At 46.2% G+C, this 121,571-nt stretch overlaps 4 protein-coding genes across 6 annotated transcripts; 3 read left to right on the top strand and 1 right to left on the bottom strand.

The window, feature by feature from the left end:
- Window positions 1-603: 603 nt before the first annotated feature.
- LOC104485365 (solute carrier family 2, facilitated glucose transporter member 3) lies at window positions 604-50,553 on the top strand. 3 transcript variants are annotated; one of them, XM_086758835.1, is made up of 10 exons: window positions 604-859; window positions 44,479-44,574; window positions 45,693-45,853; window positions 46,137-46,377; window positions 46,549-46,711; window positions 47,371-47,558; window positions 47,943-48,047; window positions 48,481-48,582; window positions 48,837-49,040; window positions 49,513-50,553. In XM_086758835.1, the coding sequence occupies exons 1-10, from the start codon at window positions 812-814 to the stop codon at window positions 49,726-49,728; spliced, it is 1,524 nt and encodes a 507-aa protein (XP_086614961.1). In that variant the 5' UTR covers window positions 604-811; the 3' UTR covers window positions 49,729-50,553. The 3 variants fall into 3 exon arrangements, with proteins under 3 accessions (XP_086614961.1, XP_086614973.1, XP_086614965.1); XM_086758839.1 differs by lacking the exon at window positions 604-859 and adding an exon at window positions 41,244-41,445; XM_086758847.1 differs by lacking the exon at window positions 48,481-48,582.
- A 23,223-nt stretch (window positions 50,554-73,776) lies between these two features.
- On the top strand, window positions 73,777-79,549 carry LOC104485366 (homeobox protein NANOG). The gene is made up of 4 exons (XM_010127686.2): window positions 73,777-73,957; window positions 77,084-77,358; window positions 78,673-78,762; window positions 79,187-79,549. The coding sequence occupies exons 1-4, from the start codon at window positions 73,777-73,779 to the stop codon at window positions 79,547-79,549; spliced, it is 909 nt and encodes a 302-aa protein (XP_010125988.2).
- An 11,304-nt stretch (window positions 79,550-90,853) lies between these two features.
- On the bottom strand, window positions 90,854-93,571 carry LOC104473168 (homeobox protein NANOG). Its single transcript, XM_086765679.1, has 4 exons — window positions 93,246-93,571; window positions 92,611-92,879; window positions 91,777-91,866; window positions 90,854-91,270 (listed from the first exon to the last, which is right to left on the bottom strand). Exons 1-4 carry the CDS (start codon window positions 93,412-93,414, stop codon window positions 90,854-90,856), a joined length of 945 nt encoding a protein of 314 aa, XP_086621805.1. The 5' UTR covers window positions 93,415-93,571.
- A 12,754-nt stretch (window positions 93,572-106,325) lies between these two features.
- LOC104475585 (C->U-editing enzyme APOBEC-1) lies at window positions 106,326-112,701 on the top strand. Its single transcript, XM_010116111.2, has 4 exons — window positions 106,326-106,348; window positions 110,213-110,613; window positions 111,717-111,832; window positions 112,387-112,701. Exons 1-4 carry the CDS (start codon window positions 106,326-106,328, stop codon window positions 112,393-112,395), a joined length of 549 nt encoding a protein of 182 aa, XP_010114413.2. The 3' UTR covers window positions 112,396-112,701.
- The last annotated feature ends 8,870 nt before the right edge of the window (window positions 112,702-121,571 follow it).

The raw sequence follows: 121,571 nt of genomic DNA, 5'->3' as shown, positions 1-121,571 counted from the left end.
CCTCAGTGCAACGGCTCCTGGCCCCCGCAGCAAGAAGCCTCACGCTACCAGCTGCCGGTACGTAAAGCAGCCCCCTCCTCCACCCAGCCCCCTCACTCTGAACGGCATCGGCGCTCCCTGCAGAGGCCACACGCCCCGCACCCGCCAAAGCCACGCGGGGAGGGGAGCCGGTCCTGCGGCACCCGCCGCGCCAGGCCACCTTAAGAGCGCGCGGAACCCCCACAGGCAGCGGTCGGGCGGCTCCTCCCCGCCCCGTGTCGCATCCAGCCTGGGAAAGAGTGGCGGGGTGCGGAGCCCCTGCAGGGAGGCGCCGCCGGGGCTGCCCTGGCCCAGGGGCAGCGGGAGCCCCGACGACGAGGTTGAGGGGAACGTAGCGGCTCCGTGGGGCTGCCTACCGCAACCCTCTCTTCTCCACCGCCCCGCTCCCGCTAGCGTCGTCATTCCACAGAGCCCATTGGCGGGGGGCAGGAGCAGGGCTAGTCCGCACTGCAGTGTCTGGTTGGCTCCTTCATCCATCCATCAAAGGGTGACGGCGACGGAGGAGAATTTGCCCTTCCGATTGGCCGTCGCCCGACAGGAGGTGGGCCAGACGGGAAGGGAGATGTAGCTCCCATTGGTCACCACCCGCGTGTCAATCAAATGAGTCATAAAGGGCTGCGCAGGTGGCTGGAGCAGGGTGAGGGCGGTGGGTTCCGGCAGTGAGACCGTTTGTCACAGTGAGCAGGCGTCGCTTCCTGTTCTGGACACACAGCTTCCGGTTAACTCCGCGGGCTGACGGGGGTGTCGTTGTTCCTCGGCCGACGGCTAGCGCATGCGCAGCGGTGGTGGCGGCGCCGGACCGCGTACGTTAGACGTCACGGTGCGGCGTGGACCGTGCCGGATGGCGGCGCGGTGAGGGGCTGTGGAGGCTGTGGGGGAGGGTGGGGAGGCAGCGCTTCACCCCAGCGTCCCTGCGGGGAGCTGCAGCCCTGTCGCCATGGAGCGACACCCGGGCTGTTGCGGTGCCTTTTCCTCCGCAGCCTCCGCTCAGCTGGGTCCATGCGGAGGAATTGCCCTCCATCTCCCCATGTCTGTAGGAAGCGGCGCTTGTAAAATGGCAAAGAAGGGCTCCATGTTTTTCGCAGCAGGGCCCACGCAGAGTCTGTTACGTTTCCGAGTGGAGCGGGCCTGTTCCCAGCTGCCCGGCCTCCAGATGCACACTAGGCTGCTGGCGCTTTGTAATTGATTCAAACGTCGTGTGCTACACTTGGTGGGTAATGGTGATGGCACGTGCTGGAGTGCTGTATCACTCTTGCTCTTATCGTTGTGTTCATGTCACTGTAGATGGGAGTAAAAGAAGCCATTAAATTTCATTTAGTCGCTTGCTTAGCACCTGTGACAGAATTCACAAGGTGAAGTGTATCCTTTTCCCACGTAAACTCCATGCACGCTCTCAGCAGTGGAGCCTGTTTTATCTGTTACAACCATGTCTGCTAAAGCACTGTGCTAGTGTAACCCTGCCAGGTTACACTGAACAGTCAAGTCAGCCCTGCTCCGGAGGTTTTAGTTACTGGGAAAGATCACGCAATATTTTGGGTGGACAGAAGCCCTTCTGTCTCTTGCCTCTCAAAAAAAGTACAGTTTCTACACAGATTCTGCTGTTTCTACTGTGGCCTCACCCCTTGTTCTCAAAATAGGACCCGCAACTATGTGAAACCCTCAGAAGTCTAAGGCAGCAACCTTGGCTGTGCTTTCAATACAGAAAGTAGTTTTCAAAAGAAGAAAAGTCCCAGCCTTCATTTCTTAGTGACTGATCGTTTGTTCTTTGTTTCCTCCAAGCCTGTCTCTGTGCAGGCTCCATGCCATCACATGTGGTTGTGATAGTCAGTTTTCAGGCTACAGCTGCACTTTAATGTGCTTTGAAGCAGGTAGTTCTGTGAATTGCAGAACTAACAAAGCCTGGTTCTTATCAGTTGTATTCTCATAATTGGATTACTTGATGTCTGATAAAGCACAAGTTCTAACTGAAGCTTTTCCCTATTTGGTACATTTGTAATGTCTCTTTTCATTCCAGTTCTCTTATGCCTTTTAAATCTTTTGTTTATACCATTACTGTTGCCTCTGCAAGGACAAAAATAAAGTCTTTCTCCAGTATTTGGTCTCTTATTTTCATGAACCCTACAGGAGTTCTTGTTTTTTTAGATCTCTGCAAGGGACAATTTCTTCTCATAGTTTTATGCAAAGTTTTAAACCTGGGTCACCTGTTTTTCCATTGGTCTTTCAGACAGGCATAGTGGCTGTAGGTAGGTACCAGAGCAGAGCAGGGCCCATGCCCAGAGATCATGAGCAGGAGACTGCTTGTACTGTACCTGTCCAAGGTCGAATGCCCGGTCTGAAAAAGAAACAAGCCAATAGATCTCAGGTAAATGCTGTTATTACCGAGCTTTGGGTAATAACCAAAGTCTTTTTTTTTTTTTTAAGCTCTTCCTCTTTGTGTGAGTGATTAAATATTCATGGAGACAAAAATAGATGGATTATAAACCCCGCTATTCAGGACATTCAGTATATGTGAGATACCAGGGATATACAGAATGACAAATGCTTCCTCCAGAATACTTAATTGCCTGTTCAGACTGTGGTATCTCTGACAGAAAGCAATGCAGGGAGGCCAGAGTCAGGATCCAGATCTCCCGCAAGCTAGGGAGAAGGTTTTAACTGTCATGTGCTTGGTCTGCTCCAGCTCTTCCTATGAGTTCCCTGTGGCTGAGATGTGCTTTTAATGGGCCTCCAGGAGCGAAGTCTTATATACTGGTAGGAGAAAATCATACGTAGGAGTCTTGTTCTGGAGCTTCAGCTCAAGCTGAAAAGCTTGGAGGGTATAGTCAGAGCTGACTGACTTAAATGCAGACTCCTGCGTGATTTTGGTGTTCATAAGGTGCTCCCTCCTAGAGAGCAGGGGACCCGTGGGGATGGGATTCCTGGATGTCACAATCTGGCAGAGCAGGGCATCGAGGTCTCCTGGAGCTCTTTCAGTGACGTAGGGTCTGGTGTGCTCTATTCTGGCAGGTTTGGATGAGACAAAGGAGCTTTCTCAGGAAGAGAAGGGGATGTCAGTGAATTAAGGGAATTTGTTCTACGTGCATTTTCAATTAATGCTGTTTTTCCTTCAGTGTAAAATATCTAAAAAGTCTTCCACAAGAAAATATTTCCATGATAATTGCACTTTCCTGACTTAGAAGGCTGACGTAGTGTAGTAACACTACATTAAGGCTTATGAAGTACTCACAAATGAGACATGTTAGTATGTAGACAGACAGACAAACTGATACTGAATATCAGATTTTAGGGCTCAAGAGGTAGTTACACATGTTATGTTACTATAGGCTTAATGAATACAAAGCAAAGTGCATCAAAGTTATAAAGTGATTCACCGCTAAAAAGGTGTACATGAAAAGGTACCTTCTTACTCAGCAGTTAAGATGCTTATGTTCATTCTGACTAATCTTCTGACTTGATGGACTGAAATACTTTTTACTGTTGTTCTTGCTTGTTAGCCCTGAGAGCTATTAAAATAGCTCTGAGAGAAGAAACTGGATACTGCTCCTTCCTGTATTGAATGGACAAAATCATAATCTAAGTTTCAGATAATTATAGTGAACAAACCAGAAGATCAATTAGTAGCCATCCTGAAAGGAAAACGCTGTTTTCTGCATCAGAGTTTGGGTCTTCATATTAGGCAACAGTTCCAGGGAAGGAAAGCTGTGGTCACATCCCGGGCCTGGCAGCTGGGAAAGCTCTGTCTGCCTGTAAGTGTGGACAGAAGTTGCTGTGAAACAGGAAATGTAGAACCACTTCAAGTCACTTTTCAAAGAGCCACTACACTTCACAGACACTGAAGCACAGTAAATCTGATTAACAGTCCGTCTACCACTTTAAAAGCAAATGGTGTGAAAATGCAGACAGGATATAAAGTTTGATTGCAATAACTCAAACTAATGAGCAGTTCATGCTGTTGTGTTCTGACTGAGAAGTATACATCAGAATTAATAGTGAAAGAATAAAATCCTTAGAAGTGCTGTGGATACCTATGATATCAGAAATAATAATAGTCTTGGATGACAAGCATCCCTGTGGATCGAAAGGAAAATAGGATACCCGTGTGACTCAGATTGTAATTTCTAAGAAACCGGGAGTCATGCAAGAGCTTAATCAAAATTTAGAGTAGGGGGAAGCTGGAATTTGGAGCACATAATAATTAGGAGCGAAGCTAGAAGAGGGAATTAGAGAGCAAACAATGAAATCAATGAAGAGTATAAACGAGAGTCTTCCAGGGTGTGAGAACCAGGAAGCGTATGAAAGAATTAGTTGGATGTGCTGGATCAAGGAAGGTTAAAGAGAACAATCAAGAAAAACTTTGCTTTTTCATATCCGTCTTCAGTTCTGAGGATGTAGGAGGCTTTTATATTCTTGCCCTGTGTCCATTCCAGTTTTTACAATGAAGCGGCTTTTGGAGATTGAGATCTTGTAAGAACAAATGGTGGACCAAACTAATAATTTTAAAATGTAATATGGCATACCTCCAAGAATTCCAGAGAACCTCAAGTGGGAAGTAATTGGGCACCTTGGCTTCTTGGGTAAGGAAAATATGTCGTCTCCCATAGAAAGCTGCCATGCTACCAGACCATCAGAGGAGGCTATATAGACTTACTCACAGTTTAAAAAACAGTGCTAGGTTGAAGCAGGGAAGTAGAAGGGTGAAACTTTTATCTGTTTATTGAAAGCTGGTTGGAATGGTAATTAAAAATACGTCAAAGCACCTGGAAAACTATGATAACCAAGATGAATTCTTTAAGCAAAAAGTATCTCATAAATCCCCTTCTCAGTTTTCTGGTTGTGTCAATAAAGAAGTTATTAAAAGAGAAACATTTCATCTGATATATTTAGATTTTTTAAAGGTCTTTGAGACTGCTCCACAAAGACAGAATCTTGATAGGGAAAAGGGATTACTAATATACATCACTTTGGGACCTTGTCTTGTTTCATATTTGAATTCATGGTCTTGGCATAAATAGAATGAGCATTTGGATGAAATTTGCTGATGGCACAAGGACAGAATGATCAGGATGATCATTCGGAATGAATACTGAAAGACTTCTGAGATTTGGATGAGATTCAGATATGCAAAATTTTGTTATGATTAATATAGGGCCTAATAACTTTTTTTTTTTAATCCACTGGGAGCTGAGCAATTGGAAATGAGAGAGAAGGAGGAAAAGGATCTTTGAGTATTAGCTGATCACAAACTGTGAACTGCCAAAAGGTAAATGGGATCCAGGAAAGTATAAAGATAATCTTCTATTTTAAAATAATTTGTATACAATATTTTGAATTATTCTGATCATTCATTCTGAATAAAGATTAATTCGAACAGAAACAGGTGTAATAATGGTTTCTAGGATTTTCTGGAGAATGAAGGTCCTATCACCAGAACTTTGGCTTAAAAACCATGCTTAGTAAAATGGAGACTGGAAAGGGATCTCATTGCTGGCCAGAACAGTAAGCAACAGGTAGATAGGGAAAGGATCTTTTAACTGGAAGGATGCTACTAGTTTAAGAACAAATAGTGGCTGAAGTTAGGCTGAACATTAGGAGAAAAAATTTCCAGAATTAAGTATGGACTTTCAAAAATGGCCTTCCCTAAATTGTGCAACCGAAAAATGTTAAAAAATTTTAAGGCCTGCAGTGTTAGATGAGAAGAATTATCTTTGAACAAGAACTGTCCTATAAGCAGCAAGCAAGGGGTGAAATTAAACAATTAATTTTCATCTTGGCAAAAGGTTAAAAGCAAAATGTGTTAAGGATTTATCCTGTGTCCTGTGTTGTGTTTCTTTATTGTTCATCTGGAAAGAGGAGGGAAAAGCGTACAATGAAGCAACAGCCTCTGCAGAAAACAAAGTAATTCAGAGCAGCCGTATTAAAGAGGACTCTGGAAGACTTCAGTCAGATCTAAACAGGGAAGGTGACTAGGCAGTGCCTCAGTAACTGAAATTTAGTGCCAACAGTGCAATGGCAAGGGACACGTTTAGCCTGATGTTACTCCTTCTGGGGTTTAAATTAACTCTATAATAATCATAGGCATGAGATTTCAGTGCCAGTGTGGACAGTCTTGTCTGAATGCCATAGGGAGGACACACAAGTCTGCCTTTAAAAAGGAGACTTCAGGAAAAGGGTACATGAGCGATTAAGGCATGTAAAAACTCTGAGAGAGAGATTAGAAAAACTGTGGTTGCTGTTTTGGAAAGGAAATATGTAAAAGTGGACAGATAGTTTATAAAATAATTACTAGAGGAGGAAAAGTAGACTTGAGAACTTCTGTTCTTCCTGTATCATAATAGGAGAACAAAGGGATCATTCAATGGAACTGGGTGGTGAAAATGGAGAAACACTTTTCTGTGTCATGAGATTACACTGGTGAATTCATTGCCGAAAGAAGTGGTTGAGCCAAATACTTCATCAGCTTTCAGAAAGAACTGGACATTTATCTAGCTCTCCTGAGTGTCTGGTGTTGTTATCAATACATTTGGGATGGAGGTATTTGTTAGGGTTATATCCCCATGAGCTGTTCAGAGGTTGTGAGGGGGAACATCCTGGCTGAGGATGCTGAATTATCAGGTGACTGATGTCCAGGAAAGGCTGTAGCGAAGGATGTCCCAAAGGTGTGTGAGTCACACTGAAACATAACTGAATTTAAAATGAAGAAACAGAGCTTGAGAAAGGGGGCTGACTGTTTCCTTTCAGGAACAGGCACCTGCTGTCCTAGTCTTCCACTCAGCCTGAGGTGGTAGAGTGGAAAGAGGAAAAGGAAACAGCCATTTAACTTGAACTTAAATCAGTTTCTTCTCTGAACTATTGAAGTTTTCTGATCAGTCCACATTTGAAAGTACAACATACTACTCCAAGTGGTCTTATAATTGGCCAGACACTGTCCTAATTACTTGCAGGATTTTTTGACAATATTGCTAATTATGTTCTGCAGTTGTTGGTTTATGGGAACAGTCAGCATCAGTTGCCCTTCTGTCCAAGGAATGAGGAACTGGGACAACTATGTTCCTGTGCATAATCAGAAGATTTTTGTCTCAAACATTTGAGGAGAAACAGAATTCATAGAAGGAAAAAATAAAGTATTTACAAAGGCTCATGTAAGGGTTTCAAAGAATTTTTGAATGGCTGCTGTTCCAAAAATACTGTCCTCTGTTTAAGAAGTCCATGTCAGGGAGACAGGTTACTTGATAACTTGGTTGCAAATTGGTAGTAAACATTTTCAGAGTCCCTAAACACCAGCAGACCAGTTGAATCTGTAAGCTTTGAAATCTTAATATGAATCATCCTTAGCCCTTCTTAAGAATTTATATGAGCCACCAGTTCTGGTCTGGATTGCTTAAAATGGCATTGCTGCAGTTATGACATGCATATGGTGATGATCCAAAATATTCAGACCTAAGTTAGCCTGCAGCCTCTGGAGGAATTATTATCAGCAAGATGATTAACCATATACTCAAAATGACAAGTTCTGGCCTGGAAGACTTATTTACCATTTGTTTCCTGTTGAATTTAGAACGATTTCTATGCTTCCTCAGCTCTAGCTTTGTAGTGATTTTTGCCACATGCAGGCCAGTAGCTCAGGGATGCAATGAAAGGAGTATTTGTATTTCCCAGTACTCCTCTTCAGTTCTTGGTAGGCAGTACAAGAAAGCTCAGAAAGAATGTGGAGATCTGTAGATGAAGCTCTGGGAACATAGGAACCCTATGTTAAGTGTTCAGGGTAACCTAGCTTTGTTTCAAAGCAGCACTGGCTTTGGCTCTGATAGGAAGTCTTTGTGTCTGGGATCAAGTCAGTGGGCGTTGTGTCATAAAGCACGATTCTGTGGTAGCGCAATGCACTTGTCTATTAACCAGTGTTTCCAGTAACCTGGATCCTGAAAAACAGCAATGAGCTCTAATTTTCTAAAGGCAGTGCAGCTGAAAAAACAAACAAACAAACAAACAAAAATCAATAAACTCAGCTCTGTCATCACAGTGAATCAAGCATTACATGTGAAGACATGCTAGTGAAAGAAAACTTTGGGACTCAACTGCATTAATCCCTTGCCTCAAATGATTTTGGTACCATTCAGAGAACCTAAAGTAATTGGGAAGTATGAGGAGTGAACAAAATATAAATTGGCTCAGTGCCCACTCAGAGGGAAAGGGTAACTCTGTGGCAGTAAATTAAACAAGACTCTTCTCTGACTCTGAGGCCAATGGGTGTGGAGAGGCCATACTGTTAAACTCACCCTCCATAACAGGCTGTCTACATGCAGACTTCCTTCTGGACCGTTCCTTGCTATGTGCTGACTCCTAAACCATGAACAGAACTGTTTGGAAGATTGCTGGTTGGCTGCTAACGAAACTTAAAACGTCAGATTTCAGTGCTGGGGAACACTCCCAGACACTGTTTCATTTACTGGTGTGGTTGTGTAACCAAATAATCTCTGTCACAAAATAGTTTGGAGTGAATGAAGATCTGTTCCTGGCCTTCATTGTAAAAACCATTAATATTCTTAAAAAATATATCCTATGTCTTTGAAGTTTCTGGAGACTCCTTTCTCTTTCAGACTCATGTGACCTATTGCCATGATACTGTGGTGGGATGAAGTTACCTCATTTTGGAGCACAGCAGTGGCCAGACAGAGTCAGTGGGGTGTCTTTTGGACTGCTTAGGTTTGTGATGTCTGTGGTGTTAAGCTCAAAATGGCTGAAGACCACTGTCTGTTCCCCCCACTGCCTTCCAGTAGCATGGTGGCAAACAACTCTCTAGTGTCTGTCTGTGCTCTGTGGCCTGAGGTAACTGTTGTGAATGCACTGGAATGAACATTAAGCTGAAACATGAAGCTATGAACAGCTGAGTGAGAGAACCACTGCCAATTTTGAGCTCTGCGAACACTCACCCTTCCTATCTTGCCAGTGGATGTCAGTACTGATGTAAAGGACAGAAAATAAATTTCCTAAAGTGAAGGATGGTTACAGCTGCGCCAGGACTTTTCCAATCAGCTCCTGTAGGAAGCTGGGATGCTGCATTGCAAGGTTCCTACCTGGGAACACGCCAAGGGTCACAGTACTGCCAAACCACCCCACACAGTCCCTCTGCCTTTGCTTTAATTTTGTGAGTGCAGCTTCTGCTGACTGCCCTCTCCTGGGATCTACATAAACTGATAAAAGAAATGCCTCACCTTCTGCCAGTGGAGGGCTTGTTTGGGCACTCGTGACACCATCAACAGCACAGAGAAGAGACTGGGTCAAAACCAACATATGACAAAGGTGAACAGCACCAAAACAACATCAGTAGTCTTCATTAGTTTTGTGTGGCAAGGGAAAGTTCAGCTCTGAGATGAGGCTAGTGAAGGATTTGCTGCACTTCCACAGATAGTTTCACATGGGGCAGAACCTGGTGCTAGAGCAAGCAGCTGGAGTGTGACTGGCTGCCTCTGGATTTCATCAGCTAAGTTACTGGAAGTGACAAGATGTCATGAGTCATGCCTGCCTCTGGGAACACCCAAGTGGGAAATTCACAGGGCACTCTGTGCCTGAGTGGTACGTCAGTTTGTTGGAGTTCAGACAAGATGGTCATGAGGTTGGGCAGATGTGGCTGGGCTGGAGCAGGGAACAGGGGCAAAAGCAAGGTTGACACAGAGGGAGGCACAAAGGCAGGACTCGAACCAGGAGCTAAGCGTAGATGGGAGCAAAAACTGAAGCACGACTACAATCAAATGCCATCAAGATGCCCTGCTTCTGAATTGTCCATGCAGTCTTTGGGTTCGGTGCCCTCCTTAAATGGGAAAGGAATTATTCTCTACCAGGGAATAATGAGATGAGGAGAGGATGAATTTGTGGCTACCTGCAGAAACTCTTGTGCTCCAGTTTAAGGCAGGCTCCAGCAGAAGCTGCAACAGTGCCCACGAAAGGAACGTGTCAGGGTAAACCATCTGCCATGGGATCTCTGCCTTCCATGAGGGCTCTGCTCCTAAGCCAATTATGAGGTCCTGGTCTAAAGAGGGAGGAAGTCTGAGGCTGACTGGTAGTTTGTCTGTTCCTTGGTAAACTGCGGTCTGATCCTATAAGGAGATTTCTGCAACAGGCAGATGGGATTGATAATTTTACGTTCATTAGCTGACTCACTGTGGATGACTCATTTAGCAACTCTTGGGGCTAGAGTGAAGATTTCTAATTAAGGGTGAGCTAAACTGGAAGCTTCAAAGGTTAGGAGGGAGTCTTGACTACAACAGGTGGAGTAGTTCAGAAAATTGCCTGTGCAGAACTGAAAACTGTGGAGAAAGCTTGCAATGACAGGTATAACCTGAAATCTAATACCATTAGATTAATAAATAAATAAATAATCCAACAGCATTAGTAAGGGCCTGTGAAATAAATGAAGGAGAACAAGCGCAGCTCAGAGAACGACGAGGCGGTGGATCTTGGTATTAAGTACATTTCCAGGTGCCCCGTAGTTGCCACCAGATGGCAACAGAAATCCGTTTCAGAGCAGCCGGATTCTGCAGGGGCTGCTGGATTACAGCTGCTTCCCTTGCTGAAAGGTTTGCAGGAGGCCTACAAAGGCTGCTAGCATACAAAAAAAAAAGAAAAACAAATTAAAAAAAAATAAAAACAAAAGAAAGACACAAGCCAGTGTAATTTTATCGTCACTGTGCAGGTATAGGCTGGCTTTTTATGAATCTTATGTATTGACAGCAGCCCTGAGGAGAAGGACTTGGGAGTGATGGTAGATAAGAAACTCAACATGTGCCAGCAATGTGTGCTTGCAGCCCAGAAGGCCAACCCCATCCTGGGCTGCATCAAAAGAAGCGTGGCCAGCAGGTCGAGGGAGGTGATTCTGCCCTTCTTCTCTGCTCTGGTGAGACCCCACCTGGAGTACTGTGTCCAGTTCTGGAGCCCCCAACACAAGAAGGACATGGACCAGTTGGAGCGAGTCCAGAGGAGGGCTGGAGCACCTCTCCTATGAGGCCAGGCTAAGAGAGTTGGGGCTGTTCAGCCTGGAGAAGAGGAGGCTCCGGGGAGACCTTGTAGCAATCTTCCAGTACCTCAAGGGGGCCTACAAGAAAGATGGGGAGAGACTGTTCAGTAGGGCCTGTTGTGACAGGACTAGGGGTAATGGTTTTAAAATAGAGGGAGGTAGATTCACGTTAGATATTAGGAAAAAAAAAAATTTATAGTAAGGGTGGTAGAATATTGGAACAGGTTGCCCAGAGAGGTGGTGGAAGCCCCATCCCTGGAAGCATTCAAGGTCAGATTGGATGAGGCTCTGAGCAACCTGATCTAGTTGAAGATGTCCGTGATCCTTGCAGGGGGGTTGGACTAGATGACCTTTTAAGGTCCTTTCCAACACAAACTATTCTATGAAACTGGGTACTTGAGGGGACATTGTTGGAACTCGTGGCTGGAAGGAGTGTGGCTGTGCCAGCCTGCACTGCCATCAGCCTCTTCTGGCTGTGCAGATGTGTCCTGAGTGACCCAGAACCAAAAACAGCTGGGGGTGAGTTCAGGACAGATGTTGAGATAGATAATTGGGCGTTGGGAGAGCCTCAAGAAGCACCGTAGCGGGGAGCCATGCAGTCTCATCTGGGGAAGTGCAGGGCAGCTCAGGCATCTTGAACTGGTAGACTGAGTCATGCAGTCACTGCTGTGGGATTTATTCACACATCAAAATTCATTTTCTCTGGTGGTCTCAGTCAGCATTTTGACCTCAGATGACTTGAGCACAGTTGCCATGGAAACCAGTTTGCTCTTCCCTCTATCTCATCCGCTTACTGTCTCTGGCAAGCAACTAGCTGTCTGTCAAACATTACAATAAATCAGCCAACCCCTCTGTGGCCTCTGCGGCTAAGCAGCTGGTGGTCCTCCTGTCACTGCCTGCCTGTTTTGCAACAGGTCACTCCTAAGAGAAGGGCTGCCAGATTCTAGCCCTCCTTCCTGCTACCCACCAAGCACAAGTGCATTGCTTAGTAACCTCTGCCTGAGATGAGTGTGAAAGCTGGTTTTCAGGTACAACGGGCATATTTTAACATCATAAATACATCAGGTACATCACTGCACACCTGACAGCCTGGCTCAGTTCAGAAGCAAACAAAATCAGACAGCTAAATGACTGCACAAAACTGAATCCCTAAAAATGGCCCTCTCTTGTCCAGAATTGGCAGAAGTGAGCTTGCAAAATAAGGTTTCCCTGTAGCGCACACACCTAATGTAGCTAATTTAGCTAATTCAGAGTCGGGAGTGGCTCATCCTGGCAGCTTATAGTCATTCTGAGAAAGTAAAAAGGAAGAGGAAGGAGAGGGAAGGAGGGGAGACTAGTAAGGGAAACGGGAAAAAAAAAGAGGAAGTGGGTGGGAGAGCTGGGGTGAGGAGAGGCAGTGGGGTGGAATGACTGGGAGGGCAGATGGGAAGCTGCAGGATGAGCGCCAGAGAGAAGAGTAGGATGCAGCTGCTAGTGGGAGGTTTGAGGAGTGAGTGTGTGCTGAAATGAATGCATAGCAAGATTTAAGTACCCCAATAAAACAGTCTAAAACCTGTACCTAAAAGCAAGATAAAGGAAATGTTATGGTGCAAAAAGATCTAGAGATGGGAACCTTAGAAAAAAATGAGATTTGGCTGGAAACTTGCAATCCGATGGCACAGAAAGGAAACCTGGAAACTCTTCAGTATGCATGCAACAGAAGTTAAGTACATTGTAGATCCTCAGTGACAAAATAGCAAGAGCTCTGATGTAGACAAATAATAGTGTCTTCTATATTGCACTGTCAACAGAAAAGCTGTAGGAAATGTTACAGATCTGTGCACATCTGGGGAGCAGGCCAAGAAGCTCTTTTTACCAGTTAAACCAAGATCATGCATCAGTATTTGAGTACAAAAGAATACAGCAAAACAAATAACTTTTGTTCATGCTGTTAAACATTATCCACAGTACATCATGGGTATGTGTGCCTACGTGTTGTTTTGTAAATAATCTGGCCTTTTAGGGCTTCCTGTTTATAATTTTCTAGTAGTTTCTGTCCTTTCTAACTGCAGCAAGGAAAGAAAATCCCAGCCGCTGGAGTGCTTAGTGCTATAAGGAGACAAGAATGTTGCAGTATATTAGTGTGCATTTCAAGACATAAAAGACCTACTAATTGATCTTAAAGTTGAGTGAGTAGCACAAAATCAATATCTGGAATTTTGCTAAAGTTCCCCCAAAATTCAGCCATCCTCAGACTCAAACAAGAAGGCTGTGGTTCAGCTAGCAGAGATGGTTTTGGCTCTCATCGGGGTCCCATTGTCTTGCAGGGCAAAGGGGAGCTCTCAGGAGCACCCTGTCTCCCGAAGCCCTCACCTGGCCTGGCCTGGCCTCCCTGCGCACTGCCCTGTAGATGGGAGTGTGGGAGCAGGCTGACTTCACTTAGGCAATTGGATTTTTGCTACCACCTGTCCTCTCCTGGGTACCAGAGGCACCACTGGGAAGATGCAATTGGCCCTCCTCGTCACTTTTTACGTTAACTGTTACTCAGCCCTATCTGTAACCTTTTGCCTTCATGCTTTCACTCCAGTCTTATTTCCTATTCTCTCTTTTGTTCCCTTTCTGCCTCCTTGTATGATTAACAACAGTCCTCTTGAATCCTGACCTCGCCTTATCCATATCTAAGACGGAAAATAAGTTGTTTTTTCTTCTAAAAAAAAATATCGTCTTTGACTTTGAGGCAGGAGTGATAAACTTTGAATGAGAAGCAAGCACGTATTAACGTGAGCACACGCAAAGGGGAAGTATCTATCTAAGTGAGAAAAGCCATACGATTTGCCTAAGAGTGGGTTAAAAACCTCCTTGTGTGTAGCTGAATCTGAAGGGAAAAACAAGACTTGTGTCCTGCTTAGGGTGATTAAGAAGTTGTGTAAAGGAGCCTCTTTGGGGCAGAAAGAGAGAAAAAAAGAGATGGGTTCAAAAAGACAATGACCATAACAAAAACGAGGAGGGACTCTTGAAAAGGTTGTCAGAAACTGAGAAGAACTGAGAGATATGCAAAGAAACACTGATTTCTTGCCTCCATTAGGATTTAAAGTATACCTCTTAGATTCTAACTTGATCCAGTTAACATGACTTAAAGCCAGTCTGCTGTGTCCATATTAGACTGGTTAAATGAATGGATTATCCTTTGTGGCTAAACATCACACCTGGCTAAACATCACACCTTAAACTCAGTCTAGATTAAGCCTGAGAAAGAGAAGTGGAGGTAGATGTTGGAAAAAAAAAAGAGCCTGGAAAGGAGAAATATGTTAGAGAAGAGATGATGCAGAAAATAACTGATGCAAAGGCAAGGGGGATGTGTAATGTGCAAGAAAGGGAATGCAAGAGATGGGCAGTGCTGGGTACAGAGCGCAACACAGAAGCTTGGGAGTGAAAGGGGACCTGCGAGAGCGAGTAAGGGGCAGATGTGTGAGCATGAGATGAGAAGGGGAGGCTGGGGATCTAGTTGCACATTCCCATCACGTTACTAGTCTTGGAGCTTTGGCTGCAGAGATGCTGAGGTGGAAGACAAAAGAAAAACGGCCAGGAATTCCAGTTGCTGTGGATATGGGGAACAGGAGATAATGCCCAGCCCTGTTCAACATCTTTGTTGGCGACATGGACAGTGGGATAGAGTGCACCCTCAGCAAGTTCACCGATGACACCAAGCTGTGTGGTGCCGTCAACATGCTGGAAGGGAGGGATGCCATCCAGAGGGACCTTGACAGGCTGGAGAGGTGGGTCCGTGCCAACCTCATGAAGTTCAACCAGGCCAAGTGCAATGTCCTGCACCTGGGTCATGGCAATCCCAGGCACAAATACAGACTGGGCAGGGAATGGATTGAGAGCAGCCCTGAGGAGAAGGACTTGGGAGTGCTGGTGGATGAGAAGCTCAACATGAGCAGGCAATGCGCCCTTGCGGCCCAGAAGGCCAGCCACATCCTGGGCTGCATCAAGAGAAGCGTGGCCAGCAGGTCAAGGGAGGTGATTCTGCCCCTCTACTCTGCTCTGGTGAGACCCCACCTGGAGTACTGTGTCCAGCTCTGGAGCCTCCAACACAAGAAGGACATGGACCAGTTGGAGAAGGTCCAGAGGACGGCCACAAAGATGATAAAAGGGCTGTAGCACCTCTGTTATGAGGCCAGGCTGAGAGAGTTGGGGCTGTTCAGCCTGGAGAAGAGAAGGGTCCGGGGAGACCTGATAGCGATCTTCCAGTACCTCAAGGGGGCCTACAGGAAAGATGGGGAGAGGCTGTTCAGTAGGGCCTGTTGCGATAGGACAAGGAGTAATGGTTTTAAAATAGAGGAGGGTAGATTTAGATTAGATATTAGGAAAATGTTTTTTACAATGCGAGTTATAGAACACTGGAACAGGTTGCCCAGAGAGGTGGTGGAAGCCCCATCCCTGGAAACATTCAAGGCCAGGCTGGATGAGGCTCTGAGCAACCTGATCTAGTTGGGGATGTCCCTGCTCCTTGCAGGGGAGTTGGACTAGATGACCTTTGAAGGTCCCTTCCAACCCTAACCATTCTATGATTCTATGCAATGACAAAATTAAAAAGCCTGGCATGACTGACTCTGTTCATATGGCAAGTGCATTAAGAAACTCTGACCTTTGTAAACTATTGGTAATATTAGTTGCCACTGTTGTGGCAGTCCTTAAGCATGGTGTTTTGGATAAAGGACTTAATGACAAATCAAGGCTGACTTTGTCTAGAGAGATATGCCCAAGAAGATCCCCTTATTCTAAGGCCTTACTGGCTACAGTGGCTCATATTGTCATTTAATCTAGCCACACTTATTTATGAGGGGAAATAAACTGGTGTTCATCTTGACAGGGTATTTATTCTGCTATGGCTATCCTTACATCTGTTTTTATAGATAATAAAAACTTACTTCAATCAGTAATAAGTATCCTGCTTCTAAAGCCATTTTTAGTCTGGAAAAAAAGCATAGAACTTTGAAACAACGTACACATCAGAAACAGATCATGTAACTATCAAAAGAACTATTCATTGTGAAGCAGGCCGATGAAAGATTTTTATAACAGATCTAAGACAAGATGACTTACAGGAAAAAGTACAAGAGGAATTTGTTTACACTTCTCAAAAGCTGCTCACTTGTGACCTACACTTTGACAAACACGGATAAAAAGCCTAAAATAATCCATTGCACTACTTAAGAATCACAAACATTTTCTGTGCTTATTTGGCCCATGATGGGGTCAAAGGAAGTGTCACTGGGAGAACTCAGAATGGTCACAGATACTGACACTTCTTGTCTGAAAGAAGGAAAACTGTCAGCGTTTTACAAAATTCATGAGCCAGAGTAACTCTAAAGTAGTCATAATTGTTGTATACCTAAAGCCAGAGTGTTGTCCCAGGTGGAGCAAATGAGGACACCTAATTGCTTCAACTATGAATGGAAGATAACGAGGAAGCTTTAAAGGGAAGGAAGTGGCCTATGGTGTTTCCAGGTTTTCCTAGAAACAGATGAGCTGGTGAGGTAAGATGGATTGCATCATGCCCTGTGGCAAGCCCAGAGGCACCAGGGAACTGCTGCAGCCTGCTCATGTGTCAAGAGCCAGGCTGGCCCCACAGGATCTCTGTCTTTCTCCCTCCAGCTCCTCTGTGGGAGCTGGGAAAGGACAGCAAAGCTAAGAAACCTTGCAGAGCTTGCAGATGCTCTGTATGTCTGGTATTACTGGCCTTGGGTCAGCACTGGCATGCTGGTTCTGTTGCTGTGACAGTGAGACCCCCTTGGCAACGCCTCTTCTTCAGCCTTTTGGAGATGAGAGGGGAAGAAGGAAAGTGTAGGGGAGGGGAAAGGAAGTAAGGAAAAAGTGAAAGGGCTAAAGGAGAGGAGGTCCTAAAGGTCTGATCTTAGATTGGATCTGAGACCCAGCGGTACTGGAGCCTGGCTTATTGTTTCCAGTGCAGCCATATCCCAGTTCCCTTGGCCTTTTATTCACCAGGACAGGCTGTTAGGTGGCTTGTGGCTGGGCAGCAGACAGTGGCTTCCTTAGGGGACAAGTATAAAGAGTTCAGCTCCTCTGTTCTTCAGAATGGGAGAAGAGCCCCTGGAAGCAGAAGGTTGCAAAGTCCTGCAGACGGCACAGCTAACAGGCTGACCCAGACAAAGCTCCTTGTTTTGCCTTTCACCTTTCTGTTTTCCTTAATGAAGGCAGGTGAGACTGGCAGGCTATGTGGAGGCTGGAGATCAAGCCAGGTCAGCGGAGGCTGGAAGCCTGAGAGGACACCAGTATGACAATCTCCAGAGCAGGAGGTGTTGCTCTGAGGAACATACTTAGAAAGTAGGAGAGTAATTGCATGTCATTTAGGAAGGCTGTTGAACAAAATGTCACAGGTGAGGGCAAAGATTTCAAATGGTAACAGAGCTCCTCCACGAGGATTAACTGAGTGTGTAACAGAGGGGGCCCAAAGGGAAAGAGGCTTGTAGGACAGCTGTTGTAAGGTAAGAATGACAGAGCTGATACCTAGGGTGAGCAGATGCAGGCTTGTCTGTGTTGGGTTGCTGTGTTTAGTCTCCATCTGTTTTTTCAGGTTGTAATAACTTCTATTCACACAATTTCTGTGAATAGAACCATCTGAGTATGGGATAAGGGAGGGAAAAGAGAGTGGAACTGGAAAGGCTGGTGTCTGCCAGGGAACTTGGGCATGGTTTATTGCCTGGGGGGTGTGCATGCTTGTCAACCACATCCCTCTCTGGATCTATGTAGTCTTTTTTTTTTTTTTTTTGTGCTAGAAAATTAGAGGACCCAAACTGACCTTTCCACTGTCTTCTGAGCATCTTTAAAATGGATCCATTTAGGTGGTGGACAGTTTCAAAATCCACACCTGCTGCCACACAACCAGTTGGGCCTGGCAGGAGGAGACAGCTGATCTCTGCAGAGCATGCTGAACTCATATAAACCTGCTTCAGCACAGCAGTTTACGTCAGGTCCAGATATTAGGTGATTAGGGAGCCAGAGACAGAAAAATATGTATGGTATTCAAGTATGTCATGTCAATTCTCTGTGACTGAGGTCGAGGCAGGTGTTTTACTGCACTACAAGCCATCAAGGTTTTGTTTAGCCTTTTGAAGGTTCTAGCAGGGAGACCAGGCCGTGGAGCTGCAAAAGTAGGTTGCATTTTCGGTTTGTATTCTTCAGTGTTAGTTTGGACCTCTCTTTGACTGTATTGTCTCTTGTCAACAACATTTTAGGAACAGTGTCACAGTACTAAGCAGCTCTTATTCCTCTCAGTAAAAAGTAAAAATATGCTTGCATTCACATAGATGGTCATAACAATACTTTCATGTCCTGTGCAGCAATATGCTAAGGGCTGCACCCCAGCTTCTTTTGGTGCATGTAAAACTAACCAGTGAGTGGCTTTGGTTTTGTTAGTTTAGGAAGAGTGTCCTACTGGAACATAATTTTCCCAGTCATTGAAGCTCAAAAATCTGGAGTGCAACTCTAAAGGTTGTTTTTTTGGTTTTGGTCTGGGCTAGATGGACAGAATCTGATATGTGTACATTCCCCTGATAGCATTGGCTGTGCACATTCCCAGCAGGTAAATGAGGGTTTTTGATACATAACTGCACTTCCTGGCTTCCCAGCAAATTATTATTTGGTGCCAGAGGTTTCAAATAAGTAAAGAAGTATGAACTTGAGTATGAACACACTGAAACTACAGCATTTATAGTGGCTTTGTTTAGCAGACCTAGCAGCCACTCATGTAATGGTGTCTGCTTTTAGTCCAGAGGAAGATCATGGATTGCCTAGCTGATGAAGCACTGGTTGAGTCTCTGGATATTGGGGTTTGATTTACGGCTCCATCATAGATTTTTCTCTTGGACCAAACCATGTAATCACTACATGCCTGGTTCCCATATCAGCAAAACAGAGTTAATACTAATTATTTTCCCTTATATATATAGGTCTTGAGATAGATCTTCAGGACATGGCTATCTCTTACAGTTTATATCCATACAGTGCTTTCTACAGTGTCATTCTGATTAAGCTGGACCCTTGAGGACCCTTATTAACCCCTGTTAATAATCCATCCGTAGCTGGCTCCAGGCTCTGAACATCATGTTAGTAGTAGTTTCATTTGTTGGTTCCTGCAATACTCTGAGCTCTGTGATGTGCAGAAAATGGACTCCACAATCTATAAGATTGTAAAGTAGGTATATTTATTCAGCGCTGGGCAGCATGGGGGATCACTCCTCCAAACGTGTGCAACATGTTAAGCAACAGGTACAGTATTTATGCATCATAGACAAGCATATTCATAGAATTCCCGCGGACTTGGTTATATATTAATTAGGTTTCTGAGAAATCATTATCATAAGCTTCCTCCCACGACAGGTTATTCCGCAGTATCTGCGTCCATCTTGTGTCTGTGCTCAGGAGTCACAGTCTCTCTGGTGGTTTTCTCTCCTCCTTATCACTATGTCCAGCTGTGTGGATTCAGACCTTTGTCCTGCTTTGTTCTTGCTGCCAGGGTGGTTTCTTGATGACTTATCTTTGCTGGTTCCCAATTTCCTTGGTTATTCCACCTGATCAGTTGGTTCTAAACTTCTTAAGCCCCCTTATCTTGGTCTCAACCAGTGTGTCTGTACCCCCTCAGGGTGTTCCCATCTAACTTATCTTAGCTCTTGCTAAAGCATCCTGAAAGTATCTCGTTATGTTAAGTTTATGACTCTACTGTTCTTTCTCTCAAGGTTAGTAAATCATTGATCACTATTTATCAACTTGATTCCTTGGTATTAATCCCTTCTTTCTGTCCCCCCTTTTCTAGAAAATTAGTAAATTCTTTTACTACACCTAATTCTAGTACAATGTTTCCCTGTCTAGCTGAAAACACCACAAGCCGCATCGAATTGCTATATAAAGGATTATGGACACAAACCTTAAACCATATGCTACCTTTTCAGTTTAAGCTTTAAGGGTCCCTTAACTTCAGAAGTCCAGAGTTTTCTTGGTGCCTTTTTTACTCTAGTGTTGTGTATCCAGGCATTCTGCTCTTTGATCTTGATAGCTGTAAAGGAGGTGAGGAGTACCTGGTATGGTCCTTCCCACTGTGGTTCCAAGGTTTTTTCTGCAAGAGACTTTACATATACATAATCTCCAGGTTGTATATCATGCACAGGTTCATCTAGACCTCTTCCCCGGGTCCCAATTACATGCTTTCCAATTCTATTGAGCTGTTTGCTCAATGCCATCATGTAGGAAGTCATAATTTCGTCCCCAGCTTGCATAGACATCCCCTTCTGTATTCCATAGGGTCATCCATACAAAATTTCAAAGGGGCTCAGTCCTTCCTTCGCTCTTGGTCTCATTTGTATACACACAAGGGCTAAAGGGAGAGACTGAGGCCATGTCAGGTTTGCTTCTTGTCCCAATTGCACAATTTGCTGTTTGATTAAGTGGTTCATTTTTTCCACTTGGCCACTCGACTGAGGGTGGTATGGGGTATGAAGTTACCAATCTATACCCAAATGGTGGCCAATTTGTTGTACTACTTTTGAGATGAAATGTGGTCCTCTATCAGAGGATATGGTTGCTGGAACCCCAAAATGTGGTATTATCTCTTGTACCAATATTTTAGTTACCTCCCGAGCCTTAGCTGTTCTGGTTGGGAATGCTTCTGGCCAACCTGAAAAGGTATCAGTTAATACCAGTAAATATTATGAAGTATAATATAAGTATAAATACCCTTTTCTTGAAAGTTCTGTAAAATCAACCTGCCATTGTTGTCCAGGCCCATTGCCTTTTCCAATCTGGCCCACTTCTAGTTTGGGGGTATTTTTAGGATTAGTCTGGAGGCAAAGGTCACACTGTTGAGTCACTTGTCTCACCGTGGTATATAAATTTCTAGCCACAATTTCTCTTATTAAATGTTTATACAGAGCCTCTGTTCCCCAATGCCTTTTTCTATGTTCCTCCCGTATCAAGTGCCACAGTAAACAAGAGGGAATAATCATTCTTCCCTATGGGGTATAAGCCCACCCCTCTTCATTATATGACCCTTCTAAGTCTGTAATAAGTTTCTGATCTTCCTTGGTGTATTCTGGCTTACCTTCTAGGGAGATTTGCCTATCAGGAATTAGAGCCCCTTCTATTTTCACCTTTGTTTTGGCCACTTGTTTTGCCTCTCTGACCACCAGCTCATTCCCTTTCTCCAAATCTGAGCTCACTTTCTGGTGTGCCTTAATATGCATAATTGCGACTTTCTCAGGGAGCTGGACAGCTTCTAGTAGCTTCAGAATTTCTTTTCCATGTTTGATATTTTTTTCCCTGGGAGTTCAATAGTCCTCTTTCTTTCCAAATTGCTCCATGTGCGTGCACAACTCCGAAGGCATATTTTGAGTCTGTATAAATGTTCACAACTTTGCGCTGGGCCAATTCCGGGGCACGGGTTAGGGCAATTATTTCTGCCTTCTGTGTGGAGGTGTTCATGGGCAAAGGCCCCGATTCTGTTACCTCTTGACTGGTGGTGATGGCATATCCTGCATGTCGATTGCCATTTAAGACATAACTGCTCCTGTCTGTGAACCAGTTTTCCCCATTTTCCATGGGGCTATCCTTCAGGTCTGGGTGGCTTGCGTATGTTGCTTTGATGGTTTCCAAACAGTCATGATGCACCGGTTCTCCTGTGTTCCGGCTAAGAAAAGAAGCTGGTTTGACAGTGTTAGTGACCATGATTCCCACATCATCCTGTTCTACTAATACAGCTTGATATCTCAGGAATCTTTGTGGAGAGAGCCAGTGCCCACCCTTTTCTTCCAGTACTGCTGATACTGCATGAGACACCAAAACAGTCATTTTCTGGCCCAGAGTAAACTTTCAGGCTTCCTGTATGTTCGGTATCACAGCTGCAACCACCCATAGGCATCCAGGCCAACCCTTTGCAGTCACATCTAACTGCTTAGAGAGATAGGCAACTGCCTGTCGATATGGACCCACATCTTGTGCTAATATTCCCAGGGCAATGCCCTGCTTCTCGTGGGAGAAAAGAAGAAATGGCTTACTCATATCTGGGAGTCCTAAGGCCGGGGCCGACATCAAAGCCTTTTTCAGTAGCTCAAAGGCTTGTTCAGTCTCCTTGTTCCACTCAGGGTGCTTCTGCTCAGTGACTGTCAGCGCACACAGTGGTTTAACAAGCAGTCCATAATTAAAGATCCACAATTGGCACCACCCCGTGGTGTATTCCCAGAAAAGTCTGTAACTCCTTTACTGTCTGAGGCCTCTTAGTTTGGCACATTGCCTCTTTGCGGGCCTGTCCCAAAGTTCTCTGCCCCACACTAATTTTATAGCCCAAATAATTCACTTTACATTACATTACCTGGGCCGCCTTCTTGGACACCCGGTATCCCTGGAATCCCAAGAAATTCAATTCACTGTCCATGCCATACAGTCTTCCTCTGTGTTGGTGGCAATCAGGATATCATCCACATACTACAATTTTCCTTCCTCAGATGGGGTTTCCCAGGATTCTAAGTCTTTCACAAGCTGATTGCCAAAAATTGTAGGACTATTCTTAAATCCTTGCGGCAACACCATCCAAGTGAACTGGGTCTTCCAACCACTTTTAGGGTTTTCCCATTCAAACGCAAACAATTTTTGACTGGCCTCATGGAGAGAGAGGTAAAAGAAAGCATCCTTCAAATCTAAAACAGTAAACCAACTTAGTTCAGGTGTCAACACAGTCAGCAGGGTATATGGGTTCGCCACTACTGGGCAGAGGTCTTCAGTTATCTTATTCACTGCCCGTAAGTCTTGGACCACCCAATATGACCCATCGGGCTTCCGAACGGGTAGTATAGGGGTATTGAATTCAGACTCTCACTCCTTTAATAATCTTAACTGCAGAAATTTTTCTATCACCGGCCGGATTCCTTCTCTATCTTCCTTTTTTTAGGATATATTGTTTAATTCTTACTGGTTGTCAGTCTTCCTTAATCTTAACTTCGACAGGTGGAACACTTCTCGCTTTTTCAGGTACGTCGGTAGCCCATACCCCCGGGTACACTTGGTTTAGGATTTCCTCATTAATTTTTCCTTCTGAGGGGAAACTAATTAAGGTTAGACTCAATATCTGAACATATTGCTGATCTTTTACCTCCAGAGTAATTTCTCCTTTTTCAAATATAATATTTGCTCCCAATTGTTCCAACAAATCTCTTCCCAAAAGTGCTTTTGGGGAGTTGGGCATATATAAAAATTTATGAATGCCCCATTGTTTTCCCAATTTGTATTCTAGAGGCTTACAAAAATACGCCTTTTCACTTTGGCCAGTCACTCATTTTACCATGACATAATCATTTCCATGGGGCATCAAAGCTTGATTCAAAACCGAGTATGTTGCCCCTGTATCTACTAAAATTTCTACTTCTTGATTTTCCCCTAGCCTAATTATAACCAGTGGATCCACTAGGGTAGATTCCCCAGGTTCCCGTCAATCTTCTTCCACGTGGGCTATCGTTCTTCTCGTTTGGGCCTTCTGACCTTCTTTCTTGTTCCTTGGGCATTCCTTTTTCCAATGACCAAAATTTTTTACACAAAGTACGTTGATCCTTGCCCAGTTGGGGCAGGTCTTGTCTAGTCCTTCTTCCTCCCTCTTCCCGGATAACAGCTATCAGTTAGTTTCTTTTGCCCTTGTCTATGTCCTTCCTCTCTGTTACTGAATACTCTCCATGCTTCATCTAACAGTACTTCTAAATTCCTGCTTTCTGTAGGGCATAATTTCTGAAGTTTGCATCTTATATCCCCTGTAGATTGACCCAAAAATAGGGAGACTAATTGCTGTACTCCTACCTCTGACCCAGGATCCAGCAGTGTGCTGCGGCGCATGATGTCCCTCAGTCGATCCAGGAATTCGGATGGGGACTCGGAAGGACTTTGCTTGACTGCATATAAAGCTGACCAGTTTTTAGTTTTGGGGATTGCCCTCTCCATTCCCTTTGAAATCCACTCCTGATACTCCTGCAATCTTTCCATATGTACAGATCTATTAGCATCCCACTCTGGATCTTGGAGAGCGAAATATTCCTTAACGTCCCCTCCTGTAATCTTATAATGGTCTTCAGCCAAATTCCCTGCCATTTTTAAAATTAGCTGTTTCTCTGTCTCAGTCATATATTCCAATAATAGCTGTATATCCTTCCAATCCGGATTATGTTGTTTTACAATAAATTGGAAATGCTTAATTACACTTACCGGGTCACTCCTATAATCTTTTGCAACCTTTTTCTGTTCCCCTAGGTCAGCAGTAGAAAAGGGTACTTTAACATCGTCCCACCATCTGGCCCCACCGCCTCCCAGAGAGGTGCTTGCAAAACTGTTGAGCGGATTTCTTTATAGTACAGGAAGATACGGGACTGTCTGGAGGGCGTCGAAGCTCTGTCGGAGTCCGCATCCTGTTCCTGTGGTCGAGGGGGAGGCTTAAACAAATCAGTTAAATCTTGTTCTGGTGCCTGGTGAATCTTATCTGCCTTAGTACGTCTTTGTCCAATACTACATGCCGAACAACACTGCCTCAGTTTACCTCTAAGCTCCTTGTTGTTTTCTCGCTCAAGTGCGAGTACCATAGGGTCCTGTGGGGGTACCATTCCACAGTCCTTTTGCCACTCTGGATGGTTTCAGAGGGTAAAAAAACGTATCTACATACGAAACCCCATCCCATTTCCCTTCTCTCCTTAAAAACAGCATTAGTTGTAACAGGGTATTATAATCTATTGACCCATTGAGCGGCCACTTAGCCTCGCCTTCTAAGTTATACAACGGCCACCACTGATTGCAATATTGGATAAGGGTCTTTTTACTTTCCATACCTCCAGTCCCAACACTATCTTTCCAGTGGGCAAGCACACACCCTAGAGGACTCTTCTTTAATATTCCTCCGTGGTTGTTTCCCATTTTACAATCTCTCCCAATGATCCTTAATTTTGATTTGGCTGCCTCTCTTAATGAGCTTCGACGCAAATTGTCTCTTACAGTTCTTTATAATCTCTCTTTGTGCCGGCATACAAAAGTATTCACAGTGTTCACACTCTCGTGGATGTCCACACACTCATAGTGGCCACACAATCATACAAGAAACTTCAGAAAGAGTAAAGTCCCCTTGCTTTCTAGCCCACCTCAGAAGAATCTGGGCGGCTAGGGGCAGCTGGACCAACCTCACACCACACACACAGTCACAGCTTTGCTCGGATTCCCAGGTACTCACACATACTTTCACAACACAGGCATTTACACCATAGAAGGTCCCACATACAACATAGAATTTCCACCACACAACACAGATCACACACACACAAAAATATTCAAATCATACAACTATCGCTCCAGTTGACAACCTTCCAGCAGCTACAAGTATCTTTCAAAATTGCAAGAGCCCTGCTTACCCTTCTCCTGCTTCTCACATCAGCAGGTCCATCCTGGCTCCCAACAATGGGATGCAGCGGTTACCTCGGACTCACTCGATCAACTCCCAAGATCGCTAGCAGCCGCTGTATCAGTCAGCAAGTCCCCTTTGGTGCCCCAAACCAACCTGGGTACCCACCCAATGGGGACTATGCTGCACACCAGACGTCTCTGCGTGATTTACCAGCTGCCCCGGCCACACGTACAACTTACAGGCTCAAAACATACCATTTGGTCCGTGGCTTCAGGAGGTTGTTGTCTGCTCCTGTGGTGAGTGGCTGGCAGCGGAGGCTCCTCCGAGGAAAGTGCTCAGAGCACACCTAGGAGTGTCCGCTCCGCAGTCAATCCCACAGCCAAGCAGAGATCCTCCTGGCTGGCTCGCCAAACTGACGTGTGGAGAACAGACTCCACAATCTATAAGATTGTAAAGTAGGTATGTTTATTCAGCGCTGGGCAGCACGGGGGATCCTTCCTCCAAACGTGTGCAACGTGTTAAGCAACAGGTACAGCATTTATGCATCATAGACAAGCATATTCATAGAATTCCCATGGACTTAATTAGGTTTCTGAGAAATCATTATCATAAGCTTCCTCCCACGACAGGTTATTCCGCAGTATCTGCGTCCATCTCGTGTCTGTGCTCAGGAGTCACAGTCTCTCTGGTGGTTTTCTCTCCTCCTTATCACTATGTCCAGCTGTGTGGATTCAGACCTTTGTCCTGCTTTGTTCTTGCTGCCAGGGTGGTTTCTTGATGACTTATCTTTGCTGGTTCCCAATTTCCTTGGTTATTCCACCTGATCAGTTGGTTCTAAACTTCTTAAGCCCCCTTATCTTGGTCTCAACCAGAGACCCTCAGGGTGTTCCCATCTAACTTATCTTAGCTCTTGCTAAAGCATCCTGAAAGTATCTCGTTATGTTAAGTTTATGACTCTACTGTTCTTTCTCTCAAGGTTAGTAAATCATTGATCGCTATTTATCAGCTTGATTCCTTGGTATTAATCCCTTCTTTCATCTGTGGAGTAAACTCTGGAAGAATCGAGGGAGTGGCTTAGATTCCAGATCTTACACTGAGCCTGGCATAGAATGGGATGGGATTCAGGGAGGTGTGGGTCTGCTGTATGGACATCTGTTTGTCTCAGATAATGGCAACAGTGTTCAGGCATGAATTTTACTACTACACTTCACCCCACAGTTTAAGGTGTTCCCAGAATTCTTGCATCAACACTTGATTAGGAATCAGTTGCAGATAAATATGTTATTTATGGAGTTTTGAGCCTCACTGCATTTTTGGGTCAGTTCAGGATTTAAGGTCTCATGTGACCAGCACTTTGTCCTCTCAGTCTCTGATCCAGTGATTCTTCTGAAAGGCTGAAGAATGTGTTATCTGATAGATCTTTGGACCTGTTAAAGGTGGTTTGGCTTAGGGTTCCAGATTCCTAGGGAAACCTGAACTCCTGGCATAGGTTAGGCTGAATGGTTGTGGTGCCCTGCACCTTTGTGACACAGAGAGCTGTACAGAGCCTGCACTTAACATCAGGGATAGTGCAGGAGGTATTTTTCAGCCAAGATAAACTTTGAAGATCTGAAAATTACTGAGTCACTGAAGTAGTGGGCTTTTAACCAAAAAGAAAATCCTTCTGCTGGCAGCAGAGGAATCCTGCACTTGTTCTGTCCCTGTTGCTCAGTGCTGCACTAATCACTTCACACTAAAATGCTGCAAGAACATCCTTCCCTTGCACTGTCATGCAACTTGTACCCAGTTATTTTCTGAAAGTCAGAATAATACTGCCTCCTAGAAAGAGATATGCTGAGATACCAGCTGTCTCTGTTTATCTTTTTTTTATTTTTATTATATTCTTGTCCTTTCTTTCACAAATATATTTCTGTTGCACAGCTATTTCTTTCTTATATTGTTTTAACCTGCATTGTGATTTTTCTTTTTTTTCCTGTCCTTCCTTCATTTGCTGTAAGACATATATTTCCTTCCCTTATTTTTTGCCTCAATTCTTCTTCATCCCTTTTTCCATTTCTCTGTCTCAGTCACTGTGCTACCACAAGAAGATCTAGGAAAACAGATGAGAGTTGAAGTTGGAGAAAAGGAGTGATACACTGTCTGTAGTGCCAGGACACTGGCTAGAGTTAAGAAGTAGGCCTGAACAGCTGCACTCCACCATCACCTATGCACACAGGATCCTCCCATGAGAGAGGTTCCCAGGTCCACATCAATGTCTGCTGTAGTTCATTCACCCTCTGTTCAGCTGCTTGTTCTTCAAACAGGTAGTGCAGTGCTTGTTATTTAAGTGAGACTTCAATACAGGGGCTTATGAATCTGAAGGGGCATGTAGACAGTATGTCGTGGTTTTGTTTAGTGAGGGGGGGCCTAAGGTGGTAGCTTCTGTAGGAAACTGCTAGAAGTCGCTCCCCTTTGTTCAGGGGACTTGGCCAGGCCTAGGGCGGACCCGCTGCTGGCCAAGGCCGAGCCGATTGGTAGCAGAATGTCTCGTGATAACGCCTCTGCGATAACGTATTTAAGAATGGGAAAACAGAAAAAAGAGAGAGAGAAGAGAAGATGTGAAGAAGCTGAGCGGGGGCAGAGGCGCAGAGGGGGAGGCGCAGGCCTCATGGGCCTTGCAGGCCTCACCCTCTGGCCTCTCGCCAGGCAGCCGACTGGGCCCGACTCGGTCCAGCCCGGCTGCAAGAAGTGGAGAGGAGATGAGAAGTGAATGAGATGTAAAAAAGATCCTGAGAGACACCTACCAGCCTGTTGTGAGGAACGGCTGCAGACGCCAAGGTCAGTTCAGAAGGAGGGGGAGGAGTAATGCGGCTCCTGGCCAAGATTCCCCTGCAGCCTGTGGTGACGACCATGGTGGAGCAGGTTGTCCCCCTGCAGCCCATGGAGGTCCACGGAGGAGCAGAGATCCACTTGGAGCCCGTGAAGGACCCCGCACCGGGGGAGGTGGATGCCTGAAGGCAGCTGTGGCCCGTGGAGGGCCCGCTGGGACAGCTGTTCTGGAGAGACTGCACCCGTGGAAGAGATGACCCATGCCGGAGCAGTTCCACAAAGGACTGTGGCCCGTGGGAGGGACCCCACGCTGGAGCAGGGGAGGAATGTGAGGAGTTCTTCCCCCGACCATGAAGCAGCGGCGTAAAACAACATATGATGAACTGACTGCAACCCCCATTCCCTCTTTCCCCCTGTGCCGCTCGGGGAGGGAAGGTAGTAGAGATAATGTTAAGCTTGGGAAGAGGGAGGGGTGGATGGAGGTTATCTTGTTCTCTGTCTCATTATCCTGCTGTTTGTAGTAATAAATGAATAGTTTTCCCCAAGTCGAGTCTGTTTTGCCCGTGACGGTAACTTTAAGGATTTCTCCCTGTCCTTATCTCAAACCTCGAGTCGTTTTTCCTTATATTTTCTCCCCCTGTTCTCTCGGAAGGTGGGGGGAGTGAGAGAGAGACTGCGTAGTCTGGTCCGATCGGGGCTGAACTACGACACAGTATTACCCAAAAAACACACTCAGTGGCTGTCATATATTGGCAGCAAATTTCTGTCATTGCTTTATTTCTGAAAATACTGTTTGCACTCCTACTAGATCAGACATGACATGAAATGCAGTCGTGTTTAGCGTGCTTTTTTTTTTTTTAAAAAAAAAAAAAAAGCTTCCTTAGGAAGCCTTTCTCACCACTGAAGGCAACTGGGGTGGTAGATGCCCTAAGAAGTTGGTGATTGCAAACTCTGGGACAGGCGGTGGGACACATCCCCATACAAAGAATAGTTAAGGATGCATTGAGTATGAGGCACGAGACATCCTGATTCCTACCTTACCTGGCATAGGTACAGAAAGCAGGTGATTTTGGCTTCTAGTCTTTGCTCTAGTCATTTTTTCACCATGAGCATGTTTGAATTTATTAGGCAGAGCATATGTATATTTTAAGGACTGCCACAGAATAATATCTAATCAGACGTTTAGAGTAACATAATGACTGGATTTGTCCTCCAATAGCAACTTGTGGATACATGAACACTATGTCTAGGGAAGTATAAAAAGAGTCCCTTAATGGCGGAGCCGAACAATGATTTCATGTTCTGGGGTATTGCACTAACTGTAGAAGCACTCTATCAATGGAGAGAAAGCGGATTCTTTAGCAGCTGCTTTTTTAGAAGAGAGGGGTGAGTGCAGGTTCAGAAAGGCAGAGGTTGCAGGTCCCTTTGAAGGGAGACACCTCCCAGCAGTGCCGAGTACAGCAATATAGCCTGGAGAGTGCTGGGCTTTACTGTTTTCCTCTGTGCCATTTTGCATTATAGGTCCCCTGGGTGCTGGCTTTTTGGATACCCAGTAGCAATATTCATCTCTTCTTCCAGGCTTTTGGTTTCCATTTAAGGGACTGAGAAAGTGCTTATGCTGCAGCGCTCAGCATTGTGGCATCTCAGTCTAGGATCTACTTTTAGTCTTTGTCTCAGTTCTGCATCTGAAAAAGGCTCCTTCTTCCTTTCATTGGGGTTCTGTGAAAAATCATGGCTGTGAGGTGTCCAGATCCTACAGTGCTGCAGAACTGGTGTATATCCATACATGCCTTGTGGATGCATGGAAGCATGCAATTAGTAACATTTTTTTAAGCACTTGACAAATTGTTCTGATCCCCTGAAGACTGAGGATCTGGCTAGATACTGCTGTTTTGTGTCTGGTTCCAACTGGCTGTACCAGAAGCAGGAATAGCCCAACAATCCTTCAGCTGGCAACATTTCGCTCAAAGGCACAGTCCCTGACATCACACCTAAATTCCCATGCTCGGTGTCACTCAGCCAGGTCCTCTTTGGTTTTGGCATTTCTTTTATTTCTACCTCCTAAATTTTCCTACTATATTTCTGAGCAGAGGGTGTGAGGATGTCTTGACGGGAGATGTCTGGTCCTTGCTCTTACTTCTGAAAAATCTCATCCCTTCACTCTTGCCAGACTGAGAGTTAATACCTTGCTGTGAAGTATTAACTTCTTTGGAAATTCAATTACTTGGGGATTGCAGGGCTGAGATGCACATATGCACATGTGAGCGTGCATGCCTAGGTGGGTCAGAAGTGAGGATTACTGAGAGGGGTTTCGTGGTGTACTGTGGGAAGGCAGAGACAAGGAGCCTCATTGCAGCCTAGAGGAACACATGAGCACAAGGACAATAACACTGAATTTGCTCCAGCTGTCTAAAAAAGCGGCAGTCGCTCACCGTATCAATCTCCTTCAATCCTCATGTGTCTGAGGCTTCCACATGTGGTGCTAGCCATGTCTGAGAAAAAGCCTGTTTTACCTGGCCTCCCTTCCTCCCCACCTGGCTTTAGCGCAGCTGATGATAGCAGGGCTGCTGCCCTCACCCTGCCTGCTGAGGACGGATGCAGCCCAGCTCCCTCCAGCCACCTGCTGTCTCTGGAAAGGCTGATGGCACTAATCAAGGACAGAGAAGGGCAGCTTCTCACCCCTACTCATGCTTTTAACCCTGTGGTGACTATAGCAGCCTTTCCCAAGTGACTCTGGGACAGAAGTGAGGGAAGTATAGCTGCAGAGGCTGGGAGAGGAATGGGGATGCATAGGCAGTGCAAAATGATGAGGGAAGGAGTGATGAGCGGAAGCGCCACTGGGAGAAGGAGGAGTCGCTGATGAGTAGCAGAGGGAAGAGGCAATACATGTGGAGGAGGGAGTGGACAGAAAAATGTTTATTGCTCAGAAACAGACAAAGTAATGGGAAAAAGGACAGATGGAGAAATCACAAAGGGATGGAAGGAGACTTGAAGAGAGAAAGAAGGGAAAAATAAGAGAGATGGCCTGACAGAGAGAAGGCACAAATACAGGAGGTGACAAAAGCTGGCTAGAGGAGAATTATGTGGCATGCTGAAACGAAGGCATCCAGCTAGCGGGCACAAACATGGCATCTGGCCCTCCCTAGGGCACAGTTTTGTAGAAGGGGAACTACTGATGTTTAAAAATGCTGCTTAGTGAGGAGAAGATCACTGGCTGAAGAGACCAGGTTTAAAGACTGGATGGACCCCTCGATCCCTATGCATAGTTTCCCTTCTGTATGTCTCCCTGTTAGCACTCTTGTAGCAGGGTTAATGGACTGGCCAGCATAGTCCCTGCACTATGGCTCCTTGCAATCCTAGACCTGCCATCCAATTTCTTTAGTTTAACCAGCGCTCCTTGTCTGTGTCATTAGAATTTGCACTCTTCCTCATGCATCCAGTCTCTGCTTTCCCAGATCCATTTCCCCATACTCACATTGTTTGCAGAGTGATAACAGATAACAGACTTGGCAGGAGAGCTAATTCAGGAGCATAATCTCTTTTGAACAAAGTGCACCCTGTTCCCACCTGGTCAATTAAACTGGAACAAATCTGTGTAGAAGCACCGACCTGAGGCCAAGCACTTTCCCTCCTGGAAAGACGTGTGATGGCTTCCTCTGTGAACACCGTATCTGGAGCCATGGGATGGACAGCTCTTCCCCACTCGGAGCCAACTGTGATGGTGTTTTCTCTGTGATACATACCTGTACAAACCGCCTCAATCCTTTGAAGGAACGACTCCAAGAGTGAAGCCCCTGTTGGAACAAGATGCTTTATGAAGCTGTTGCTATCAACGACCAAAAGCCACAGAGCAGTGATTGAGCCTGTTTCCTCCTAGCTGTCACAAATATGTGCTATCTCTGGGGAACTCTGAGCTGAAGCGTCTCAATACTGAAGATACTTAAACCATCTCTGCCTCTAAGCCCCTTCCTGAAGGAGTCTCTGACCTTTCAGCAGCTGGCCTGTTTGTTACTGAGAAACAGGGCCACAGTGAGAGCTGTTTTGGAGCAAATAGAATATTCTGGGGGAAGGACCCTTGCTGGAGTAATGTGGATTGGAAGGAAGGAGCTGTGCAGCCAGGACTGTGACCTTTTCAGTTTTCAAAGCTTTCTCTGGGAGAGGCCTGGGTCAGAGCAGCCACGGCTCCTGTGTGATTCCCACAGAAACCTCTGCTGGGAGTTGTCCCTGAGGAGTGCCAAGGACCTCTCCTTACACTTAAGTGTAAAGCAAAGGGCAGCTGTGCAGAACAGCAGTTGTGGCTTACCCTATTGCAAATGGTGATGTAAAAATATTAAAAGTATTGCACTTCACATCTTGTTGGAAAAGTACAGGCTTCTTCTGAGGATTTGGTCAATAGTGTTAAGTTTGTTAATGCTTTCAGCAAAACTCTTATCTCTACTCTACAAGCTTTCTCTTTTTCCGGGTCTTAAGACCTTATCACTGCAGAAAGTGATTTTTTTTTTTTTTGCACCATAAAACACTAAGAAAAAAAAACCTCCTTCATTACCAACAGAAGTTTCTGTGTAGGATGTTATTTAGCTTTTATTTTTGTTAATGTGAATACTAATGTGAATGTGAAAGTTAATGCTTGGTTTTGGACAAACTGTGCCTAGTAGAAATAAACAATAAAAATATAGGCTTTCAAATGGGGAACAGGTGAATATAGTAGATACATGAATGCAAGCAAGCACAGATATGCAAACACAAACAAAAATACAGCTATATATTGTGTGTGCACTCACATGAACACATCCATATGCATGTACTTTTGTATGTATGAAGTAGCATGTGTGCAAATGTCCTAAGGTATTTAAATATATGCTCAGAAATAAAAGCATGTGTGTATATATATGGACATAAAGTAATACAATATGTACACATTTTAATGTTATGAATCCATGCACTGGTAATTTCAGACATGCTAGTATTTGTACAGGCATGCAATAGCATATCTGTTTATATATCAGAACATAAAGTAACTCAGATATTAACATTTTATATAGAAATGCAAGTGTAAAACAGACCTTGGAGAATCCTCCACCAGCCCATAGAAAGACACCTGAGTGTACACAGCATCCTCACACAGCAAGGCTAGCTGAATGTAACCACTCTAGTTTTCAAAAAGATGAAGAGAGCCATGGGAAAGCAGACACATCTGTGTAGGAGTGGAAGTGAGCCATGAAAGGGTGCAGGAATGGTCCTGGGGGAGGAGGAATGGTGTGTGGACCACCCAGAGGGAGCAATGCAAGAGCCCGATGGGTTGGGTTTGCAAAAGCAGGGCACTTTCTCACTGAAGGGTGAGAAAGGAGGCTGGGGAAGAGATAAAGAGCATGAATCAGGAAATATGTGGTCTTCCCCTGAAAAGAGTTTGTCTAAAATGAGGCAATGTCTTAGGGAGATGATCACCCTGGCTTGCTGGCACCCCATTTCCAAGGGGGAGTGGGGCAGGACTGCCGGGATGGTGTGCCCAGATCCCTCCTGCCCCCTTTCCACCAGCAGACCCTGCTGGCAATGCAAAGTGGGACTGGCTGCATAAGGCAGCTCTTCCTAATGATGGGTTTAATCTTGTCTTTCCTTGTCTGCTCTGCCTAGATCTCAGCACAGAGCAGTGTGCGGTGTTTTGGAGCACTCTTCACATTGCCCTCTTTCTTATCCTACACGGGCTGCTCCTTATGCTCCCGGCTACTAAGCAGCAAGTGTGGGGTGCTGTAGTTTCAGGGGAGAGAGAAGCATTGCCACAGGGCAGCTCAGAGCATCTTCTGCTAGGACAGGAGGAATAAAACCCTGTGCACGCTACACTGGCTTAGCCATTGTGAGCCTATGAGGTGAAACAACCTCACATAGGGAGAAGCTCAGATCCTGCTGCCTGAGTGTTTCCAGCTCAACAGCAGCTAAATTTAGATTACAACAGCCAGAGGAAGGGAGATGGGTCAGCCAGGGGCTTTGTTTCTTTTCTGTGTATCCTGCTGCTGTAACCACATGTGATGTCAGGGATCAATTTTCACAGTCCCTGCTTCCTCCTCTGCCCTAGGCTATACCACTGCACACCATTGCTGGAAAATGCAGTGTGATTTGGGCCAGGTACCTGGAAGAAGAAGGTGGCTCAACGAGAAATGACTCCAGAAGTCATATATGTTTGTGAATCTGTGCCTGGTTATGTGTGTGTCTGAGCTACTGTGTCAACATATGTATGTCTAATATGTGTATTTGCTGGGGAGTGTTTGTGTGTAGTGAGTGGGTTTGACTCTGTGTACTTTATGTGTATGTGCTGGCAGTATGTAAACTTTTACCTTACTAATGTTGGGGTGTGAGAAGTATGCTTAAATGGGGACATGAGATAAGGTAGCTTACACTGGTGAAACACCTTCAAACCATGCCATGGTGTGCAGGCCCAAACTAGCTCCATGTGCCAGCAGGCAGCATGCCCCAGCACCTATTGCACAGGTGCTAGATTCACCAGGCTAAGCATAAAATGCTGCTGTGAGGAAGCCTATGCTTTCTTATCAGTATTTGTGTGACTGAAACACTGCAGCTGGTTAAGCAGCTAGAGAACATTGTATAGCTGAATTAGTCAAACTTCCCATCATCCTTTCGTCAGGCCAGCATGGTGCCCTGCACAAGCCAAAGAAGGATTCTTTTTATGTCTTCCAGAGAAAAATTCTTTCCGCTTCTTAAGAAATAACATTTTCCATCTCAATGTAGTATTTTCTCAAGAAACATGAAGTAAAGATTAGTTTTTGTGAAGACTCATGAAAAACAATGCACTTTATGCATGTGTTGTTCAGCCTTCAAGAAAAAGAGGGAAGGGTCATCTGAAGTCTGAGCTAAACAGCAACCCTAATTCCCTCTGTCCCATACCTTCTGCTCCTCTCCAGGCCTCTTCATGAACTGACTGCCAGCCCAACCACTCTCCTGAATGAGGTGTATTGTCCTATTGCTGTGCTGCTGCTCAGAACTTTGCTAGGAAATTCTCTTTGTAAACTTACTCCTCAGTACATTTTTTTTGCTGATAGTTTTTAATTCAACTTCATTAGCCAGGTTGTTTTCTTACATTGACCCTCAAATTCAGTTTCCTGATGAGGGTGGAGAAGAACACAGCAAGATGCAGTGACTCATATGTAAAAAAAAATCATCAGTTATTTTGGCCAAAGCCTCTCGCTCCTGCCCTGCAGCCACCTGCTAGCTCCCTCCTGAGCTCCCAATACAGCTCTGCTGGTGCATCCACCTCCCCAGCCACTCCAGCATCCCAGTCCAGGACTGGGACGTGGGCTTCAGGGCAGTTTCAATGTAGTTCACCTATTGGTTCTACGTTCCAGGAGGCAGAAACAGAAAGATCATAAGAAGGGCAGTTGCTTATGGAAACAATGTATTTACAGCATTCTCTGTGAGTCACATGCACTTACTTCGTTATTGCTATTCTTAGATGTGGACCAATGTTAGAATAAAACAAGGTAAATAGAAATATAGTGTTAGAATAAAACAAGAAAAAGGCAAATGCACAGATATATAGCTCCTCTCTTTGCTAGAAAGCCTGGTTGCCCAGGCAACATCAATCAGAAAAAAATGCAGGCTTGTGGCCTAGATGCAGGGCAGGAGTCTGTTCCAATCAGAGCAAAAGCAGAGGACAAGGCCTGAAGTTTTATGGGAAGTGAGACTAGGAAACCTTAAGATAACTTTGTGGGGGTTGTCACATCTCTCACGTAGCACTGAGATAGGTACAGGAAACAGAATTTTCATTATGATGCTACTGCTCATGGTTTCCTCTCCAGCATGCTAGTTTCTACAGAACTATTCATTTTTTTTTAACAAAGGTTACTTCCCCTTTGCAAGTAATTGCTAAAGTATTAAATGTTAGTTTCTGCTGAATGTTTTTTGTTTGTTTTACAAATGTTACTTTCCCTTTGCAAGCAATTGTTAAAGTATTAAAAACTTTGGACTTCAGTGATTTGATTAATTGACTAGGTTAATTAGTAAAGTTTTCAGAGACATTAGCTCCAACCTACATTTCGCCAGGGTAGAGGATCTCTCCAGTGCTGTGTATGTGCTCTCCTAGTTGGGTAATTCTGCAGCTTCCTGCCATACTTCTCTCTGTCTATGTCTTTTCCATCTATTCACCTGTTATGCCTTTTCCTCTGGTACTTTGCTTCTGCTTTTTCCTTCCTTTTCTCTTTTATTCCTCTACCTCATCTTTCTAATCTGTTTTAGTGTTTTTCTTTCTTCACCTCATTATGCCTTTTCCTTTCTTTTTGTTTTTGCCTCTATCTCTCCATTGGTTCTCTTCTCACTCTCTTAACATCCTGTTGTCTAAGGGCCAACCTACTCCCCACCCATCACCTTGTTTCTCTTTTTTTCTTCCCTCCTTTTTCACACTCCTCAGTTCCTCTCAACAATAAAAGTTACTCATGGCTTGTGGGGGAAGCATCTGGCCCATGCTGGCTCTCGTTCTCTCTCCTTTGTCCTGAATGCTCTTTTGTTATAAACACAACAAACAGAAAAGCACAAAATAATCTCAAGGCAAACAGTACATAATAATCCTCCTTGTCCCTACTCCTCTTATCTCTGAAGAATTTGTTCTCCAGGGAAAATAATGAGAAACATGAAAAAGGATTAACTAAACTTCATCCTATGGGGCAGCACCACTGAACTGAAAGTTGGGCAGATAGGAGAAAACAGCTAGTGTAAGGTGAAATATAGCTTGCCAGGAACTTGGACAGCAGAGTGATGAGTCAATGTGGTTGATCATTCCCTGTTAATCAGTCTCTGTTCCCATGAGATTGTGGAGGCATGGACAGGATAAAAAATGTTTTGTTTTTTTTTTAGCACCCAATTTCTTGTGCCTCCTCCCCATTTGTCTCCTGAGTCAAGGCCTTGTATATATGAAATGTGTTCGCCAGAGAACTGTACCTTTTGGAACTCCACTGACATTCTCAAAAAGCCACATTGAAGTGTTCCTGAGGGGCCACTTGCCGGCTCCAGCCTCTGGGATAAATTCAGAAAAGAACAGGCTTGCCCATTGTTGGGGCTCTGGCTTAATGCTAAATAGGCATTCTCTGACTAAAATAGCTTTCCTCTGAAAATGTAAGTTCCCTGGAAGTGAAACATTAGTTGGCATGCACTAGTTTAGACATGCAAGTGTTCTCAAAGCTAAAAAGAAAAAAGCTGGCTAAGCAAAAGATGAGCCTTTCCCAGTCCCCATAGCTCCCAGGTTAGGATACTGGTGTTTAATGCAAGGCAGCTCCATCAGGCTCTACCTGGGGCAGGTTCTGCCTGGTCCTTCCCTTAGAAATCTTATGTCTCGCTGGCAACCTGCAGTGGGCCTCCATCTTAGTGCATTTATTGCACTTTGTATAATACACAAGTATTTTGTTCACAAAAAAAAAAAGACTACGTGGATAGTTTTAGTTGGTGCTAATTCAGATAGCTCTGCCAAGGAGGTATTAAGGTACTTCCCTGAACAGTTGATCTTCAGAAGAATTATCTGTGATGTGGGAGGTAGGCATGTGTCCTAGGACAGAAACAAAACTGATACTTAGGAGGAACAGGCTCTGAAGCAACCTTCAAATCTGAATATTTGATCACCAGCAGGTGAATTCAGACTGGGGCAAAACTCACTGAAATAGGAGTATTCTCCCCACATTCCTTTGGGAAAGTTGTTTTTTGGTGATGCATTTTGAGCTTGTGTCTCTTTCTTACTCCTGTTTACTCCACCAGCTCTGTAAAGAAAAGGAAGTGCCGCACACTGTGTTCTGCATCATGTGTCAGAGATTTAATTTTCAGCTAAACTCTTAATGCTTTTAAGTTGGACTGGTAGTTACATATGTATTTAATCTGATCTTGAAGTTTGGATTGCTCAGCACTTACAACAAAGTCACCTGAGTCAACAATAAACTAGGAATGAGGCCATTTCAGAAGAATACCTTTCACAGTCCAGAGACTGCCTCTGAAATTTGGATATGCTTAGAGCCTCCCCAAATATGGCAACTTCCCACATTAACCAAGAAATTATTATTTCCAGAGCTAATGCCAGGGTCTGAGACAGCTGAGTGGTCAGATTCAAGGCGGAGTTTGCTATGCTTGCAAACAAATGGAAAATAAGCTAGGAAAAAGAAAAATAAATGTGAGACAAGATTAGGCAAACGAAGCATGTTAGGGAACTAGAGCTGGATCCGTCAGCCTGATAGAGGCAAGGGCACTGCAACTCCTTGCTCCCAGGTGCAACCAGTAGCAAAGCTGAGCATGTATTCCCAGTAGGCACATGCACACAAACATATATATACACCACCTACATACACATGTCTGCCAGACAGATCTACACAGACACATAGAGCATTTACACAAATGGCACCAATGACCACATCCTGCTCCCATCCCAGACTGAGTAGGATAGAGGTCCACTTGTAGGAAAATACATTTATATACATATATGTATATGTATAAAGTGGATCCTTCTAGGAGCTGGACTCAGACACTCAGTCTGCCCCTGGATCCCAGTCTGATACAGACACCATCACTCACAAACACGTGTGCGTGCACAGCTGCCCAGGACTCCTCTGGTCCCGCCAGCAGCCAGCCTGCCATGGCCTCATCCTTAGAGACACAGACACCAGTGAGACCCCCAGATTCTAGGGTGTCTCCAGCAGCTGTCTGGGACTGTCCTGGTCCTTCACAGGCCACTTCAGCTGCTTGCCAGCTGGTCTGGCTGGATCTTTACTACTGCACACACCTTCACTGCACACCTGCACTCGCTGCACCACAAGCACACCAGCCCCTGTGATCTGACATTCAGACCCCGTACAAACCACATTGTCCCAACCCCAAATAGAGAGTACCTCATCCAGGAAAAGAGTTAAAAGTAGAGTTTAATAATGAAATGGGGCAAACTGTGCTGATTAAGTGGAGGGCAAGGCTGGACACGTGTACAAGCCAGCCACAGTTTACAGGCAACTGTCCCTTTTTTCTCCTCATCCCTCCCTTTCCCCGCTTTGACTCCTCCCCTAAACATCCCATAGTAAGTCCTGCGCAATCCCAAAATACTCCTCCCTTGGACCCTGTAACGTGTCCTGTGCCCCTGGAGGTAGCACCATCCTCATTCCCCGATCTGAAAGGTGGCTCCAGCTGTCGACTGTTCGTGATGGGTTTCACACCCGGACAATGGGGCTGGTGGCTCCCTGGGGACAGCCTGGGGAGGGGCGGGCCTGGGCAGGGTGTCCCTTCCTCTCAGTCCTTAATTCGGGTTTGCCACCTGGCATTGTTCCCCCGTGCTCCTTTGGGTGCGTGAAAATGGGGCTTTTGATGTGCTGATGGCTCCTGTGATGGGTCTGGGAGCAGCTGGGGCAGGGTGTTATTTGGGGTCCTCCTCCTGCCATTGTCTCTCCATCCTCCTTTGTGGGAGTCTGGATCACCTTTTGTCACATAGGCTAAGAAAGAGGAGTGTGCACGCTTGCCTTGCCCTTTTACACAACTTGTTTTTCTGTTGGGAATGGTATCACATAAATACCCCCGAAGGGAATGAGGGAAAGCGTCACCTCCTTTGACCCGTTAATTTCCAGTTGCCTGTGATCAGATGACCATGCCCAACAAACAGCAGAAGTGAAATGAAAATGTGATCGTTCCGGTTCCTCAGAATCTGATAACGAAAGTTATGGTTCCAAGATAATTTTCCTTAAAAAGGCATTTTCTCCCCCTCACCCTTGCTCCTAGCCCCAGCTCTGAGCTGTTGCAGTTTTCTGGAGTCAAAATGCTTGGCAGATTCTTAATTCAGTGAATATTTGTATTGTTTGACAGTGGTTTTGCTTGACAGTCAAATTACAGCTCTTTGTTACTCTGCTGGAAGAGTCTGTCTGTTTGACCTGAAGGATGTACAGCCAGTGAATATCATAGAATCATAGAACGGTTTGGGTTGGAATGGCCCTTCAAAGATCATCTACTCCACCCCCCCCCTGCAAGGAGCAGGGACATCTTCCACTAGATCAGGTTGCTCAGAGCCTCATCCAGCCTGGCTTTGAATGTTTCCAGGGATGGGCATCAAGCACCTCTCTGGTCAAACTGTCCCAGTGTTTTACCACCCTCATTGTAAAAAAAAAAAAAAAAAAAATCCTGATATCTAGTCTGAATCTACCTCCTTCTATTGTAAAACCATTGCCCCTTGTCCTTTCACAACTGAAAAGCCCTGCTATAGATTTTCTCCCCATCTTTCCTGTAGGCCTCCTTTAGGTACTGGAAGACCGCTATAAGGCTTTCTCTCCCTGGAGCCTCCTCTTCTCCAGGCTGAACAGCCCCAACTCTCTCAGCCTGTCCTCACAGGAAAGGTGCTTCAGCCCAGTATGAAGCACAGTAGCATACTTTGGTTTGTACCCTTTCAGTACAAGTTTGGGACTAAATGCAGCTGCGAGCTAATAACTCAAGGTTTGACCCTATAGATTCTAACTTTGTAGGAAAAATATATTAAAAAAAAAAACAACACAAGAAAAGAACCAACCAACCAACAAAGCCCCGCCAAAGCCAATTATCACTCATCCAGAGGTTTAGGGGATGGGGAGAGCATTCACCGCATCTGATTGCGAGGTCTCGCCCGCGCCATTTGCGCGGCAGCGGCTACCTCTGCTCCCGCGGCCCTCACCGTTTCCACCACCGGCTGGAAAACGTTTTGTGCCCCGCGGCTCCTTTCGTGCAAAAACCACCAGCGCCCCGCCTTTAGCCCACACTCGCGCGGCACCCGCAGCGCCCTAACTGCTCCTTCTCCGCCCGCCGCCCACCATGGCGGCCCGGCGGCTCGGCACGCGCGCCAGCGAAAAGCCGCTAATGTCAGTTTTAAGTCAGAGAGCGATGTGAGCTCAGAGTACCAGTCTGTTGGTTTTGGTGCTTTTTTTTTTTGTTGTTGTTGTTGTTTTTTTACCTCTTGTAATTACGGGATGCTAGGGCGCTCCTCCACGGCCCCTCCCACTGGCCCCCCTCCCACAGCAGAGGCCATAAATTCACGGGCCACGGCAGGGAGAGCGTGTGGGCTGGCGCTGTGTGGGCGGAACCGGCTCTCCCTCGTGCGTTCCGTTAGGTGGGGGAACGTCAGCCGTTCGCCGTCAGCCGTTCGCCATCAGCCGTTCGCCATCGGCCGCGAAGGATGGATACCAAAAAGGTAGGGAGCGCGGCTCTAATCCTCCTCCTGCCTCGGTTGTTGCCGGCAGGAGATGCCCGCCTGCAGGCAGCCGCCGCTCGAGTTCCCGGGAGCCTGGGCGGACGGGCCGGGAAGCGGGGGGGATGCCGTCGGGACTAGGAGGGGCAGCGGAGGTTCGTCGCCGCCGCGTTGTCCGATGGCCGCCGGGTGCCTGCTGGGTGGCGATGGCGGCAGGCCGCGGCTGCGGTCTGTTAGAGGGGTGACTCGCGAAAAGGTCCGTCGGGGGGGGGGGGGGGGGATGACGACCACACACGCTGTTTGGAAGGGGTTGTTGCAGATCGTAAGACTGATTTGGTTTCGTGCGTGTGGCGTGATGATGCACTCGATTCTGTTCGTGTTCTGTTATATCGATCACGAGGTTTATGTTGCTGGCAGGGCAGCGCTCGTTTGTCCCGGATTCATGACGCTAAAAGGGGAATGCTCTTAAAGACCTTTTTTTTTTTTTTTTTTTTTTTGGCGATGGTGCTATGGCTTATAATAAAGTTATTTTAAAATTTCGAGAAGAAAGCAAAGTGTATCCTTTCCCCTTTTCTCCTTTGGAGAGCAGGGGACAGAGTCGGTATCGCAGTTCATCTGCAGCTACGAGCGAGGCGTGCAGCAGTGGAGCGAGCTAATGACTGCCTGGGTTTCGGTGCAGCAATGAAGAAAAGCAAGCAGGCATGAGGAAAGAGACCGCAAATATCCATCCGAACCCGGTGCAGGATGCCAGGGGATTTTACAGTTACATAGGAACAGCAGAATCGGGGAAGCCTCGGGGTCCTCACCACTATATCGGTGAGAGATGCGGGTAGTATGAGAAGAGGCAGAGGAAAGGAGAGCACCTGGTCAGGGTCGGTCAGACGAGGGCCGAGAGGCCGCTGTAGCAGGGTTCAAGAAGTTTTACTGCTCTGAGGTTCCAGGTCAGTGAGCGAGGAGAGGGGCTGGCGAGAGGTATCTCCCGGATAATGAATGCTGCTGATGCTTGTGGTCGGAGGGAGGGGTGGTGATTTGAATTCCTTGCAGATGTATAGACTTCAGCCTTGAGCCTTTGGGAAGGGTGGGTGGACCTGTACTATTTCTGAGCTCCCTGTTTGCCTTTTGGGAAGCGAGACACTTCCAGCAGTAAAAAAATGATCCATACATTAGATCAGTCTGGCTCACTGAAGGGGATAGGTCAGGCCATGTGATGTCTAAGTGATGTGAGACTGGGTGAGAGGCGAGTAGCAGATAATAGGCAAGAGAAGGAAATATGACAGAGGGCAGAAGAGCTAACTGTCTCATGTATGTGCTGTGTAGCGAAGGGGTACCCACAAAGTGGGTACTCTGTGGTCCCTGCTGCACCTAGAAGAAAATGGCCAGCTGTGACCACCGCAAGCCATGACAAAGCAGAGCCCTGGGGGGAAAGATGCTCTTGTGCTGAGTCACTATATTGAAAATATGGAGAGCTGGATTTTGTCCTCAGCTCTGCTATACCTGCTGAGTAGGGATAACCTGGCCTGGAGTCCTAAAAATGCTTAGATGTCTTAATGCCCTTTTACAGGCATCCAGCTGCTTCGCAAGAGCCGTGTCCTTGTGGTTCTGTGCCAAATTTCCTTGCTACAACAATGAGGGGAGCAGTCACAGGGTGGCAGGGAGAAGGCCTAGACCACCTAGGGTGTGTTCAGGTGTGAACGCTATCTCTGGAGTCACTTATCCCCTGCGAGAAAAGGACCTTGTGCTCTTTTGTATCCATCACTAACCTCAGCAGGAGGAGATCTCAGTCTGAGACATTTACATGATGTAGGTGGGGGGGAAACCGTGCCTGAGAGTAATTTCCCCAGCTGCCGTTTACTGGGGCATAATTGGTAGCTGTGCGAGGGTTGTGCGGGCCAGAAGCATTGACATTCTGAGCTTGAAAGATGTGAGAAGTGGCAGGTGGTTATTGGCAAAAATTTAAGGCAGCCTTGGGAACCCTTGTTCCTGGAGCTGAGATAGAAAGTAAGAGACTAGAAGAGCTGTGATAGCAGGCCTCATAGAGTACTTCTCTCTTCTGCCAGCCTTAGGACAATAATTAGAAAGTCTTGGAAAAGGGACTTAATATTTTTGAAAAAGCTTCCAATACCTCCTGAGATAGAAACATGATCTTTCAAAATTGTGCCAACTCAAGCACTGACCATCTAAGTGCCAGCTCCTGAGTCACCTGCTCCCACACACCTCCCTAGAACAGAGCTAGCTTAAATGTCACAAGATTTTAAAATGTAGAAAATGTCAAGATGCTTTTTGCTTGCACTTTAATTTCTTGGTCTGTGGGACTTCTGAGGTTGGATCTTCAAACTTCCTCTATGACTCTGAGGGCTCATCAGTTTTATTTTTAAGTTAATAAATAGAGGTTCACACACACTCAAGTTATGGGGGCTGTGCTTCATTTAAAATACCAAGTATTGTCACAGCATCAAGAAAAGTAAATGGGAAGGTTGGCAGCACTGCTGCTGCCTCTGTGAGGCAGGCTGCTCTGCCAGGTGCCCTGCGGCAGGGTTGAGAAGCTTTAGCCTGGGAAAAGCAGACCTGTTGCTGAAGAGCATGTTTTAACTCTTTGGAGTGACTGCTCATGGGCAGGTAAGGGATTCAATTTATGGGAACTTGTCAGTTGGCATGGAGAAGGTTTAGACATGTCTTTCATTACATGCCAGAGATCAGCCAAAGCTTTTCTGTAAAGCAGATCAACCTGAAATAACGGCCACTAATGCAGCCTGTGTGTTCATTACTAATGAGCTGAGAATAGTTGATGGAGGTCAGGAGGGAAAAGAGGAGATCCTGACAGGTCCTCCTACTTCTAATAGCAGAACTTCTTCCTGCTGTGCAATTGCATCTGCCTTTCCAGAGTATCTGTTACTGGTAACCACTTTTGCCCATTCCTTGTGCACTTGCATGTGGCCCCTATTGCTGCAGCTGCTGTTATGCTGAAGAGAAACTAAGTTGTGTGGAAAGCATGAATAACCAAATTAACTAAATTTTGTTTTCTGTCACTTTCTACAGAAAATCACAGGACCCCTTATCTATGCTGTTTCTATTGCTGCTATTGGATCTCTTCAGTTTGGCTACAACACTGGTGTCATCAATGCTCCTGAGAAGGTGAGAGGGAGAATGAGTTGGGGAGATGGTATGAGTGAGAGGCTGATGAGAATACAAAGGTGTAGAAATGAGAGGAGCTGTCTCCCAAACAGCTAGTAATTTGGTTCTGGTTTATGAAGTCAAATACATTCAAAACTCCCTCTGAACGATGACAACGGACAGGAAGGGCAAAGTTTTGGGGAGGAGAGGAAGTAGAGATGTTAATTCTCTTAATTAGGAGTGCAGAGCAGGCAGGAGGGCTCTGTCTGCCATTTCCTGGTAGGTCTATATTTGATGTGTGGAGGAATGTGAGCCGCTTCAGTTTTGAGTTAGAATAAACCAGACATAGCAGAAGGAATGTAGAGAGCAGTGTGTAGAAAGGAGTTGAGGGTTGGTAGGGATTAGAGTTGCCCTAGTTTAGTTTATCTCAGGCTTTTTTCTTTATTTGTTTATTCATTCCTTTTGTTAAATGTAGCTTCAGGGCTTCTGAAAGGGTTGTAACTGGGGCATTCTGACCAAATCATCTCATGACTGTAGCCTAAGAGAGAAGAGATGAAGAAAATGAGAAATGTGGTTTTCTTGTAACTACAAGATGGTTCCTCTCTCTCAGGAACTGAGTCACTAATACCACATCCACCCTGTCTCCGGGAATAGACACATTGCGGGGTGGGTGGGTGTGTGTCTGTCTGTCTGCTCCCATTCCAGAAAGCCTGTCCCTGCTGCTAGAGTTCTAGTATTGCCAGAAATGCTCCCTTCCATTCTCTGGTCATGTTTTCTTGCCCCCTCTCACTCCTAACTGTTTCTTACACCCCCTCAGTGACTCGCATAGTCCAAAAACATTCAGAAGATAAGCCTATTTCCTATAGTAATCACTGGCCCATCCTCACCGTGTTCAGTGAAGCAATCTATCCCCTCATCATATTGCTATCCATCTCTGAACTTATAAATTAAAGTTCCTCTTTCTGTACTCTAATCTTCCCCTTGTATGACTTATTGCCACCTACTGAATTTTTAGGGTCTATTCTTGCTTCTTGCCTCCATGAAAATACTAGGAAGACCTCAGCAGTAATCTCCCCTCTCCCTAGTGCAAAATGCCTCCCACTGAATTGTAACTCTGTCCCCACCTGTTTCTCTTGCAGATCATCCAGAGGTTCTTCAACAGAACCTTGTCAGAACGGAGCGGGGAGGTTGTCTCCCCGGAGCTCCTCACCTCTCTGTGGTCCCTTTCTGTGGCCATCTTCTCGGTAGGAGGTATGATTGGCTCCTTCTCAGTCAGCCTGTTTGTCAACAGATTTGGCAGGTAAGTTGGGAAGAGGGATCCAAGATATTAGGGAATTTTTCCCTTCTACAATAGACTGTTGAGAAGAAGAGGGCAGAGGTGAGAGGAAGGGAGGAGGAGGAGGCTGAGGAGGAAGCAAGAATGTATGGGCTATAGAAAGAAAGAGTTGCAGGCCAAGGCAGGAGAGGAATGGGCATTACTCTGTTCTGCCACCCCTGAGATGGGAGGAGGATCATGGGTAGGTTTACCCCTCTCCCACTGTGTTGCCAGTTTAAGCTCAGTCTTTGTATTTTTACCCTGGCAGGAGGAACTCCATGCTGCTGGTGAACATCTTGGCCTTTGCTGGTGGCACTCTCATGGCCTTGTCTAAGATGGCAAAAGCAGTGGAGATGCTGATTATTGGCCGCTTCATTATTGGCCTCTTCTGTGGTCTCTGCACTGGCTTTGTGCCTATGTACATCAGTGAGGTCTCACCCACGAGCCTTCGTGGAGCCTTTGGCACCCTCAACCAGCTGGGCATTGTTGTGGGCATCCTAGTGGCTCAGGTAGGCTTGACACAACCTGATCCTGCCCTTAGGGGAAAGGGGGGCTGGGGGAAAGGTTGAGTTAGGCCATGCTTGCCATCAGGTGTGGTATGTCCTGTCCTGTCATACTCACTAGTGTGGGGGTGAGGAGTTGGAGTATTTAACATTATTTCTTTCCAATTCTTGGTGTAGATCTTTGGCTTGGAGGGAATCATGGGGACTGAAACACTTTGGCCACTGCTTTTGGGGTTCACAGTCCTCCCAGCAATCCTGCAGTGCGTGGCTCTTCTTTTCTGCCCTGAGAGCCCTCGTTTCCTATTGATCAACAAGATGGAGGAAGAGAAAGCACAAGCAGGTAAGAACTCATCTCTGAAGGGGCAGGGCTGTATTCTGGCTCCCAGCCTGCACTGAGCTTGAGTGGGAGGCCAGGACTGATTCTGGAGCCTGTGGTGGATCAAGGTGTGACTCTTGGAGGGCATCAGGCCTACCCTCTTATCCTTTAGGTTGCACCAGTGCCAGGAAGTGTGAGAAACCTGGCATCCCAGAGGAGACTCCATTTGGGATTAAGACATGAGGAGTGGCACCTGGCCTGGTGGGATGCAGCAGGGCCAGCTCCTGCAACTCTTATCAGCTCCTCCTGAAAGGCAGGAAATAGGCTGGCAGTTAACAAGGAGCTTGGAAGGTGTTTCCCTCTCCTACTGCAGAGGGCTGGAGTCAACTCTGGCAAGTTGTTGAACAGAATTAGGGATCAAATGTAGGTTTGTAAATCAAGCAACATGAGCAAGGCCTGGGCCTGGTTTCCATGCTGATCACTGCACCCTGATGTCTGAGTTGGAAAGATGAGCAAGGCTGCATGTAGACACTTTGTCTTTCCCATGCAGCAGGTCCAAACACACTGATGAGCAGGTGGTCCAGTCTTCCCAGTGTGCTCTCCCTGAAGCAGCAGCGCAGGGTAGGGGGAACCTACTGGCTGTGAGTGTACTATACCTGACATTTTTTGATTCCTCCCTCTAGTCCTACAGAAGCTCCGTGGTACACAAGATGTGTCTCAAGACATCCTGGAGATGAAAGAAGAGAGTGCTAAAATGTCCCAGGAAAAGAAAGCAACTGTGCCAGAGCTTTTCCGTTCCCCAAATTACCGCCAAGCTATTATAATTGCCATCATGCTGCAGCTCTCCCAACAGCTCTCAGGCATCAATGCTGTGAGTTATCTTTCTGTCCTGGGCATACCTTATCTCTGGCTACACTTGTGCTTGCCACTGATGTTGAGAGAACTGTGCTTCCAAAAACCCCTTTTTGTGCTTTGACTGGAGGTCACTGTTTTGTGATAGCTGCAGAGATTGCTAAGGTAGAAGATGGAGATTATATATGCTTTCACTTTTCCCATACACACCTCAGCAAGACATTGCAGTCTTGCATCAAGTGATGCAAGTGAAGTGAACCTTGGCTGGAAGCATACTGATTTATACTGTTGAGAGCTTCTTAGAAACTCCCTGTTGGGCCTGCAAGCCATTAGGCAGGGAATAAGAGGCATGTTCTCAAACACTGGAATGGTGATGGTGTCAAATTTCTGCTTCTCTTCCCAGGTATTCTATTATTCTACAGGAATTTTTGAAAGAGCTGGTATCACAATGCCTGTGTATGCCACCATTGGAGCTGGTGTGGTAAACACTGTCTTCACTGTTGTGTCGGTAAGTAGAACAGGGCCTTATGGTGAGAGGTAACTTCTCCTTCTGGGAGATGTGACTGAAGACAAGTAGCCAGGCTGCGGCGAAGCACTGGGCTAGGCAATCTCCTATAAAACCAAAGAAAATAATGTACTAAAAGCATTGCAGGAGAGGAGGAGTGGAGAAAGAGATATTTTTATCCTTTTAGAAGAAAGGGAGAGTGAAAAGGAGTCCATGGGAGGGGGGAAGAATGATGAGAGAAGGCAGCAGCAAGAACCAGAGAGGAAAAACATGTGCCAAGAATGGAGCAGACTGGTGACCTGCACTGAAATTATCACTGATGCTGAAGGCTACAGGCAGATAAAAGAAAGAGGTGCAGGGCACACTGAGCAAGGGAGCCTCTTTTGCCCTTGCTGCCAAAGTAACAAATTTTTTTGCCTTCTGCCATGTTTTCCAGCTGTTCCTGGTGGAGCGTGCAGGGCGCAGGACACTCCATTTAGTTGGTTTGGGTGGCATGGCTGTGTGTGCTGTACTTATGACTGTTGCTTTAGCTCTGAAGGTGAGTAATTAGTGTTCTTGTCCAGGCTTACCCGTAAGACTATATGTCTGCCTTGCCCTGCAATTCTACGCTGTAGGCAGGTACATCTGGGGCTAGAGCTGAGTGTGTGGTGGAGAGTGCAACATCCCAACTGCAGAAACGGTGCCACACAGTGTTCACAGTGCAGCTGAGAAAGTTGTGACACTGGGGATGGTATTATGCTGTGCCATATTTGCCTCTAAAAAGGCAGCTGATCATGTTTTATTCCCTTGCAGGACACTGTGGAATGGATCAGATACATCAGCATTGTTGCCACTTTTGGCTTTGTGGCTCTTTTTGAGATTGGCCCTGGCCCTATCCCCTGGTTCATTGTGGCAGAACTCTTCAGCCAGGGCCCACGGCCTGCAGCCATGGCAGTGGCTGGTTGTTCCAACTGGACCTCTAATTTCTTGGTGGGAATGCTCTTCCCCTATGCAGAGGTAAAGACTCAGTTTGCAAAGCACAGAGAGTGGCTGTAGAATCTCCATCCTTGGAGACTTCAGAACATGGCTGTATGACTCTTAAAAACCTAATTTGTCCTTGAAGTTGCCTTTCATCAGTCTTGCAGAGGTCCTTTATTCTGTGTTCTGATTGTTCCTGAGTGTTCTGGCTCATCTCATATTCTGCTGTCTTTAGCTGCTTGTATCTTACAAATAGTTGGAAGAGCAATCTTAATTAGCACACTGAGGCTTTCCCTTTAAAACCCTCAGTTTTGGTCACACCCAGGAACATTAAAGCATTTCAGAAGCCTACAGGAACCTGATTTCATTTTAAAAAATGCTGTGTTGAGAAAAAGTCAGTAAGGGCATTATTGGAGAAAGGTGTTAGAATTTTGATCTATCAACAGCAAATGACCTTTCGTTTGGGTTTATGAGCTTTTCAAATTAAAACATGCTCTTCTCCTCCCTGCAGAAACTATGTGGCTCCTATGTCTTCCTCATCTTCCTTGTTTTCCTGGTCATCTTCTTTGTCTTCACATTCTTCAAAGTGCCAGAGACCAAGGGCAGGACTTTTGAAGACATCTCCAGGGGCTTTGAAGGACGGGCAGAAGCTAGCCCCACATCACCTATAGAGAAGAACCCCATGGTGGAGCTGAACAGCATACAACTTGACAAAGAAGATGCCTGAGATTCATGCCACACCCCTTCTTCGACTCTTACATGCTTAAAGAGTCATTAAAGGAATGAGCAAAGAAAACTATGAGAACTGGGACATTTTTTCCCCCCCCTCAATTGCTGCTATTTTCTTCTTTTCACCCACATGCTCCCCTATTCTGCCAGGCTTACTAGCATTAAGAAAATCTGATATGGGTTTTCAAGTACTAGAAAGCACCTGGCACTTTCAAAAATAATCTCATCTTCCCTGTTGCAAACATCAGGAGAACACAGAAGAGCTGGCAATATTTTTTGCTTTTCTCATCTACAATTACTGTTTGGGGTTAGCATACTTACGCAAGCAGTGACCATTATGTATTTGAATCTAATTACTATTTTTGTAGTGAATTTAAGTGACCCACTAAACAAGTCCCTGGCCCTTTGAATCTACTCTGTGTGTGTGTGTGCACATGTGCAGTGTTACATTGGAATTTAACAAGCCTACCAAAAAGCCATCTCCTTGCTTTTTCCTATCCAATGTGCACTTTTTTCAGCCTCAGGAAAAAGGGGGCCAAGTTACATGCATATTTTCTCCTGCTCTTTTATTATTTTGTATAGACAGACTGAAAGCATACTTTTACTTAAGTTTATTTATTTGTATGTCACTTTGTAAATATTTATTTTTTTTAATGGTGTACAAAAATGTACAGATAATGATATTGAAGACATTTAAGAGAAATAGCTATTCTAACAAAAGATGCTGTAGACTTCAGGTGCAGTAACACCGTAAAGGAGAAATGTGGTACTAAATGGGAGATTGGGTGTTTTGGATGTTATATACGACAAAGCCAGTTATGCACATCACCTTTAAGTTATTTGTGCCCTCTGTTTAAAAAAAAAAAAATTCAAAAATAGCATACTGGTGAGAAGTTTGTGTTAGTATGTTTGTCCACCAAAATCTGTTATTTGGGATGTTTTGGGTGGCAATTTTAAATATTGTTCCCAAGTGTTGAATAGAAAGTGCTATTGCAGCAAATAGGTGCAATCATGGTTAAGCATTGTATGGGGTTGAGAGTGGTGATTGCAAACCGGAAGGTAACTTTTTCCTAACTTCTCTTCATCTTATTTTTTTTTTTTTGTTTCTCTGCTGTATGCTAGTAGGTCAGAAAGTCTGAAATTTGCAGATTGTTACTTAAAGGTGTGTGAGGATAAAAATTATTTTGCAAAGCTGTATTTTTTTAGCAGTTGTTCTTATAAATACTAAGTGGAGGCATGTAGCGTCACCCTTCTGGAAGTGGGCATAGTCAGTTATGGCCTGTGTACATTCTTAAAGGTAAAGATGCAGGAGTAGGGACCAGAGCTACCAGCACTGGCTAGCTTAGCAACGTGAAAGGCCTGTAGTGCTCAGTCCACTGGTTTGTTGTAGTTCAAATGTTTTTGCCCCATGTGTCCTTTCTGGAAGATCTGCATGATGCTGTGATGCTCATCAGTGTGCAGCATGCTGTGTAGATGTGTATAACTCTGTAATACTGCCTTTGTTAAAAGGATATGACAAACAGTACTTCCATCAGTAAATATTGGTCTCATGGCTTGTCATACCTGCTAGGCAATTGACAGTGTGTGTATACACCTACCCTTGCTGCCAAACTAGCACAGTTCAGAAAGGCAAAAAGTAGCACATATACTTGCAATCAAGGGTTGGGTGCTTTGCTTCACTGACTGCAGCGCTCTGTCAAGAGAGACTCCAGGCCCGTATCTGTCCTGACCTGCACAAGCTATCTAAAGGTAGCAGAGAGGTAGGTTTAAACTCTTGCTCTAAGATCATTGGTGTTTTCAGACTTGATCAAACTTGGCTCTACCTGTGAACTTATGCTGAAGTTTATCACTGGATATCCTAGAAGAGAGGCAGGTCCACAGATTCCAAGGTGGGTAAAGGGAAGAAAGGCTCAGAAAGACAGCTAAATTGTTACAGTGTGGATAGCCTAAGCTTTTTTTTTTTTTACAAGATACTGCCTCAGAGCAGGTCAGATAAGTTTCCATTGATTTATATTCTGCATTTTCAGTTAACTAGACTGATGACACTCCTACCTTCCCGACTGAGAAACAGTTGCAAAGATCAGTAAAACATGCTGCTGTGAAATAGTTACTGTGACTTCATTTTAAATACTCCAGCTTTGCACAATGCAATCCTATTTTATTACATCCCATTTTCCCTAGCTTTCTACCAGGCTTCCATGCCAGATACTTATTCTTGGAAGTATTAGATATTACTTTTTTCCCAGCTTTTATATTTGGCTCAGTTGCACAGATTTTTGTCCCCTCCAGCACTTCCAGACATATTTCTATATGGGTATCTATATGTTGGCAAATTCCAGATACAGTGCATAAGAACATTCCATACTTTGCATCAGAGATAATGTGTCTGCTTGAACCAAAATGTCTAGGTCTTTTTCATATGGTATCTCTGTTACTTTATTTTTCTGCAACAGCATTGTGAATATTTTGGATGGGTTTTATATGCTTCTTAATGTGTTTGTTTTCTGTTTTTAAAATAAAAACTATAGAACTAAATATCTGATTTGGATTTTAGCTTTACCCTGTATGTCCTGTTTCTTACTCCTTTATCACAGCCTGAGACTACATCCTAGAATGCCCCCAACTTGTGCCCTGCTACCTTTGTGGCTAGTCCAGCACCCTGGATTTGCTGATTTATTTGAGTGGAAATAACCACTTCTCTTAGCCTCCATGCATATCACCTTATTACTATTCCTTAGGAGTTTTTAAATGAAAAAGATGTGCTTGCTTGTGCTTCTCTGGCTCTTGTTTGCCTAAATCCTTTTCTTTAAAATCCTTTTGTTAGCATTTAAATCCTTTTCCAGTATTTATTGATAACAGGAGTGGGAAGGGAAGTGGCTAGATGTTAGGAATCCTGCCCAGAGCTAAAACGCTTCTGCCCCTGCCCTGGTCCTGAACTTCTCTGCCATGAAGGTGAAGAGGGAGCCCTTCCTCTGCTTGGAGTGGGATGATGCTTTGCTCTCTGTGTCTGACAAGTGACTTTAATGTGCTCCTCAGAAATCTTGCCTATGTACACTCAGTTCTAGGTGCCTGAAAGGAGGAGGGTGGTGAAAAGGAAACTGGTGCATGGAGAGAGCCCAGTCCCCAGGAGCTCCTCCTTTACCCCAGGGGCCATGGCATTTCTGACCCACTGGCAGGTCTGTGGGGAGGCCCCTTTTCCCCTGCCTATTGCCATAAGGCAACAAGCTCTTGTTCTAGTGCGCTCCTTTCCTTGTCATATAGCCATCTCACAAGCCCAAGGAGTCTGTATCTGTGTCTCACAGGCAGAAACTATAAGAAGAGCTCATTAAAAATGAGATGAAATATCCTTCAGAGGGAAATCAGAGGAAGGAAAAAGACAACAGAACCCCAGGTACTCTAGAGGAAGAATTGGACTAATCCCACCCCATCAGTTGCAAAAAACAAGCAGGAAACAGTGGGGCATAATGTAAAGTCTGAAAAAGCTTAGTGTAACACAGAACCAGTACAGACTTTCTGAAACTTGACATTACTAACTGCTCCATGGTCATAGCTGATGCCTGCGTTTTGCTAGAATTCCTATGCAACCAACCTAAGAGCTGAGGAGTGCCCTGGGCTAAGCTGTGTGTGATTTTCAACTCTTGAGCTGAAAAAAAAAAAAAACCCTGCTATCCAAACTCATAAGCATATCTGGGTCAAACTTAACTCTTAACATTTCTGCTTTCTTGTCAAAAAAAGATCCAGAGAGCAAAATCATTCAGGACCAAAGTGCATGATTTGCTGAGCCCTAAGTTACCGGTTTGTGTAGTTTATGTGATAAACTTTTGGTCAGTTAAACAATTAAATTATTCGACTGTTTGAAGATGGGTTGTTTTCATTTGGAATTGTTTGTCACATTCAAGCGAGCATATAGGCTGTTCTTATGGCTACCACAATCCCACACAAAAATGTCATTCAACTCTGAGAGGGGAGACAGATGGCAGAGCTGGCTTTGACAGGTATGTCTTTGAGACTACTCACAGAACTTTGTTCTGGCTTGCTGTGTGCAAGTGGCAATGCAGAGACCTTCAAAGGCACAGGCCTTTGACTATCAAACTATCCCGCAGAGCAGTGTGTGAAATTAAGGTTTAGCTGCAGAGGGCTTTTTTTTTTCCTGTTAATGTCCCCACATTACCTCTTATGTATACTCAGAACTGATGAAGTATCCCATCTGGTGGGAAGCAGGACACTCCAAGTCTCTGCATGCCATCCCTAACTGGCCCTGAAATGCAAAGAAGGCAGCAAGGAAACAACAAAGGAGAATGTGATAACAAAGAAAGTGAAAATTTAATCAGAGATTAATAAGTCTTGGTGGAATCCCCCTCCCTTTGCCGCTTCCCATCTATTTGCCAAACAGCCTACATTACAAAACCTGTGAGCTTCTCGGCACCTTCTCACATGTCATACTATTGGCAGAGTTGGAGTTCATGCCAGATCAGTACCACTCTAGATTCCATCTCTATTCCAGTGCATTTCCCATCTGAGCAGTGGTTGGCAGAGGTGTTACCTCTGGAAAAATCCCAAATGACATGAAAAGTCCTGATGTGTTCATGGAACCAGAAGGCCCTAGGATGTGTACAAGTGAGAGATCACTGGAAAACCCTTCTAGGAGAGGAGCCACTGCTGAGTGGACAAGAGAACAACTCCCGGTGTCGTTAGTGACATCAACCACATAAAATATTTCAGTGACATTTTAGAGGCTGTAGCATGATAAAGAATGTCACAGCATCACTGCCATAATTTGTTGCTTTTTGCTTGTGTTACTTCTGCTGAGCATATTTGTAGACCAGACAAAAGTAGTTAATTTCAGTGAGACGAAATGTGAAAAAAAAAAACCAAACCCAAAAATGTTTATTTGAGGTAAATTTCACCACTATGTGCCCTGCATTTGATTTTGTGCTCCTTATAAATTCCAGGCATCTCAGTAGCTGGGGAGACCATGGAGATGCTTCTCCTCTAGGAAGGTAGCCAGGTGAGTGTCCAAGAAGACTTGCAGTCTTACCTCCAAGCAAAGCTGCTAAGTAGCAGCTAATTTGGTGGGAGACTGCACCATCATCGGTTTCATTTGAGAGGAAGGAAGGCATGATGGACCCTCTGCTGATGACATTGTGGTGGGGCCACAATGGGGCAGCAGCAAGCAGTGACTCACTACAACCTTTGCTGTACACATAATGAGAAAGATCCTGCCAGCAGGTAGATCAAACACACATTGAGTTGCACAGAAAATGCACACCTCTCTTTTTTTCAGGCTTTCTGCAGACCAGACCAAGAATACAGTCCCAAGGTTTTCTTCACTTTGAGAAGGACTCTTTAAAGACACGAGGTGCTTACTGGAAAACCTGAGGTACATTGCTCTCGTCTGTCATGCTAATGCTTTAGCCTGGCCCTGTCTTTACAATATGAGATATCAGACAAGAGACAGTTGTTTTTATAGTATGCTGCTGAGAGGAGAGAGCACTCAGGGAAATTAGACTTGCTTAGACTAGGAAAGAAAATAGTTTTGTTTCCCAAAATACATATTGCTGAGACAATTCAATTGGTGCTACTTAAAAGTATACCATATCTATTGGAGACAGGCTGTGTAATTTTAAAAACCATTCACTTGCTGTGGTAAGCCTTGTTTCTATGCTATACCCCACTAAAATACACAGTGTTTATAAGAATTTTCTTTTCCTTCTCCATGAGACACAGCTTCAGCATATCTGATAGACACATGACTGACCTGTTACATCTGTTTTCTGCTTGTGTTGCACAACCATTTTTTGTTTAGCAAATGGTCACATGGATTTGTGTAAGGCAGTCACATTGGTGCATCAGTCACTGTGGCATGCAGTGTGCAACCATTGCAGATCGTGTACTGAACAAGTAACTGGTCATTCATGCAATAATCAACCTGATGAAACATCACTCAGTCTTTCGTCTCTGCTCTGGTCTCTGTTTCATCCTGTTTTCTTCTCTTCTCCATCATGAACAAATTTGCCGTCAAGTACTGAGCTGTTTTTTGCTTTCTTTATAGTCTTGTCACCAACTGCTATTGTCACCCAGACTGCATATTACCTTGTTTTTAACTTGTATTTATACATTTAATACTTTGGGGTCTGGACTATCTTTATTTCCTTCTGCTTTGCTTATTTCTTTCAGAGTGCTCTCTCTGATATGAATCAAAGCTCTCAGTGATGCGTCTTAACCTCATAGCTGTGCTTTGAGGCTAGTCTATGATGCAAGTCTATGACCTAAAGAGTCCACAAGATTTAGGACAGAGTCACTAGAATAATTTTCCACTGAGGAAGGCATAGGGATGCAGAGCTAGGAGAGGATGAAAGCTGGGAGCAGTGGTGGGATGGAGTGATATGAATGAAGCAGTGTGGCTGGAGAAGTTTACACTGTGTGGAAGAGACCATAGGAGGCTTCCCTTCCCCTCACAGAAGGGAAACAGACTATGCGGATGTACTGAAGGGATCAGTAGAAAAGCAACAGTCACAGCACCAAAATACAGGCCCTTGAGCTGCGTGCAAAATAACATAGGACTCTGGTACCTTATGACTCACAGGCAAGAGGTCATTGGTTCCTGAGAGAAAGTGAAATACGGGTGTCCTCTCCACTACGAATTCCCACAAGAACCTTTGCAGCTGAAACAGATAGCTATTTAAGAGCTACAGCCTTCCTAGCAGTGTGACATCACCTCTTGGTCCACAAAGTTGGGGTTCTGCTTGCTTGAAGGAAGGCGTTAAAAATACCTATTAACTGCCACAGCCAGGGAAAAATGATGGGCATGCGAAACACAGGTGGCTCAGCCATACTAAAGTTAGCAGAGTAGTGTATCAGAAGCAGCCTTTCCGTACAGGTATATTCCTAACTGCATTAGTTAATGCAAGACAAGTTCCTAACAAACAGAACCAGGTAAGACAAATGTCAGCAAAACCCAGTTTGAACAGGTATCACCACTGCATTGAAATCTGCAGGGACTCATCCATCTCAGAAAAACAGTCAGTGTAGAAGTATCAAACGAAATGCTTCCAGCTTCCTTATTTCATGCTACAGACAAAATTTGTTGGGAGTGATGGAGCAGCATCACACCACCTTTACTCTTCAACTTTTTTTCTCATTCTGATACAAAAATAATATTCATACTGATCATACATAGCTCATATGTATCTTGTAATGTTTTCGTCACAGCAATTAAAAGAAGTTAAAAGCATTGTATTAGTAGAAGGCTTCCATGTTTCCAAACACATTGTTTAGAGCAATTTTGCTATGTGAGGAAGTCTGATTTCTTTTTCCAAATGTAATTGAAACCAACAAAAAAAAAGGCGTGGAGGTGGGGTGGGGAAGAAAAAAAAAAGAAAAGGAAGTGAAGAGAGAGATACATTTTTCCTTGGGCATGGAAAATCCACCTCCTGACTGGCTGTGTTTGTGAGGGCAGAGCAGCCAAAGCACAGATGCTAGGGCTGACTAGAATTTAAGCTTTAGCAAAGATTTAGTGCACAGTGGTGACTCATGAAAAGATAGTTTCATTTTTGTTCCTTTACTGGGACTTAACCTTTTGTTAACTAAACTGATCTGAGAGAGCATCTTTTCTCCTGCTGAAGGAAGCATCAGGCCGAATTTGTACCATTTCAAAAGTGGAGACCAAGAAAATCTAAAGCTCGTGGAAAGCCTTAAAGGAGTGAACTTTGCTGAGAGCATTGGGAGGGAGGGAAACATGGGACTTGTGCCTGGAAATGTTGACAGCTCTTGGGAGCCAGAACTAGCCACTGCAACCTGAAGTGGGGTAGGAAAGCAGGTAGGATGCACCTCAGTTCCCTGAAAGCCCTTGCTGGACTGGAGGCCAAAAGTGACACAGAAATGTTCACACCCAAATGCACTCACTTGGCACTGGATGTGCAGCTAGTAGGTGTAGTTGCTGTGCGGTGCTGTGACATGAAAGAGACTGTGGAGGCGTACCACAGCTTGTGTTCATTATCCTCTTAATGTTGCCCAATGTGGAAGGGCAAGGTGGTGCAAAAGGGACACGAAAAAAGGGAGTTGTACTGTCCCTGGTGCCATTGCAAAGGTGTACAGAAGGTGCTGGATGAGTGGGAAGGTCTGGGAGCCAAAGGTGACATGACCTCTGCTCCCAGGCTCTCAGAACAAGGAAGGTTTTGGAACACAGCCATGCAAACCATGTTTGAAGTAGCTTCTCACCAACATTGCAAAACCCAGTTTAAATTCATATTAGAGGCCAAGTATTTCTTCTGAGATAAAAAAAAAATATCTGGTTTGTGGGTGTGAACACTTTGAATGCACACATACAGCATGCTTGATTACTTGCTCAACTTTGGGCATCAAAAATGCAGGCCGAGGTAGTTGAGATGGAAGAATTTTCTCTGTTTAAACCAGACATTATATTTCTCTCAGTTTTTGAAATAACAAAATCTAAAATTATGTCCCCCTGTCTGCCCCCTTGATTCACACTGAAACCTTGATGGATAGGTGTGAAACCCTCAGAACTGTTTTTATCTCTCTTCTTATAGAACTCTAGAGACTGAGAGGTACCAATATCCTCTTGGAGGAGGTAGACAAAACAACAAAGGAATCAGTCACACTGAGAGACACAAAGACCAGCTGCATGCAGCTCATTACCATCCCTCCCAGCCTCAGTCCCAATACTGCATTGTTAGGGTTCAATGCTGTAGGTGGCTGTGGTGTGACCAGTAGTCTCATGGGCAGAGAGGGAGTAGTGTCTCAGGGGCTAAGGAAGGACTGAACATGAGTTCTTAGCAGCCAGGTCTGTGCTGATCATGAAGAAAAATGGTGTCACTGGAAGGCAAGCTTAAGAGGGACAAGTGGTGAGTTTTTATGAGTGAATTTTTGAGAGGTCTTGACACTGGAGAAGACCTTCTCATCACGCTGCTCTGGCTCCTTCTCCCTATTTGCTTTTTAAAATCAACCGTTCCTCCAAAATAGTTGTGCAACCTGGGGTTTTCCATTCTCCCCTGATCACCCTAGAACTGGGAGCCATAAGCTCCCTCCTCTCCATATTTTCTGCCTATTACTTTAATACTAGCTCCTCATTCTCAGTGGGCTGGGACAGAAATCTGAACACAGGTCTTCTTTGCTGTAAGGAAACAACAATGCCTTATTCTTTGAACCACACTGTCAGGTGGGTCAGAAAATGGACCAGTAGCAACTATGGGGACCCATCTCTAGCCGTTCTAGATCCATACTAACCTGCAGATATTGGCATGCTGCACTTTGCCCTTCTACCTCACAGTGTCTGACCCACCACTTCTAGTATTGCTCTAGCCGATTCCACACCCCAGTACACAGAAAAATGCTAGTCAATCTGTACGGCCTGCTTAGTTCCTGCCTTCTACAGTGAAGCATCTCGCTGGCTGTCCCACCACAGCCATCACTGTACCAGTGCAGGCCTAGTGAGCCCAGCAGCTTGTGTCCAGATAGATAATACCGTTGGACTTTTTCTTAAGGAATAGCACGTGACCATTATGCATGAGCTGAAGCTAGTGTGAAGCCTTTTCTCCTCACTCTATCTCCCTGTTTATGAATTCTCCATTGACGTATCCCCTTGCCTCATGGAGCTGCCAAACGTTTCATGGACAAATGCATCTCTACAAATTACATGCCCAAGAAAAACAACATTTAGTGGATGTAAATAAGCAGAATATCAGAAGTATGTGGTGGCAAGAGATGTGGGATGCTTCTTCCATTTCTAGATATTGCTTGCAAAAAGGTTGGGGGGAGTCAAGTAATATTTGGTCAGCTGGCTTTGTATAGTCTACCTAGCTTTTCCTCTGCCTCCAGTTCAACCTTCAGTGCTACAGAACATTTTAATGGACAATCAACTGTGTAGGTGCTATGCTGAGTCTTTCTGATTAATTCCACCCTGTGCCAAGGTGTTCAACAGTGTAATGGCTTGCTCAGGGTACTCTTTGGTCAATGTCACATTGCCAGGACACCAGTATGGAAATCGGAAGAGCTAGTCTACTGGTGGTGTCATTCACCTTCACTGGGATGTTTTACATCTTCCCATTTCCCAGTATGCTGAATAGTGGTTTGCTGCCATACCTCCTCCTCCTTCCAAAGGGGTATGCTGTGTGAGACAGTGCATACAGTGTAACTCACGTCAAAGTATAATACACCAACCACTCGCCCCTAATTCATAGAGCTAGTCCTTTCATTTTAAAAGGTAGTCAATTTGCCCTTGGTAAACCAGTATCAACCTTTCCTTATTACATTCTTGTCCTTTGCACATTTGGCACTGGGTGCCAAGAGGACATAGTGCTGAGGTAAGGATGGCTGGTCTGGAGTTCATCTTGTTTTCTTTCTGTATAGTTGGGCACCATGTTACCCTTTTTCCAGCTGTCAGGGACGACAGATGAAAGAATGCAGCCTCATAATCACGTCAGGCAATTCTTTCAGCTGCTTTGGACGTATCTGTCATAGTTCAGCCCTGATCAGGACCAGACTATGCAGTCTCTTTCCCACTCCCCCCACCCTCTGAGAGAACAGGGGGAGAATTGGTAAACAAAAGAAAACCAGAGGAAAAAAAACCACGTGGGTTGAGATTGAACAAAAAGTAAATTTAACAGTAATGACAGAAGAAAACAAAACAGTCATGGAACACAAATACAGTATAATGGCTTACAACAAATCTCCACTCCTAGTTTCTCCCAAGTAGCATGAGGCTTCCTTCACCACCCTCCTCACTTATATACTGAGCATGATGTCAGATGGGATGGAATAGCCCTTTGGCTAATTTGGGTAAATTAACCCCAGCTGTTAGCTAATTAGTTAACTATCCCAGCCTTAGGGGCTACCAGTTTCAGTTCTCCACCCAGCTCAGGTGAATATTAACTCTATCCTAGCCAGAACCAGGACAGTATCCCAGCACCCTTGAAATGTATTCTGTCCAACCCCATGCATTGCGATATATTCAGCCTCTCTAAGTAGCATCAAGCCTGTTGCTGCCCCACTCCTGGCTGTTCCTCAACTTTCCAATCCAATATGATATGTTCAGAGATCTGGGAGCAGGCTTTGCTTCTACAAACTGTTGCAAGGAAGGCTTTGAGTACCTCAGCCTTTTCTAAGGTATTCATCACTAGTATGTCCTCCATTCCCTCAGCAGACCTGTATTTTCCCTGGACTGGCTACTAGGACAATTACAGAATCCGTCTTGTCACCCATCCTATCCCATGCAATTTTTCACTCCAGATGGGTTCTGAGAGGCCTTTCTGATTTTGTCCTTCAGTACCCAAGCAGTGCTTCTGTCCTCCTTCTCTATAACCTATCCTTTTCTCCCACCTCTTGCATACATGCTTTTTGCATTTGAATTCATTGTGAAACTCATTCCTTATCCAGGATAGATTTTGTCCAAAATTCCCAGACTCCCTGCACAACAAAATGGTTTGAAGATGCTGTCTTTCATTCCCCATCTCCCTGTACCCGCCGAGGTGTTGGGCCAGGGCAAACGGTTGCTGATGCAGTGTCATTGTCTGTTTTAAACTCCTTGATGCCACAAATCAGTGAAAGAGTAACTGGTGGCACAACTGGAACTATGAGTTTCTGTGACACAAACAGGAGTCTACCTTCCTTCTCTGGTGTTAGGTGAATATGGACAAGAGAGAGGCTCTCCATGTTGAAGGACAATGTATTCTCAAAGCCCAGTGAGCACCTTCCGCTGTCTCAGAGCAGTCAGAGGAATATATCAGGCTAAGAGAGGCAGCATGGAGCTGGTGGATCAGAGGCAAGGGGGAATTGAAATTGAAGGTGATGTTTAATAAACAGACAAGAGGAAGCCAAGGAAGGATGAAATGGAGAGAAGCATTGCAAGATGATGCAGCAAAAGAACTGGCAGAGGCAACGAGTGACTCCAGAAGTGCTCTGCGGCTACAAAGAGATGGCTGCCAAGCATACTGAGGTGGTGGAAATGAACAAAAAAAAATACAGATAACTTTGGAGTAAGGGGTATACTGAAGGCTAATCCTGTTTCAACAGCTAGAAACAGGACTTGGTGTGCTCTGGGCCTCTTTATCCTGTGGATAAAGCAGAGCTTGACAGCAGTTGATGAGATAGCTAGGGAAATGCTAGCATGCTTGCAAAAATATTGGATATGCAAGTGCAGTGCTGGGCCTGCTAGTTACAAGTAGGCAGCAGTACTACATGACACAGCCTTGTTTAGAGCATCTACGCAGTTTTTCTGACAGATCTGAGGTGAGAGGTAGGGAACAACAGGGACAGGGAGATAGGAACAGGAGTGGTGGCAGGGTATTTCGAGTGCAGGAAATGTTCTGCCAGTGTACGCTTTCTTCTCTGAGCTTTTGGCCTGTGCAACCTCACTGGAAGAAGGGACAATCAGGGTGAAATTTTAGCAAACAGAAAAAGGTAGATCACCTAGGTCTTGTTATGGGAAAGTGCTTGACTTGCACGGTCCAACCGGAACTGCTGGCCGTGCTGTGTGGTTGCGCAAAAAAAAAGCCGGCCAGCTTCACGAAGAAAAGCTGGCAGTGCCATCTCCTGGTCAGAGCAGGGGCTTTGAGCCCAGCAGCTAGCATTTTCTGCAGAGTGATCTTGAGCAAATCACTTCCTTTCCTTGCACCCGGATATTTTCATGAAAAAAGTGATGGCCCTAAGGAAGTCGGTGAGCAAAGTTCATGCCCATCTAAATGAAATCTTGACACTGTCAAATAGAAGTGCAGAGCTACACTCGGGTTGACAGTCACTGCTGAAGAGAGAGGAAGAAGGAAATACTGTCTGGGTCTTTCCACATCTTTCTCACTGAGCTTCTGCACAGATGTGACATTGACATTGTTGTGTTTGTGGTTCTTTTTAATGACGGGCTTCCTATCTCCAGCTACCTCACAGCAATTTTTCAGCTATGTAGTTGCATCATGTTTCCAGAGAAATTGTACTGATTTGATAAATTTGGCACTGTCAAATTTTAACAACCACCACCGATAAGGGAGCTAGGTATGGTGGGATGACAGGTGGTCTTTGAAAATTTTCACTAAGCACATCATAGCCCTATTTCCACGAGGTTATGAAAGCAACACCTTCAAGACTGCATCTTACCATCAGTATAGGCTAGATTACAACAGCCACACAGGATATGAGCAATCAGCCTGTGCAGAAAGTTATTCACATCCTGTAGACTAAAAATCAGGATGCCAAATTGTCTGCAGAATGAGATTTTTCATATGAACCCAAAGAGAAACATGACCAAAATACATACATTTCATAGAGCATCAACTGCTGGAATTTATTGTTAGCTGCCATTCAGAGCTACCTGCATAAAGGGCTCAGGACAAACTGATAAATGCTCAGAACCTTTTAAGTGTCACAGCCAGCAAGAACTGATGGGCATGCAAAGATGCAGCTGACTTAGACTAAAGTTAGCAGAGTAGCGTATCAGAAGCAGCCTTTCTGTAAAAACAAAGGAAAAGTATATAACTAACTGTGTTAGGTAATGCAAGACAGGATCCTGACAGGCAAGACAAATGTCAGCAAAGCCCAGTTTGGACAGTTATCACCACTGCACTGAAATCTGCAGGGACTCGTCCATCTCAGAAAAACAGTCAGTGTAGAAATATCAAAAGAAATGCTTCCCAGTTTCCTTATTTCATGCCACAGACAAAATATGTTGAGAGTGATGGTGCAGCATACCATCACCTTTACTCTGACTTTTTTCTCATTCTGGTGCAAAAAAAAATATATATATATACATAGCTCGTAGTTAATCACATATGTTGTAATGTTTTGGTCACGCACACACATGCAAAAAGTCAAAAGCCTTGCATTACTGAAAGTGTGGTGGAAATGGTCTTGCATAACCTATCCAGTTCTAGGCTCTCTCTCATACTTCAGGTCTTCCTTGTGCCCCTGAACCTTGCTTGGTCCCTCCTTCTGCCACATGGCATTTTCCTGCTGTTTTCTGATTTCTCCTGCAGCTGCTTCTGCCTCACATCATTTGTTGTATGGTCTGCCTGTATACAGAGCTGAGGATGACCTGGTGTTACACTCCTTCACACTTCCAGTATTCTGTCTGCATTTTTCCTGATGTTTCAGCCCATTCCTCCTGCTCTTTCCAACTCCCCTGCTTCTCCTTTGCTCTTCCCTATCTCCCCTTAAAGAGTTGTCCTTTAAGCCCTGCTTCATGCTGCTATCCTTCCCCTGCCTTAGGTTTTCTTCAAGATGCATAGCTCTTTGGACAAAGCTTTGGGGGAGGGTGTGGAGGTTTGAGGCACATTGTCCTGGGCAGTAAATAAACTTTCATTAATCCCATCCCAAACTCTGCATGACCCAGAGGACTTGCTGAGCTTAAACTCTCTGTCTTACAGGGACCATGGCCCAGTCAATGCTCCTACTACTATCCTTGCATGCTTCAAGTCCTGCTCTAGTGCAAGGTCATCTTAAAGTGGCTTCTGCTGTGTTGGAGAGGGATGCCAGGAGGGCTGCTGCTGGAGGCACAGGTTTGTGCTATGCTGGCCTTGCAGCTCATTGCATGGCTGTGCCACCTGGGTGGCTCTGCAGCCCACAGTGCCTTGGGCATCACTTTGGTAAAGCACTTGAGCCTGGGGCTTGAAGAAACTAGAGAGCTCTACTTTCTGTGTGAGCCCAGGCAATTTTTGCTACACACCTCTTCTGCTGTGAACAAAAGGTATTTCTTCACCTCAGTCCCAAAAGAATATAATAACTTTTAAAAAACTCTCTCCTGCTTTTTTTTTCATGCTGAGATTTCCATAGGCCACCAGCCTCCCAGTCTCTCTGTTGTCTTCCCAATGAGCTACCATTACCTCCCCAAAACTGATGATTACCTTTGGGTCATAAATTGCTTGCGTGCTCCTGAGGTTTCTCATTCCTACTATAGCACAGTGCCCAGAAGGAAACACAGGATACCAAGTACAGCCTCACTGGAGGGTGCTGACTCTGTGTTACCCTGATGTAGGATGGAAATATGCCTGGTTATGTGGTAACACACTAGCAGCTTGCATGTTTCCCAGGTGCCTCACCCTTAGCAAACAGTCCATTGTAGATGGCTGTCATCCACTCCTATCTACCAATTCTCCTTGCAAAGCTTAGATTAATCTGCAATGTAATTATTGGTAACAATTTTTTAGACCAATTGATAGCTCGTAGAGGTAATTCTTGACATAGCATAGGGCTGCCCTGAAACAGGAATCCCATGCCACCACCCCACAAAACATAAAACTCCTTCCATGCCCTCTTCCCCTCAAACCTCCAAACCGCAATCCAAATCAGACTACAGCTTAGAAGCTCTTCTGTGGCTCCTGGTGTGCACCTTAGCCAGACCAACAAGTTTCAGAGATCAACTGATTTTTCTACAGGGTTGACAGTCTTGCTCCTGTTTGCTCTGCAGAGCTAACACAGCTTATGAGGGAACCAGACTCACTAACAACATTGTTTATTAAGATTCAGCAATCATGTGACTGATGCCCCAGTAAAACCTCCTGGAAGATCATTGACCGTGACATACTGATGGTGATGAGGCAGAGGACCAGACCTGACTTGGACCTCTGGCCAGTCTCTGTTCCAGAGAATGCTGGTATGCAGGTGAGATGATTGTGAAGAACTAGTGGAGCCGAAGTGACACACAACCTTATTTACTTTCGTCAAGCCCCCAAAGTCTCTGGCATTGTGTCTGCCAGTTCAGCCTTTTCCACCTGTCCTCACCTGCTTTGTGGGAAAGGCAATCTGAGTGGAGCTGACAACAGGAATGCCTTCAAGACAGATCTATATGTAAACAGAGAGATTAGATCCACAGATTGCTGAGAAGCAGAGGATGAGATGCTGAAATGCCAGTTTGATACTCACTTGTCAGAGAGAAGCTGTATTTTGTAACACTCCTGTGCCTGCTGCTCTTCCCTGGGGACTTCCTCTCCTCATCATCCCCCTCATTTTGCAGGGCACACAAACCAGAACATAACCTTCTTTGCATAATCTCACCATAACAGTGCATAATACTGCCCTTTAGCTCTAAGATGAAAGTTTTCTGCATTGACAGCCTGATGTTTCTGCCTAGCCAAGGTGTGGCCCTTTACTGAGCCCATGTTTCCCCATCACTGAAAATGAGATTCTATGGATCTTTGTCAAGTGCTTGCATGCCTGCAAAATAGTATTGCTGTTGCTTGAATTTGATATACCTCAGCTAGCAAACACGCATCTCTTGGGTTTTGTTTTGTTTTGTTTTGTTTGTTTGGTTGGTTGGTTTTTTTAATGCTGTGCTTTCTAGTCATCTCCCTTTGATTACTTACCTTTGGGATTCTTTCTCCCCAGGTGCATGACTAGCCCCCATCTTTCCTTCTTCCTCCCTGCCCAACCAAGATAGGTTCCTTTTGGATTACTTCTTTGTTCTCTGTGGTATTTGCAACACCCTCCCAGCCTTGTATCATCTGTGAATTCCATTCCTCCTGGTTGTGTTTTCCCTGTCTTTGCAGCACCTAGTATGACGAAGACTTTTGTGCTGCCGTTGTTGCAATTAAACCTAATACTTGAAAGGAGGAGAAAAGGTTGGAATAAACTGCTCTGATGATTCATCCCTGGGGCTGAGAGATTTGCTTCTTTGATATCAGTCCCTTGATCAGAGCTCTGCTATGTTATCTCTGTTTGTCTGGGGAGACTTAATTCCTGGCACATTTAGGTTGGTGGAATCCCAGATACCAGAGCTGGTGACTGGAAAATGAGCACACTGCATTCTTCTCCCAGTCTTAGATATGTCAAAGAGTCTGTAAGGTTTGAGGCTCCAGAGCCTGTAAGTACCTTAAGACAGCCTTTGTCTGCATTTAATGCAACTGAGAAACCTCTAAGTTTCTTCCACCTGCCAAAATCTGTCACCTGCTCGCTCTATGTCTCATACCCCTGTAGAGGTGTCCCAATACAGTTTCCTCTTCCTTCTGCCTTGTTGTGTGGGCAGATTTCCCTACCAGGTGCCACATGCATGCCACATGCTTACAAAACACTGAGGACCCCATCCCTTTATGAGACTGTGCACTGATCCACTGATCGTGAAGCAGGATGAGTGAAAACCACTAAAGGAGCATGGAAAGCCTAGCTTAAGCCTAGGCTACCTCAAATGTCTTGGTCAAAAGCCTAATAGCAAAGGGCTGAATGAGTGGGATGGATTCCCAGGTATTGACAGCTGAGCTGCAAGAGGGGCCATGGAGACCCATGGTTTTGCAAACTGGGCTTAAGTTGGAACTCTTTGGAAGATTTGCCTGGGAACGAGGTGAGGGAAGTCATACAGGGACCACGTCTCTGTAGGACCAAGTGGGTTTTCCAGTGGGAGAAAGTGTTTTCTCTATGTATACATTTTGATTAAAATGCTCTGCATTACACAAAACCATTGAACTTGATTTGAGATTTCAAAACCTCAGACAGCTTTGTGCCATGGCAATAACCACCATTAAAAATCTTCATAACCTTTGTTAAAAGAGAAGGATTAAGTTAAAGTTAAATAACTGCTTTGTTCAAGTACTAAAAAAAAAGTAAGCATTAGAAAATCCCATCCCTCATCCCCTTTCTTTTTAGGGAGATAATATACCACAGACAATATTAACAACAGTTCAGATCCATTATTCTAGGGAAGTTAGTTGTGACAGACCTGGAGCATAGCCTTGCTGTTACTTTATATACAAACTTCTGTCTTCAAAGACAAAACGCATTAAATAGGGAAAGGAAGACCAATGAAGGAGGAAAGTGCACCTTCCATTTCTTATGCTGAACTCTCACACTACTTTCTGCTGGTAGCACACACATTGTATGGACAGGGACTTTGGGAAGTAGGAAACACACAGCAGGATCAGCCTGGCTGAGAATTTGCTCAGCTTGCACACTGCCCATAAACGTGTAGCCATATAGCCAGAGAAATTTCTTTGGCCGGAAACCACAGATGCATTTTAAACATGCCTCACTATTGCATACCCTAATTGTTCTATGATTTTATGAAGTCCAGAGACAGAAGGTGGACTGAAAAAGCTTTGTGAAGGATGGATGAGAACAGAGGAATCATCCACTACATTTCAAGGGTTATTGGAATGATGCTAAAAGTGGTAGATGTGGTGACACTGTCCAGGACCTTCTCTTCTGCCTACTCTGATCACATTTTTTTTTAGCAGACTAGGGAAGTAAAATCCTAAAGGTGAGACCCAGGAGACTCTGGGAGTGCTGGGAATGCTGAAAGAGTTCTTTTCTTCCAAATTCACCTTCCTCTAGGCATCAGGCTCAAATTACACTTCTCTTAGAGGGCTTCACTGTGCAAAGGAATTCAGGAAGGATATATGAGCAGAAAAATCCATCTCATGATAATGACCAACAGCTTGTCCTAAACTGCTTTCTTGGAAACTAAGCCCATTCATTTTGTGGCCTTTACATTTTTTTCACAGAGCAGATAAAAAAAAAAAAAAAGAAGAGAGAGAGAAGGAGACAGAGGGAGATTATTTAAATATATGTATGTATATATGTGTGGATCGGGCACAGATTTTTTCACTTTTGCCTTTCACTGATTTTACTGGAAAATTTGACACAGCGAAATAAGCTGGGCTTTTGTTACTCTGAATAATTTAAGAGAAGAGGCTTCTGCAGACTATTCCCTCCCTTCATGAACCAAAACTACTTAACACAGGAAGATGACTCCGAAATTACACTTACAGAAGGAAAAATTGAGGGCAGCTAGGAAATACTGATGAATTTTATTTCAGATTTGCAGACTGCCTAGCCCCTTCTCTAGTCTTTTTTAGGTAGGTGTCACCATAGCTCCCCTTATATCTTCCAGCCATTAGAGGTCTTAACTTACTTTTTTTGTGGCTCTGGATGGCTGCTATGTACAGTGATGTACCAGCTCTGACTCTACTTAGCTCTAGGTTCAGAATAGCCTAAGAAGAGAAAGAGGATCCTTTTCCTTTTTCTTTTTGCTTACCCAACTGAAACTTGATTGTATTTCCTCACTTTGACCCCTTTCAAAATTTTTCAGCCCAGCATGGCACACCTGAAAAAAAAACCAAAAAGCAGCAGCATGTTTATGACTTTCTGAAATAAATTTTCCTTTCTTCTGCCTATTCCATATGTGTTAGGCAAGAAAAAGAAAAAAAAAATCCTTTTCTGGTACAGATTCATTAACAGTATTTGCAAGGAGGACAAAATCGCTGTGAGAACAGGCAAACACATGAATCTGGATAGATTATAGAACAGTCTCACACAAAGCAAAGAAAAAAATGTAGAAAATGATCAAAAGAAACGAAAAGTCTTTGGAGAAAAAATAAGATGTTCTCTTAAAAGAGAAGTAAATTCAAGTTCAAGTTACAATTAAAGAATTAACATGCTGAACTAAGAGGTTAAAAGGGAAACACAGAATCATTAGGGTTGGAAGGGACCTTCAAAGGTCATCTAGTCCAACCCCCCTGCAAGGAACAGGGACATCTTCTACTAGACCAGGTTGCTCAGAGCCTTATCCAACCAGGCCTTGAATGTTTCCAGGGATGGGGCTTCCACCACCTCTCTGGGCAGCCTGTTCCAGTGTTCTACCACCCACAGTGTAATGTTTTTTTTCCTAATATCTAATCTAAATCTACCTCCCTCTATTTTGAAACCATTACCCCTAGTCCTGTCACAACAGGTCCTGCTGAAAAGTTTCCCCCTGTCTTTCCTGTAGGCCCCCTTGAGGTACTGGAAGACTGCTATAAGGTCTCCCCTGAGCCTTCTCTTCTCCAGGCTGAACAGCCCCAACTCTCTCAGCCTATGCTCATAGTAGAGGTGCTACAGCCCTCTGATCATCTTCATGGTCCTCCTCTGGACCCTCTCCAACGTGTTCCTGTCCTTCTTATGTTGAGGGCTCTAGAACTGAATGCAGTATTCCAGATGAGGTCTCACCAGAGCGGAGTAGAGGGGCAGAATCACCTCTCTCAACCTGCTGGCCACACTCCTCTTGATGCAGCCCAGCACATTGCTGGCTCATGTTGAGTTTCTCATCTACCATCACTCCCAAGTCCTTCTCCTCAGGGCTGCTGTCAATCCATTCTCCACCCAGAATGGGAACAGAGTGGGAATGTTGCAATGTGGAAATATTTTAGCTGCTTTGCTTCCTGTCATTCAAAGTGTGTTACTTTTCCACTTTTTTTTTTGCTTTAAAAGATGGCTTTAGATTAAGCCATTACTATCAATGTCAATCACAAACCCCCTGCAAATGTTCAAACAAAGGCGGGCATTTGTTTAAGGCTTCAAATCAAGGAGAAATACTATAAAACAATACTGCCAAAGCCTTTTTCTTAAAATAACTGCTTTCAATATCTTTGAATACTTAACCAAAACCACATTCACATTTCAAGGACTGAAAAGCATACGTAAAAAAAAATAAAAAAAATGCTTGTTTGACAATATTTCCAGTCACAGAAAGAGAATGCAAGTCCCAGAAAGCCTCTGTAGGCTTGCCAGGTGCTCCCCTGTTGCTAGCAGTACGTGAGCCTGCAGCACAGGTCCCTCTGGGGAGAGGTACACCATACAGATCCCCCAAGTGGGGTCTGGTGAGGCCAAACCTACACAAAACTGTTTTTTCAGCCGCTCCTGCTTTCCATGTCACTGGAGTTACCCTGTCAGTAGCACCTGTGTTTACTACTTTGTGGCTATATTGGGTAAGTCAGCATGAGCTGACCCATATGCCCTATGGAGGGCATAGGGACAGAGAATTAGGACTTTTACTCTTTCCTCCTGGTCTGCCTAAATACTAATTTTCCTACCTTGCTACCTTTATGGAGGTAACCATAATGCAGGAGGTAACCTGGTCATTTGCAGGCTACTGTTTAATTGCTGTGACTGTTGCAGTACCTTCTCAGAGAAAGCAAAGGACTTAGCTGTTGGTGAAAGATCATGTTACTAACATGCCAGTTTACCCTTTTTTTTACTGGAGTGTGCTTCGAGCTTCATGGTACCGAAGAGCAGATAAAGGTAGTTTAAGATACTAGAAAGCCCTCTGAACCCAAGAGCATGAGACTGGGAAGGCTTTTGTGGAGATTATTGTGAGCTAATAGCAAGTATTTGGGCCCAGCCTGGAATAGCACAGTACCAAACCAACCAAGGTCTGGCTCAGTTTGATGCCAAGTCACATTTGTCAGCTCCCTGCAGTGCTGGTTTTCAGGAGCTGCTGCCTGTGCCACAGACTGTGTCATGTGCAGCATGGGGGAGATAAGCTGCTCCCTAAGAGGCAGTGCTGCTCTGAAACCACGGCAGGTGAGGCCCCCAGGTTCCTTCAGCTCCTCTGCCTCTTGGTGCCCTTCCATCCCCAGGGATGTTACTCCCTCTGTGTTGCCTCACTCACTGGTCCAGGCGTGTGACTCTGCTCCCGGGGCAGCATCATCCTCCTCCCCATCCTCTGCCCAGTGGGACTTCGTATTGCAGGTGACTATGCTAGCTTATTATGGCCTCTGGGTGCTTTACAAGAAGGATCCCAGACACCTTCAGAAGTAGCTGAAATCAAAGAGATCAAGTGGGAAGTGCTCAGCCAGTGAAATTCCCAACAAATACACAGATACCCACTGCCACCCATGCCAGCACCTCATGCCATGTTTTGTGCCAGGTCTTCAAATTAAATGGTCTTAGAAGATATGTTTATATCCTTCAGGTCTGCTAGCTTGTTTTCATTTTCTAACTGCACCCAAGGCCATGAAATCTTGAACACTAACATATGGCAACAGGCTAGACATAAGTAAGAAGGAGTGCATGACATTCTCCCTGACTGATGGCATGGGAGCTGCCCAGTGAAGTCCTAAGCTCTGTACAGCTCATGTCATTGATGTCTCTCCTTTTGCTTAATCAGTTAGGGCCTCAGGTCAGATATGAGGGAGCTCTTGTGGCACTGCAGATCTGAAACACTGATGTGCTGAAAAGCTCTTTTTTTGCTTTAATTTTTTCTATTTAAAACTGCATTTCTTGTGCATAGAGATGTCAGTCCCTGCAGTTTGTAAGTGTAGAAAAGTGTTTAATGCAAACAGAAAACATAATACTCAGTGTTAAGTTAAAGAGACCCTAGCCAGGCCCTTAGTTCCATCCAGTCTGTATCTGATGGGAAAGTGGATGGTCCCAAGGCAGCAGAATCATGCTGTGATGTGGCAAGTGACTTGAAAGGTCTGCCCATGATGGCTCAAGAGCAGCTGCATCAATTTTCATGTTCACCCACAGACCAGTTGTGCAGTTCGTTTTGTTTTCCTATGTAGGGATCTCAGAAGGCTCCCATGTTGCCCCCACTCTACATCAAGGAAGCCAAGACTAGTAACTTGCCATGGCACACACAGAGCAGCAGCAGAAGTGCTGGTAGAAATTGTGTTCCTTTTAAAATTATCTAAATGCCATTTTCTATCGTCTTGCTCACCCTCACCTGTCTCTTTCTTCTCCCTGCTGATACATGAATACTCTCACAGCAAGCAGGTTCCCTTCTCTGGCCTGCTGGGCAGGTAATGGGTGCTAGCACAGGCTTAGGAAGAAGGCAGTGACAAGCACCTGTGGAGCAATGAGGCACAGAGGGGTGCAAGGACAGCCCACGTTAAATCATTTTACACTTCTGTGGATCTGCACCCTCAGCTCTTAGCTTCTGACATGAGGCATGCATGTGTCCTGGTGCCAAGGCAGGGCTGGTTCTAGCAAGAAATATTTGAATTAACTCTGGGACTTCTATCTGTGCATTGAGAAATACAGACATTAGCTAGAGGCTTGCAATGTCTTTTGAGATGAAACTAATAAAATCTTCCTAAACAAGGCAGAGCAAAACCTGAGGGGAAGGGACTAGGGCAAGCACATAGAGCAGATCAACTTGCAGGCCCATAGCTGAATTCTGTGACTCACTCCCTTACCTCTAGTTGTTTAATGAACAGCTCTGCAGGTGCCTATCCACCTTGGATGAGCCATATGTCAGCAAACATCATCTAACCCTGCCTTAAAGGGAGCTCTTCATCTTCTTTATTCCAGCCAGCCTGTGACTGCCTGGTAAAGACCACAGCCAAGACTATGCAAATGAAAGTATGTGCCTATGAGAGGCCGTGGGGGAGCAAATCTGTTAGCTGTGGATGTCAACTGCACTAAATCTTTTCCTACCTCCATAGTGAAAATGTCTCTGCTGATTGTGCCTCTGTAGATGGGCCAACTGAGATTTCTGAGTCTGCTCTGCAAAATGAGATCTGGTGTTGGATGTGACTTGTGCAATGTATCTGAGTTTGCTTTGGCACATACATGTGGAAGATGGGCCAGACACATTTTCAGCCGGCTCCCTCAAATGCCTGTGTGAAGGAAATGCCTTCTTAGTTTCAAAAAATTCTGTAGGTTCTAGCTCCCAGTTCTGATCCTTACTTATTTTCCCCCCTTGCTCTGTCTCTGACATCTGCACCAAGAGTGTGGGAAATGCTGCCAGGTTGGGAGGATGTATGCATGTATGGGGGAGTTTTGTGGCAGTGTCTATGTGACACAAGCCATGAAACAAAGATCTCAGAACCCTCCCCATAACCTGGAACAAGGGCTTGAGTTGGGCCAGCATGGGACTGAGCAGCTTAGCACCAGACCTACCTCCTCTCCTGTCCATTCCCATGTGGTGGAGATTGGTTGGGATTTGTTCTCCCAATGCAGTTGTCTTCTACAGGACCTCTGCACTCATGGGCTTATTTTGTGACAGGACAATTTGAGCTGGGCCAGAGAAGCAAGTAGGAGGAGATTTCCTGGGGCTCTGCATCAGACTTCTGCTCAGGTGTGACTGAGGAACATGCAGAATAGGTAGAATTCAGAAGGGACATATTTTAGCCATGATGCCATGTGTGGCTTTCTCTCCCCTCTTCCATCCTGCTCTGTCCCCACCCCACCAATCATCCTCTTTAACATGACAAAGAGCCTCTAGGAGCGAATATTGCAGTCCTAGGCAGGGTGAAGCCTCTCACTTCAGGGCTCTCAGCTTGCTGGTGAGACCTTCCCTCCACGTGAAGGTGGCGTCTATTATAAGGTGGGGGAGCCACCCCTTCATCTGCCCCCTATGTGTGCACACTTGGCTCTGCCCCCCTACCCAGCTCACCCCAGCGGGACTGGCATGGGGTACCTAGAGTCTTACTGGAACTCAGCTGGAGAAGCAGGACATGGCCTGGCTTTGGCAGGGCTGGCGGGAGCCACCAGTGCCAGTCATTCTCCGGAGGCAGGAGGGAAGAGGCAGATGGCAGGTAAGATGTGTCAGCTAAGTCCTAGAGCTGCTCCTCAGGATACCTGTGGTCCCTGGTTAGCCACTCGCTTAACAACCCTGAGCAAATTTTTCTCTATCCCTCTTTAGTTTCCTAATGTGTGAGCTGGGCAAAGTGCGATTTGGTAGGTGAGGAGGATGGGTGACCTTGGGCAGTCACATCACCTTTCCAGGCTGCTTTTCTTTGATGAATGTAAACTGGTTTCCTAAACCTCAACAGACATTACAGGAGTCCAGGCACTGGCAGATCTGTGCTCCAGGCTGAAAGTTAGTGTGACATCATGGTCTCATGGAAGTTCATGGTTCTCAGGGCAGGAATGTCTGGGCTTCCTTTTAGTCAAATGCTGTGCTATGAAGATAAATATGGTAATTCCGCTCATGGCATGCCTTATCCGTTTAGAAACTCCTCATGCCCTTCCTTGTACTCATTAAACTTGAGCCAGGGCCTGCTCTGAACATGTGTGCTGGGAAATCTGTTCCGTTTAAATCCAGCTTCTTTTAGTTTGCTGTTTCCCTCTCCTCTTCCATGCTGTTGTTGCCTTGCCTTTCCCTGCTTGCAAAAAAGTCCCAGGCCCCACTGTGGTGGCATTTTCTGTTCCTGCCATTCCTCTCCCACTCCCGTAAGTGCCAATAGAATAGCTGATGAAAGCAGGTTTTTGCCCAGCCCCATTGCATGGTCAGCAGGGTAACGCTCCTGTAAGATTAATGGGTGGGAGGAAAGCGAGCTTTTGGAGTGCTAGTTTCAAGCCTGAACATGCTATAGAGAGCTACAGGCTCCAGGAGAGTGACTAGTAGCTACTTGACACATGGCTACTTGCCGTGTAGTTTGGAGAAAGGCTTAGGTTTTCTGCATGCTGCCTGCTCCACAAAGGCAGCAGGCAGATTGACTCACATTCATGCCCCCAGTGGGCCTGGTATATAGACTTAAAACCCGTCTTCAAACACTCTTCTCTGGGGCCTCTCTACAGAGAGAGCCCAGACGTGGAAGCAAAGGCCTACATATGTCAAGGGTTTGTGGGAGTTGGCCTGTCTGAAGTTGTCGTGTTTATGCCTGTTGCACTGCTGTTTGTGTTTCTTGCTTCCTCTTTCCTTCACTCTCTTCTCATGGGAGAGGGAATGCTCTTGTCTTGAGCTCGAGCTACAGCTGGAAAATTACATGGATATTTGGGATGACAGGCCAAGCAGAAACTTGTGGGAGCTTTAGCTCTAAAGTGTCTGGCTGTGGTTCCTGTTTAGCAGAAAGCTCTCCTGTTTTCCAAGCCCACATTCTCAGCATGCTCATTTCCTACCTTTAAGGTTTCTACTGCATGGCCTGCAGGAGCCAAACATCCTGTGGTTCCTTGCAAAATTTTAACTTCTCATTCATCCAGGTCACAGATGTCCAGCTTCCTCTCAGGCTCTGCAGTCTACTCCCATGCACATAACACATCAGGCCCTTGCACCTCTTCTGTTGACAGCCCCTTTCTCCTTGTAGGCAGAATTCCTTCATAATCCTTATGGCCCTGCTCCCCAGCACCAGAAACCTGCTCCACTACACACCTACCTCTTCACACAGCCTGTGCTCTGGGGGGTTACTGTCTCTTAGGGATAGGAAGGCCTATAAGAGAGGCAATAAGAGTGGCAGGCACTGCAAAGACATGTGCGTTGATCAGGAGGGTAACAAGGGAAAAGAAACTGCAAACACAGCCAAGGTCCAGCAATACCTCAAGGCTTTTGAGCGATTGCTTAGTAGCCTCTCAGCTTAGGACAGAAGAAGGAAGAGTTTGGTAGGGTGGACGGGGAGCCCATTCCTCAGGAGGGCATCAGTACTTTGCATTGGACACACATTAGGGATGTTGAGGAGGGCTTCAGAGTCACAGCTCTCAGGGTGACTAGGAAGGAAATTAGGAGCTATTGATTGGGCTCAGGAGTCAGAAGATGTGTACTGAAAATGGCACTGCCCCATTCACTACACTCCCTCTCCTGGAATGTCAGTAGGAGGAGAGGGGATGGACCTTGCAGAGGAGTAGCTGGAGGAAGGAGGGATGGACAGATTTATCATTGCACTTATGGGGAAGGGAGGAGACTGGCATTGCAGCCCTTCAGTCAGGGTGGGCCTGAGAAGAGTCTCAGCCTCTCACAGACCCCAGCAACCCGGTACCTGACAGAAAAGTGCTGGGGTAATCCCTCTTGTTAGCATTTTCCTATTCAGGCAGCATGAATGACTTTGCATCTTGGCAGCTTTTGTCCGGACTAGCAGCCCAGATTGTTTAGGAAGCTTTTCCTTTAGATCTTTATCTCAACTTTGTCCTCAGCAGAGGCCCCTTAAGACATGTACCAGGACAAATGAGAAGGGACTTGGACACCTTCCTCTGCACTCGAATTTTATCCCCCATGTCCCTGGTACAGTAGTACTGGCTTTTCTCACCTGTCCCACATATCCACCTTCCCTGTCTCTTTCCCCACTTCCATGTCAAATTTTGCTCCTTCATTCTTCTCCCACCAGAAGCCCCCCTCAGCCAAAGAGGTCCCTCTGTCTACACACGTTTCCAGTAGTGGGATGGTCTGTGGTAGGAGCCACAGGCAAACAGGAGTGAGGCAATATCCAAGACCTGACTGATGCTCTCCACTTGAAGCTCCATTGTTGTAAGCACCAACTGCTCTGCCCCGCCATACACCCTGGTCGGAGGTTGCTTTGCCACTGTCTATCAAATGCCTTGAGATTGCTGGGCAGGCAGTATCGGGGAGCCCAGTCATCAGCCCAAAGCTATTCTTGCAGACATGACCAGGCCTCTTTACACCACACTGAGACTAAAATATTACCAAGGCCTCTTGGAGAAGCACAGTAACACTGTGAGCTGATGTGCACCATTCTCCTCTCCCTGCCCTGACTCTTCCACCTGGTGTGGGCCAGGGCATCCCAGAGGGCTGAGCTGGGAAGCTGCTGTCTGTCAGTGGGATTGTCTGTGCTCACAGATCCATGAAAGAAGGAGGGTGACACAAGCCTTTGCTTCAAGAAAGCTCCTGCCTGGTAGGCAAGGAGCTCTACAGCAGGCAGGGAGCATGCTCATACACATACAGCTGCACATTATGTCTTGTACACCTTTTCCCAATGTCTTTTTATTTCTAGAAGTATCCTCAGCTTCGTCCAGTTCTGGGAATTTCAACCAATTCACACCAGATTCAGCCACCAGTCCACATTCAGCATCCTCATCCCCTCAGCCTGCGGTTAAGTCTCAGAAGGGCAGAGAAGATGGCATGGAGGGGGTGAGGAAGGCCAAGAGCCGCACGGCTTTCTCCAAGGACCAGCTGCAAACCCTGCACCAGCGGTTCCAGAGCCAGAAGTACCTCAGCCCTCAGCAGATCCGGGAGCTGGCTGCCACCCTGGGGCTCACCTACAAGCAGGTGAACCCATGGTATATCTGTCACACAGCAGCTGAATGGTCACATAAGGCAGGGGCAGGACGGAAAGACAAGTCCCCAGCAAAGAGTAGAGGCAAAGGTGCCAGTTAACAGTTGCTCCCCTGCATAATAATGGCCAGAGATCAGAAGAACTAGGGGACAGGATAGTCAATGGCACCTTATCGGGGCCTCCCTAGTGAGGGGTTAGTTAAGGGTCCTGTTGTCAACACTTGTAGTAGAATTGTAAACACAGTGATGAATATGTTGTTTGCCACAAACAGCCTCTGCCCTGGGTTTGACAGCAATCCACAGACTTTTTCCATGCACTGGTGAACTTCACAGAAACCCTGGCATGCATCAGTTCTCTAAGTCCCGGGACTGCAACATGGTGAAAGCTATTGCTAACATTTCCTGAGGCTGATCTCGGTCAATGTCTAATGACATTCCACACTCAGCACTACCTGGCTGCTTGACATCCATTCCTCCCCTCCATGCGAATACTACTAGGTTCATATATTACAGCCCTGTAGGGTCTCTGCTGATCTCCAGGTAGGTTGTGTGTCGTGAACTGCTGCTGGTTCAAATGATGCCTTCCTAAAGCAGAAGGGGCTGGGCAATGGGGCGTAAGTGCTTGCAATGACAAGTCCAAAATCTGTCTGGAATTTGGGTCTCAAAGCTGAGCATGATGACCTAGATGCCCCGGAACTACACGTGTTATTTATGCATTGTAGGTGCACATGTACACGGGTGCACACACTGAACTGGTTCTGTCAGGAACAAGACCATTGGGGTAATCTGCTCTTTCCTTCAATCCACATCCCTGCAAAGGCTGCTCTCACAGTGCAGACAGAGCCCTGGGGGGAAATGGCTCTGGAATTCAGCCCAGCAAGGAGCTTTGAATTTGGGAACTGCTAGATACAAGGAGCAAACCTCTCCCTTCTTTGCTTAGAAGCGTGCAGAAACAGTGTCTTAGAAGTTTCCCTGTAGTGCAGGAGGCTTGTAGAGACCTGGATACGTCTGATTTGCACCAGTGATTCATCTCTATGGTTGAAATGAGTCAATTTGTCCCAGCTATACCTGTCCTGTGGACATAATGCCTCTCCCTCCCCCGGCATGCAAATACACTAGCCACCTGCTGAGGCTGCTAGACAGACACCTCCCCTTGGCAACAACCCCAGGGAGCTCTTAAAGGCCTTTATCTGCTGCTGTCCACATATCTATATGCCCTCTGATCACTCTTCTCTGCTTGTGAATCCGGTAACATTTGCTCTTCCCTCTCCTTTGCTGTTGTTTTTCTGCTCTCCCTTCCCCACCCAGGTGAAGACTTGGTTCCAGAACCGGAGGATGAAGCTGAAAAGGTGCCAGAAGCACAGCCCGTGGACTGAATGGGCTCAGTGCCTCACTCAAGTAAGAACATGGCACATGGCTCAGCATGGTCCTTTTATCTGGACAGATAAGTCCTGTGATATATATTTCCTCTACAGGGGCAACTTAAGCATACAAATATCAGTGTACCCTGCATTCTGGTTTGTTGAGTGCAGAGGTATAGACTTGGCATATCTCTCCATGTTCTGTAGGTAGCTTAGCAATGGGCTGACTATGCTACTAAAACGCTTCCAGATAAAAGCTGTTTTCTTCCTATATATGTATGTATGACTGTGTATCCACCCTTAAGCCTCAGGGATGGATATGGTTCTTCTTGCCCTCCCATGCCATTGCTGCTAATCAAGAGGCAACATGAAAGGTGAAGGGACAGAGCCTGGGTGCGTGTCAGGCCTGTGGACACCAGTGGAGAAGCTATGTGTTCTAACTCATTGTCTTTCCCTTTCAGAGTGGCTTCCAGCCAAGTACGTACCTGGACGTGCATCCCAAATTCCACCAGGGCTATCCAACCACCTCAGCCAGCAACATGCAAACTGTGCCTCCCCACAGGCAGCACTATGGAGCAGGGCAGAATGCATGCACAATAGTGACCAGCGATGATGGAGGAGTCTTTGGCAAAGGTGGAGGCACCTGCAGCGTCCAGCAGACAGTGGGATTCATTGCCCAGCACAAAGTAGACTTTTACCACAGCTGTCCTGGCAGTGTGGAATATCTGAGTGCAAAGACAGGTGATGTCTGTCATTTTCACCACTCAGCCACCACGGGTGCTTCTTTCCCAACCACTGCTGGCCACCATCTCTATCATTCCTAAGCACTGTGGATGTGGGGTACTTGGGGACCCAGGAACCAAATACTGTTCTAATATCTCCCTTTGTTATTCATGTACTCTCCAACTCAGGAGCATCATGTAGGTAGAACTTGTTTTGGCATCCAAATGCCTGCAAGCATGCACATACAGATACCTTTTTGCCCATATATGTACATGCAGCCCTTCATTTGTATGCCCTTACACATGCACAGACACCCTCCTTTCTTCATTGGCACAGTGAAACATATTCCCTTATAGCAAGTCCCAAGATCTGGCTACCTAGATTACCCTCTGGATCTTCTAAATTTTGGATCTTGTGGCTTTTCTCAGAGATTCCTTTGGGGATCTCATGTATACATATCACTCACTGTACAGTTGGATATACATAACACATGAAGCCATGGGCTGTATGGAGAGGTGCTGGTCATATATCTTTCACTGAAGCTGGAGAAGTTGTTGTAACATTCCAGGCAACCATGTGATGGTTAGACCAGCAGTCCTGTAGGTCAGTCACAAGGCATAGAACTGATTAAGTGTCTAGTGAAGGGAGATGTGACGAGTAGCTCGCAGAAAGGCTGGTAAGGTGATCTCATGAGCATCAAAATGATAAAGAAGGCCTTTGTTTTAGTTTGTATCTTTCTGTGCTTCCCCTGAAGAAAACCAAACAGTGCATGCAATTTTGCAAATAATAAAATATTTTTAAGATGGATTATGTATTTTTCTGTATCTTTTTCCCATTGTAATAAAGCATTGCAATATGAAATCCAGATGGAGCATGAACAGCTGTAGCAACCATATGCCATTGTTATTAGTGAATTGACTATAAACTGAGATTTTTCTGTGTTATTAGTGGATCAGCTCTTGGCAATGCCTAGAGTCAAAGGACTAGATGAGTAACTACCATCCAGCTTAAGAATTTCCCCTACACAGCAATATAAGTGTCTAAGTACCTAAACCCAGATGTATGTATCAAAGTACACTTAATAACAGGGGCCCAGTTCCCTGAGTCACAGGTCTTCTATCTCTCTTAGTAATTATAACAATTACTTTATCTTAATGCAATGAAGTAGCTGTCATGGTTAAAACAATGAGCAGAAAATGAAGGCATTTGATGTCTGCGACTGGAGTAATAAGATGCATGATCTTCTACTGGCAAAGCTGGTTTACATCCCTGTGCCTCACAGCTGTTTGTTCCCACTCCCTCATGCAGCCACTCTGTGACCCTTTGGTTGTTCAGCTACACTGTCTATAGAGCCATACAGTAAACTGTACGGCCAGCATGATTTGGAGAAAAAATAAGGCCTTTTGGAGGTTGAATTTCTAAGTCATATCATTTTGGAGAGCCATTTTAAAGCATAGTTCCACACATCCCTGTCCTACACCCAGCAAGTGCCTAAGCTTGGGAAAGACGTGTTCTTGCAACTACTGCACCATCAGAGGGGTGGGAATCGATTGAGTTCGCTTAACTGAAAAGGTACTGGTTAACACCTGAAGGTGGACTACAATAGCAGTAGTTATCAGGGCACTTCCATGAATGGGAGGAGGTTTTTTTCAGTTCCTGTGGAGACAACAGTGCTGCTAGCCACCTGAATATCATCTGAAACTTTTCCATTGCCACTCCATCAAAGCCTGATGTAGGTGAAAAAGTTCTACTTGTAATTGCTCCTCACTAATGATTCTCTGGAAAAGGAGTCACCTGTTCCTTCAGGGATGTTTTAGGACAGGTGGGATCTTGCTGATAAGTCTCTGGGACTGGCTTGCAGAAGGATGCTGGCTATAAGAGCAACAATTGTGATCTTCCTACTATTGACCTTCAGCAAACCTGTGCTAACAGACACTACCAAATCTTGTAGTTCCCTCAAGAGACCCATAAAATTTTTCAGACGCAAAGACAGAGTTTATTGCCCCAGGTGATTCTGGAGACCAAGAGTCTGCAGCAATTCCAACAGGCAAGTAAGTAACTTCCAGGAAGGGAGTTCCTTGATGTCTGATGTATCAGGAGCTGCATTGCCAATGTCTTGTGCAATAACAGCAGGAATGCAGCTCCTGTTACAGGCAGTTCCTCAGCCAGAGAGGGACACTGGGGACTTGCTTTCTTTTCTGGTCTTTCCCTAGCATCTAAGCAATCACTTGGATGGAACTTGGGACCCACCCAAGGCAGTAGTTCTGCTGTTGTAATTTGTGAATGATTTAGTGATTCAGACACAGCCCAGCTGCTACAGACACACCCTATCTATGAGCAGACAGACTGCCACTATCAGGAGAAATTAATTCTATTCTAGTGTGAGAGAGATTCGCAGATATGACCTGAGGGTGCTCTTCAAAATTTTGGACAGTATGAAGATAACAGGAAAGGCAAAACCTTTTTTTTTTTTTGTCTAAGATCAGTGCCATAGTTTTGGGTCCTTCATGCCTCTTGACTGCTCAGTATCAGCCAAGATGCTGCTGGCCACTGATGATGGGACAAGCAAGAGATGTGTGGCAATGCTCTACTGAAAATTTCCAAAACCCTCTTAGCTCTGTATTTGAGTCATGCAGTGCAGTTAGATAGCTAAATATAAAGTTTACACATGCCTGTAGGGAATAGCTTATTACAGCAAAGATCATGCCTTTTATCTGGAGAGAGAACTAGGGCTGTGAGCCCTTGCCCATGGGCCACTCAGAAGAAACTTGTTAAACATTGCTGCAGGCCACATTGACACTGAGAGCAAGGAATGGGGTTGCTTGCATCACACTACTTGCTTGGTATTTTGCCTATGGGACAGCAAAAGCTGGAACCTAGTAAGCAAGAGAATAAGCCCTGATCTGTACAGTCTGTACTAGATCTAATTTCTTCTTTTTGGGTGGGATTCTCTGCACCACTGGAGCTTCATCTGCAGCATTGACAAACTGGAGCGTTGACACTGCAGAGATACTGTGAAAGTGCAATGTATTCCCACAAGCTATAATACATATAGAACTCCATATGAGCTTACAGCTTGATCCTAAAAAGATTTGCTGGCAAGACAAATCATGTTTGCAGTGTGCAGAAATCGCTGTTACACAGCCTAGTTACAAGTAGCAGCAATCATCACAGAGATGTAGTTTATTGTAGCACAAAGGGCTTTTGCTGACATGCATTTAGTTCCTTTGAGGAACTGATATAAAACCTTTTGGAAGTCTGGAAGGATTAGTTGCATCTCCACTAGTTTTGGTAGTAGTGCTGCAATTACCTGTGTACCTGTTTCACAAGGTGAGTTGACTCAGGCACATCAAGGTAAAAGAGAAGATCTCCAGCACTGTGGAAAGACAGAGTCCTACTTCATTCCACAGTTTCTATAAATCCTTCCTGGTCTACTAGCAGTCCTTTCCAGCTTACCTGCCAAAATTCCAGCAACAGCCACTCTGCATGTTCCCGCCAGCTCTGCAAATGTGTGTGCTTGGCAAACATGTGTGCAACCCAGGCTGAGCAACTAGGGGAATAACATATCCATGAAGGAACACTCCATTTCTGCAGAACCATCCCACAGTAACACAAACCACAGCATGCAGAGCAAGCCTTCTCAGTCCCAGGGCTATTTTAGCAACACTGTGTTTCTGCAGGAGCACATCTGCCAGCAGAGCTCTGGCTACTTTCTTACCCTTGTGGCAGAAAAATGGAAGAGAAACATGCTCAAGCAACACAGGTAATCTGTAGCAGGCATCCTCTGCAATCATTCTGCAAAGACCTGCATACTTGCTGTATTTATTTAGAACTTCATTTTACATCTTGAAAAAAAAAAAAAAGTAGCCTCTAATTTTAAAGCTGAAAGGCAAGGCTTTAGTATCTATGACTTTTAGAAGTATACACATCAGCTTTGTTTTCAAAATTGTTGAAATTAACACTGTAGTAGTACAGTACAGCATTACCCAGAATTCATCCAAACTGATGCTGGGACATGACACAAGTCAGGACAAGAAAGGATCTCTATGTGAACCTGGCATTTCTCCCTTTTCCAGGCCAGATGTACATTTTTCTACTGTTGAAGTTTGGCAACCCATGCATGGACAACAGCCTTTCCTCCTCCTCTATAGGCTTAAACATCCATTCCCTCTCCTTCCTGCACATGTTCCACCTTCTCCTTGGAAGCAAGGCATTACAGTATCACAAAAGGAAAGTGGACATGTTTTGGCACTCACGCAAGCAGATTCTGGTCAGCAAAGGATCCGTGGCAGTTTGAGTAGTCAGCTGCCAGTTTAGCTAATTGTGCTCGGTGGAAGTACCTATTGAACAATCCCTTTTCAGACAAGATTAAAAGCTTTGATGGTGTACTGTAGTTTTAACGAATCTGGGATTAAACCCAGACAGATTATTTTTGCTTGTTTAAACTATGGCTATTAGCAGGAGCTTCGTTCTGGTGACTGCTGATGCATTGTTTCAGTCTCAATGTGTCTTGTCTCACAGGTTTCAGTATCTTTTAAATGTTTCTCTGAGCTGCTAAGAGGAGATAAATGCAGTCTTAGAGCAAAGCAGGGAAAGAAACAAGTTTTTGTTTCAGTGCTGGTGGCAGGATTCAGTTACATACACACAAACTTCTGCCATTCGAAGTTAGCATAAGAACCCCAGTGTCTTAATGAGGCAGGACATCCAGACCTCTAACTGTGACCTTTTGGAGGGGCAGCAGGTGGCAATCTCAAAAGATACTTCCTTTTGTTCTTAACCTCATACTTAGTTATTTTGAAGCATTGCAGTTTAATGACTAATACAAGCATGTCTCAGTCGCCGAGGCAACAGCTTCGCAGTCGGCACGATCCGCAGCGGCGCGGCACAGCGCAGCGCAGCCAGGGGATTCCCGCAGCAGGGGAGCGCGGGGCGGAGCGGAGCGAGGCGCCAGGAGCCCGCAGCTCGCGCGAGAGCGGCTGACGAGACGTGGGCGGAGCCAGGGGGCACCGGCGGTCCGGCCTCTCCCCGGATAAAGCAGGGCCTAGGGAGCAGCAGCGACCCGGAGCGCGGCGAACAGGACCGGCAAACAGGGCGTGCCACGGCAGTGTGCGCGGCAGTTCGCGCAGGAAGGGCGCGTCAGCGAGGGCGCCGCCCCGGGGCACTGGGTGATTCACGCCTCTCAGGGCGACATGGCCAACACCCGCCTGAGAACAAAGGCCGCACCTCCGGCCGGGAGGTCTGCACCGGCACCCCCTGCGGCGGTCGATGCCTCCGTGCAGACGGAGCAGCCGAGGGGGGAGGCTGCGGTGCAGAGCTCGGGCTGCAGGCAGTGCCTGGACCCTACCCCCGGGGCAGGGGCAGGGGCAGGCGGCAGCCCTGACTGCAGAAGGTGTGCCCAGGTGGAGCAGCTCCTGCGGCAGGCGGCTGAGCTGCAGGAGGCGGTCAGGAGGCTGCGGGACATCAGGGAGGCTGAGAGGGAGCTGGACGCTTGGTTCCAGGCACAGTCTGCACCGGAACCGCAGCACCCAGTGAACCAATCACCCCCCCCCCGCACTGACACACGACATAAGCAAGCAGGCAGAAGATGTCACTGAATGGAAAGCTGCAAGGGCAAGGCGCAGGAGGAAGAAGAAGCAGCTTCCTCAGAACCCCGAGGTGCCCCTGCAGAACCGCTTTGCTGCTCTGCAGACTGAAGAAGTAAGACCCAGCACCTCGGGGGAGGCACGGGAGCCGTGCGAGGTAGCGCGCCCGGCTCGTGTAATAACTAGCGCTACCAAGAAAAAGAGACGAGTGGTAGTAGTGGGTGACTCCCTCCTGAGAGGTACAGAGGCACCCGTCTGCCGCCCCGATGCGGTCTCTCGGGAGGTATGCTGTCTCCTGGGGGCTCGTATCAGGGATGTCACTGAGAAACTACGTAGCCTCATATGGCCCACAGACTATTATCCACTGCTGGTGTTTCATGTGGGGGCCAGCAACACAGCCGGCAGCAGTCTGAGAAACATCAAAAGGGATTTCAGGGCTCTGGGTTCAACAGTCAAAGGCTCTGGGGGGCAGGTGGTATTCTCGTCAATCCTCCCAGTCGAAGGGCAGGGACCTGAAAGGGCCGGACGTATCTGGCAGGTTAACTCGTGGCTCAGGGAGTGGTGCTACAGCCAGGGCTTTGGGTATCTCGACCACGGGGCGTGCTTTGAGAAGCCCGGGCTGCTAGGGGCGGATGGCGTGCACCTAACCGAGAGGGGGAAGAACGTGTTTGGACAAAGACTTGCCAGGCTCGTCCGGAGGGCTTTAAACTAGTGTTGCTGGGGGAGGGGGAGCACAGTTCAGCCCACTGCTGTCAGCATGGTGCCAGTGCCAGCACCGAGGGTCCAGAAGCTGAGGAAGGATCATAGATAAGTGCAAATAAACCTAAACTGTGGTCCAATAGCACCCCTGTCGCTCCAGCCAGCAAGTCGGCTTTGTCGGGGGCCCAGCTGAAGTGTCTCTATACCAATGCACGCATCATGGGGAATAAACAGGAAGAGCTGGAGATGCATGCACATGAGCAGGGCTACAACCTCGTTAGCATCACGGAGATGTGGTGGGATGACACATACGACTGGAGCGTCAACATGGAGGGGTATAGGCTTTTTAGAAAGGACAGGAAGGGGAGACGAGGAGGGGGTGTCGCTCTCTACATCAGCAACCGGCTGGAGTGTGTGGAGCTCCGCCTGGGGATGGAGGAGGAGCTGACAGAGAGCTTATGGGTCAAGATTAGAGGATGGGGACGGACAGGGGACGTTACAGTGGGGGTCTGTTACAGGCCGCCTGGCCAGGAAGACAGAGCAGACGAAGCGCTCTATAGGCAGATAGGAGCAGCCTCACAGTCACAGACCCTGGGGGGGGTCACAGTCCTCAGGGGGGAATTCAGCCACCGTGACATCTGTTGGAGAGACAACACGGCAGGGCACAGGCAGTCCAGGAGGTTCCTGGAATGCGTGGATGACAACTTCCTCCTGCAGGCGATAGAGGAGCCGACAAGGAGGGGTGCCATGCTCGACCTTGTGCTCACCAACAGGGAGGGGCTGGTGGGGGATGTGAAATTAAAGGACAGCCTTGGCTGCAGCGACCATGACATGATGGAGTTCAAGATCCACGGGGCAGCAAGGAAACTACATGGCAAGCTCTCTGCCCTAGACTTCAAGAGGGCAGACTTCAGCCTCTTCAGGGACCTGATGGGTCAAGTGCCATGGGAGGTGTTCCTGGAGGGAAGAGGGGCCCAGAAAAGTTGGTCTATATTCAAGGAGCACCTCCTCCAAGCTCAGCAGAGGTGCATCCCGATGAATAACAAATTGGGCAAAAAGGCCAGGAGGCCAGCGTGGATGAGCAAGGAGCTCCTGGACCAACTGAAAGTAAAAAAGGAGGCCTATAGAGGGTGGAAATGGAGACAGGTAGCCCGGGAGGTCTACAAAGAGGCTGTGCAAGTGGCCAGAGATAAGGTAAGGAAGGCCAAAGCCCTGGCAGAACTGAATCTGGCCAGGGATATAAAATGCAAGAAGAGCTTTTATAGGTACGTAGGGGACAAAAGAAAGTCCAGGGAAAATGTAGGCCCCCTCCGGAAGGGAACTGGTGTCCTGGTTACCCAGGACATGGAGAAGGCTGAGGTTCTCAATGACTTTTTTGCCTCAGTCTTCACCGACAAGAGCTCTTGTCCCACCACCCAAGCTGTACAAGGTGCAAGCAGGGACTGCGAGGACGAAGAACCGCGCACTGTACTTGAAGAGCAGGTTCGGGATCATCTGAGGAACCTAAAGGTGTACAAGTCCATGGGACCTGATGAGATCCATCCGTGGGTCCTGAGGGAACTGGCGGATGAAGTTGCCAAGCCACTGGCTATCGTATTTGAGAAGTCGTGGCGGATTGGTGAGGTCCCCGATGACTGGAAGAGAGGGAACATAACCCCAATTTTGAAAAAGGGGAATAAGGAAGACCCGGGTAACTACAGGCCGGTCAGCCTCACCTCTGTGCCTGGCAAGGTCATGGAGCAGATTCTCCTGGAAACCATGCTAGGGCACATGGAGAGCAAGGAGGTGGTTGGTGACAGCCAACATGGCTTCACCAAGGGCAGATCGTGCTTGACCAATTTGGTGGCCTTCTATGACAGGGTGACGGCATCAGTGGACAAGGGACGAGCAACTGACATCATCTACCTGGACTTGTGCAAAGCTTTTGACACTGTCCCGCACGACATCCTTCTCTCTAAACTAGAGAGACATGGGTTTGATGGACGGACCACTCGGTGGATAAGGAGTTGGCTGGATGGCCGCACTCAGAGAGTGGTGGTCAACGGCTCAATGTCCATGTGGAGACCGGTCACGAGTGGCGTCCCTCAGGGGTCCGTGTTGGGCCCGGCCCTGTTCAACATCTTTGTCGGTGACATGGACAGTGGGATAGAGTGCACCCTCAGCAAGTTCGCCGATGACACCAAGTTGTGTGGTGCCGTCGACACGCTGGCAGGGAGGGATGCCATCCAGAGGAACCTTGACAGGCTGGAGAGGTGGGCCCGTGCCAACCTCATGAAGTTCAACCAGGCCAAGTGCAAGGTCCTGCACCTGGGTCAGGGCAATCCCAGGCACAGGCTGGGCAGGGAATGGATTGAGAGCAGCCCTGCGGAGAAGGACTTGGGAGTGCTGGTGGATGAGAAGCTCAACATGAGCAGGCAATGCACCCTTGTGGCTCAGAAGGCCAACCCCATCCTGGGCTGCATCGAGAGAAGTGTGGCCAGCAGGTCGAGGGAGGTGATTCTGCCCCTCTACTCTGCCCTGGTGAGACCCCACCTGGAGTACTGTATCCAGTTCTGGAGCCCCCAACACAAGAAGGACATGGACCAGTTGGAGAAGGTCCAGAGGAGGGCCACAAAGATGATAAAAGGGCTGGAGCACCTCTCTTATGAGGACAGGCTGAGAGAGTTGGGGCTGTTCAGCCTGGAGAAGAGAAGGCTCCAGGGAGACCTGATAGCAGTCTTCCAGTACCTCAATGGGGCATATAAGAAAGATGGGGAAAGGCTGTTTATTAGGGCCTGTTGCAATAGGACAAGGACTAATGATTTTAAAATAGTGGGGGGTAGATTTAGATTGGAAATTAGGAAAAAATTTTTTACGACGCAAGTTATAGAACACTGGAACAGGTTGCCCAGAAAGGTGGCGGAGGCCCCATCCCTGGAAACGTTCAAGGCCAGGCTGGATGAGGCTCTGAGCAACCTGATCTAGTTGGGGATGTCCCTGCTCCTTGCAGGGGGGTTGGACTAGATGACCTTTGAAGGTCCCTTCCAACCCTAACCCTTCTATGATTCTATGTTACAGTACTTCACATTACTGCAAGCCAGCAGCTAGCAGTTCTGTTGCCCTGGGAGCCCACCCCCTTGCCATATGAAACATATCTGCAAGTTAAAAACAAGGCTTATGGACCCCTGTGACCTACTCCTTTTAAACAGTTGCTTGATCCTACTTCTGGGAGAAACACAGTAGCGTTATTTTTTTCCTCCTTTTTTTCAATATAAAAGTCTAACTTCTGCAAAATAGCTGTTCTCATCGCTGGCTGTTCCAACTGCAGACTGGTGACACTGTTTAAACATAAAGTAATTTATTTTAAATTCAAACAAGTTTGTAAGAACATTAAGCAGAAACAAAGTAATAAAAGACAACATGCATATAACGAAACATGCTTTAAATCACTGTAAGAAAATACTCTTAGAAAAATTATTCTGGAAAAACAACAGATGTTTGCCTCCTTTGCAGTGAAAGTTTAACTATGACATACAACCCTTGTGCATACATTTCAAGACAGTTGCAGTAAGAATTGTGCACTAACCACAAAAAAACACTCTACCACAGAAATCTTTATGTTTTTACCATCTCATTTACTCTTGCACAGGCATTTTTCATTCTTGGGCATTGGCAGACTGGACTCTGCAATTCCACATCTTGTAAAAAAAGTCAGTTTCACATAGGTTTCTCCATACTGGAAAGGATTATTTAGTTATTTGGGAAAAAAAAAAAAAAAAAGGAACTCAAAATTTTAATGGGCTTTTTCCTAATTTTGTCTAACTAGGTTTCTCTAAACTTCACCTCCCCCAGAGCTTGGGTCAGCTTATGTCAGATGAAGCAGCCAGTGCCCCTTTAAGCAGAATAATACAGAAGAGATCCAACTAAGCCCTGGGAAAGGGACAAAAAGCTTACCAGCTTACACTCTTAAAACTGAGGTTAGACAAGAGAGTTGGGAACCATCCTGCTCTGGCCCCTTGGGTAACAACTCCACCGGGACCCAGCAGAATTCCCCTCAGCCCCCAACATTGAGGTTCCAAGATAGATGGCATTAAACATCACCTTTAAAATAACTGAGTCTTTCATCTAGGTGCTCACCTCTACAGAGGAAGCTGTACTGTAGCAATGCTGTGTTTATGAAGCGCTAGGGGACCATCATGTACAGATGTGCAGACTGCTGTCACCACTCCAAAGACTACTACACACAGCCACTCCTCACACTTCCAACAGTAGCACTTCAAGCTACCGTCTTCTGCAATTGCAGGTTGGAATAGGCCACTAGTCTCTCAGCAGAGAGATGTAGAAAGGCAAAATCTCAACTGGGTGGGGACAGTCCCAGAGGTATCATCCCAAATGAGCTAAGAGGTACAAATAAGTTAGCAGCTTTGGAAACCAAAGTTTCCATGTAAGATACGGGCAACACTCTACCTTACTTTCTCGTCTCTGCTCCTGCCTTCCTCTCAACTGCCCTATGTACAGAGGCAGACAGCAGACAAGGGGTAGGCAGGTGCTGGCCCCTCCAGGACAAGATGCTGAGAATAACTGGATCAAGTAATCCAAAATCATGTGACCTCATGGAGCTTTTCAGTGAGGGAGGAGAGAACACAGATGAAAAAGTTATTAGCAGTTAGCTGACTGAGGTAGCAACAGAAATAGGTAAGACAGCAGGAAAGATTCTGTGCTACAACGGGGTATTTCTAGCAGAAATACACTGAACTACAGGGGTTTTCTCCAGCAAAGGTGTGCTGCAAGACACACAAGGCAAGAATCAGATGATGTGCTACAGAGGCAGCAGAAGGTGAGTCTTGGGACAGCAAAACCAGACCTTTACCACCTCTGCTGCTCCTGGCTGTGGCATTGCACATTCCCCTCCATGAATCAAGTTTCACCTATTCAGATACAAAACACCCTTGCCAAGGGTTAGCTATGAACAGACAGGTGCCTTTAAACAAAAAAAAATAGCCCAAGGCAGCAGGGTGCTGAGCCCCAACAATAGTTAAAACAGGAGTAGGAGGGGCAAGAGAAAGGAATAGAAACTGGATCAAGTCAAGACCCTGGAAACCCCATAAGAGAAAACAGGAGAAGGGAGAAAAACAGTACTTAGGCCTAAGACTCATAAGCACTCTGGGTCCCCAGGGGATGCCAGTGGGCCTGGTACTGATGCCGTACAGGAGAGCTGGAGAACGGTGTGACACTGTCAGAGGTACTCTGGAAGCCGTAGGCGTCTTCTGACTCCAGGCTGACATAATCCGTATCGGCAGAGTAGCCATGATAGAAGTTCATCTGCTGGCTTAATAAACTCATGGCTTGCTGGGTATTGCAACTTGTCCCACCTTTTCCAAAGAGCCCCTCATCTTCCACAGCCATGAACGAGTACAGGTTCTGCCCATTCCCGTAAGTCTGGCCACTGCTATAGGCCTGGTGCACGTTGGTCACAGCTGGAAAGTTTCTGCTGGCACCGACGGGGAAGCTCTGGTGAAACGTGGGGGTTATATCCAGGTATGCAGCCTGATGAAACCCATTCTGGGAGAGAAAGACAAGGCTGTTCAGTAACACAGAGCATCACACCAACTGTGCCCATTCTTTTGGATGGGTTCTCCTTTCTCCCCTACTCCCTCCCCCCAAGCCAAACAATAGTGTCTTTTTTTTTTGTATTCATCGTCCTCACTATAGTCTAATAATGGCAGAGAGGGCAAGCTCTTAAATTAGTAATCTCCAACTCAACATGCCTGGGAACACCAGGCTGGGGAGAAAAACAGCGTGATTAGCTTCGCTGGCCCCCTTTGGCTATTTTGTTTTGTATCTAGTCTCAACTGGGAGATAAGTGGACTGGAAATAAAGCTCTTTCAGTTGCCAGGGCAGGCTTAAAATAGAGGCCACTGTTAAGCCCTATTACGAGAAACACCACTGGCTTGGTAATATCAGCCCTTGTGCATTGTTCGAGTTAGGAGGCTGAACATGATGTGCTTCTCCCCGCAGACTGGAGGAGCCATGGCTGGTGGTGATAGGGGAAAGGGGAATTGTCTCACCTGGGGCTGATACACTCCTTTTTCCACCCATTGGGTCTCCTTCTGACAGCGTTTAAATTTCATCCGTTGGTTCTGAAACCATGTTTTCACCTAGAAGTGATAAGGAAAGGACATGGGACATTGAAATTTATTCTCGGAGCTTACTACACGTCCTAAAGATTTTATGCCTTCGACTACAATCCGGTTTCTGTTTGGCTCCTCACACTGTACATAATTTCAGCAGCTAACAAAATGCAGCAGACCCAGGTAGCCACTGAATCACCGAGTTGGAGACGTGAAAACTAATATCCTTACTCCTCAGATCACCATGAGACCTTTCATGTCATAAAAAAACCCTACCTGAAAGACAGGCCAAGACAGCTGCAGAAAGGCAGCTTGTACAGCAGCATCTCAACTGTTGTGCCAAGATCAGTGCTGACTCAGGAGTGAGTCATTCCTGCAGTCAGACATGAGTAGCTGTGGGGCGAGGGCACTCTCTCTAGGGAGAGACCCAGGTGCCGCTCTAAGAAAAGCAACTTGCAGAGCAGTGCAACCATTTGAGTTTTCATTCATCAGAGACAACACATGTCCACACAGAACAGTAACCTGACTCTGTGTACGCTTTCAAGCACCTGCACGGAGTGGGTGGATACTCCTAGAACCAAACACGAGAGGAAGACTGAGTCATAAGTTTTCACACCCTCTGCTCTCTCACGTAAAACAATGGCATAAACAACACCGCGAAAGAAACTCATTTCTAGGGTCTAAGAAAAAAGAAAACCACTAAGACCCCCCTGCTCGCAAAGGGACTTCACACTAGGGATGCGACTCGGCTACTCAGAGCAAGATGTTCACCTGCTTGTAGGTGAGCCCCAGGGTGGCAGCCAGCTCCCTGATCTGCTGGGGGCTGAGGTACTTCTGGCTCTGGAACCGCTGGTGCAGGATTTGCAGCTGCTCCTGGGAGAAAGCCGTGCGGCTCTTGGCCTTCTTCACCACAGCCTCGCCTTCCTCCTTGGCCTTCTGGCAAGAGGGATGGGGAGACGGGCGTTCTGCAGTGGGGCTAGTAGCAGAGTCGGGAGTGTACTGGATGAGTGTCCCAGAGCTGGAGGAAGCTGGAGAAGCATCTGTGCAGAGAGAACCGGGGTGAGCAGGGTCAGGCGGAAAAGACTCCAAGTCTTCGAGGTCCAGTTTCTCAGGAGGATTTAAGATTGCGGTTGCTCTGGGGACTCGCAGGGGCTCCGCACCCGCAGGCGGGGCGGAGAGGTGCCCTGTGCCGGCACGGGCATCCTCGGGGCAGAGGAACTGAGACCCCCTCCCTGTCTTTGGTCACCGCTCAACCCCGTCCCGCCTGGGCACAGGGACCGCCAGCGCCTCCCACCACCGCTTCCAGCGAGGTAGGCGAGCATCACTCCCCACACCCCGGGGCACGAGGGACACGACCACCCCCCTAAACACAGCCAAGGGCAGCTCAGCCGAGCTGAGGCGCGTACCTGGGTGGCTGGGCGTCTTCTCCGCCGTGAGGAAGGGGAGGGTGTCCGCCGTCGGAGCCCCCTCGGCCGGCACGCTGTCCATGCTGCCAGGAGAGAGCCAGTAGCAGTCCCCGCACCTGACCGGAGCGGAGTAGGGTAGGTAGGGCTGTATGGCCAGGTGGGCGCTCATGGCCGGGCCGGAACTCCCCAGCCCGGAGCAGGCGGTGAGCTGGCGGTAGAGGCCGCAGGCGGGTACCCCATTAGGTGAGGGGCGGGGGTGGGGGGGAATGCTTTATGTCCTCCCCAGCCTGGCCTGGGCTAGAAGGGATTGTCATGGCCATTGTCATGTTAAAAGACAGTTGATTGGAGGGGAGGGGCTTTGGGGGCATCCAGGGAGTGGGGGAGGGCAGAGCTGGGACAGCGGGCCCAGCTTCCCGAGGTGGCTCCCAGGTGCTGCGGCGGGGGCCAGGCCGCTGCTGCCAGCGCACCCCTCCCTGCTAGGGGGTGGGAGGAACGGTCCCCTTTCACCCTCGGAGCCAGAAGGCCAGAGCAGAGGCGCCTGGCGAGCCCCCATTAAACACGCTTTCTCCCCACCTCCGCATCCTCACTGGTCCCCACCCAAATGCAAAGAATGGAGGGGAACCCAGAGCCTGCCCCAGGGCATGCGGAGACGCTGCGTGTCTACATTGCAGATCGCAACCATCGCTGCAAGCAGATAAGCACCCCCCGCCGCCTCCCCGCAAATGAACACAGACGTGGGGCAGGAGGGACGTGCTGCAGAGCCGTGTCTGCCTTGTGGGAAAGAGGCGACAAGCTGCTTCTCCAGCGGCCAGCCCAAGCCCGAGACAGGCAGGCCTGATTTGACACTTTACATTTTTCGAGCTTCTTTCCTCAGCCATTTGACACTTTTATTTTTTTCTGCTTTTGAAAAAAAAGTGATAGCTTAAAAAAACCAAAGTTTATTTTTGCTACGCACCAGGAAGAGGTGGGAATCGCCCAATCAGATTCCAAAGGAAACAAGCGCAGTACAGCTATAAAAAAAGCTTTACAGCTATTAAGGATTTGAAACCAGGATCTCCAGGCTGCTTGGCAAGATAAACTCCTTCCTCCCCTTCTCCCCCAACTATTACTGCTTTCTTTAAGGATATTAAAAGCTTATTGGGAGGATGTCACAGCCTGGGAGTCACAAAACCTGGAAAACCTCATTTGTAAGAAGGGCATGTGATACATCAAGCAAATTCCCCATCTCCTCCAGTGCCAGAGAACTGGACCTAGGCACCTAGCTGTATACAAAGGCAAGGAAGTAGCTACTAACCTATTGCACTCTTAAAAATCTTTGGGAGACAACGGGGGAGGGCAGGGAGCCTCCCTTGTCTGCCATATATCTCCTCCTCCCCTCTTGAGTTATGAGAAATGAGCCCCAGCTGGGGCCCTGAGACCACCACCACCACCCCCCCACCCCCCCCCCCGCCGCAAGGTAATGCTGCGGCACTGCTGGCCTGGAGGGGTCCTTGCCGGGTCCACTACCACCTTTGATCACCTCCTAATTAACGGTGATGTCGTTTCTCAGTTAGAATCCGGACAGGATCTGGGCAGAGAGACTATTAGGAACGCGGGGAAAAGTGATTATAAATCAGGCGATGAAATACAGACCTAGAGCCAGAGCCCACTTCTTGCCTCGAAGAACGCCGTGCTAGCTGAGGGGCTGCCTGCCACCTTTGGGTACGCCCCCCGCCCTCGCAGCCCCGGGGGTGTGTGGGGGGGGGAGTTTGTGTATGCAGCAGAACTGCTTATAGTTTGTAATTTACATATATACATCACTTTTCACGTACAGATCAGATTCCCTCTGAGAGGCAGACCTACCATTTCCCCCCTGCTTTTTCTTTTTTTTTCTTTCTTTGTCTTTTTATTATCTCATCCCACTTGTCTTCCATTTCCTTTGTTTTTATATTTTAACCACCGAATTTCTTTTGTTTTCCATATATCCCCTTCTATTGAGGATAATTTGCTCCCTCTCCCCAACCATACCTCTAATCAGGTGACAAAACATATATTTTTAATGTCTTTGGGAATGAAACAAGACTTGTGTGAATGTATAAAACTATACCATCTAAAGTCAGAACTTATTTAAGAAAAGAAATCCAGTTATTTCCCCCCAAATAAATGATACACTCATAAAAATATTTTGAGAAGGTAAATCCAGAAGTCATACAGGCACAGGGGATGCTATAGGAAAAAAAGATGTAGATGTTTGAGAGGCTCCCCAGGGTGCTAGGTCTGGGATACCTGCCCTGTGGCACCATCAGCCAAACTGAATATATGGCCCATGAATGTCTACAGCTGATGTGCTTTTAAAAATACCTTCTGGGAATGACTCACAGAGCAGATGCAAGTATCCACTCATGTTTCTTTTGGAGCTGTTTTTAGCTGGAATAGCAACATAGTTCAGACCTAGTCTAGTCCTGTTCTTCCCAACAGGGCCAAATAGCAGCAACAATTTGTTTTCTTGGTCCAGGGTTGTGTCCCACTCTCCCTTCATGCTGTGGCCACCCCCCCCCCCCGCCCCCCCCCCCGTGCGTGCCTAATACTGTGGGGCGTTAGTCAGGTGAATAAGCATAAGTTGGCTCATGCAGTGTATGGAAGTGAATGTAACTGCTCTATGGGATGAAGAATGCCCTAACAAGCCTCCTCCATAGCCCTTCAACAGCAGAGATAGAAGCTCAGGTCTAAAAGCTTGGTCTTTTGGCCTACGCACAGGTGAGGCAAGACCATGCTTGGAAGGAGTTTTCATCCAGCAAGTTCCCCCTACAAGGGATCCCCCATTAGTGTCAGCAGAGTCACTACCTTCAGGGAGCTGGAGCTCAACCTTGCATGGAAGTGACACAAACACATCAGTTTACACAGACTGGAGCTGGGGAAGCAGCAGCTGGCTGATACTGTGAATCTGGAGCTCATACCACTGGGTCAGAAATGCTGAGGGTTCCTACCTCAGAGCATTGCTAAACTTATTTTCATTAGCAGGTTAATGTTATAGCGGTAGAGGTTGTCTCAAATTTTAGGTGCTCTTCTGTTCTCCTGTAGCTAGCTCAAACCTGGGTCGCCTGTGTTTTGGTGAATAATGTGAAGTGTCACTAAGTGTCTCTGTGTCATTCTGCTCATGTTCATGAGGCTCAGCAAGGTGGCACGGTGCAGGCTTGTTATTAATGAACAGGGAACCATGGCCTGGGCCCCATCGCCCCTCAGAAGTTTCCCTGGTAGCCATCACCCTCTGTCCGGGCATCATCTGTCAAGGATGTGCGTGATTGGGGAAGGTATTTAGAAATCCCTCCCTTCTGTTGAGGTTGTCTGTCTTTTCTCCCAAGCAGACGCTTTTGATTTTTTTTTTTTTTTTTTTAATTGAACACTCCTCAAGTGAGGCGTATGAGAAGACTCCTGCCCTGCAGCCCTCAGTACTGGCCCAACTTTTGGCTCTGGACAGCCTACCCCCTGAAGTATGGTCACAGCTCTGTCTGGACCCAAGATGCCATGTTTGTGGAAGGAAGGCGGTCAAGAAAGAACAACAAAAATTAGACCCTCATTGATATGAAAATACAGCTTTCCTTTCTCTTCACTTTTTAGGGGAGCAGGTCGAGAAAAGGACAAAGCTTCTGCCTCCAGTTAACAACTCAAACTCTCAATCACCTGAGAATTACTGGATGATATAGCCCTTTGTTAGCAGACTAACAAAGGGCTAGACTGGGGGCAGACTGGGACAGAGGAGCCAAGGCACAAAACCAGTGGACTCCCTGAAAAGGCAGGAAAGCTGAGCGTCAAAAAACAGGTGGGAAGCAGGCTAGCGAGCCAACCCAGACCCAGGTCTGTTCTTTCTTTACCAACGCATCATCCATGCCTGCCATGCACACGATGCTGGAGTGCTATAGTTGAAGAAACTAATCTCAAGAAGCAGTCCCTACCAGTACCCATCAGCTCGAATATGGAATAGTCTCCTCAAGGGAAGACTTGCAAACAGCACTGCTTGGAGCCGGTTGTGCAAAGTCCCAAGGAACACGGAGAGATTGTGCATACTGGTCAAAAACCTTCCAAGTGTTCTCTCTGCTCGAATTCTCTCCTCTTCCCTTTAGCCATAGTGTGATTGTTCCTACAGACTCAGTTAGATGTCCTCTTTATTAAAAGTAAACAGCATAGATATAGCTGAGTTCAAGTGCTTTCTGCCATTTCCACCACCAGAGGGAAACAGCAAGTCCTGCATCTCAGTGTATGAAGGCTCCATGTAGCCTCAAAACATGAGTCACCTCCCACACTTTCCTCTGAAAGGATGCTCTGTGTCAGGCAGTTTGCCTTTTGTTCCCCAAACACACATCACTTATGAACTTTGAAATGAAACAGAAGCTCTTTTTTTTTTTTTCCCCTGAGGCTTCTTTGCCCATCTTCCCCATTCTGATGGGGACAGTTTCCTACGACTCACCCAGTGGGAAAAGTCTCTGCAAAATCCACAGCTGCCAGAGCCTTTGGTTCAAGCAGGGCACTGAAATGGTAGCTAGATTCCATGCATGTTGAAGGCTCTCTCAAGTTTACTGTGTATTGTGGCACCTGCTTTCTTCCATATCTCTCATCTGAGGATGATCTCATGCATTTCACCATTGTTACGGCATATGAGAACAGAACTAATGAGGATTATGTGCCAAGTGGATGACTGTAATCACATTTGTGCAGGTCATAAGTGAGCACACAGTCTGCAAGTGCTGCTAATACATCCCACTAACAAAACCCTTCCAAGTTAGCACGTACTTTTCAGGCAGGTCACTGTGCCCGTTCTGTGCCATCTGGATTTTTTAAGGCCCGAAAAATCCCCATAAGAGCAGATCACCTGTGAGGCAAGTGTCTAATTACAGGGAAGGCTGGGATTTGGGAAAAGGGTGCTCATCTTTCAAACCTGTCAAGCGTTGAGACAGGGATCCCAGCGTTTCCTGGGCCTTACCCTACCTGTCCGCCCTCTCCTTTTCTCCGAGGAGACTGGCTCTTGCACAGGCATTCGTGAGCGATTAGCAAGTGTTACAGCGTGAGGCTCCCTGGCTGGCACCTGCTTTACATCTGAATGGTAGAGCCGGTGAAGCCCAGGGCTGTGGAATGGGATCTGCAAGTGGATGTTGTCTGGGACTGACGGAAGAAAAAGATTTACCTGCTTTTGTCTAACAATATTTAGATGGCCGGCTTGGCTGAGAAGGAAAGAAAAAGAGACAAAGAAGAGACCTGTGAGAGGCTTTTTAAACTGAATGTCATTTGTCTAGGAATTGAATCAAAGGGAGGGTGAGGCTGGGAAGAGGAATATAGCATTGACATCAGCTAGTGGAGTAAAGGTAAAAATTATCTGTACCTCATCTCCTTCAGATTGTCCATGGAGAACCAGCTCATATTAGGCTGTGAAAGCACATCTTTTGGGGCAGCAAAGACAAAGTCAAAGAGAACAAATTATCAACTGGATTTCTTCCTAGACCGTAAGGTCAGAAAAAGCCACAGAGTCATTTAGTGAACAAACTCTGGACCCCCAGACTCTGCTGTGACAAAATAAAAATTCTTCCCCAGCACAGTTGTCATGAAGGAGGAGGAGCAGCCGTGACTGTTTGTGTTGGGATCAACATCTTGCTAAAAATTCCTGTTCTAACCCCAGTGGTGTCCTCGATGCAAACTCTGGGGCTAAGACAGGCCTGAGAACACCTTCTATTAACCCCATGCATGACAAAGTTGCTTTACTGTATTTGTAAACAGCCTAATAATAGTGCCTGCAGATGCAAAGTAACCTTGCACAGTGTTGCACGGCTTTGGTGAAAAGACGCAGGTATTGACTTGTGATCTAGCAGTGCCCTCTGACATGGTAACACTTCAGCTGTCTTTCTTCACTTTCTGCACTCACGAGACTTACCCACCTTTGCAGCATAAGTGGTCACACCGGATGCAGTTCATCTCTACTCAGCCACTGCAGTTCACGGACAGCATGTTGATACAAACTGCTGAAGCTTTCAGCTTCTATCAGTACCCATCTGCTCTGTGAAGCCATGTGCTGGCCCCATCTGGAGGTCTGATATCTGATCTGTCCACCAGCTGCACCCAGTATGGGGACAAGGCAGCAGCATTGCCCTGCAGCCAGAGCAGGCTACTGAACTGCACAATCCCCAGCACAACGCAGTGATGGAGGCCAGGCCCTGTCACACTCCTCTTCTGTGATTTGGTGCCCAGAGAATAGGTCTACACTGGTCAATGCCTGTCCCCTGCATGTGTCCTTCATGTACTGACATTCCAGTGGCTTGAGAGCTCTGCTTGGAGCACTTGAAGCTGTCCCTTGCAGCACTGAATGATGTAGTCATGGAAATGCCAAGGGCTGCTGGCAGTCTGCTCAACAGCAGTCTGCTATAGCACCAGGAAACAGGGGGAAAAGAAAATGCTCAGAATCAGGCTATTCTGTGTAACATCTTCTCCTATCTTTAAAACCTTCCCTATGCTGAAATACATGAACATCTAGTTTCAGCCTCCTGAAGTTAAGGCCAAAAGAGAGGGAATTAGCCCAGTGGGCCACGTGTTGATTTCTGTTCCCTCTCTGTAACTGGGAGAATTGCTCAGCAGGCAGTGATTCTGGGCCCACGACAGTCAAAGACAGCTTCACATCGGCTTGGGCGGCACTGAGGTTTGAAATTTTTATGTGCTTGTAGCAGCATATCTGAGTGCATACTCTGACCCTTTATTTAAATGTGTCAATAATACATGCATTCCTGGATAAAGAAATAAAGCTAGACACATTGAGAAAAAGGCAGGCCACACTAAGTAGAGGGCAAGAAAGAGAAAAAGAGAACAGAAGACTAATCTGTTCCATCTAGGTTCCTAGATTGCCTTCATCATTACGGTGTCTGAGCATTTTCTGGTGGCGTATTCAGTGCCCTGACTCAGATCTGACACGTAGTTCTTTGTCTCTTTCTCATCCTCTCCACAGGGAGACAACTGCACTGTTTTGGAGGATTTCAGTTCAGGTTAGTAGGCTTGGTTTGGGACTTGTTCATAACATGTTCACAGCTGTTTGTATTTGAAGTGTACATTGGAGAAGTGCACCTTCTACTTAGAAAGCAAAGTGGTGAGATCAGGGTACGTTGTAACACAGCCTTACTATGACCCGAGACAGCTCTGCCTCCTGCTTAGACCAGACTTTCACAGGGTTAGAGAGCTTCCCTGTAAAAGTGGAACTGCTGACAACAGTAGATGGCAGCTGTTGACTTCAAAGCACTAAAGGAATCTCTACATGCTGGTCCAAGGCTGCTGGGCACAGGGCGGAGATCATGAACTGGGCAGTTTGGTAAGTAGAGGACAGCCTTAGTTAGAAAACATGGGTCAGATACAAAGAAATGCAGGTCAATAGAGGTGGGGGGAACACTCCCCAGCCCTGTCCTGTCCTGTCAATTAACTTTGGAGGCTGTCAACACTGCTTGCTAACTGATATTGAGAGGGGAGGATAATTTCTCTTTGTATGAGTTGTCAGAAGATGAATAACTGGCAAGCTGATCTGATCTAGTATTTTAAGAAGTGGTATACTTAGAATACAGTAAATGTTCAGGCTGAGGGATGTCCACCATCTCACTTGCACTGGGTCCACCACAAACCACCACAGTTCATCAGCTGACTCAGTTCCAGGCAGCTTTCCGTATCACAGAAAGACCTTACCTTACCACAGGGACTGGTGTTCTAGAGTACATCTCCAAGTCAGCACTTTATTCTGTGGCTTAGTTATGGCTAATGATGACATTTGGACAGTTTGAAGCTAAGAAGCTGCAAAACCCAGCTGAGATGCTGGTTAGATACTCTGGTAGTGACCCGAAAGAGTGGTGTCCGAACTGCAAGCAAACACAATGCAATTACGTTGGGTAGTTCAGTCTGCCGCGAAATGATTTACCCATGGGCTGGCTTGACGTGACCTAAATTATCAGGTTAGGGGAATGATTGAAAATAGTACATCATCGCCTCAGTATAGCTGACAAAAGGAAAATACAGTCCTAATTAATCACTTCCCACAAACAGGTCACTGCCTACCTCCCCACCCTCAGCAGTGCACATAGCAGTGGCTAACTGCTATTGCTTTTTTGGTTTTCCTCACATACCAGGAAGCTGAGGCACAAGGCTTTGTGGTGGCCCAGTGGTCCTACCAGGTCTGGAGCAAGCATCAGGTGATTCATATGTTTTTGGCACCTTGCATTCTTAGGCTGAAAACAGGTGAAGATCTGGCCTGGGGATCACAGGCTGGCAATGCCTCCTGCTGGGACTGCTGTTTGTATTTAGAGAAAGGGTGTACAGGCTGTGACATCACCGCTTTCTGTGCCTCAGCTGTAGGCACCGCACAGAGCAGAGTGGAAGGCTGTTTGGGTTCATCACTTACCTGTTAAGACAGCTTCTCCCACAGATCTTTGCTGGGAAGGATGTCCCCTGCCAGCAGGGCAGCATGGAAGCTGGCTACTCCCTATCCCAAAAGACAGCTGCAAGGAGCTGTGGCACTTCCCTTGGATGCTCCTGCCTTGTGCTGCTGCCCAAGGAGAGGGGCATCCTGGCCATATCTGGGCTGGGGTACTGCAGCGTTTGAATCCCTTCAAACCTCCAAGGGCATGCCGTTTCAGGCAGAAAGTCACTTCACCTTAGCCCAAATAACTGCATTGACCCGAGTAAGCAGCTCCTCGGGGGTTTCTGCTTTAGGTAGTCAGCTCCATCTCACACCTGAAAAGAAGGTGTAAATGTGTCTGCAGACCAGCCCCGTGGCTTGGAGCCCACATAGATTCGGTGACTGTGGCCCAGATGTGAAGGAGAGCCGGACCTGGGAGTGAGGAATGGGGAAGGGGTGGAGAACGTCCCCAAGGACAGCGTTTCGCAGACAGCTCGCTTCTGGAAAGCCAGAGTACCCTGCGGCCCGGAAGGGCAGGTTTTTGGGACGGGGGACTGGGAGGCTGAACTCGGGGGGCGGGGCGGGGGTGTCCCCCTCCGGCTCACCCATGCTTTACCCTCAGGCGGCCACCGAGAGGCAGCAGGCAGCCACGGCGGGACTGGCCTGGCAGCGGTGGGAGAGGCTCCTGGCGCCGGCGAGCCGCAAAGGCGAGCGAGAGCTGTCCTCCCACTATAGGCGGCCTCAGCCCCGCCCCGCCCCCCCACGGCTTCCAAGGGCCGTTTTAGCCCCGTCGGCGCTTTCTTCGGTTGCTGGGTATGTGGCAAGCGGGGTGGGGAGGGTCTGGAAGCAAAGGCGGTGAAGGGGGAGAGGGGCTGAGGCTGGGTAGGTTACCCCCCTAATTACTACCCCTCTGAGTAGAGCAAGGTGGTACCGAGCGAGAGCGAATGCTGAGAGCAGATGCCGAGAGCTCGGTGTAACGGTGCGCTCGCTCTGGATGCCTTTTGAGACACGAGGCTGAGATGTGCTGGGAGCATTTGTCCCGCCTCCCTTCTTCCTTTCGCTCAGTGACAGCCTGCAGGAGATCTCCACCTGGCAGAAAAACTACTCCCTGCCTCAGCCACTGAGAAATTCCTCTTGGCCAGCTATTTACTTGTTTTGCATCCAAAATAAAAGATTGAAAACATAGCGTCCCTCCCTGCACAACGGTTCTTTTGCCTTTTCACTCTTCCCTTGCTTGATTTTTCTTCTGCAGGCTTGAGCCTCACTTGCACCTGTGTTTTGGCCAATGATTTCTGTTGCTGGCAGCAAGTCCCAGACACAACCTCTATAGCTCAAGCTATGGGAAATTCAGATCAGCATGGAATGTTGCTGTTGCAGTATAGAGGAGATGATGCAATCTGGAAGACTGAAAGAGAACCTGACCTAGAAAATGCTCTATTCTCGTAGCTCAAGCTGTGTTAGTTTTATACCCCTGTGTTGTTTGAATGATGGAGAGTGTGTGAGTAAGAATCACAAGTAAATTTACTAATCCTAAGAAATTACAGCTATTGCAATGAGTGTGTGTCCCTCCACTAAGGGCACTTAGGGGTCACAGATACAAGCAATATGGTTTGTGGAGCTAGAGGTGAAGCAATATGTAGAATGGGAAATGGCTGCTAGAGAAGAGATATAGGTGTTGGTTGGTGTCAGCCCGTCACATACTGCTTACATCTTTGGAGGAAGTTGTTGACAGGCACATTCTAGTAAGCAGAGCTGCTGCAGTTTAGGGAAGTACCATACCATCTCTTAACTTAATCTCAGGTGATGTTTATTCCTGTCAGAGCAGAGTAACTGGAACGGATCATATACACAAACATATATTGCACATTATCCTGCAGGAAACTTTCTCATCAAATCTCCACTCAGACCATTACAGCCGGAGTGTCACCATCTTAAGTGTTCTGCATTTCAATCTGAAATCTCCAAAGAAGCCTATTCCTTAGTAATGTAAGTTTTTCAGTCAAAGATAGGTGAGTTTATTACAACTTTGAGCTTCATGAATTTCCACAATGAACTTCCATCTGTGTTTTTTTTTATGACAGAAGTAGCATATTTCATACCTCACATGTATGCATTCCTAGCAGACCTTTCCTGGTAATATCTGTGATCCTTTTCAGCTTCCAAAAAAGTTGTACTGTTGCCCCAGATACTAACAATGCATGCACAACCACATCAAAATGAACACACTGGCCATGTGTGTCTCTACATCTTCTTCCAAGCCACACACAGTTTGCCCGTCAGGTTAGGGTGGCATATGTTGGTTAGCCACAGTGCTCACTTTGTCCCTCATGGAGAGAGGCAGTTTCTGAGGCAGCCAGCACTCAAGCCAAGAGAGTGTGACAAGCTGATGTCAGCATCTGGCACTAGCTCCAGCATCAGCTCTGAAATCACTGGAGCTCCTTGCCCCTCAGAAGAGATAGGGCTCAGCAATTTTTTTCAGGTACTTCATAAAAACACAAGTGGAAACCAAAATCCTCATACTGTCAACTCATGCAGTTTTGAGATATCCCAGGTCATGTAAAAACAAAAACAAAAAAAAACCCAAACACAAGGCCAGTTCCTGGAAGGCCAAATAGCTCTGTGACTGTATTAGGCCAAAGCTGCTTCTGTGCATCTAAGCAGTTTTGAGCCTGAGGTAATCTACCCTCCTGGACCACAGAGTGCTGCCTGCATACAGAGTGCAGCATAGCTCACCTTGAGGCTGAGCTGGTCCCTTCATGGGAGGAGTCACTCAAGTGTCATTGCCCCCTGCTTCCCTGGGGTCCTAGTCTCAGCAATACATCTGCAGAGTCTCTGCAGTATTTTCTCTAGACACATCTGCTCCTTCTTAGCTTAGACTTAGTGTCCTGTGAAAGTACTTGTAATGTTTCCAGACCTGAGCAGGCAGTGCAGTGCCTCAGCTAATGAACCCAGCCAGGCTTTGCATAGAGCCAGCTAAGCTCTCTGCATCCACAGCACAGTTAATCTGCAAGCAGAGTATGAGTTCCTGAGTGACTGGTAAGTGTAGCTGCTCCTGAGTGTCATCCTAGGATTCTGAGTCTTGCTAGTTTTGTCTTGGCCATGTTTTCAGAAGGGGGCTGGCAAGGTTGCTGAGCTGCGTTGTGTTCTTCTAGCGTAGCAGTTAGGTGAACAGTAGTAATTCTGTGGGACTTGGTAGCTACTATCTTTCCTAAATGTCTCCATAGGAAATTAGTATAACAAAACTCAAAAAGACCCTATGGAAAGGGAACGTGATTTTATTTTACAAATCTCAAAATTGCACTGTCTTATACAGTGTGGGGTCCTCCACGGGCTGCAGGTGGATCCCTGCTCCTCCTTGGACCTCCATGGGCTGCAGGAGGACAACCTGCTCCACCATGGTCGTCACCACGGGCTGCAGGGGAATCTTGGCCAGGAGCAGCATTACTCCTCCCCCTCCTTCTTCACTGACCTTGGTGTCTGCAGCCGTTCCTCTCACAAGAAAAATTCTTCACAACAGGCTGGCAGACACCTCTCAGGATCTTTTTACATTTACATTTGCATCTCATCTCCTCTCCACTTCTTGCAGCCAGGCCGGGCTGAGTTGGGCCCAGTCGGCTGCCCAGCGGGAGGCCAGAGGGTGAGGCCTGCAAGGCCCACGAGGCTCGTGCCTCCCCCTCTCTGTCCCTGCTCAGCTCCTTCACATCTTCTTCCTTTTTTTTCCTGTTTTCCCCTTCTTAAATACGTTATCGCAGAGGGGTTATCACAGAACATTTTGCTACCAATTGGCTTGGCCTTGGCCAGCAGCAGGTCCGCCCTAGGCTTGGCCGAGTCCACTGAACAAAGGGGAGCAACTTCTAGCAGTTTCCTACAGAAGCTACCACCTTAGCCCCCCCCGCCCCCCACTAAACAAAACCAGAACACACGTGCAGCATGGCACAGCACAGACCTGTGTATATAAGTTACAAATTACATCAGTAACATAGGGGCTTCTCAGTCTCTAAATGAAAGGCCCAAGAGAGCAGACATGGCTTATCTCAGATCACTAGCTCCTCAAATGCTGTATCTTCTGCAAGGCTTCCATAGGCAGTCCCCTCTCTTCCTTCAGAGGGGAAGTTTTGCTGATACCTTGTGAGTGAAGTCTCTCACTAGAGGTATTTGTTAGCACTTCTTTCTTGACAAAGCTCTGATAGCATGGAATGATCTCGCAGATGCGTGAGGTTGAACCACTATGCTTTCCACAGAGCTAAGCTTCAGGTGCTTCGGAGGAAAGGCCTGCATGCCACACAGAACAGCTGCACTACTGGGAGGAGTCTCCTGCACAGAACAATAAATCTAATTTTTCTGCCAGCAAAGCGTTACCATCCCTTTCAAACTTACAAGCAGACTTTAAGGAGATTGTCCAATTAATACATTTTTAACCAGAAATGTGTATCAGCCCTCACCTCCCAGCTGAAGGGTGAAGAAAGAGCACTGCTAAGGGCAGGCTTGTAAAGACATGTTATCTGATAGCAACTATAGTCAAACTAGTTTTGTTCCTTTTCCTCTTACATCACTGTGGGCCAGCAGCAGAGCCTGAGGGTGTGCCCCGTTGTCTCTCTGCAGAGCAGCAGTTCTCTGTGGGAACAGAAACAGAAAGGACAGCACCAAGAGACAAGAGCAGTGCTGGAGGTCTCGCTGGGAGTGAAGAGGCCATGTACACGAAAAAGCTGAGAGGGTAAAAAAGAAAAAATTGCTGACCTAAAAACCACCCCAGCTTCAGCTCTGTGTTGCATTGCTCCCTCCTTGTTTTGTCACCCCAGGAGTGTGCTTTCTGTCTGTGCAAAGTCTCTGCCTTGCTTGGGGAAGGGTGAGGGCAATACTGGTGCCAGCATACCTGAGTGGGACCCCGGGTCCCCAGTGTAACTGCAGCGGTCGAGGGGCTGCACCAAAGTCTGAGCCTGTTGGGGAAGTTTCCACCAGCATAAAACTGCCACGGGAGCCATAAAATGGGAGGGAACAAAGGGCACCAGTAAAAACAAGTGAAAGAAGGGGGTGGGTTGGGTAAGGGAGCTGGCTCACCCCAACTCTAGGCAGCAAGAGAATCAGAAAGGGCCTCTTCCCTGTTTAACTATTTCGAGGTCTTGAAACAGACATTGTGACACAAAATAAACAGGAAGTGTCAGACCAGACGTTTTCTGTCCAATAGAGGCAATAAAAGTCTCAATGCAAAGTTTAGTAAAGAAGAGCATCTGCTGTGCAAAGTGTTAGCAATGGAGGAAAAAATGCAGATTAAATACATTTTGACACATCTATGCTCATACATTTTTAGATATTATCATTATTGCTATTATTATATTGCAATCACAGAATTTTAAATAGTTTTTAATAAAAGTGTCCCTGCCCATGGCAGAGGTGGTTGGAACTAGATGATCCTTAAGATCCCTTCCAACCCAAACCATTCTGTGATTCTATGATTCTAAAAACTGTTAGAGGAAGGAAGGAAAATTATTAAGTATCTATAATGGTGCAGTTTATTACACAGTTTTAATAAAAGAGATATTAGCTTTAGAAGCCATTTTCATAAAATTAGTACACTTTAAAATAAACTCATTGCATTTCTGTTCAAGTTATGGATGATGGGACAATAGAAAAGGTGTAAATAATTGTTGTAGTTCAGCCCCGATCGGGACCAGACTCTCTATCGCTCCCCTCCCCCCCTCCAAGAGAATAGGGGGAGATGATATAGGGAAAAACGTCTCGAGGTTTGAGATAAGGACGGGGAGAAATCCTTAAAGTTACCATCACGGGCAAAACAGACTCGACTTGGGGAAAACTATTCTTTTAGTTCTAAAAGTAGCAGGAGAATGAGACAGGGAACAAGATAACCTCCTCCCACCCCTCCCTCTTCCCAGGCTTAACATTATCTCTACTACCTTTCCCCGCCAAGTGGCACAGGGGGGAAGAGGGAATGGGGGTCACGGTCAGTTCATCACACATTGTTTCACACCACTACTTCATTGTCGGGGGAAAAGCTCCTTGCATTCCTCCCCTGCTCCTTCGTGGGGTCCCTCCCACGGGCCACAGTCCTTCGTGAAACTGCTCTGGCGTGGGTGCAGTCCCTCCAGAACGGCTGCCCCAGTGGGCCCTCCATGGGCCACAGCCTCCTTCAGGCCTCCAACTGCTCCAGCATGGGGTCCTCCACAGGCTGCAGGTGGATCTCTGCTTCTCCTTGGACCTCCATGGGCTGCAGGGGGACAACCTGCTGCACCATGGTTATCACCACAGGTTGCAGGGGAATCTTGGCCAGGAGCAGCATTACTCCTCCCCCTCCTTCTTCACTGACCTTGGTGTCTGCAGCTTTTCCTCACAACAGGCTGGCAGACGCCTCTCAGGATCCTTTTTACATCTTATTCACTTCTCATCTCCTCTCCACTTCTTGCAGGCAGGCCGGGCCGAGTTGGGCCCAGTCGGCTGCCCAGCGGGAGGCCAGAGGGTGAGGCCTGCAAGGCCCGCAAGGCTCACACCTCCCCCTCTCTACCTCTGCTCAGCTGCTTTACATCTTCTCTCCATTTTTGGAGAAAGAAGAGACAGAAGCTACCACCTTAGGCCCCCTCTCACAAAACAAAACCACAACAGTAATACATTTTAAAAGATATTTATAATCAGTCAATACATTTGCAAGGTTTAATGCATATTTACATAGCAGCTGCCTGTTAATGGAAAAGAAAATAAAGCCTAGGAGACAGTTATGTTGGCTGTCATCCGTCTGCCTTTTTCTCCCCTAACTCTAAACATTTTGGGTGCAATTCACCTTTCAAATACTCAGTCAGTCTATATAGTTGGTGTATTTCTCTCCAGCTCCTGAATTCTGAAAGGGTTACAAGTTCACCTTCATGAGACTGATCAACCAAATTTAGACAGAAAACTAAAAAGGTTTTAGGGCTTTTAAAAAAAGTTTTATTTGCTGTCTCTTAATTATGTCTCATATTTATACCAAGGAACTAGCTTGATTTTTTTGAGTTAGGCTCCATGTGTATATGTGTACCATACATAGCAATGCTGAACAACAAGGACTGTTTGTGATAGCTATAGAAATACAAAAAATAAAGTGATTACATGGCTTTGGGCAATTTGTCTGTAAGCTCACAGCTTATTTTAAGTATTTTCTTATCTGATTTGGGGAGAAAAGAGAGTAGGTGCTGTGATTCTGTATATATTCTGTAGTGTGGGAATGTTCTGTGATTTTTTTTCAATTTCTTCTCTGTCCTTCCATTAGAGCTGTTTAAATTTACATTAATCCATTATTTTAAAAATAGCAAGTTATGTCTGTAGGAGATATTTACAAGAATGCAGACTTTTTTTTTTTATATTGCATTAAGTTGATTACACAATAAATTTCACTTGGCTTAACACATCTTGAAGGTGGATATAACCTTGAAGATTAGTGTATTGCAAGATTGTTCTAAAGAAATGGCTTTATGTCCCTGAAAATATGCACAAGACACGCACTGCAACAGTTTATCCAAAGTATTTTATGGTCAAGACACACGCAAGAGGGTACTTAAGATGAGTTTAAGTAAGACCTGAAAATTTTAACTGGTCTGTATGTTATAATCAGATGGCAACAATTATCGATACCTTTGAGCAAATCAGATCTCTGTTATCTATTGTAACACTGCTTTCCAAAACCTTAAAGATACCTTCTGTAAGAATTAGGTTAACTGATTGGGCTTGAGTATTGCGAGTTCAATGTATTTTCTTTGGTGAACTTCAGCCACTGTCACTATATGCCCTGTATACATACACACACGCTCTCTCTACTTATATTATGTACATATTATATACTGTATATATTTTTATATATATTCCTATTATATACTGTATATATTTATATATATGTTCCCTAATCATCATCAAGTTTTAAAGAAATTTAAGCTAATAGGCACTAACTTCCAAATAACATAATAGAAATAGAAAAAATACATCTCTTTTAGCATCTTAAACAAGAAAAAAAAATAAGCCTGTGCTTCACTTTTGTCTCTTTCTCTGTTGGTTTTTTTAATGACACACCAAAAGAGTTAAGTATAATTTACAAAGTTATTTCTGTATCAGAATTAAACATTTGGCGACATTTAAATTTGCTACATTTACATAAATTCAATAGAAATTTTGATAAAGAAATCTCCATGCACAGTTTCTGTGGTTTATATACACAGAGTTTACATGCAGACAATAAACAGAGATGTACTCTGTTGTTTATAAATAGATCTATGTACATACGTATTTTAATGTGTAGGAGGCTGAGATGAGAAAGGAGAAAGAGTAAGAAGACAAAGACTGACTCAGATAAATGAGATGCTTTTTTACACAGGTGATGAGTCCTGCAGCTAGCGAATATGTGACAGTTGCTTGATCTGCAAGATTTGATTTGTGCTTAGTTCAAATAGTGGGGGGTTTTTTTTGTTATTGGTGGGTGCTAATCTATAAAACAATCCCTCACCCTCCCATTTCCTCCACCCTCCCCCTTTTCTGTGTACTGGAGAACTGCTGAAAACAAAGTTGTAACCAGTTATTCCTTGAAGTTTTTCTTCTGTTTCAGCATGTATATATCTATGAAGGCACTAAAGTATAATTTTGACCCCCGTGAGACTCCACAGGACACATACCTACTATGCAAACTGCAGTGGGGTGAAACCGGTACACCTTGGATACACTGGGTCAAAAATGACCATTGCCATGCTGAAGTCTACTTCTTGGAGAAGATCTTTAAGACGAGAAGATCCAATAATTATGTCAAGTGTTCCATCACTTGGTACTTGTCCTGGAGCCCTTGTGCAGACTGCTGCCGTACAATACTGAATTTCTTAAAGAAGCACTCATATGTGTACATAGATATACATGTAGCACGGCTTTATTACATAGAAGATGAAAAAATCCAGCAAGGTCTGAAGAAACTTGTGAGCTTGGCAGCAGTAACCATTACTGTCATGGAAATTGAAGGCAAGGTTTCCTAGGTTTTGTGGGACTGGGAAGGGGTGAATTGGTGAACTTTATGCATGGGTGAATCTGGTATAGGCTTGCTTCTGTGCCCAGTGTCCTGCCCAGCTTCTTTAGGGGCGCAACCATCACCATTCAGTGACTGAGTGTTGCATCCAAAAAAAAGATGTTAAAATACTGCAGGAGAATGGGGACAGGACTCTTAGCAATCATAGAATCATAGAATCAGGTCATACAGGTCAATTAGACCTGTATGAAAATTTTCTCTTGTCTAGAGACACCATCTTTCTGTCACTCCTGAGGGAACGGGAGATAAGGTGCTTCTCCCTTGTCCTAGTGGACTAAATGCAGCTGCTGGGATAAGGCTGGCTGAAGGGGCCCTCCGCTGATAAGAGGGGAAAAAAAAAAAACCTAGAGAGAATGGCATTGTTTCCAGATACAGAGTGGACAGCATCCATCAGCTGGCCTGTCCACAGCCAAGCTGTCTCTGTGTCATGGGCACCAGGAAGAGGTAAAAAAATCTTTTTCTGATGCGCGGATCAAACTCTACAACTCGGAGAGAGTTATAAAGCAGATGTTTATTCGACACCGAGTGCGCGGGGGATCGCTCCTCCAAAAGCATGCACACCGACAGCACATTTTACCAAAAATTTATACGGTGCAGGTATACATATTCATAAGATTGCACAATGGAAACATACATATGCATAAGTGAGGCGGGGTTCTTGAAAAAACACTTGCGTAAGCATTTCAGATCTGTCTCTAGCTTCTTCAGGGGTCTTATCTTCCTCTAGATGAACTTTAGTCTTTCACCCATGCTCTCCTTTCACTTGGTGATTTCAGCAGTTTCTTAACGACTTCTGACCAACATTGCAGCTCCTGTTACCATGTCCTTTGCTTGACATAATAGTCCTTGACCAATACCAGTCCCTGATAAGCTTAAGTGAGTTTCAAGACAAACAGGATTGTTAGGCATTTTCTAGCAGACAGTTAGTCTCCTAAATCAAGCAATATTTAGCACACAGTTAATTCCCTGTATCAGTTCCATGAGCTTGTCTGGTATCTGAATAAACTCAGGTTAAGTCATCTTACTTCTATTTCTCCAGACTATATTTACTGTTGGAAAAACTTTCTCCAAAGAGATATTGATGATGATTACTGGACTGTGGGCTTTCAACCAAAGATAACTAAGAATTATTTGAAGCTCAAGGACGTCATTGAGGTTAGTAGAATCTGAGGGATAGGGGGAACCACATGAAATGATTTGCAATCTGTGATCACTGAGCTGTAAACAGGAAAGGAGCTGTTCTTATCTAGCTGGAGTTTAAAGAGTGTTGCAGCATGCTTTTGGAAAAAGTAATATAGTAAAATCATAGGACTATCCTGTCCTGTTGAGAGAGAAGCACTGTGGATTTTCTTCCATCAAAGTCTAAGAGTGCAACTTTCCTCCTTCAAGCTCCAGAGTGAGAAATCCCTTGATTATCAGCTGAAACTCCAGTCTCATCCCAGAAACTCTCCACCAGATTCCTTTGTCATCTGAATCTGAGCATGGGTTTCTGTTTAGCAAATGAGACTACTCAGGCACTTTCTGTCAATATCTGCAGTGGTCTGACACTCCTTCCCAGTCACTAGGCCCGTACATACTTCATTAAGTTCCTTCTAGATTTGATTCAGGAACTGTCCAAAGGGTACAGTTTTTGTGAAATGAGAAAAACTGTTCAAAAGAGAACCTTTGTCCCCTGGGAAAATCTAACCTTTGTTTTTGTTTTGTGCCAGACCTCCTGAAAAGCAGGAGAGAGAAGAGAGAGTGTGTGCCCCTGAAGACAAGAGAGACTCTGCTTGAATGAATAGGTTCACACCTTGGCCTGGAAGGACTGGGTACAAAAATATCTAGCAAAACTAATATAAGTTCTGTGTCATTTTGATTTTAATGTATTAGGATTTTCTGAGAAATGCTATTTTTATAGAAACAGAGTGAAAGAAAGAAAGAAATCAATGACCAAGTAGGTCATTGAACATCGGGGAAATCCATTTTGTATGGCATCTGTGGAAAAGAAATATTCTGGGCTATTACAAGTAATAGACTCCTCCTGCTATGTCCATTTCAAATCACAGCAAGTCCAATGTGCAATTGTTAAAGGATCTAAATATCATATTTTCATTTTCATTTCAGAATCTTCCATTCATTATCCTGGTTCTGGCTATGATAGAATTAATATTCACCTGAGCTGGGTGGAGAACTGGAGCTGGTGGCCCCTGGTGACCATCTGGGGCACCCAGCTGGGATAGTTAACTAATTAGCTAACAGCTGGGGTTAATTTACCTAAATTAGACAAAGGGCTATTCCATCCCATCTGACATCATGCTCAGTGTGTAAGTGAGGAGGGTGCTGAGGGGAGCCTCCTGCTCCTTGGAAGAAACTAGGTGTGGACATTTGTTGTAAGCCATTATACTGTATTTGTTTTCCATTGCTGTTTTGTTTTCTTCTGTTATTGCTGTTAAATTTTTTTTTTGTTCCATCTCAACCCACGTGTTTTTGGTGTTTTGGGTTGGGTTTTTTTTTTTTGGTTTTGTTTTGTTTTTCAACAATTCTCCCTTCTGTCCCACTGGAGGGTGGGGCGGGGGGGGGGAGTGAGAGAGAGACTGTGTAGTCTGGTCCTGATCGGGGCTGAACTACGACATTCATAAAATCATAGAATATCTCAAGTTGGAAGAGACCCATAAGGATCATCGAGTCCAACTCCCTGCTCCTTGCAGAACTACCTAAAACAAAACCACGTGACTAAAAGTGTCATCCAGACTCTCCCTGAATGCTCTGACAGGCTTGGTGCCATGACCACTTCCCTGGGGAGCCCTTCCCGTGACTGACCACCCTCAGCAGGGGTCAGTTTCCTGCTGAACTTCCCCTGATGCAGCTTCATTCCATTTTCTTGTGTCCTATCACTGGTCACCAGAGAGAGGAGATAGGCACCAGGATTATCCTGTCCCAGGTGGAGAATCTAGAACTTGCTCTTGTTAAATTTCATGCAGATGGTGATTGCCCAGCTCTTGAGCCTATCAAAATCTCTCTGTAAGGCTTCTCTACACTTGGGGGAGTCCACAGCCCCCCCTTAGTTTAGTATCGTAGGCAAACTTACTCACTGTACATTCAATTTCTGTGTCCAGATAATTATAAAAATATTAAAGAGCACTAGCCCTAAAAACTGAGCCCTGGGGAACCCCACTGATGACTGGCCACCAGACTGATGTAATCCCATTTACTATAACCCTTTGAGCCCAATACGTTAGCAAATTGCTCGCCCAATGTATTATGGACTTGTATAGCTGTGTGTTGGACAGTTTATCCAGAAGGATACTGTGAGAGACAGTATCAAAAGCTCTGCAAAAATCCAAACCCACCACATCTACTGGTTTCCCTTGATCACCTAGATGGGTGACCTTGTCATAAAAAGAAATTAAGTTGGTTAAGCAAGGCTTTCCCCTGCTGAATCTGTGCTAGCAATGACCAATGACTGCCTTGTCTCTCAAGTGTTTTTCAGTAACTCCGTAATTGTACCAGGCACTGAACTGAGACTGACAGGCCTATAATTACCAGGGTCTTCCTTCTTACCCTTCTTGAAAACTGGGACAACGTTTGCCAACTTCCAGTCAACTGGAACATCTCTAGATTCCCAAGACCATTGAAAAATAATGGAGAGAGGTCCCATAGTAACATCAGCCATCTCTTTCAGTACCCTGGGATGAATCCTATTGGACCCCATAGGCATCCAGCTGTAGCAGCAAGTCTTGAACAAGTTCAGGGTAAACTGGGAGTTTATAATCCCCCAGTCATAGAATCATAGAATCATAGAATGGTTAGGGTTGGAAGGGACCTTCAAAGGTCATCTAGTCCAACCCCCCTGCAAGGAGCAGGGACATCCCCAACTAGATCAGGTTGCTCAGAGCCTCATCCAGCCTGGCCTTGAATGTTTCCAGGGATGGGGCCTCCACGACCTTTCTGGGCAACCTGTTCCAGTGTTCTATAACTTGCATCGGAAAATTTTTTTCCTAATTTCCAACCTAAATCTACCCCCCTCTATTTTAAAACCATTACCCCTCGTCCTATTGCAACAGGCCCTAATAAACAGCCTTTCCCCATCTTTCTTGTAGGCCCCATTGAGGTACTGGAAGACCGCTATCAGGTCTCCCTGGAGCCTCCTCTTCTCCAGGCTGAACAGCCCCAACTGTCTCAGCCTGTCCTCATAAGAGAGGTGCTCCAGCCCTCTTATCATCTTCGTGGCCCTCCTCTGGACCTTCTCCAACTGGTCCATGTCCTTCTTATGTTGGGGGCTCCAGAACTGGACACAGTACTCCAGGTGGGGTCTCACCAGGGCAGAGTAGAGGGGCAGAATCACCTCCCTTGACCTGCTGGCCACACTTCTCTTGATGCAGCCCAGGATGGGGTTGGCCTTCTGAGCCACAAGGGCGCATTGCCTGCTCATGTTAAGCTTCTCATCCACCAGCACTCCCAAGTCCTTCTCCGCAGGGCTGCTCTTAATCCATTCTCTGTCCAGCCTGTATTTGTGCCTGGGATTGCCCAGACCCAGGTGCAGGACCTTGCACTTGGCCTGGTTGAACTTCATGAGGTTGGCACGGGCCCACCTCTCCAGCCTGTCAAGGTCCCTCTGGATGGCATCCCTCCCTGCCAGCGTGTCGACGGCACCACACAACTTGGTGTCATCGGCGAACTTGCTGAGGGTGCACTCTATCCCACTGTCCATGTCGCCGACAAAGATGTTGAACAGGGCCGGGCCCAGCACGGACCCCTGAGGGACGCCACTCGTGACCGGTCTCCGCATGGACATTGAGCCGTTGACCACCACTCTCTGAGTGCGGACCAACTCCTTATCCACCGAGTGGTCCGTCCATCAAACCCATGTCTCTCTAGTTTAGAGAGAAGGATGTCGTGCGGGACAGTGTCAAAAGCTTTGCACAAGTCCAGGTAGATGATGTCAGTTGCTTGTCCCTTGTCCACTGATGCCGTCACCCCGTCATAGAAGGCCACCAAATTGGTCAAGCACGATCTGCCCTTGGTGAAGCCATGTTGGCTGTCACCAACCACCTCCTTGCTCTCCATGTGCCTTAGCATGGTTTCCAGGAGAATCTGCTCCATGACCTTGCCAGGCACAGAGGTGAGGCTGACCGGCCTGTAGTTACCTGGGTCTTCCTTATTCCCCTTTTTCAAAATTGGGGTTATGTTCCCTCTCTTCCAGTCATCGGGGACCTCACCAGTCCGCCACGACTTCTCAAATACGATAGCCAGTGGCTTGGCAACTTCATCCGCCAGTTCCCTCAGGACCCGCGGATGGATCTCATCAGGTCCCATGGACTTGTACACCTTTAGGTTCCTCAGATGATCCTGAACCTGCTCTTCAAGTACAGTGCGCGGTTCTTCGTCCTCGCAGTCCCTGCTTGCACCTTGTACAGCTTGGGTGGTGGGACAAGAACTCTTGTCGGTGAAGACTGAAGCAAAAAAGTCATTGAGAACCTCAGCCTTCTCCATGTCCTGGGTAACCAGGACACCAGTTCCCTTCCGGAGGGGGCCTACATTTTCCCTGGACTTTCTTTTGTCCCCTACGTACCTATAAAAGCTCTTCTTGCATTTTATGTCCCTGGCCAGATTCAGTTCTGCCAGGGCTTTGGCCTTCCTTACCTTATCCCTGGCCACTCGCGCAGCCTCTTTGTAGACCTCCCAAGCTACCTGTCTCTGTTTCCACCCTCTATAGGCCTCCTTTTTCACTTTCAGTTGGTCAAGGAGCTCCTTGCTCATCCACGCCGGCCTCCTGGCCTTTTTGTCTGATTTGTTCTTCATTGGAATGCACCTCTGCTGAGCTTGGAGGAGGTGCTCCTTGAATATAGACCAACTTTCCTGGGCCCCTCTTCTCTCCAGGGCCGCCTCCCATGGCACTTGGCCCATCAGGTCCCTGAAGAGGCCAAAGTCTGCCCTCTTGAAATCTAGGGCAGAGAGCTTGCCATGTAGTTTCCTTGCTGCCCCGTGGATCTTGAACTCCATCATGTCATGGTCGCTGCAGCCAAGGCTCTCCTTTAGTGTCACATCCCCCACCAGCCCCTCCCTGTTGGTGAGCACAAGGTCAAGCATGGCACCCCTCCTTGTCGACTTGTCATGGTCTTCCAACACAAGGCTCCAGAGGTCTCAGGGGCCATCATTGGTATGAGAGACAGAGGTGAAAAAGGTATTAAATGTCTCTTCTTTGTCCACATCCCTATTTGTGAGGTGACTGACCTCATCAAGTAATGGTCCAACGTTATCTCTGATACTCTACTAAGAGATTTCACCCACAGAAGACAGCCAGCTGTCTTACTGCTTGTATGTAGAAGATAACAATTATAAGATGTTGCAAATATTCCCTAGTTTCTAAAAGCCACCAATATCTTGGACAGATAGCTTGTCACTGAGAGTCTTGAGTATACTGGGCAGTGCTAAATATCTCCAATGGAAACTTCTGGATGTGGAAATGGAGGCAGGTAGCAGCCAGAATGGGGACCAGGGTCCCAGGCCCAATACTCTGCTAACATTGTCCTTCCTCTGATGTGGCCCAGTGGTGCACAGGCTGATAGGAAAAGGGTACTTAAAAGAGAACTGCTAAATTAGCACCCGAACAGTTGATGAATTCACTGTAACTTACTTCAACTGAGCTATTTTGATGGAAACAGGCTATTTCCTTGACTGTTGAAAAATGAGTCTCTGGCAAGAGAAGGTCAGGATCCCAAAAGGAATATCTCTGGAGACTGGCTGTCCTCTTGGCTAGCCTTGTCTCCTACCTCATGCTGCAAAAGGTAAAAACGTGAACCTAAAACCACAGAAAATGCCCCACTGGAGTAGAGAGCATAGTCCAGACACTGTATCTAGTAGTGACAGGAGGAGATGCTTTTTAGGGAGAGCTTGTCCACTCTCTGTGGTTCGTCACACTACCTCAATACCCACAATGACTTGTTACCATTAATTTCTCTGATCTCTTTTGACCCTGTCCTGCCATCTCTGTCCACAGCTCACTGGGGCAGCAGATTCCAGAAGTTCACAGCTTGCCATGTAAATAAGTACTTGTCTCTGTTTTAAACTGATCAAACCACAATAAGTGCCAACTCTTGCTATACTAATGTCTCATCATTAATCACTGAAACACTTGTCTGCGTTTGAAAGACTGTGCTAGCCTAGAGAATTTTCCACTGACTCAGTGGGAGCTATAACATGTAACTGAGAGTAGCATTTGATCTTGAAAGAGCAATTAAAAAAATCCACAGATGCTCCATTCAACAGAAGCAAATCATCCATCCACCAAATGGTATGACGCTGGAATGATAATTACGGTATCTGTGGTCATTGCATTTCAGCAACTCCACTCAGCTGGCTAAAAGAAGTAAGAAAGCATTTTTATCTGCAAGCCCCTCCTGGATCTGGCCCATCCTGGATCTAGACCACTAGATGTATCCACTGGAAACTCCTTGAAAAACAAGGCACTTTAGGCTGCACAAAGAACTGTAGGAATGCAGCTGTATCCCTTGGAATAGTCAAGATGGGCTTGTTGCTCCTCTGTCTGATTGTTTGCTCCTCTGTACTCTGCAGAGGTACAAGCCCTGCTGTCAGTACCGAGTGCTTGGGAATAGAACCACTCTCCATCCCCTGTTCCTGATGCTAGGTTATTTTTGCAAGACTAGAATAAATATTAATTGACTTATACTCATTTTAGTTATTAAACTCTAAAGCTATGATTGGACTTGATTCTTCTGTCATTTGTGTTGCTAATCTTTTAACACAGCCAATACAATTACTCAGAGTTTTGGGCCAGTCTATCCTAAAGAGAATCTGGCTTATGGAAACTAAGAGATGACAACTTGTAACTCACAAAATGGCAGCATGCCTCAATTAAGTCATGTCCACTTTGGTAGATTAATTCTCTTGTTTAGATATGGGTCTTTATATCTTACCAGTTCAGGAGCTAATACTTTCAACCTGGTCTTAAAGAGGAAGAGAAAATTGATCACACATGTTGTTATGGGGGGAAAAGAAACATAGACAATGTGAAACTGCTAAGCTCAATTTATGAAGTGGACCAAGTGTCCCTTCTCAATCTCTACTGCTAAAGGCCTTTGTAGCTAGTTGTTATCACAGGCTGCCAATCAAATGCTATCACAGTATACCTTCCTAGCAGCTTTGGAGATGGTTCTGTCACTTGTGGATCCACAGTCCATGCCAAGGTTCATTATGCTTAGTTCTTGTTTATATTGTCCTGTTGACCTTGGCTTACCACACTCAGCCCCTGTTTGCATTGTAATCAGCTCTTGGCCAAAGCAAGGCTGTGACGTTCCTATGTCATAAGCAAGCAAGAACCCCCAATTGTTTTAATAACAAAAACTGAAGGCTGTTGTTATGGTCTGTGTCTCTCAGAGCCCCGAGGTCATTAAAAAACCCCTTTGTTGCCTTGAGCACTCTCACTTGGGGCTTCACTGACACACTGCCCATAGATGGCCCAGGAGCTCCATTTAAGCTCAAATCTGCATTATTAGTCCTTGACTGAGCTATGGTGAAGGTGTGCCTGTCTCAATCTCTCACACCCAGGCCCACATTCATGCCCATGGCCAGCCATGGATCCTGTTGATCTGTTTACTGACCTGTTTCTTCACTATGGACCAGCCCGGTGATCACTGTGTCTGTATGTGACCTTGGTTGCCATCACAGAACCTGATCCTGACCCTAGGATTGACTTCCCAGCTTGACCTAGGACCTGCCTCGTCAGCATGAACCTGCCTGAAAATCTGGATTCTTGGTTGATCCTGGCTGCTAGCATGGGCTTGCCTTTTTCTGTCTACACTGGGATGGGTCCTGGCTAGCAAGGTTCCTTCCCTGCTGGCTGCTTTATCTTGCTTGATTCACTCCTCATCCTTTAGGGAGTAGCTGGCCCTTGCTACATCCTGGCCATGTCTGGAAAGAGCTGCTGTGACTTGATCACAGAAAACAATGGTTCTGGATACCTAGTCAGATATCCAGATTCTGCTTATCTATAATACTATGATTAAATTTTTTATTTCAAGTGATTCTTTTTGAGTTATGTTTGCCTAGCAAGTCAGTCTGTGGCCAAACAGTAAGCAAGAAGAGACTTCACATTCAGTTCATTTCTCCCGGGGGTATGTGTGGGGAACAAGGAAATGAAATACAGAATGCTGTATCTAACATAACAAATGAGACCTTATAGGCCAAATATCAGTGATGCAGCTGAGCAATATTTCTCAATAGTAACTTACAAATCAGAAGCCATCTCTCTTGAACTGGTGGAGACAAAAGCCAAGTCATGAAACAGGAGAATACTCTTGCTGCTGCCATAGCTGGCTGGAACACTGCCATTTAACCATGTGGCTCATGCATATGAGGCTGGGAAAAAGATCTAGGAGCTGAAGAGTGATGTACTGTACTTGGGTATCTTGTAGTTCTCATGTACAGAGAAACAGAAGGGCCTGAATCCAGTCACAGGTGGCACCTCTATGGTCACTGCTAGTCCCTTATGCACTGTGGCCTTTCTGTTCCTTGCTTGAGGCATGTGACATTTTAGTCTCCTGTGGACAGAAATTTGTGCTTAAACTCAGTCATTTAGATGTTATGGATGATCTGTAGTGTAATGCCTCATCTTCTCCACCTCCAGCCTAAGCCCACATCCTGCCACACAGTGTGATGTCTGTGCTCCTCACTATCTGTTTCCTGACTGGACAATGGTGCTGCTAGCTGTTGTCTCTCTCCTTGCAGCTTCCCAGCTGAGGGTCAGATCCATCAGGCACTGAAGAGGCTGGGTCTCCATCACTGTTTTGGCCTGGACTTTTCCTTCAGCAGATCAGAGCTCCTATGCCAGCATGCTCTGTATGTGCCACGCGACCTGTGCATCTGGATGTTCACTTGGTGACATCCCAGAGCTCCGAACAAACTCAGGGAGCAGCCAGAGCTTTATCTCCCCTAAGTGTGTGTGGGAGCCTGGCTCAGCTCTGCTTCTTGATCTGCAGCCCCAGAGGTGTGATGCAGAGTCACAGCACTTTGCACTGGCATTGCTTTGTTTGCACTGCATCCATTGCTACCATGGGTCTAGTTAAACCAAGAGCAGTTTTCCTGCAAAATGATGTCTGTGCTCACCATTGAACCTTAGGCTTGGTGGTGGGTGGCTGAGTGTGTCAGTTTAAGTGTCTCTAATGAAGATGGATTGTGGACTGGGCAGTAGGCTGTGGTAAAGAAGATGCAGATGGTTATATTCCCCATTCTGCAGCCCTGGCTGTCTTACAAGACAAGCAGTAACTGTGTTAGCCTCCAAATCTGCAATCTGTGTTAACTGTAGTAGTGAGATCTTGCAAGGCTTCCATGTTAGCATCATGCACGACTTCTCTAAGACAAGACAGGAAAATTGTGGCAGGGGAGATTGTTGTATCATAACTTCCTCTGCTTCCAACTACTATCTGAATTATTGGTATACCCCATAGCGAGGTCTTTCCATAGCAGCATCCTGATTAGTGAATGCTTAATTCATAGCACCAGGGCCAAGACTATTTGGGTAGTTGGAGATCATTTTCAAGCCACTTTCATACCTGTATCTGATGAGCATTTACAGTTGGCCCCATTGGGTGTACACATCTGAGTGAACTATGACAGTTCAGCTGGATTTTTGGACATAAGGTCTGCCCTTCTACTCTCAGAGTTCCCTGCTACATCTCCACTGCTTAGCCCCATATCCACCTTTTAATCCCTCACTTCTCTTAAGATCTACTCCAATGCAACAAGCTCAATCCATAACCATCACTGTGGCAGGTGTGGCTCCTCCTTGTACTACTGACTGGCGTAAGCAACACCACTTCAACCTGGGAAAAGGTAGCTGGGACCCACTGCTTCAGCTACATTCCCTAAATCTCTTCCCTTGAAGGGTTACGTC

Source organism: Chlamydotis macqueenii, chromosome 1 (genome assembly GCF_036417535.1).
Source record: "Chlamydotis macqueenii isolate bChlMac1 chromosome 1, bChlMac1.mat, whole genome shotgun sequence".
Taxonomy (NCBI): Eukaryota; Metazoa; Chordata; class Aves; order Otidiformes; family Otididae; genus Chlamydotis; species Chlamydotis macqueenii.
Note: the sequence above shows the minus strand (reverse complement) of the source record. Positions and strands in the feature narration are given on the sequence as shown.

Coding starts and splice junctions, on each gene's coding strand:
- LOC104485365 (XM_086758835.1), top strand. CDS start 812: ATGCGCAGCGGTGGTGGCGGCGCCGGACCGCGTACGTTAGACGTCACG. Junction 860..44,478: donor CGCGTACGTTAGACGTCACG/GTGCGGCGTGGA, acceptor CACTTTCTACAG/AAAATCACAGGACCCCTTAT. Junction 48,048..48,480: donor CTGTCTTCACTGTTGTGTCG/GTAAGTAGAACA, acceptor CATGTTTTCCAG/CTGTTCCTGGTGGAGCGTGC.
- LOC104485366 (XM_010127686.2), top strand. CDS start 73,777: ATGTGTGCACACTTGGCTCTGCCCCCCTACCCAGCTCACCCCAGCGGG. Junction 77,359..78,672: donor TGGGGCTCACCTACAAGCAG/GTGAACCCATGG, acceptor TTCCCCACCCAG/GTGAAGACTTGGTTCCAGAA. Junction 78,763..79,186: donor GGGCTCAGTGCCTCACTCAA/GTAAGAACATGG, acceptor TTTCCCTTTCAG/AGTGGCTTCCAGCCAAGTAC.
- LOC104473168 (XM_086765679.1), bottom strand. CDS start 93,414: ATGAGCGCCCACCTGGCCATACAGCCCTACCTACCCTACTCCGCTCCG. Junction 92,880..93,245: donor GAAGACGCCCAGCCACCCAG/GTACGCGCCTCA, acceptor CTCTCTGCACAG/ATGCTTCTCCAGCTTCCTCC. Junction 91,867..92,610: donor TGGGGCTCACCTACAAGCAG/GTGAACATCTTG, acceptor TATCACTTCTAG/GTGAAAACATGGTTTCAGAA.
- LOC104475585 (XM_010116111.2), top strand. CDS start 106,326: ATGTACACGAAAAAGCTGAGAGG. Junction 106,349..110,212: donor TACACGAAAAAGCTGAGAGG/GTAAAAAAGAAA, acceptor CTTCTGTTTCAG/CATGTATATATCTATGAAGG. Junction 110,614..111,716: donor TACTGTCATGGAAATTGAAG/GCAAGGTTTCCT, acceptor CTATTTCTCCAG/ACTATATTTACTGTTGGAAA.